At 38.5% G+C, this 144,179-nt stretch overlaps 1 protein-coding gene across 1 annotated transcript; it reads right to left on the reverse strand.

Moving 5' to 3' along the window:
* Positions 1 to 28,945: 28,945 nt before the first annotated feature.
* MEI4 (meiotic double-stranded break formation protein 4) lies at positions 28,946 to 113,617 on the reverse strand. The gene is made up of 5 exons (XM_068415255.1): positions 113,575 to 113,617; positions 103,454 to 103,702; positions 90,479 to 91,038; positions 77,417 to 77,548; positions 28,946 to 29,197 (listed from the first exon to the last, which is right to left on the reverse strand). The coding sequence occupies exons 1-5, from the start codon at positions 113,615 to 113,617 to the stop codon at positions 28,946 to 28,948; spliced, it is 1,236 nt and encodes a 411-aa protein (XP_068271356.1).
* Positions 113,618 to 144,179: the final 30,562 nt, after the last annotated feature.

Genomic DNA, 144,179 nt, shown 5'->3' on the forward strand with positions numbered 1-144,179 from the left:
AGTTTCTCTAGCCGAGCAGCAATATCTTGCCACAATTTAGCAGCCCAAATAGGTTTACCTTTGCGCTGCCAGTTGCTTCGCTTCCACTGCTTTAACCACCCCCACAAGGCATTTGCTACCATCCATGAGTCAGTATAAAGATACAGCCTTGGCCACTTTTCTCGTTCAGCAATGCCTAAAGCCAGCTGGATGGCTTTTACCTCTGCGAATTGACTTGATTCACCTTGTCCTTCTGTGGCTTCTGTGACTCGTCGTATAGGACTCCATACAGCAGCTTTCCACTTCCGATGCTTTCCTACAAGACGGCAGGATCCATCGGTGAACAGGGCATACTGCTTCTCATCCTCTGGTAGTTCATTATATGGTGGGGCTTCTTCAGCACGTGTCACCTCCTTTTCTGGTGGCATTCCGAAGTCTTTGCCTTCTGGCCAGTCCATGATCACTTCTAAGATTCCTGGGCGATTAGGGTTTCCTATTCGAGCCCTCTGTGTAATTAATGCAATCCATTTACTCCATGTAGCATCAGTTGCATGATGGGTAGTGGGAACCTTACCCTTGAACATCCAGCCTAGTACTGGTAATCGAGGTGCCAGGAGAAGTTGTGCTTCAGTACCAATTACCTCTGAAGCAGCTCTAACTCCTTCATATGCTGCCAGTATCTCTTTTTCAATTGGGGTGTAATTGGCCTCAGAGCCCTTGTATCCTCGACTCCAAAATCCTAGGGGTCGACCTCGAGTCTCCCCTGGTACTTTCTGCCAGAGGCTCCAGGTAGGACCATTGTCCGCAGCTGAGGTGTAGAGCACATTTTTAACATCTTGTCCCGTACGGACTGGTCCAAGGGCTACTGCATGCACAATCTCTTGTTTAATCTGTTCAAAAGCCTGTCGTTGTTCAGGGCCCCACTGAAAATCATTCTTCTTTCTGGTCACTTGATAAAGAGGGCGTACAATCTGGCTGTAATCTGGAATATGCATTCTCCAGAAACCCACAACGCCTAAGAAGGCTTGTGTTTCCTTTTTGTTAGTTGGTGGGGACATGGCTGTTACTTTTTTGATCACCTCTATCGGGATCTGGCGACGCCCATCTTGCCATTTAATCCCTAAAAACTGGATCTCCCGGGCAGGTCCCTTGACCTTGCCTCTTTTTATGGCAAAACCAGCTTTCAGAAGAATTTGGATTATTTTCTCCCCTTTGTCAAAAACTTCTGCTGCTGTATCACCCCACACAATGATGTCATCAATGTATTGCAAATGTTCTGGAGCTCCACCCTCTTCTAGTGCAGTCTGGATCAGTCCGTGGCAAATAGTAGGACTGTGTTTCCACCCCTGGGGCAGTCGATTCCAGGTATACTGGATACCTCTCCAGGTAAAAGCAAACTGTGGCCTGCACTTTGGTGCCAAAGGAATAGAGAAAAATGCATTAGCTATGTCTATGGTGGCGTACCACTTGGCTGCCTTTGACTCCAGTTCGTATTGAAGTTCTAGCACGTCTGGCACAGCAGCACTCAGCGGTGGCGTAACTTCATTTAGGCCACGATAGTCCACAGTTAATCTCCATTCTCCTAGAAAAATTCTCTCTGGTATTTCTTTTAGCTTGCAACTCACGTACTCGTGCCTGTAGGGTACTGGTAGGTTGTCCATGCCATCTGCTCATGTCCTCCCCATAACCACGCAGGGCAAACCACAGGATACCTCGTGATGTGTTCCGTTTCCTTTGAGCTGGTCCTGTAGGAGAACGTTTTCTCTTAACAGCTGCAACACGCGCCTGTGTAGGTAGAGAGTTAAGTTTATTCTTGATCATGGACAGTTTGTCTGACAGTTGTTTAAATGAGTCCTTGTTCTCCTTAGTCAGTTTTTCCACAGCCGAGATGCGTGCCTGCAGTGGGGAAGAAATACTATCTTCATACTGTCGCATACAGTTAGCCATTTCGCCCACAGTAGAATGTGCCATATCATCTTCTCCCCATACTAATATTGACAATGTATGGGTATATGTCGGTGGAGCATTCTTCACAACCTTCCGGAACATGGATCGGTTGCATTCCACTTCATCAGGATCTACAATGTCCCGTGGGTGTCTATAAATGATCTCTTGCACAGCCAGTTCTCTAAGGTAGTTAATACCTTTTTCTATAGTGGTCCATTTGCTTAGGTGACTCATAACGTCATCTTTATAGGGATACCTGCTCTTTACAGCTGACAAGAGTCGCCTCCAGAGACTGATAGTGTTTGACTTTCTTGCGAGCGCCTTATCAATACCACCATCTCTGGACAGGGATCCCAACTGTCTGTCTTCTCTGCCATCTAATTGCATGCTGTCTGCCCCATTATCCCAGCATCGGAGCAGCCAGGTAATAATAGGTTCACCGTCATAACAGCTGAAGTCTTTCCTTATATTTCTCAGGTCCTTCAGGGATAAGGAGTGGTAGGTTATCTCTACGTCCGAGTCCTCCTCTTGTGATAGTTCTGCTTTAGAAGGACCTTTCTTCTGTGATGGGTCTGCTTTAAAAGGACGATTGAGGAAACCCCCATCTGTGTCAGGCCCTAACTCTGCCTGAGAAGGGCCCTCACCTGGGTCATATGATGGCTCTGCCTTAGAAGGCTCTGAGTCATCATCCTTCTCTTCATGAGCTGGTTTCTTTTGGTATTTCTTCCTGGTTACAGGAGCAATTGGTACAGATTCAATAGATGCTGGGGTCTGAGTAGATGCAGTGGCTGTTGTGGGAGTGCTGAGACTTGTTAGAGTCTGAGTAGCTGCAGTGGCCATCTTGGGGGGTGTAGCAGCTGTGGTGCAGGCTGGTGAGGTTTCAGTGGATTCAGTGGCTGTAGCGGCAGCACATGCTGTAGGATCTGAGGTGGCTGCATAACACCTACAACTGTCCCTGCACCGATATTTAATCTTATCCCACATCAGAAACACATTCAGGACAACCAAAAATAAAAACATGCCACCTAGACAGCACCATCCTAATTTCGCAAAATCTGGTGGAATCAGCTTGGCAGAAAAGGAGAAGGTACTATTTCCCCAAGTAAAACTGGAAGTGTAATCATTAACAGAATCAGCTAAAGGACGCCTGGAGCGTGCAGATGAAGTCGCTGCTACTGATTCGCGATTAAAGCTGCCCATCATTGTGTCATAGAGATAAGAGATTGGAATATTAACTGCCCAGTTTATCACAGCATAAATCAGTATCAAACCCCATACCAAAACAATACATTTCGACCAGCGCCCACTGCTAAACTGCATGTAAACATTCATAAGAAGCAAGCAATAACACAGTGCCCACGGCAGGTAAGGCATCATTGCAATACTCAATTGTGAAAGAAACTCCATAAAAAGATGAGATAACACAGCATTCAAAAATGACATCACCATCTTCACTATCTGTTTTAACTTTCCAACCCCTCGTAAATCTCAAAGGAAGAAATCTGATATTCTCTCAGCTGAGCTCTCCGAGTCTCCTCCCACCAGAGCCAGGATTCAACTTATCAGAGCAACCTGTTGGAGCTTCTCTCGAGCCCCACGTTGGGCACCAATTAATCTGTCACGGTTTAAAGCTGGGCCAGCTATTAACCAGGTGGCAGATGCTCTCTGTTAACCCTCTCCCCCCCGCTAAGGGAAAGGGAAAAGGGAGAGAGACTTATGGGTTGGAAAGTTATTATAGTTTTAATAAACTATAATAATGAAAAAGAGTATAATAACAATAATAATAGAAATAATCAAATATATACAAATATATACAAATATATACAAAACCAAGACTGAGAGCTTGGAAATCCTCCTCAGGCAAAGTTGCTCCCCCAGCATGGGCAGAGGGGAAAATGCAGTAGCTCTCCCCAGCACGGGCAGAGGGGAAAATGCAGTAGCTCCCTGCCATCACACCTGCAGGCTTTTAACTGGAAAATTGGCAAAGCTGGTACCAATCAGTGGGAGACAGGAGGGCCCCTCCCTCCTGGGCCCCACCTCCAGGAGGCAGTGGGTTAGTGATAAATAGGAAAGTGAGAATGACATGTATGGGATGGAATACCTTGTTGGTCAATTCTGGGCCACCTGCCCCATCTGCTCCTCCCTGCAGGTGCGACCCCCTTCGGCTCTTCACTCATAAGCAGTGAGGAATTTAGCAGTGACCTTGGTTTCTCTAAGACTAATTGGCCTGGTTTGGGCCAAACCAGGACAGTAGTTTACTCTGGACCGTCCCCAGCACCTGCGAGCGCGCCCCCCCCGTTTTTCCCCTTACTTCAATTAGGCTCTGAATCTCAGACTCTGACTTTGTTCTTAGAGCCCAATTATTAGGAAAACCTTGAGAGGCTTTCATAGCTAACAAATGCTTTTCCTTCATATCATTTTTACTATGAGAAAACCTTTCCCTACCCTTGAAACCTTACTACAAATCATTTTTGCATTCCCATTATCTGCTTTAACTGTCTTCTTGAACACTTTCAGACTCAAAGTCCTTCTCATCTCAACTGCTGCTCATCTTCCCTTAAAGCCTTCCCAGTAAGTACACAGCATGTCAAGTGGCTTGTATTCTATAATCCAGAAGCTGCACCAATTGGTTTCCTTAGCCTTCGTGGTATTTTTAAATCTAATGAAAACTTTTCCTCCTTCTCTTAAGGATCCCCAGTGGACTCTCTGACCTCTGTTCTATACTCTCCTCCATGCTTATTCTACACCTCTGATCTTACCCTCCCCTCCGTCTTCTCCATGGGCACCATACTACATATCCTGAAGACCTTCTCCCTATCTGAACCTCTGGTTTATATTAGAAACCTGCCTTTGCACTGAAACACATTTTACTTTTGCTTTTGTCTCTCATCATACAAGTCCCTTCTCACTATCTCGTTCCTGAAAGTTTCCACCACTAACTCAGAAGTTGTTAAATTTCATCCTACTATTCTGCTCCCTGCTGTATCCATATACTGCCAGAACTTCTCTGCTGGCATATGACTCCTACACAGCACCCTAATGTATGCTGCTGTACGCATATAACACAAGGGCATGATGTAAAATATGTCCATAACAAAACACATACTTTTTTCTTATTGCTTAGATAATTTCATCTTATTTTCTCTTTCTCATTAGCTAGAGTGAAAATCATGGCACGGGGTAGTAAATCCTCCTACTATGGCTACCAGAATGATGTGAATAAATCGTCATGCTGGAACAGTTGACATTCACATAGGAAATCTGTATGAATTCTACATACTTCTGCAGAAAAAAAAAAAGCTACAGTGTTTTCAGATCAGGGCAATGTACTTCTCTGCCACAACCCTTCAATTTTACAGAAATTCAAGCTCTGTTTACTTTAATAGACTTCCATGATAAAATAATACTGGGTACAGCATGTAGTGTAAAACTCACCAGAGAGCCAATGCAAAAGTCCTTTGGGTCCAGTGGTTATTTCCTAACCCATTTCCCCCTTTTTTTGAGAGTTTTAGTGATAGTTTGGGATACGCAATAAACATAAAGTGGGTCTTTACAGCACAGTGTTTTTGCACCTTAAAAATCTGACAGTGAACTCAGACATAATTAGGCGAGCTCTTGTGCACGTACATTTCACTGTAACTTGCATGCATGCTTTATTATTGAATCTCAAGTTTTTCATTGCCACATAGGACAATATTTCTGTTGCTAAACTATGTCTTTTTATGATTTAGAATACAAAATAAGCATCATTTATATATTTATTGACTTCTGTGCAGACACAATTAGAACAAAAAGCAGAGAAAATGTTATCCAAGGAAACTGAGTGGTAAAATAATACTGTTGGGGAAAGTATTCGAGTTTTAAGATCTGTGTTTTAAAAGGACAAATAGATTTTAGTAGTGTTTTTAAAAATATAATTGTTTACCTTGCAGGAAAGGAAAGTTTGGGTTTTTTTTCTTTGATTTCATTTTAAGGATAAAATAGAGATTGTGAGAGGTAATTACTGACCAACAGCTCTGCTTTTGTGAAATTATTATCTGATTGCATTTCTCTGGTGTCAATTCACTACTGCGTCCCACAGGGACAAAATGCCACAGCTCACAGAAACATTGGACTCATTTAAGCCATGTACAATTGAACTATCTCCTGTGACTAACTAGTGGGCTTTGGAGATGCTTTCCAGAACAGTCTATTCAGATCCACTGCAAAGCCTGTACAATAGATTAGAAAAATAACATCATCTTTCTTGCCAGTAACAGCAGATGCCAGGTAGGGCAGCTGAATTCAAGGGGCGCTGGCAGACCAACTCTCGCTGACTCAGCAGCAGGGGCACAAGACAAAGCTGGCAGGCTGAGCTGCCCGCCGCCCTCCTCTGCCAGAGGCAACTCAGCCCATAGCAGGAGCAGCAGAAGGGTGCACGCGTGGTCCGTCAAATTAGTGCACAACAGCCTGTGACCTCTTTTTCTCCACCATCAATAAACAGCTGGTTCTTTACATCTTTTTCTTGACTCAGAAGATGGAAACTAGCTGTGACGGTTTACTGTGGCTTGTGGTGCTTGACAAGGTGTGGAAGAGGAGTTTGCAGTCAGATGCAAGAGCTGCTGCCTCCTCAAGTTCACTATAGACCACAGCCACCTCTGTTTTTCATTTCCTACAAATTTGCTGCAGCGCTACCATCTCCACTGCCTCCAAAACCCTCCCTTCTCCTTATTTTTTAAACCACAACTTCCACAGAGGCATTAATGGTAACAGAGAAACAGAAAAGGAAATATGTACTGACACATGACACTAAGCCACAGAAAAAACACAGACTTAGCTAAATGGTAGTATTTAAAATTTGAGAATACAGTCATTAGAAAAGTAAGACTATTGAAGTAGGGTTTCAATAAATACGAATTCTTAAAGTATCGTACTGAATGTTTTGAAACAAAGCCATAATGCTTATTTGCTTTCCTTCATAAGGCTGATCATAGTTTATCTTTGCCATTACATTTTAGACAACTTGCACCAAAAAGGCAAACTGATACAGTTTCCTGTGATGAGGCATAAAGGGTAAATGAAATTAAATAAATAAATGAGTTTTGCTATTGAATGTCCCATAATTAACTTAATGGAAACAGTGAAGTACATGGATTTTTTTCTGTTATAGCACACTCTTGGAATGTAACAAAGGCAGAGATATATAGGAGTAATGCTGAGATTCTGCATTGTATGGAAAGGTTTGGGGGTTGGTGTTTTTTGTTGTTTTTGTTTTCTTTGTTTTTAATACTTCCCCCTCTTCCCATGGTATTCAACCGAATTTATCAACAGCAACACAGTTTTCCAGGTGACCAGCGTACTAGGTACACACTTACTATAAGAGTGAAGATGGTATTGTCATTAGTTGGAAATTCATTTCTGAAGTAATAAACTGCAGTTTATGACATCAGTCACAAAATCCATGTGGCTCTTGCAGGGGACATGAATAAAAGCTTTATCAATGTTTTTGTTCTGCAATGTTTCCTAACATTCACATTTACATGAAGTGTAATTTAAGGGTTTTGTGCTTTTTGTCTCTTATTTCAATGCATTCACCAACAGAATGGTTCCCCTGTAAAATGCTAACACCAGTTTGGCAACCGTTCTAAAGCATAATATTGTACAGAAAATTAGAAAAGCCTATTTGTTCTACTACAAAACCTTTTTACTGCAGAAGGAAGGCAAATTGGTTAAGCTTTTGTGATTTCTGCCATTAAACTTGCTCCTATCAAAGTCTGCTAAATAAAATATGTCAGTCTTTCAATGCGAATGAGTTTTGCTCCAATAATCACAACACATCCCAGGTGGCACAGGCTGGAAATGTTTGGAAACAAAAATTACCCAAACCTTTTGAAGATTTCTATTTTCCCTAGGTTTACTGCATAAAAGATTAAGAAGTAAGAAAAATACACCTATCATCAACAACTTCTAAGACTAGGAAGAAAAAAGATTTTGAGAGAAACTTTTCTTACTTCAGACTGAATTTTCTGAGCCTATTTCAATATTATTAAAAAAAAGATCCCACCGCTGGGGAACAGATCCTGCACTAGCTAGGCAGTGACAAGAGGAGAGACTTAGAATTTCGAAATGAGTACACGGGTTGATTACACTGCTACATCAATAATGTTTAAAACTTACATTTAGATCCTATTTTTAAATTCAGATGTTACTTCTGGGACCTGAAGGGAAAAATCTAAGTTATCCTTGTTTTGTGAGCTTAACCACATAAAGTTATTTCAAACACAGTCAAATAGGAGCAAATTTATGCAATTTAAATACAGTTTAGACATATAATCTATTGCAAGCTTTTGAAGGAATATTGGATGTTTATGTAAAAATTATTCCAAATCCCTCAACTACCACACTATTAGAGAAACTTAATGCCTTACAATGTCTCCAGGGAACACGTAATTATTCCCTCCAAGTAAATAACCATACTTATTCTTACAGAATACCCTGTACCAGAATACTCCTTCCTTTCCTAGGGCATGATTTTCGGTCTCAGTCTACCACAGGTCTTTGTCTTCAATCAGATGGGCATTTGTGGTCTTCACTGCTAATATTTTTTTATTTTTCGGAGGCCTTTGAGGAATTGCAGTGTTGCGTTTCCTCTGTACACACATCCTGCTGACTGTTAGTGAGAAAGGCAGGGTTGCCCCTTCTTAAAGCTAATGATCAGAGCTCTGCTTAAAATACGTCATCACCAGATGACATTAAGAGGAGACAAGAGGTCCTTCTCATTTCTTATTTCACACAGAACATGAAATATGTTGTTAATACATTTTTAATTGCATGTTCTCCTGTAACAGGTTTACAGACCACCAGATGTGACACCTAGAAAAAAACCCCAGTACTTTAAATTCCCATATTTTTTCATAAATATATTGGAGCATGATTGAGATATTAACAAGAAAATACCAGGGCTGAAAAAGACTTATACGACTAATACAAGAATAAAGAATCAAAGCACACATTAAAATAAAATTAAAATTGTGACCTCTCGCTGATACCAAAATGCTATTGCATGCATAATTTCATGAAAATCCTATTTAATTTCACTGCATTTTTATGCATTCAGTAACTCTACCATGGAAAGGAAATAAATCAGAACATATTACCTGAACGTTTCCAATAAACTTGTCATATAAAGTCAGGAATAATATGCCTGGAGAACATCACAGAATTGTTTTAATGCTGGATATTGTGTCAGGCCAGGTCTGCAGATTTATTTGTTTTCTCAGGGGAAAAAATGTATATAATTCAGAGTCTCTCAAAAAGCAAAATCAAGCAAAAGTGCTTGCATAATAGTAAGAAAAATGTAGTTAGTGTATTAATCAATTTGGGCTCCCATGACGTTTCTTTAAAGTAAAACTACATCTATTGACGGTTGCCCTTTCCAAATTAACACTGTTGCAAAATGTTAATTAGGAACGGCATTATCTTTTCTGAATCACATACAGTAAAACCATAGTTATGTGCAATCCAAATAAGCCATCAACAGTTAGGCAGAAGAAAATTATAGCAGGTTGGACTAAAAGGACGGAGGAGGATTTTCACTGAAGTTTGCTTTCTGGGCCAATCTTATTTAAGAATATAAGTATTTTCCATAGATAATGGAAGATGATAATGAAATCAGTGGACAGCAGATACAAAGTTGGGAAGCATTGTCAAAACAGAAGAACATACGAAAATGAGTAGAACAGAAGAGGCTGTGCACTTGGGAATAATGTGCTAAAAATGCAGCTAACCAGCTGAAAACTGCAGAGGAGGGGTGTGTTAAAGGAGTTTGAATCCATCATAGGATAAATGAATCACCAATGGGATGCTGTTGTGAAAAAGCAAACATGTATCAGGGAAAGTATTGCTAACAGAATATAGCAGTATAAATTTCCAAGAACCTGGTGAAACCACATTTGGAGTCCTGTGTGCATATCAGACTATATATGTTCAAGAAAGATGAGCTCCAGTTACATAAGTAAAAATAAAGGTTGTTAGGGTGACAGGAGGGAAGAGAGCTTTCCTGCAAGAGCTCAGTGTCTATGCTATTCTAGGCTTACCTTAAGGTATCACACAAAAAAAAAATAAGGCACATTTTGCACTTGGATCAAAGGGCAGTGACATTTTCCAATGGTCACTAGCTCTGCTGAGTGAATTGATCTTGAATTAACCACTGAGAAAGCCCAGTTTCTGGCACACAGAGAGCTCCTTGCTGCCCAAGCTAAATCACAGGGCTGCTTGGACGCTCAGGATGATGTTTAGACAGGTCGAGCCCCGGACATTCATAGGTGATGGCTTTCATGCTAAATTTGGAGGACAGTCCAAATATTGAGTATCTTACTTCCGCAGCTTTCTCAAGAGACCCCACACATTATCCCATGCCACTCAGAGGGCACTGGTAGACCGTGACTGACATCAAGCCATGTTCTCTCTGCTTTGTATTTAACCATGGTATATCTTCCCCTCAAAACACATGACTCTTTCTTATTCGCTTTTCATTACTGACTTCATACTTCATTTTGGGGGTATAAATGTAGTAATTTAGAAAAATGGCTTAAATAACTGAAGTTATTTGCTAAGTTATTGACAATCTTGGAGTCGATGATGTAATTCGAAAGATCAATTCTCTTCTCTGTGTAAGGATTATGATTAAAGGAAGAAGTGAATAACGATAATGACTGGAGCCAAATTACTGTAAATTGTTAATCTAATTAAAAATAAACAACAAATATATCAAATCAAAGACTGAGTGAATCGACCAATGAATCAACAATAATATGCTCCTGAATTCTGAAATTACCAAGTCACTGAATTAAGACAACGTGCCCCCACCTGGGAAGTAAGCACCCCTTGCCCGGTACAGGCTGGGAGTGCCCGGCAGATGAGCCGACTGTGAGCCTGCAAGGCCCTGGTAGCAAGGAGCAAGGAGCACCAACAGCACCCTGGGCTGTGTCAGCAGGAGCACAGATGGCTGATCAAGGGAAGGGATTACTCTCCTCTGCTCCGTACTCATTACACTGCATCAAAGCTACTGCAGCCCATAATGGGCCCCCCAGCGCAGGAAAAACATTGATAAACTGGAGTGAGTTGTGGAGGCCACCAGGATGGTCAGGGCCAGAGCACCTGCCCTGTGAGGGGAGAGTTCTTCAGCCTGGACAAGAGATGGCTTTGCAGGAGACCTAACAGCATGCCCCAGTGCCTACAGGGAGATTATTAAGGGGCCAGAGACAGGCTCTTCACAGTGATGCATGGAGAGAAGATGAGAGACAAGAGGCATAAGGGGAAACAAAAGAGATTAAGACTGAGTAAGAAGAAACGTTTTCACCAGGAGGCCAACTAAACAGCACAGCATGCTGCCCAGAGAGGTCATGCAGTCACCATCCTTGGAAGTTTTCAAAACTCAACCAGGTAAATTGCTCAAAACTGAGCAACCTGGTTTGTCCTTCTAGTGGATGCTGCTTTGAGCAGGAGCTTGGACTAGACCTTTTGAGGTCCTTTTCAACCTGAATTTTTCTACAGTCCTAGAAACCATACAGATACCTTTTGGAGACAGATTGACTAAAACTCTGAAAAAACAAGGGAATGTCACAACACAGTGTTGAATACACAAGTTCAGCACATAACACCTTTTTACTTAACTATAACCTAGTACATTTACTACTTATGCATGAAGTTGCACTTAAAACCGTCAGCCAACTATATGGGCTTCAATAGGTTTTCTGAGCTCTTGTTCTTATTCCAGGAAAGGCTAGAAAAACAAAAGCTGAGAACACAAAAAGCCCCACTCATAAAGAACTCCTTGAACATCTTACTTGTCCCTTAATCTGCCCTTTACTGCTTGCCAGTTACATTTTTCTTTGCATTTAACAAGCTCTACTCACAAGGGTAAACAAGCTTCCCCCTAATGATGTTCTGATGGAAGAAACATGATTGCACACCATAAAAACTTAGTAGCTATTTTAATTGCTCCACAAATTATCTTTAAGTGCTCTGCATGATTTATAGTAGCAAACCGTTCCTGCTCCAGCAGCTAAATAGAGTTGACTAGGAACTTTCAAGAAAACATATATTTTTGTAGAAAAATATCCACCTGAAAGACAAGCCTTTTTTCATGGAAGTTTTAATTTAAAAAAAAATAAATTTTGCTGGGAAAGGTTTCTTAAATTTGGGTAGAAGTTTTAATCATATTTAAAATACCAGGTTAATTAGATCTTAATCACAGCAAGAATACGTGAGTTGAGAGAGACAGAGAGACAGTCAATTCATAAACTAAGGCAGGCAAGGTGACAGAAACAGGTTCAAGATCTTGCCTCATCCAGATTGAAGAGGAGCAAAAAGCTTGAACTTGGGTCTAGGTGAGAGATCTATCCTGGTTGAAGCTTTATCTTTTCTGTTGTATTGGAAGGAATTTGATGTAAAAGACTTAAAAAAAAAAATCAGTAAATGAAGTTTTTGTTTGCTGATGAGCCCTATCTTTAAATAATATTTAGGCAGCTGTGAGACAATAATTAAACACATATACTTGCATAATTACAGGAATTTCCACACCCCTTATCACCTCACCAGTTTATAACAGTAAATGAAGTGGCAACTTTGATGCAGAGCAGCATCATTTTTAGACAGACTACTGCTGAAAGTAGAAATATGAAAAAAATTAACATTTTAGAAAGTAAAAGCTGTTTCTCTACAACAAAGCTCTACACTAATTAGGCCATAATTTATCGAGTAGGAAATAGAAATCAGTGAGGCATTAGGAAAAGCTTTTAGAAAGAGACAAACTTTGTAGCTGTTCCATCAGAGGATTATATTCTGAGATAATTACAGCTCATTTATTCAGAGTTGTATATTAATAGGTTCCAACTCATTAATGAATAACATTTTTTTTCTATAGAATTAATTGTTGACATGTCTAAACAACTTTGAGCTGTACTTAATGGAATCTGATCTGCTGAATGAAATCCTTAATTATTAGCACTTTATTGAGCCACTTGTAGTTGAAAGCTTTTTTGAATACAAAGCACTGAAACAATCTTGCTGTATATTTAAGTTGGATATAATTATTTTCTGAATGAGACAAGTTGACTGGGATGTAAAAAACACCTACAGAGTTTAAGCTGGAAATATATACAACTGCTAAAACAAAAGACCTGAGAGATAATAGGTAATCGGAAGTCTGGTAATTCAAGTAAGCTATGCAAACTTTGTGAGTATAAACTATATGTGAGAATAAAGATTCATGGACATGAGATCAGTCGAAAGTACTACTCAGAAATCAAACTTAGAGACAGATACTTTTTTTGCTGTTCTGTGACACAGACCTCACTTAGGAGACAGTGACTTTAAAAACCTGTCAAGTTTCAAACTTGAGGCACTAAACAACACATTTCAAGTAGAACTGAACAACAGCTGCTTATAAGATTTAAACATAGATAAAGTAACGATTCAAATAATAGACGTTTCAGTTGCTATAGCATATCAATAGCAAAGTATGTTTGCATAACTTATGTACCAAATTATGGCATGTAAAAGAAGTAAGTCTAAAATAAAAGTAAATATACAAGTAAAATATAAATAAAAATATAAAGTATATGTATAGATGTATATGCATGTATATTTAAGAACAGAAATAAAACAAATATATAATATAAAAGTGAAATTCTGAAGTAAGATTACAATAGGGAAAAAAACAAAAACAGAAACTGCAAAGCTGCAGAAATTATATTTCATGCAAAAGAAGTTCTATCAGAATTTCATCACAACTCTGAATTAAAGCAAATTTTGGTATGTCAGCACTTTCAGTTCACTCTACATTCATCTTATGCTTTACATATTTTCTTTGACGTTATTCACAAGTTAAGTTAGCATGTTCATACTTTTTGTCTTTGTAAGTTACAGAGTTGCTGTGCTAGAGGAGGATTGTCCCTAAACTTCTGGGCAACCTGAAGCCTTCAATGTGTAGAAGTTGATACTGGGTACAGCTGGCCTCGATTTTTAGAAAATAAAATGTAAGTTTCATTTCATTCACTGTTTGCTTCCAAGTATTAAGAATCTTACAAAAGATTGGGTTTTGACAAAAAAAATCTTATAAAAAGCAGATAAAAATAGAAATTGAAAGACCGATAATGAAGTTCTAATAAAAGTACAAAATACAATAGCTTCTTTACAAGAAATATAGACTAACTCTAATCTATCAATCAACCTTACTCTCAGCATCTGTAAATGAGAATTTCCCTCTCCTGATTTATGCTAAGATATCAGCACTGTAACGCTTAATCTTTAAAGTGCTGTGAACAGAAATCTCCAATAACATAAAATTCACAATAATCACAGCTTTAACATTATTGCTAATCAGCTTATTAGAGCTGAAGAAATCAATATTACTTGTACTACTTACTTTTTTTGTATTATGTTTATTTACCTTCTGGATTTCTTGCACACCACTGAGTGAACTCATCTTCACTTTCAGCTTCTCCCTTCTTTAGTGTTATAGCTGTCGCTATTTCAGGAGACAGTCTACTGAAAACCAGGTATCTTCTACTGTAACTTTTTAAATTATCACAGATTTTTATAAAAGTTTCATTTTTCCATAATATACTTTGAGGCCCTATTCCCACTAAAGCTGTCCTTTTGAAGGTCAAAACAAGATTCTCTTATTTTTCTGAGTGATTTCCCCTCTCTTAATTCCTTTACTGTCAGCTGCTCCCACTTACAGTTACTATTTCCTTCAGGTTTATAAACACCAGAGTTGATGAAAGGATAAGATCAGTGGTGTTATCAAAGATTTAAACAGGTGCTGGAATCTGAATATATAACAGGACCCCTATCTTTGATGATCCCCTCTCCAAGCCTGGCGCTTTCTCCTCTGCCTTGGGGACCTTATGCTGACTGTCATTTAAATTTCCCCTTGGAAGTTTCCCCTGGTCTCATACCTGCTACAATTTGAGTAAATTAAAAACTGATGAAAGCAGCATTAGCAAAAAGTAATGACAAATGTTGGTGAATTGACTGCAGACAGCTATCCTGGTGTGTTTTGCAGAAGACGGTGTTAAGACTGACAATGTTTGATACTGTCATAAGTGATCTGCAAGAAGGAGTGAAGATTGTATTAGCAATGCTCTCGAACATATGCAGGGCATAAGGAGAGAACTTACAAATCACAAACAAGGCGAAGAAATCAACAGGAAAGATTAATCAGAGGAATAAATAAACCACAGAATTTTTCAGTTAACAGAAAAAATAAAATTAATGCCTCGAGAAAGAAAATAATCTCTAATATACTTGAGGTTTCAGCCCAGGATTCTCCTGCCTCCAACTGCTAATTTTTGATCTAGTTCTTACATGCCATGTACTTTGGAAGCACCGGCACTAGCTCTGCTCTGCAGGAATCTTTTTACTCTGAGTTCCCTTTATTCTCCTTCCTGGCAGTTCAGGCCCTGTGACTTGTCACTCATCTAAAGCTCTGCTCCCCTGCTTCCTCTAGGACTTTCCCCTGACATTCTCTCCAGACCTTCTGAGAACCTCTGGTGACATTTCCTTCTGGGTAGGATGAGATTCAAAGCAAAGGCCACAAACCTTGTGACGGAATTTGTAAACACACACACAACTAGATGTTAGGCAAAGCCTAATACATATACACAAATTTCTGACAACAGGCATGTCTGTGCAAAAACCTGTTTCAATTTCTGCGTGAGCTTAGAAACCTGAGGACTTTGCTTTCACCAGTGAATTAGAGAGCGTCAGGGCAGAGAAGTTAAATCACCTGTCACTGAAATGCCAGAATGGTCCCTGGTACCTTGTTGGCACTGGTCATCTAGCACTTCCCCATGTGAGTCCCTACAACTCAGCCTGGGTGCTGGCACAGGCCAAGAACCATCCCTCAACAGCTGCTCTGGACATGGCAACCCTGATTAGAAGACTATGAGAATTTAAGCTGGCTTGATGGCCAGAGGAAGGCCCTGGCACTAGTGTGTGGCTAGTACAGATGCAGCCTTTGAATCTTGGGCCTCACCAGGGTGGCACGTGTCTTGCACACCTCAGAACAGGAATTGCAGCAGGCAGCACAGCAGGCAGGTAGCCGTTCAAAGTCAACATGCTTAGCAAGGTCCTGCTCAGTATCAGTCACTGGGAGACTAACGAGAAGGATTTGTCTTAAATGTAACCATTTACACAAAAAGATAGGAAAGTACTTGGGAGCCACATATTATATCTGTTCTGAAAATAGTTGTCCAGAAGCCTTTCTTTGAAAGACTGAGCAGGGATCACTGATTTTCCACACTTGGGTGAGTGACACACCTGGATGTTCCATAAGAAGAAAGAATGAACATCCTTACTACCGCCTTCTGGAGCCACCTTTTGAAACAAGGTACCCGCAAATGCATTTTGTGAGAAGCCCTGCAGATCATATTGGCTTAGAACAATTCCTTGCACCTATGTAGTAAGTAGGGCAAATAATACAGGTATCTACCACAAGAAGAAGATGAGGAAGGGTAAGGGGGGAAGAGAGAGAGGAATTAAATGCACAAAGAGGAAAGGAGAACCCAGGAATCAGTAAAGCTGCAGACACACTTATTTTTTCCTGATTGTAGCTGAACTGACTGAAAAGGTTGCTTCTCAAAATGACTTCCAGCTGCTCATGACTGCCATTTCCTGGGATCATGACGGCCTACTGAACTGCTCTTGTTCACACCTAAAACCCATCCCAGTTGAAACGAGCTACCATAAAGAGCACATTTGTGCTAGGCCGATCCATTTTAGCTGAAACACCTATTTCAGTGTGATCAGAGACTGGTTAGAAGAGTTCAGCCACTTCTTTCACTAAAAAAAAAAAACAAAATGATGCATGTCTAAATCTTAATGCACAAAACACCCCAGTAGTGTTAGTGGACTTAAGTGCCTAATGTATCCAGCACAATATATGGTGTTTTTGTATAAGTAGCTGCAACATGCACAAGGAAGGCTGCAATCATACAAAGCAGAACAGGCACAGCAACAGCTAGAATTACTACTCTCCAAGTATAATAATTTTATCAGAATGTTATTATCAAATCAGCTCACAGGATATCAATACGAATAATGCTGCCTGGATAGCCTGAATCACAGGGGACAGTCAAGAGAGTTAAATGAAAGCAAATGAAGAATATAAGATCTGATCAGGGACATAGAATATTAAATGGATATATTCCTGTTTATCAACACTTGGTAGCACATCACCAAGACAACATGTAAAATGATCTGCTGTTCATCAGTCTGGAAATTAGTAAATTTATTCACTTACTTATAATTTCTAATCTTCCTTTAAAGTGCTGCTGACATGAATTCTGTCACTGAGCCTAAAAGTGGGTTTGATGGTTTGGTTATGATAAGTACTTTTCTTCAAAATGTTTTTGAAAATAATCCCTCCAAAGAAATATAGAACAAAAAATGAAAACTACACAGGCTTCTTAATCAGTGCCATCTATAAGGTTTTTGTCTCTCTTTGGGGGAGGAGTGCTATAGGAGCTTAGGACTCATCCCTCTGCTTTTCTGTTAATTCCTGCATCACGTGTACATCCTGAAGTTAGAGTAAAATTAATAAACCAGAAACAGGAACAAAAAAAAATCTAATGCTTAGTTATGTCTGTGTGCTTGCAGCAACCAAAATAAGAGTGAAAAGACTTGCAAAAATAAAATAGGTAAGAAAACCTTGGGAATGTTTCATTTTAAAGGTGAAAGCACCATTGCAGTACTTCACCCTTCTTGTTAATTGCCAGACAGGTGCAGATAAACTCTCACTGTAAGGTCTGCCTAACCACAGCTGAAGACATGAGGGAAGGTATTAACAGTAAGGGTAGATGTGATATCTGTATGCAGTCTAGTCACAGAATGCAACAAAGCTTTTCAGCCATCAACATTTTCCCCTGGTAAAAAAGAAAACTCTTAGTTTATTTCAAAATAACCATAAGGGCACTTTGTGTGGAACAGGATCATTAACTTAGCAGTGAAATGACTTGAGTGTAACCTGCCTGTAGTACCTTTTTCAACTTTACTAGAAACTAATGAGTGAAAAACCAGAAAGTGTCAAAAATAATTCCAGTGATATACATGACTGGCATGTATTTCTTTAACTTATTTGTTTCAATTATTGCCTTAAGCGATTTTCATACTAAAGCATAAATTATTTTAAGCAGATTTTCTTTCTCATTTGGAGCAAAACACTAGAAATGTCAAACAGAATCCTGAAGTTCATAGTCAGTTTCCTTCTTACAGTTTTGGATCTCAATTTTGGTTTATATAATCATTAGGAGGAAAAAAGCCAGGGAGAGCATGCTGCTCAAGAGCATACATTAATATTACACAGAAATGCTTGCAACAATACCTTAGTGCCACATGGAATTTGGAGCCAAGTGGTATCCATGTGGAACAGGCTTCCTTTGTGCTTCTATTAGCTTCTAATATATGAGTAGACTTATAAAGGATCAGATAGTACAATCTGTTTTCTGGATAGTAGAACAAATTGCTGCACCAAAAACCTCCAAAAGAAACTATTCTGTTATATTCTAATAGTGGCAGACTAACATTTAAAGTGTTGCATAATTTCTTACAAATTCTCTCTACTCAAAAGAGCCTTTTATACAAACACAAAAAGAGAAAAACAAGGTCTCCTTTGAAATAAAGGGTTTGTTCATTTGCCTTAAAAAGTGATAATTAATGGGAAAAAATAACACTGAACGGATTTTAGCAATATCTTCACTGCCCAGTTATGAGGGGTTCCTTTAATTTTTTTTACAAAAACATATGAAAAACTGCAACTGGCTCTGTATTTAGGAAGCAGATTATGCTTAGTCTTTTTAAGAAGACCTGTAGTGAACTGCCCTGCTAAGTGTCCGGATGCCTGCCCTGGCGATCCAAATCAGTTAGTGCTGCAGATCTCTGAGGTGCATGGTGCTGACAACACTGCAGTAGGTTGTGGGAACATTTTTGCCACTGCCCGTGATAGCTCCAGCCTAATGACATGGACACTGCAAGGCTTCATTAGTTGATTTGGTCATGCTGCTTGGACCTTTAAAAGGATGACACATCGCTGAAGGCTTTTAGAAAATTTCACTGGAGTTTGCACTTTCTAGGAAGTCTCATCAGGGTTAGTCTTTTTGTTTCTTTGTTTTTCTCATTTGTCTTTTTTTTTCCTTGTATTGTGAGGACAAGACAGCCTCAGAGTAAGGTCAGCGGGGAATTGGAACCATTCTTATAAATGGCAACTAAAATAAATTGAAAGTTTAGCTGAAAGACTCCCTGTTATCTGTAAGGCCTGAAGAACCTTGATCTTGATAGGACTTCTTACCAGATGAGTGATGAGTACCAGCAAGGTACCAGTGAGGCATCCTGATATCCTGTAAAACTCAGAGCCTGAAAACAGGTACTGAGAGTGCTCCTGTGGAAAGAGTTAATTCTTTTCCTTCTCCTCCCTCCCCTGCAAAAAAAGGGGTTCAAAGTAGTCAGTCACTAAGATAGTAATCTACAAGATTAATCTTTCATTCTTTACTTTTCTGTCTCAAGACATAATTCCTCATCTCTGATATGAAAGACAAAGCCCAGAATACCCAATGGCCAAAAGTAGCAACTTTCCAGAGGAAGACATGGTGAAGGGCTGTGGAGGTCAGAGATTCCCCAGTATCTTCCTCAGGTAACAAAGGGAGTAGTACATAAGTGTGTTCAAAGCCTTTCGTGGATGTAAACCCTTCTTGTTAATTCTGTATGTCAAAAAGATAATAGAAAACTAGGCTGGCACAGATTTTACTTGCATTCAGCAGAAACATGAAGTAAATGCTTCAGAAAATCAATGGAGCTCATTTATGTTAAATGAAAAAAGATTAGGCTCTGTATTTTCCTTGTAATAATACCTTTGCTTTCAATGTTTTATCTTCTTTCAGTATATAATAACCATTTACAGGAGTTTCAACTTCTGTTGTTTTCTCCAGAGTTTTTACTTCATAATATTTCTCTGGCTGTACAAACTTGGCTGAATGTATCAGAGTATACTCATGAAATTTGTAGGTGTCATGCTGCGGTCAGCGAAGGACAGTTACTCTGGAGGACAGAGTAGAATTTCAGTCTTCATAGGCTGGAAAGAAGGTCTTCAAAGAACATAACTAAATTCAATAATGATAACTGCAACAAGCTATGTTCTGACAGAAGAAACACCAGAAACAGCAGATGACAGGAGAAGCCAACAAATTACCAACACTGCTTGGAGGAGTAACAAACATCAGTGCTAAAACCTGCAGTATACAGTTTCACATGCTGTTGTGATGGAGAAAATGCTGATGAATGCATGCATGATGCTTTTAAGCCTCACATGCTGAAGGGTTGCATTCTGTAAATTGCCAGGATTGGCCTTCATCAAGTCACGTGAATCTCTGGCAGCTACGGGAATAAGAAAAGAAAGACAACTGCCTTTTTGAACAACTCCAAAGAAAGATCTTGTCTTGGAACTATTTCTGTTCACTGGAGGATTTTCCTGGCTGGCAGAGACCGTTTCCTCAAGTATAATTTGAAAGAGTTGTCTCAAACATGAACTCAAGCCTGGTAAGCAGGCTTGGTTGATGAGGGCTGGGTCAGGGACCAGTTAAGCAATCTGGACATCTATAAATCCATGGGTCCTGATGGGATGCACCCGCGGGTGCTGAGGGAGCTGGCGGAAGTCATTGCTAGGCCACTCTCCATCATCTTTGCTAAGTCACGGGCAACGGGAGAGGTGCCTGAGGACTGGAGGAAAGCGAATGTCACTCCAGTCTTCAAAAAGGGCAAGAAGGAGGACCCGGGTAACTATAGACCGGTCAGCCTCACCTCCATCCCGGAAAGGTAATGCAACAACTTGTCCTTGGTGCTGTCTCTAGGCACATCAAGGACAGGAGGATCATTAGGGGCACTCAGCATGGCTTCACCAAGGGGAAGTCATGCTTAACCAACTTGATAGCCTTTTATGAGGACGTTACCCGGTGGATAGATGATGGTAAAGCTGTGGATGTGGTCTATCTCGATTTCAGTAAAGCGTTTGACACGGTCTCCCACAGCATCCTCGCAGCTAAACTGGGGAAGTGTGGTCTGGATGATCGGGTAGTGAGGTGGATTGTGAACTGGCTGAAGGAAAGAAGCCAGAGAGTGGTGATCAATGGGACAGAGTCCAGTTGGAGGTCTGTGTCTAGCGGAGTCCCTCAAGGGTCGGTACTGGGACCAGTTCTATTCAATATATTCATTAATGACTTGGATGAGGTATTAGAGTGCACTGTCAGCAAGTTCGCTGATGACACAAAACTGGGAGGAGTGGCTGACGCGCCGGAAGGCTGCACAGCCATTCAGAGAGACCTGGACAGGCTGGAGAGTTGGGCGGGGAGAAATTTAATGAAATATAACAAGGGCAAGTGTAGAGTCCTGCATCTGGGCAAGAACAACCCCATGTACCAGTACAAGTTGGGGGCAGACCTGTTGGAGACCAGTGTAGGGGAAAGGGATCTGGGGGTCCTAGTGGGCAACAGGATGACCATGAGCCAGCAGTGTGCCCTTGTGGCCAAGAAGGCCAACGGCATCGTGGGGTGTATTAGAAGGGGTGTGGTCAGCAGGTCGAGAGAGGTTCTCCTCCCCCTCTACTCTGCCCTGGTGAGGCCGCATCTGGAATATTGTGTCCAGTTCTGGGCCCCTCACTTCAAGAAGGACAGGGAACTGCTAGAGAGAGTCCAGCGCAGAGCCACGAAGATGATTAAGGGAGTGGAACATCTCCCTTATGAGGAGAGGCTGAGGGAGCTGGGTCTCTTTAGCTTGGAGAAGAGGAGACTGAGGGGTGACCTCATTAATGTTTATAAATATGTAAAGGGCAAGTGTCATGAGGATGGAGCCAGGCTCTTCTCAGTGACATCCCTTGACAGGACAAGGGGCAATGGGTGCAAGCTGGAACACAGGAGGTTCCACTTAAATATGAGGAAAAACTTCTTTACAGTGAGGGTGACTGAACACTGGAACAGGCTGCCCAGAGAGGTTGTGGAGTCTCCTTCTCTGGAGACATTCAAAACCCGCCTGGACGCATTCCTGTGTGATATGGTCTAGGCAATCCTGCTCCGGCAGGGGGATTGGACTAGATGATCTTTCGAGGTCCCTTCCAATCCCTAACATTCTGTGATTCTGTGATTCTGTGAAGCGGGTGATCTGCAAACAGTGCTCTTCTCAAGGATGATCCTCTCTTTAGTAAAACTATTTTAATGGCGGGCATAATCCCAAAGAATTTGGGATAAATTTGAAATCAGCAAGTTTAGAAGAAATTGTGTTGAAGGAATGGCTTAATTAAAGCAAGGATGAAAACGAACTTTGCTTGTTCAATTAAAGAAGCAGGTGCAGACTAAGTAAATTTACTTATAAGAAAAAAGCGAAAACCAAAAGGAAACACAATTAAGGAGGATGAAACAATTTATATAAGGGGGAGGTGATTTAAAGAAGGTCTTAGTGAGGCACACCATCTGGATGAAGTTACAGAAACTCAAATCAAGGCAATTAAGAATTGCAGAACAGAAAAAGACTCTTTCTGGCACATGATAGAAGAAAAAGCACAAACCAAGAAAGCTACAAGTATGTAGCTGGACAAAATTTCTCTGAGCTCTAAAGGTATACATGTAAGACAGCTGCTCAGAGAATGAAAACAAACACTGAAGGAAAACCTCTATAAAACTTCAACCTTTGCTTTTCCTGGCTTTGTGCTTAGCATTATGAATAAATAAAAATATTAAAAACTTGCTCTTTTTTCACTATTAAACTGAAGCAGAATAAGATGCTAATGTTAATGTAGTTGTTTGATTATTATCTGACTGTAGTTCTTAACTACTTCTCTCTCAAGCTGATCACTGATATCTGCACAGGGACACTAAGGTACAGAAGAGAGTTCTTGAAGGGGTAAGAATTGAAGAAGCTGAAATTTGTGTCTGTGAGGGAGGGAGGTGACAATGCCTTAGCTCAAAAACAACTTAATTTTACCCTTGTCTTTTCCCTCTCCTCTGTGAAAATGTTTTTTTTTACAGCACCGATCTCTCTGCACAGTCTCATTTTGTTGCCTGGACATCCGATACTCCCATACTCCTCACCTCCCTTAGCACCCCCAGCAGTGTCAAAGGTTCCTGCTCATCTGTACCTCCCTCCTCACCCTTCTCCCCAGTCTATTTTTTAGATTAAGCTGCTTCTCCCCTTGTGGCAGGATGATGAAGATAGCTAAAGGAATTACTACTGCGCAAGAGCTACAAGAGGTTCTGCATGTAAATACTGTGCTTTTAATACCCTTACTCAGAAGTCCCTGCTATTTCACCTTGCAGACGAGGAGCACTGCAGCGTTCCCTTAAAGTCGTTTTGGAGAACGCCCTGCACTTCTGCAGTGTAAAATAAGTTATGAGCAGGACTTTCCACCTCTGAGAAGTAAACTTTGTTTTTGGTCTACTTAGTTATCCCTGCAGGTCAGGCACGCTCATGGGTTGTGGAACTAATAAAAAAGCAGAAGCTGTTAAGATTTTTTTGGTCTGATGAAACAGTCATTCTGAGTCCTCTGTTCCCATACCAGCAATACCAGCAAGAGATCTAAAGACTAAATTCCCTTGTCTAGATCAATAAAATATGAACATATATTAATCACTCCCAAACCCATGGCTTTTTAAAACAGGCTAAACTGAACTGAATTTCAGATTAAATAATTTTATACAAATGTGATGTTAATTCTGAAATTTCAAAGCTAGATCCTTTGGGAATTCAAAGATAAACTTAATTACATTACTGATGACTTTCAAAGTGATTTACATAATGGTATTTCACAGATGGCTTTCAATCAAATTAAGGATTTACAAAGGATAAAGCTTTCAGTGATGGCAGACACAGATAAGGCTGAGGAACTTGATGCTTTCTTTGCCTCAATCTTCAGCAAGGTCTCCTAGGCCTTTCTGCTTAGCAGAAGTACTCAAGAAGAGGAACTATTAGGAGTAGCTGAAGATCAAGCTAGAGTTTTTCTTTGTGAGATTTCAGCCCATATACGTCCAAGGAATCAGGTGGTCTACATCCATGGGCGCTGTCAGAATTGGCCAATGTCCTTGCAAGGCAAGGATAGGATGTGTCTGGATGGGTGAAAAACCATGTGGGTGAAAAAATTATTGCTGGTCAAGCTCACACTGTAGTGGTTAATGGGTTGTACTTTACCCGGATGCCTGTCACAAGTGGAGTATCACAGGGAGCTGTTCTGGAGTGTGTCCTGTTTAATGTTTTTATCAGTGGCCTGAAGGATGCACGCCAGTGCACCCGTATCAGATTTGCAGATGACACCAAAGTGGGGGTCCTGGTTAGTATGCTTGAGGGCAAGACTGTCATTAGAGGGACCGATGCAGGCTGGAAGAATTGGCTGACAGACACTATGAAATTCAGGAAAAACAGGTGCAAAGTGTTCAACCTGGGAAGGAAGAGACCCCTACAGTGATACAGGCTGGGAGAGCCTGGCTGTGGAGCAGCTCTGTGGGCAAAGCCCCTGGGGGCTCTGATGGGCAGCGAGCTGAACTTGAGCCCGCAGTGACCTTGGAAGCAATGAGGGCCAACAGTATCCTGAGCTGTGTCAGTAGGAGCACAGATCTAGGGAAGGCATTACTCCCCTCTGCTCAGCCCTTGTTATTCTTCACTAGGCTACTGCTGCCCATTTTGAGCCCCCAGTAAAAAGTAGTTGATAAACTGATTTGTGTTCAATGGAGGGCCACCAACATGGCTGGGGTTAGAGCATCTGTGCTGGGAGGTGGGTTAAGGGAGCTGGGCTTGTTCAGCCTGGGAAAGAGATGCTTTCAGGGGGACTTAACAGCAACCTCTGGTGCCTATTGGGAAGGTATCAAGGAGACAGAGCCAGGCTCTGGGTGGTGGGAAGATGACAGACACTGAGCATAAAATGAAACAACAGAGCTTCAGACTGTATATAAGGAAAAAATTTTTCACCATGAAGACAGTCAAGCAGAAGAGTAGGTTATCCAGAGAAGTTGTGCAGTCTCTGTCCTTGAAGGTTTTCAATACCTGACTGAATATTGAACCAGCAACAGACAACTTGGTTTGACCCCACAGCTAACCTTGCTTCAAGCAGGAGGTTGGACTGGAGACCTCTTGAGGTCCCCTCCAACCCAAATTCTCCTATGATCATGCAAATGTCAGCTGAATATTGTGCCACAGTAAACTATAAAGTGTTACTTCGTATCAGCTAGCAATGCATAGACAACTGAAAGAAAAAATGAAAGATTATTACAGGATTAAAATAAGGTACAATTTCATTTACCAACACATACAAGCAATAACTACATCAAAAAAAATCAGTAAATCACAAACAGATTATAAAAAGATTTCAAATGAAGTTTACAAAAATATCCTGAGGCAGTTCACTTCAAAATCCCACCCACTGCTGTCATTAGTAAGCATGTAAAATTCTTTAGCAAATAGAACAGTCAATAGAGCAGCATTAGAATAAAAATTTATTTTCCTTGTCTCATAATTTTTCCACTCTCATAAAAAGAGATGCTTTACCATAAAATTCTTCTTAAAACAGATAGACACAGGTACAAAACAGTCACCTGGGAAGCTAAAATGTGACAAAGTAACAAATTACAAAATAATAAACTATTAGGCTACTTATCAATAAGCACTGCTAATTCAACCATATAAATATATAATTCAACCATATGTATGTGTGTATGTGTATATATATATATAAATATCTAGATAGATAGATAGATATATAAAAGCCTGAACAATTTGCATTAGCAGAACATTAGCATCTTGCCAAATTCTAAAGTACATATATTTACAAAAAGGAGATCAGCAAGACAAAAGAAATATCCCGGAACTGTTAATTCTAAAACTGTAGGTGTAACTCAGGTGAAACACTCCAGGGAGCGACAACAGGTGAGATCAAGTTCTTTTTCTAGTGTTTCCTATTCTTTAGGTCTACGACATGTTATGCTCCGCACATGGGACTTTGAGATTATTCTTTTGAGACATCTAATAGTCTCCACTCAGCAAAGAACTAAGTACTTTCTCTGGGTTTGGGATTCCTCTCTGGAGGCCAGATGTGTAAAAGCCAGGTGACATTTAGGAATTACTTTAAGACTTAGTTAAAGTCCAAGCTGCAGGAAGATTTCTTACAACCGGGTCGCAAATCCTCACCTGTAACAGCTAACTCCAGGGACTGGCTCAGTCATCCTGTTTTGTTTCAAAACTGATGACAGCAATGTTTACTCAAGTTAAGACAAGAGCAGAAACTGAGGAGTATGAACTTAAACCTAGGATTTCCTACTACTAAAACCAGATAATATCTCACATGGGTGGGATTTAGTTCCCACATTAGGACACCTACATGCGTGTTCGTGCCAGTGAGCTACACATCTAAGCTCACGCTATCATCACCACTCGATTCAGTTATCTAAGCAGACACATTTAGTGACAGCGCCACTAAAGATGCCCCAGGGTATCAGAGCATCTACGTGGGGAGAGAAAATGTGATGCAGGGCTTATAGAAGATCTGCAGTCCTTTGAGGTAGCGGCTGGAGACCCAGCCCAAAACATTAGGGTACTTTGTAAGTGCTTCATAGCTTAGACATCTCAACCACATGGAGACATCTAAATGCACATGTCTACCTTTGTGCATCTTCATCTTGAGGCGAGTCCCATCTTGGTGAAAAATCTCTTCAAGAATCATAAGAAAACAATCTGTTTAATAACTATTCTGGTTGCAGAGGTTATTGCTCCCACCAAAGCTGAGATGCTCACTAACATGGTCCAACTGCACTATTTAATTTTGCACTGAAACAGATAAGGAGAGCCCAGGTGACCAGTTAATAGCACTTCTGCAGAGAGGCTAGTGTGTGTCTAAACTGCTACCATGGCATTACAAGGGGAACCCTCACTCTGCCCCAGCACTTTCAAAGCTGCATAGCAAATTGTTTCAAATCTTTGTCAGAGTGTATGTGCCATGTAGTTATTCCACCTCTGGACACAAAACTCCCTCTCTCTGTATGCTGTGAAACAGATTTCAAAAATCATGTCTCAAGTCAGCAGTTACTTCAAAACTTATCAAAGATGCATGTGTTTCCCAAAATATTCATTGCTCTTCCAGGGACCTAGAGAGCTTGCTGGTGAGAAAATCCTACAATCTGTAAAGAAGAAAACACGTGTCCCTTTGTGCCTGAGGTGCTTTACTAATAATAAAAATGTTTTTTGCCAATAGATCAACAAATATGCAGTGATGTGCAATCAAGTGTTGAAACTGTTCTTTAGAACAGGAGTCTTGAAACAATACACATTTTGTGCTATTACACAGATTCCAGTATCCTCCTGTGTTTTGTGTCTTTTCTTTACAAAATCCTTTTGAATTAAGCTTTTTCATTATATCAATTAGATATCAGTTGCTTTTGTTTATTCCTTTCCTTGCACTTTTTGTAATCATGCTCTCAGCGCTGTGGAGGAAGGTGGAAGAACCCATCCTCTACCCTAATGAAACAAACACAAAAAAAAAAGAAAAGCAGTAACAAAAAGGGCAGAGTAGTTCCTGAGTAGCTACCAAACTTACATACTTATTTAACTTTATTTTCTTTAATTTGGCTAAACTTATCTGATTTTCTAATGTGAATATTCAGGAACACTTGTTTCGCAAATCAAATATTTCTGTCGAAAGAAAGTTTGCTAAAAGAAAGTATTAAACAAATGTTACCATATGACATACCAAATAGGAAGTTTAAGAAACAGAACAGTAGCCAGTGTCTAAACAAGCATAAGAATCTCTTTGGGAAGTCACTTCAACATCAAAGTAACCTGTTTTGTAAATATTTTTATTTTACATATAAAGAAAACAAAGGTTTATTCTCTGAAATAAACACATTCAAAATAACAAGACAAATTATTTACAGTATTAAAGAAGTGGTGTTTCAGAGAATTTTTCTAACATAAAAATGGATCTGATGAAACAAGAGCAAGGGAAAGGACAAGGACTAAAGCTAAAAATGTTTCATATATTTATGGTGAATACGCACTACTAGGAGACATAACAAAACTAAAATGTTTATCTATTAGAAAAAAAAAGCCCGTTCATCATAATAGTTACCCTTTCAATTTATCAGACTGCATCAGTTAAGGTATTGTTGAACTCATACTTTAAAGGTCTTTTACGTTTAAGATGATTTCTGTTAAAATACGTTATTTTAATTATTACTATGAATATAATTCCATCACACAGAAATAAAAATTTAAAAATCAGATAATACATAAGGGGATTTTATCAGTATTTATTAATTTTGAACAGAAACGTTTAAAGTAATCATTAAAGGAGTTAAATTTATTCAGATTAAATCTTTGAAACCATTAGTCAACTTGAAGTAAATTAGGCCTACTGTGCCTACACTTGTGCATAAACAAGTAAAGCCAAGCAGTATACAATGAATGTAAGAAGGTTGTAAAACTGAGCACCAGATTTTATTTTGCTCAGGTAATGACTCTTTTGATTAAATCAGAAACTAAGTATGTCCTATAGGAATTTGTAGTGATAAGTTACCAAATTTAAAAATAAACATTTTTATTTCTGCCAACCAGACATTGTCTGTAAAGCACACAGAAGCTATATAACTCTTAAAAGACAGGCATTAGTTTCCTAACTTGGAAGCTCTACACGCACATTATGTCTTGGCTGTAAAATTCATAGTGCTTATTTTAAACACCTGAAACAACTTTGTTGCCATTTTCACTGTGTATGCAAACACCAACATATAGTGGTGTTTTCAATTATGAGAAACAGCATTTATTCAAAATAGCACCTGGATTATTACATTTTTTCTATCTTTAAAATTGGAAATAAATGGCATTATCTCTGAAACTGATGTAAAGCATAGTAGTTTAAAGTAAATCTTTTCCAATAACGACAATTTTCCTGTCTAGCTCAAAAATTTTCCAATGCAATCCCACAACAAATGCACTGTTAAAAAGTAGGCTGCTTGTTTTAATCGATTTGCATTTGAGCTGAGTTCAAAAGAACACTCACTCTCCATAAATATAAAGAAAACAAAGGGAATTCATCTGAGAGGTGAAGAATAATTTGATCAAGGTTCATCAGAAATTTGAGTTTTTCTTCTCCATCATAGTCTGAGCTTGAAACATTACTTTCTTCTGTCTCATTTTGAAGAAGCTGTTCCAGAATCATGCACAAAGGAAAAATATTCTCATACTGGGTAATGTCATACATGGCCTGGATCTAGGAAGAAAGAAAAATCGATACATAAGCACAGTGTGGAAATGCTTCTGCAGCCCACCATCTCAGATGACAGTTTAAGGAATAATGTTAAAATTTGCAGTAGTATTTATATAATCAGAATGGCTATATCCTCAGTATGATTACTTCTAAGAAATGTTTTCCTTTTTGTGATAACAGCCAAACAACTAACTCTCCATCATACTACCAAATGAAAAGTCATCCTCCTGTTCATGAGTCAGAGGGTTTTCTCTACCTAATTATCCACAGGCTATGACATACAATAATGATCTACAGATAAACAAAAACAAAAGCTTTGTTCGTTTCAGGCATATAATTAAAATTGGTGGATTTCTGTTTTCTGAGAAATAAAATATCAAGTAAAAAAAGAAATTTTTTTACTCTCAAATAGAGACAATCATCTATTCAAGTGATACCTCTAGAAAGGAAATAAAAAGTCAAAATTCTCACTTTCAATAGGAAATACACAAGCCAGTACTACATATCTGAGCCAGTTACAAAGTAGAACAGTCAGTTTGTCAAATAAGCTCACTGACCAAACTATGAATTCATTAAAAGCCTTTACAGCTTTATCTAATATAAATTTACCTGTCCTGTGTTCGGAAACTGCAATTTCAAACTGAAGTTTTCAGAATCTCTGCTGTACATAGGAAATAACTGGTAAGACAAAAACTTAAACCTCAGGGAGTTGTCTCTCTGGAATGAAATTCTGTGTCCTCCTTAACAGCAAAATCTACCAATAATATGAGATGACCTTGTTCTGAAAAAGGCTGCAATTACAGTAGCTAGATGATCAGAACCGAAATGTAAAATCATAGCTGCTAAAAAGTTAATGATATAATTTAGAAAATGGACCGAGAGCTCTAGCAAGCCTAAACAACTGCTTAGGCCTGTGGTACAATGCCAGATGGGTCTACGCTTTGACATGGGTCTATGAATCAGTATCAAATCATTTTACCCACCCTAAACCACATACTGCTAGACTTTCCAAAGTGTGAAATTTGTTACATAACAGTTGTTTTTTTACAAACAATGAAAGTCATTTTTCATTCCACTAGAATCTAACAAAAAGACAGCACTTTACCTTCCTCAGGTAAGGCTGCTACTATCTACCTCTGCAGTAGATGGTGGCTCAGGGATTGCTCTCTTTGTCTTTCCGATTTAGTAGTTCTTAAACTTAAAATCTGTGTTTGAAGCTCCCTAGGGTAATGTCTTTCAGGTAACCCCCCACCTCAGGGACAACACTAAGACACCACAGCCATCTTGTTGCAAAGTCTTGTGCTGGTTTTGGGTGGGATAGAGTTAATTTTCTTCACAGTAGCTATTACAGGGCTGTGTTTTGGATTTGTGCTGGAAACAGTGTTGATAATGCGATGTTTTTGTTATTGCTGAGCGGTGCTTACACAGAGTCAAGGCCTTTTCTGCTCCTCACACCACCAGCGAGTAGGCTGGGGGTGCACAAGAAGTGGGGAGGGGACACAGCAGGGACAGCTGACCCCAACTGACCAAAGGGGTATCCCATACCATATGACGCCATGCTTAGCATATAAAGCTGAGGGAAGAAGAAGGAAGGGGGGACATTTGGAGTGATGGTGTTTGTCTTCCCAAGTAACTATTACACATGATGGAGCCCTGCTTTCCTGGGGATGGCTGAACACCTGCCTGCCCATGGGAAGTAGTGAACGAATTCCTTGGTTTGCCTTGCTTGTGTGTGCAGCTTTTGCTTTACCTGTTAAACTGTCTTTATCTCAACCCATGAGTTTTACCACTTTTACTCTTCTGATTCTCTCCCCCATCCCACTGTGAGGGGAGTGAGCGAGTGGCTGTGGGGGGCTTAGTTGCTGGCTGGGGTTAAACTGTGACAAGACTCAATACAGCAAAGCCATTTTGCTGAGTTTTCTAGACATCTTGAAAATTAGGTTAATTGCTGAAATATATTATCCCTGGCCTCGCATGCTCCAGTTCTGTCTCTCTGGAGCCTGGTAAAAAATATCTGCAGTTCAAAAGCTGCTGCCAAGAATTTGATATTGACATTCTTATCACTACAGATAACAAAAAATATAAAAGGATAATAAGTATTTGCATACTTTTAAAGTCCCATTAAATCAAATTATGTAATTCAGGAAAACCTCCTTCTAAAAAAGAGGTAACAAGACAGTCTGTTCCTTCAAATACCAAGCATCTGACTCTAGGACAACCATGCCTATACACTGATTGTTTTGACTATTAACTAATAGCGGTGAGATAACTGTATTTATTTTGCTACAGCATTCTACTATGTAGAAAGGTAAATTGAAGTTCTATGCTTTTAGTTCCTATAATTGGGGTATTAGAGGTACAACGTTACAAGCAAAACCCATTGTTTGATTTTTAAGTGTTGGCTTGTAAATTCACTCAGATCTTCCTTTTGCATGAGGAATCAATAGAAAAATGTTTTAGAGAGGCAAATTAATGTTACTCCACTTATCCCCGTAACCTCAGGCTCTTCCAAGCAGTTAAGCAATTGTGTTACTTTCAGTAGGTCTTGAAAAGTGCAACTAATTGCAACTTAGTAAACAATCTAATTGATTATGGATAATAGAAACCACAAGCTAACTAATTCTCTTTCCTCTGCAAATACTACTGCACTAAAGGAAAATTATTTTAGCCACATAGAACTGACTTTGAACAGAATGGGTAAGTCTGATGGCAAGAAGGAAGTATTTTTTTGAGGTAATTGCTTTTAGGGGACAAATGCACCTTGAAATATTGTTTTATAAAACCAAGAAAAAAAAAATCAGTCTAGAATATTTTCTAGCTCAAGGCTTATTAACCTTTCCAACCCATTTAATGATCTGAACAAAATGTGTCTCCATTTCTTTGGTAGATGTCTTTTGTAGCATTAATTGATGCAATTACTACCAATGCAAATTCATGCCACAGAATTTGTAGAGGAATACCTTTACTGTTACCTAATGGTGCAGTCAGATAACAGACCTACTCATCCTGCTCACCAATGTGTGTAAGAGGGTAGCAGCGTATGTATGTGTACACACACATACACACAGCTAGTCCATCCAGAAAGTTCAGAAGGTATGTCTTGTAAAGCAAACCCTATCACAGAATCACACAGAATCACAGAATGTTAGGGATTGGAAGGGACCTCGAAAGATCATCTAGTCCAATCCCCCTGCTGGGGCAGGCTTGCCTTGACCATATCACACAGGAATGCGTCCAGGCGGGTTTTGAATGTCTCCAGAGAAGGAGACTCCATAGACTATATATAGACTATGATTCCAGAATATAGTAATACTAACTTTAAGTAACTTTAATACTGTTTTTCAGAAAGAATTTTAAGGTAATCACTCTTTTTACAGATCAGATGGGTGTACAATATGTGTTTTGGACGCTTTTTTTGTGCGATCAGTCCCTGCTGATTTTTCCTCACCAGGTATTTGGAAATGTGTTTCTTAGCAGTAAGATGCATTTTGCATGCACCCCAGTTTTGAATTTAACTCTTGCAATTATTTTCTTATTATGATTTCTCAATCCAAACAAACTTTTCAAAGTTAAATAATTTTTTAAAAATTATTAATTACAAAAGATTGAGCTTTACATAAGATGGAAACAAGAGGGTACAAGGATCTCCTGTCTGGATTTGACGATCTGCTAATTAGAATTCGTATATTTACACCACCAAGTTCAGAATGCAGGAAGCATCAAAGCTGTTGGCTGAAATTAATTCTCCAAGCTTCTCCTACATTACAGGACCACCTGGAATAGCACACATTTACTACATAATCTGAAAGCAAGGAAGAAGTTCTCTGTCTTCTTTACAATGCTATCATAAAAACCAGTACTAGTATGTTAAAGGAAACTGCTCAAAAATGTATGCAGCAGTGACAGTCAGAATGCTAAAAAGCCATCTATGTTCGAGGTCCCTGGGCCTTTATTTTACTTCCTCTTTGCAAAGCAACTGGACAGGTGGCCCTGGATCAAATTCCAAGCCACTGCTCTCTTATTGGACAGATTTGGAGTTGGGGTCTTCAGCAAAATTTTGGACAAAAAGTAGGGATTTGAAAGCACAGAATTAATTACAGAATCAACCAGGTTGGAAGAGACCTCTGGGATCATCGAGTCCAGCCGTTGCCCTGACACCACCCTGTCAACTAGACCATGGCACTAAGTGCCATGTCCAGTCTTTTCTTAAACACATCCAGAGATGGTGACTCCACCACCTCCCTGGGCAGCCCATTCCAATGTCTAATAACCCTTTCTGTAAAGAAATTCTTCCTAATGTCCAACCTGAACCTCCCCTGGCGAAGCTTGAGGCTGTGTCCTCTTGTCGTATCGCTAATTGCCTGGGAGAAGAGGCCAACTCCCACTTCACTACAACCTCCCTTCAGGTAGTTGTAGACTGCAATAAGGTCACCTCTGAGCATCTTCTTCTCCAGGCTAAACAACCCCAGCTCCTTCAGCCGTTCCTCGTAGGTCAGACCCTCCAGACCCTTCACCAGCTTGGTCGCCCTCCTCTGGACTCGCTCCAAGACCTCAACATCTTTCTTGAAGTGCAGGGCCCAGAACTGGACACAGTACTCAAGGTGCGGCCTCACCAGTAACCTTCACAGAGTGGTGGATGTAATTTCTGAAGGTTATTCAACCAGATTCAGAAAAAATCCCAAGTGATAGTCTGTGTGCAATTTTTGCACTTAGAACATTTTTGGTTTTATGTCTTAGTGGTTCACACACATTTATATCATTTATTTAAATGCTCTCAATAACAGCGATATAAAACATGAACAGGAGAATAAATATTAGCTTTGAAGAAATTCTCTACAATTCTTAAGCCATTAACAAGCCGCAACTCATATTGCTAGTGATGCAGTCTGTTGAGGCTGGAATTGTCACATGCAGAAGACTGATGCTACTTTCTGAGTATAAAAAAAATAACTTTTATTCCTTTTATGTCTCAGAGGACCTACAGAACGGAGACAGTACTTTACCAGTGGAAATACAAATTAGATGAAAAGAAAGAGATTACGTTCATGGCAACTAGTATTTGCATCTAGACAACTCAGGTTCTTACGTAGGCTATGGACAAACCATCAACAAGGCCTGCATACTTTCTGAAACAAGCCAGAAACAGCTCTAACTTGGGAAAATGTCTTTTTGGTTCAGAATGTATATTGCAACAAATAATTATACACAACATAATGCTATATAAAATACTGACACACTGATGCAAATTTGAACAAATCTGGAAAGGTAAGTGTTCATACACCTCTGCAGTTTAGAAAGTGATAAAATTGACACTGTGAGAAGATGGCTATTTTAGCAGAAAAGCGTTCCACCCAAATCTCCTCAATCCATCATATTCTAACAGTTTTCCTTGTAAATTTTTTCTTGCAACTTTTGCTACTTCCATTTCTTGGCAAACTTCTACTACTCAGCAGGGATATAACCTTTAGGCTAGCAAGGTGTCTCTTCTATGTCCCAAGAAATTCTATTTCAAATTTTACTGAAATATCAAGTGTTAAAAGTTGGTATTTCTCTTCTTTTACATGCATATTTTTCAGAGAAGCATAAAGGGAAGACCAAAATAAACAACAGGAACTTCTAAAGCCTGGCTGATTACTGCCTTTCAACTGAAGCAGAGGCAGCAGGAACTGCAGCACTGCCAGCTGCCGGGCTGTGATCACTCAGGTAGTTAAGAAGGACAGAGAACAGAACAGAACCAAATCTGTCATCTAGCCATTTCCTGCAAAAACCCCCCATAGCCCATCCCCTCCTCAGGGAAGCAAATGGAGCCAAAGCTCCTAGAAATTCTTTACAGTAGGTAGAAGCAGGCAAAGAGCATATATTCACCTTGTAATAGTCTGTCACCAAATAACACCTCATCTCAGCAAATAGGGCCATACCCCTTGCTTCCTTGCAGCAGGCTGCTGGTACAGGCAGGTACATGTGCAGACTGAATTCTTGGCAAGAAAATGAAGATTCATGGGCTAGGAGGCCACAGAGTGAGTGTAAGCTGATGTCCCACGTAACACTGAACATGGGACTTACCCAAGCTACTTCAAACTGTTTGAAGTGGAGCATGCCTGTTAGAAAATATCTAAGTTTGATTTACATGTTTCTAGAGATACACAATCCTAGGTATGCTGTTTTGTGGTCACTTACTCCAACTCTTTTTTTTTTATTTATTTTATTTGCTGCCTTGACTTTCTGGAAGTAGGAGGGCTTGCTCTGTTACCAGAAAATAGTAACCAAGAAAACTCTCCGAACCAAATGGTGGTTTAGAAAGCTGACGTTGGTTTATTGCAGCTGGGTGCATGGGGGATCTCTCCTCCTAACATGCGCACCTAAGGACAAAAGCACACTCATTATATACATTATAGAAAAATGAATATTCATACAATTCCCAAGAGAAGCCCACCTGTTCCAAGAAACCTTATGCATATGCTAGTATATTATGTAATTGTCTTTGTGCATGCACACTAAATTGGTGAAGGGGTCTTGGGTGGTCTCTGGTGGTTTCTAGTGGTCCTGTTGTGGTTCTTACAGGATTTATCTCTACTCCTGGTGCCAGAGATGTGAATCAAGTCAATTTAGACACTACAAAGACGGTGTTCAGAGTCTTGTTTATCTTTCGGCCCTTCTTTGTAATTAGTGAGGAATTTAAGAGAGACCTCAAATTCTCTAATATTAAGCGCAAGCAAGAATCAGCGATGACTATAACTCTAAGTGTTACCAGTCCCAGAAGCAGACCCTGTCTGCAAAACATGCAGCTACTTTCAGAAAGTGCAGTTATTTTAGCTGAAAGGAAAATTACTGAAAGGAAAGTTGGATCTGTCTAAAGATTACACAGAGAAGGCCTTTTAGGGCCTACTTTGAGGCCGATTTTTACTAAACCGTGTGGTATCAATTCCGTCTAGAACAAAGAAGGCGGCGGATCCGGGACTAAACAACAAGGCAGTGACAAACTAAATACAGCCATTAATGTCCACAGAAATGAAAAAACCATTTCTGTGCTCACTATGCCTGCATGTTGGAGGGATACTTCTCTGAAACTGTTTTCAGTATTTTAACACTATAGTTGTCCTAACAAGTATATCATTATAAAAATAAGTCCCTAAATGGAGAGATATTGACAACATCACTTTTTAGGAAAAAATTTCTAGATCATCATAGTGAAAAATAAGAAAGAAGTGACTGGCTGGAAACACTATCAACAAGTGATCAGCATTTAGTAAATTTTACATTTGCTAAGGTAGTACTGACAAACCTAAGTTTTCAGTAAAATCAACACTGTTTATCTCTATCCATCCAGTCTGAGTCAGAGGTTAATGGAAATATATTTCAAGAATGACTGAATTGTTTCCATAAGAGGCAATACATTCTCATTTTATGAACAAAGAAGACTGATTCTCACAGGAAATTCTGTTCTTGGCCCTTCATTTTTCCTTTGAGAAATCCCTACCTAGGCTACCCATTGCTGTGTTCAAACCCTAAACACAAGACAAACATTTTTTTGGAGTGCGGCATGTACGTTTGGATAATAGGCATTTTACTTCAAAACAATATGGAAAGTCTTTTAACTGGACGTTCCACAAGCATGTAAACAACCTCTACGTGGATCATTAAAATCTACAAACCCAACAATATCCATTGTGTAAGAAAGCGCACAGTAGGATAAAAGAGGTTCTTTCTAATTGCTGTTTAATGTTTAAATAACGTGCTGATAAGCATCTCTAAAATGTTTAAAGCAGGCATGCATGAAAGACTATTAGAAATCTTCTTGTTCTGATTTTAATACTATTGTATTTGGGTAAAAGGCAATTACCTTACAAATTGCCATGACTCAGGATTCAGTTTTTAGCTGATCAGGATTTCTCTTTAATTGCTTTTTGTTTTGTGATTTTGAAAGGCATATTTCCCTAACATCCCTCACATTAATCATAATCCTCATTAACCATATCAATATTCACCTGCCAAGAAAGTTCAACCTGATTTAAACCCTATTTCAGTATCTCAAGCAAAATTCACACCACCTAAAATTCCTTATTTAAATTTATACCACCCCCCCCAAACTTTCAAAGTATTTTGATCTTTTATTCAACGGGATCTGAAATTCTAGTTGTGCAATCTTTATTCATGCTGACTATCACTTTCTTCTCAAGTAGCTCCCTAAGATTCAACAATTCTGCTTACAGATCAAACCAAACACGCCTGCAGAAAGGGTCCAGGAATTACTAACATTTATGAAATTTAAGTTCCAGGGGAGGGACCATCAGCTAAACTCTTGGAACAGATTAATCTGCAGCTACGGCAGGTGCAGTGACCACAGTCCTGAGCAATATTTTGTCAACACTTTAGATATCCCAGCCAGCCTCATGCTAGAGGGGTTTCAGAAGCAACAGTAAGAATCTTGCAAAAATGATGTCTGCCCTGACACAATAATTTGGCATACCCTGGAAAATATTTTTTATAGTAAAGAGAACAAGCATTTTAAATTCTATCACCCAAGGGGAAGACACTTATCCCTGAGACATCTATACATCGTGCCTCTTCCACATATCATTTAGCAGAGTCATCTGTTACTAGCCCTTAATATGACACACTGAATTACAAGAAATTCCCAAGCCATCTTAAGCAATATTATTCTTATCTAGTAATACATTTTCCACAACATATTGTAAGAAATTAAATATACCAGCAGTAGAACATTCAAGCTTCCGTTTTGGAGTAAGAATCATAACAATTGCCTTGCAAGTAACAAAGCAAAGACACAGAAAGCTTTAAAACGTAAATTCTAATCCCTGTTATCCTGTTAAAGAAAGTTAAAATATGAGCCACTAAGAAATCTCATTTAGAGAGAACAATCAAAAAATGAATGTATGAACCTTCTTGGGATAACAGGAATTTATAAACCTATTTTACTCTAATCTACAAGGCATAAACTTCAACTGTCACTTGTCATATATGTTATTTTCAAAATCTATTCTATAACAAAAAAATATAATTCTTCACAGGCTGAAGCATGAAATACATTGGGGTTTTATTATTTCTTTTCAGAAAAGAATCTGCAACAAAGATTGTGAAAGTATCTATCACAGTATGGGTCCTTCCAAATCAAACGGGCTACTTAAGCATATTTCTAAATAAAAAGAGAAGTAAAGTTCTAGACCAGAGAGTCACATGCAAAGCCACTATCCGGGACAAAGGAGAAGGGGCTGTGTTTTGGATTTGATCTGGAACCAGTGTTGATAACACAGGGATGTCTTCGTTATTGCTGAGCAGTACTTAGACAGAGTCAAGGCCTTTTCTGCTTCTCACATCACCCCACCAGCAAGTAGGCTGAGGGTGCACAATACGCTGGGAGGGGACACAGCCGGGACAGCTGACCCCAACTGACCAAAGGGATACCCCATACCTTATGACATCATGTTCAGCAATAAAACTAGGGGGAAGATTGGTGGGGTCGCTGCTGCTCAAGGAGTCGCTGGGCATCAGTTGGTTGGTGCTGAGCTATTGTTTTCACAGAATCACAGAATGTTAGGGATTGGAAGGGACCTCAAAAGATCATCTAGTCCAATCCCCCTGCCGGAGCAGGATTACCTAGACCATATCACACAGGAACGCGTCCAGGCGGGTTTTGAATGTCTCCAGAGAAGGAGACTCCACAACCTCTCTGGGCAGCCTGTTCCAGTGTTCAGTTACCCTCACCGTAAAGAAGTTTTTCCTCATATTTATGTGGAGCCTTCTGTGTTCCAGCTTGCACCCATTGCCCCTTGTCCTGTCAAGGGATGTCACTGAGAAGAGCCTGGCTCCATCCTCATGACACTTGCCCTTTACATATTTATAAACATTAATGAGGTCACCCCTCAGTCTCCTCTTCTCTAAGCTAAAGAGACACAGCTCCCTCAGCCTCTCCTCAGAAGGGAGATGTTCCACCCCCTTAATCATCTTCGTGGCTCTGCGCTGGACTCTCTCTAGCAGTTCCCTGTCCTTCTTGAACTGAGGGGCCCAGAACTGGACACAATATTCCAGATGCGGCCTCACCAGGGCAGAGTAGAGGGGGAGGAGAACCTCTCTCGACCTGCTGACCACACCCCTTCTAATACACCCCACGATGCCGTTGGCCTTCTTGGCCACAAGGGCACACTGCTGGCTCATGGTCATCCTGCTGTCCACTAGGACCCCCAGGTCCCTTTCCCCTACGCTGCTCTCCAACAGGTCTGCCCCCAACTTGTACTGGTACATGGCGTTGTTCTTGCCCAGATGCAGGACTCTACACTTGCCCTTGTTATATTTCATTAAATTTCTCCCCGCCCAACTCTCCAGCCTGTCCAGGTCTCTCTGAATGGCTGCGCAGCCTTCCGGCGTGTCAGCCACTCCTCCCAGTTTTGTGTCATCAGCGAACTTGCTGACAGTGCACTCTAATCCCTCATCCAAGTCATTAATGAATATATTGAATATGTAAAGGGCAAGTGTCATGAGGATGGAGCCAGGCTCTTCTCAGTGACATCCATTGACAGGACAAGGGGCAATGGGTGCAAGCTGGAACACAGGAGGTTCCACATAAATATGAGGAAAAACTTCTTTACGGTGAGGGTAACCGAACACTGGAACAGGCTGCCCAGAGAGGTTGTGAAGTCTCCTTCTCTGGAGACATTCAAAACGCGCCTGGACACGTTCCTGTGTGATATGGTCTAGGTAATCCTGCTCCGGCAGGGGGACTGGACTAGATGATCTTTCGAGGTCCCTTCCAATCCCTAACATTCTGTGATTCTGTAAGAGTACTGGTCCCAGTACTGACCCTTGAGGGACTCCACTAGACACAGGCCTCCAACTGGACTCTGTCCCATTCACCACCACTCTCTGGCTTCTTTCCTTCAGCCAGTTCACAATCCACCTCACTACCCGATCATCCAGACCACACTTCCTCAGTTTAGCTGCGAGGATGCTGTGGGAGACCGTGTCAAACGCTTTACTGAAATCAAGATAGACCACATCCACTGCTTTACCATCATCTATCCACCGGGTTATGTCCTCATAAAAGGCTATCAAGTTGGTTAAGCATGACTTCCCCTTGGTGAAGCCATGCTGAGTGCCCCTAATGATCCCCCTGTCCTTGATGTGCCTAGAGACAGCACGAAGGACAAGTTGTTGCATTACCTTTCCAGGGATGGAGGTGAGGCTGACCGGTCTATAGTTACCCGGGTCCTCCTTCTTTCCCTTTTTGAAGACTGGAGTGACATTCGCTTTCCTCTAGTCCTCAGGCACCTCACCCGTTCCCCACGACTTAGCAAAGATGATGGAGAGTGGCCTAGCAATGACTTCTGCCAGCTCCCTCAGCACCCACGGGTGCATCCCATCAGGGCCCATGGATTTATGGATGTCCAGATTGCTTAATTGGTCCCTGACCCAGCCCTCATCAACCAAGACACACTCCTCCTCTATCCTGGTTTCCTCTGGGACCTCAGGGGTCCGGGGCTCCTCAGGACAGCCTCCAGCAGTATAGACAGAGGCAAAGAAGGCATTCAGTAACTCAGCCTTCTTTTTATCCTCTGTCTCCAGGGCACCCACCTCATTCATCAGTGGGCCTACATTGCCTCTAGTGCTGGTTTTACCTGCAATGTATTTGAAGAAGCCCTTTCTGTTGTCCTTGACCTCTCTTGCAAGGTTTAATTCCAAGGAGGTCTTAGCTTTCCTAGTTGCCTCCCTACATCCTCTGACAACAGACTTATATTCCTCCCATGTGGCCAGCCCCTCCTTCCATGATCTGTACACTCTCTTCTTCCACTTGAGTTTGCCCAGCAGTTCCCTGTTTAACCATGCAGGTCTCCTAGTACCCTTCCTTGACTTCCTACCTGCTGGGATGCTCTGATCTTGAGCTCAGAAGAAGCAGTCCTTGAATGCTAACCAACTCTCTTGGGCCCCCTTACCTTCTAGTACCCTGTCCCATGGGATTTCCCCTAGCAATTGCTTGAAAAGGCCAAAGTTGGCCCTACCGAAGATCAAGGCTGTGATTCTGCTAGATATTCTGTTCCTGCCACATGAGATCCTGAACTCCACCATCTCATGGTCACTACAACCAAGGCTGCCCTCAACCTTCACCGCTTCAACCAGACCCTCCTTGTTAGTGAGGATAAGATCCAGCAGCGCTCCTCTCCTAGTTGGCTCATCCAACATTTGCATCAGAAAGTTATCATCAACGCACTGGAGGAACCTCCTGGACTGAGGATGGCTGGCTGAGTAGGCCTCCCAGCAAATATCAGGGTAGTTGAAATCCCCCACAACAACCAGGCCCTGTAATTGCGATACTGCTCTCAGCTGCCTGTAGAAGGCCTCATCACCTTCCTCATCCTGATCCGGTGGCCTGTAATAGACACCCACAACAGTATCACCCCTGCCAGCCTGCCCCTTCATTCGCACCCACAAACTCTCAACTCGCTCCTGATCCGCCCCTGGACAGAACTCAATACATTCTAGCTGCTCACTCACATAAAGAGCAACTCCACCACCTCTCCTTACTGGCCTGTCTTTCCTGAACAAGACATAGCCATCCATGACCACATTCCAGTCATGCGAGGTGTCCCACCAAGTCTCTGTAATTGCCACTCAATCATAGCCCCCCGACGAACACGGATTTCCAACTCCTCCTGTTTATTCCCCATGCTGCGTGCATTGGCGTCCAGGCATTTCAGGGAGCGAGCTGAGCACACTGATTTCACCCTAGGGGGATGGGAGGCCTCCATTTGCATCACCTTTCTTGGGTTTTATTTCTCTCTGTTATTTTCTTTTCATTACAATTTTTTATTATTATTATATTTTATTTCAATTATTAAACTGTTCTTATCTCAACCCACGAGTTTTTTCACTTTTACCCTTCCAATTCTCTTCCCCCCATGCTGCTGGGTCAGGGAGTAAGCAATTGGCTGTGTGGTGCTTAGTTGCCAGCTGGGGCTAAACGACAACAGAAAGGGGAGGAAAGAGGCTTGTCAATTCAACTATAAAGCAAAAAAACCCTGTTTTTAGCTCCCTCAGACGTACGCTTCCTTCCAAAAAGGAGCCTTAATAAAATTTACATTGACTTTCAACTCCCATCAGTCATAAAACCTGACAACAGACTGTATCACATACTTTGTTCTGCCTCACCTTCCACCCCATTCTTAAAAGTCCTATTTGAGACTTCTGTTTCTCTGCCCATGTTCTGTTTAACTTTCATGGAGTCAAACGATGGAAGACATGATAATTTAGATGTGGTTATGAATAAGCTCCTAATCACTAGTGGAAACTGAGACAATGACAAAGATGGAGGCCTTAGCACATAAACATCCAGATTTTATAACTAGAAGGTCAAGTATAATATCAAAGTTATTCTAATATATCAGAAAAACAACCTTAAAAAGCAGGAAGAATACAAGCTGTTAACCCAACGGTTTCCCCATTTAGTAGTTACTGCCCATAAGAAAAGCAAGGAGTAGGACAGAAAAGAGCTCTCATATTCTTTCTTCTTTTCAAGCGTTCTTAAAAGTGATAAGGAAGATCCTCCTGACCAGAAACCCTATGGTGCTTTGATTGCAGCTGACGTTTGAACAGGCCTTCCCAGACAGAACTGTGTTCTGTTTGTGGGCAGACTTATTTGTCCTTCAAGATTTCCACTTAATTCCCTGGGTCAACCTTATAAATATCAAGCTTCTGTTTCTAGCAAAAAGGCTAGAGGTAACATGTTCATAACATCACTTCATTGTCTGATGTGCATTTCTTTCACTTACCACAAGCAAGTGTAGGAGTACCACATGGAATAACTGCATCATTAAAATAATAGACATTGTTTGTTGACATAAGAAATGATATTATCATTGAAAATATATTATCATCCTACAGGAAATGTCATAAAGTATACAGCAATGCTAAGCAAGTCTTGAAAGTAATCATCATATATATAACATTTTTTTAGGTAAAGAATGACACTAAGGTAATAAAATTAAGGTTTGAATAACAACAACAATAAAAAGTCCTCTATCAATTAAAATCATCAGAAAACAGATTGTTGAATAATATAGCTATATTAGTTTTAAAAGATCTATTGGCAGAAGTTTACATATCTTTAGAAAACACACAGAAATACTGATAATAAACAGCAATCACTTTGTTTTAGTGGCTCTAACAAACACAGTCCTGACAGTGATGCAAGATACATGCTTATTAGTACTTAATCATAATTCATTCATTTTTGAAAAGAAGCTTTTGAACATGCTTTTCATCTCATAAGGCTTTTTTTGTTTTTCTAAAAGCATGATAACCTTGCCTCACATTCAGCTTGCTTACTAAAATCATCTCTTCCAACACCAGGGATGTTAAGTATCAAATGAAACTAGCAAGTGGCAGATGGCTGGTTGGAAAACAAATCAAAGGAGCAGGTTATCACACAACGTGCATTTAAACTGCTTGCCACAGGATATTGTGAAAGCTGAAAGCTTTAATGGGGTGAAAGGAAAGTGAACAGCTGTATGATAGTGAAATCCACCGATACACATGTAAAAACAGTCACCTCCCACCTTAGATAGCCCAAATTACTGGATACTGGGGGAATGTCCCTGGAAACATCTCCAAACTCTTCTGTGAAAGTCTGTTATAACCACTGTCAGAAGCACAATATTTGACCTCTGGTCCGACAGTATGGCCATTCTTGTGTTCTCCTATCTCCCAGTCTACTTTGCTGCCCTACCCACTACCAACATTAAGTTACTTCAGAGAAGAAAATCCTCTTCCCTTTTCCAGGCAAAGTAAAGCTTGTTTTCAGCTCAGCAAGCCTGCAACCCATGGCTCTATATGTACCACAAACTTCTACATTTTCAACGAGTTTGGTCCTTCCTCCAAAGGCAGAGACAGAATCCACTGCTCCAGGTTCAGAATCGCACAGAAAAAAAGCCTGAATAGAAGAAAACCTAGGGGGTTTTGGACTAACTGAAAATGCAATACGTACTCAAAGCTTGTATTTATCTGCTGCTAAAGAAAATAGAAAAGCCACGAAAAACAAAACAAAACACCTAACAGAGAGCAAGAGGAGTGATTCTAGGCACTGCCCTCTGTGAGGAAAAGGACAAAGCTGGTTGGAACACCAGCCTAAGAACCATAAGAAAAAAGTTACATCTGCTTTCTGAATCACTTTCATCCAATGAATCAAAGTTTCTGTATACTTTTCATAAATAAACTATGATAAGGTTAAAGATGACAGTTTCCTTCTAATTATGCAGTCATTTTTCTTCTTCCATAGTTAGAGGCTGAATATTGTTCAAGGCAATGTTCAACTAAACCAACCAAACCCAAGCCTTTGGGTTAGGAAGAAGTGTTTTATTTGTCTACTTATCCTTCCTCTTGTTTTGGAAAAAAATCTCACATTTTACTGTACAGAAAAAATCTTTAGGAAAATATTTATATTTCATATAAAGTTTTCACAAACTAGTTGCCAAAATGAATGAATATTTCTCTTAGATATGACTACGAAACAAGGCAACAAAAAAATGGTGTTTCAACGATTTTAGCATCCGCCTAAAACACCATCTTTCCACTGCAATTATATCACCAAATCCCATAACCTCCTCCCAACTTCCAGAGAATACCATCAGTCTTCCAAATTTTCACTGGAAGAGTTAAGAGGCAGGGTAGTATAACACAATTTCATGAAAACTAGACAGGACAGACAAGCAGTGCTACTTTCTTATTTAATATATTTAAAAGTATGTGGAATATGTTTGTAGAATAAATCTTGAATGGATTAATAGAATTTAACAATATGAAAATGTTGCTTATTCAGCTTAAATATGTGCTAAATTACAGAAGCAAAATATTTAATTGAAAATCATGCAAAATATAAAATATCATGAAATCATGAGTACACCATAGTGTATCTAAAAGATTATATACATGCTGTAAACTTAATTTTAGAAGCAATTACTCCTTTGACTAAAACATGACAAAACGGGAAATGGAACAGATTGCTTCCTACAATCTTTTCAGGCTTTACAGATACTAAATGGGTATGACTGTGAGCAAATATGGTTTCTCTTTCAAATTTTACTTTTCCATTAATTTTCCATTATACTCTTTGGAAACCCCCAAACCAGTAGTTTTCTAGACATTTTCACTTTTTTGTTTGTTTGTTTGTTTCAAATGCTACAGCAGCACAGTAAGTGTAAAAAGACAGGTTTTTAAGAGCTTCAGAGCAGCAGTTTAGAACTTGTGAGTGTCATAGTGAAACTGGTGCTGGAAAGCAGTGATACGCAGTTCAGGATTGGTCCTTTAAAATTCAGCATGCCAGAAGCAACTCTAAAGACAGTTACGTTTAGAGAGATCCTTTTGAAAGCAAAAATCTTCTGCAGCTTGTGTGAAAATTGCAGCATCCTGACTGAACACAAAAAAGCGAAGCAAACTTGAAAGGGATTAAACTATAAATTGACTGTCAGAAGCCAACTAGTTTTTCCTTCAGTTTTTGAAGCAGAAAAGAATGTAGAAAATATACAGGAAGGATTACGTACAGGAAAATGCTTATAATTCTGAAAGTTATGATATAATCTGAAACAAATCATGAAAGAATTATTGAAGAAAGATCTGTGGTCTGAGCATCATTATTATTATTTAGTGCAATATACTAGGTCATACCAAGCCAGCCCAAGTCCAAGGGCTTCCTATACCTAAATAGCCTGACTCCCATTCAAGGTAGTTTGGTGAAAGTTCTCTGCTACGCAAGTCACAGTTTGTGCATGGCTGAACTTGTCATCTGGATTGTTCTGAAAATCTCAAATGCATCACTTGGCAATGGCAGAACTGGTTTTAACTCAAGGAAAAGATTCTGGAGAGTGCAAAGTTAAGCCAAAATTTGGATGTATAGCACCACCATTTTCAGCAAGCACACAGTCATTTACAGCAGGCCTCATTCTTTGTGCTAGCAGGATGCCATTGAGAAATGATGAATCTGGGAATGCCAGGATTTGAAATGACCTGGAAGAAAGCTGAAGAAAATTTAGGAAGATTTACATATTGCAATAGACACATGTGATTTTTCACTCTTTGGTATAATTTCTTATGCCAAAACTTCAACACAGTTCAGTAAGACTACCCAGAATTCACAAGTAGTGGAGAGGTACAGACTCATTTAAACTTTCATAGAATCTGTTTGAAGGATAATATTCTGCAGTTGAATTGGATATCTAAGAGATGAGTACCCTAGCAAAAGTACAGATGATTTTATCAAATGGCTGTGCTAAGCCAAAGACCTAAGAACATTAAAGCTAAAACTGACCACATGTGCCCTCTGTTGCACTGAGTCCTCCAAAAGGAACTATTTCACCCAAACTACAGAGACATCACAAGAAACAGTTAGAAACAACAGCCCCAATGGAGCTCAAAGTATGTTCAAAGTCACAAAAGATCTGAACAAAGCCCAATGAAACTGCATCTGCATCAAGAAACCTAAAAGACAGTGTTTTAGGCAAACGACGGAGGTGTTTGGTGGACCTGTTACAGAATGCTGCCACAAATGTACCTGTAGGGGCCCATATGGGACCCTGATAACAGTTAGTAAGCTAAAGTTTCCAGAAACCGATTGTCATTCATGTGAACATGGTATGATAGCTGCATAACAGAAATGTCATGGTATCAAAAAAAACAGCCAGTAACAACTAGAATGGTGTGTCAGTCTGTGACACCACTGGAATTCAAGAACATACTTGCACTTGGTGGAACTAAATTTTGCAGAAAAAGAGTTCAAGTCCACTTTTCAGCTAAGGTCATGATGTCCTCTAATGGCCTGCACCAGCCACAATATTAGGTGAATTGCATCTGAAAACCTCTCCTCAGTCTTCCTTAGCAGTTACAACCTGTCCTGCCATTCCCTTCCCCGCTGTACCCCCATCTCCATCCTTTTGGCTCTTCTCTATTTTTTCCCTCCCTCATCTCAGGAAAACAGAAGGCAAGATAAAGTGTCCCACTGGCATGACCCTGTTCTGGGCCATGAGTGGAACCACACAAAACTGAAATACTTAGGAGGTTGTATTTCATCAATCACCACAAGCTCTTTTGCTCTTAATGTCTATGAATTCTGAATCTGAACAAAATAATTTTTTTTTATTTGACTTGAACTTCCCACAAGAACATAGTCTTGGGTAAAAAAAAAATCAAAAGTAAAATAAAATCAAAGAGTAGAAAATAATAAATTCTGCAAACTGAAGAAAAAGATACAAATCTCTTTACATTCACTTCAAAACTATGGATGTTTTGAAGGGGACTGAACTAGCAGAATAATTAGCACTATTTAAAACACTGCATGCTGCTTCTATAGAAATTAGAGTTTAAAAATGGAATCGGAATATGCTACGTATTTAATTTCACAGCTTAACCTTTCAAGAAGGTTACAGAAAACAGTCCCTAATCTTCACCACCATTGAGACAGCACATGACCTTTTGTGTAAAACAACAAGCAGCACTGTACTAGAAGAATTAAGGTAACTGACATTCAGAGCAGATTCTCAGAGATGATTCTGTTCTTTCTTGCAGGTGCCACAGTATTTGTCAATTACTAAATGAGCACACAGTAGGCAAAATGCAATACTAATGTCAGATTTACTGTGCAATCAGTATGCAATGTTAGATATAGCATGATACTTGTTAAAAATTTGTCCTAAAAAGACTAGAAAAATTCCAACATTTGAAAGGATGACCAGCCTTTCAAAAGGATAGCTAAGCTTCAGTTTGAGACAGAGTTTTTTAAAATTAAATGGTCTGGAACAAGAAATGAAATAAAACATCTTCCTAACTGTGGACCAGATGTAATAATTCAAAATACCTGCTAGTTCATTTTATGCACAAAGCTATTTACAACCAGCTAATTCTGTTTAATAATTACCAGTAGGCAATACATAAAAGAAGTATCGCTACGTTCTTGAAGTGCCTCTAGTAACACAATAGCATTCCTCTTTTCTCTTTGCTACTTTAAGCAGGTATAATGCTGTAAATTCAATGCAGTTTAACATAATTGCTTAATTTATTAGGCAGGATTAAAACCACTGCAAAAGAGATTAAAAGATTATATTAACAAATTATACTAAATACACAGGCCACCTAGCTCTTCAAAATTATTTCAGTAGACTGCAGGAAATACGTTAACAAAAATACGTCAGGAAATCATTATGGATTGACTCATTAAAAGAAGAGAGAAGAAACAAAATCAAATCCTATCAAAATTAAGGTGCACAGATCATCTTCGTTATGCTGTAACTGACTCCTAGCAAATTTCTAGCTATTAGAAGGTCTAGCCTGCCTGGCATAGTAATCATAACATTACTAACCAGTGAAAGACATCAGCTGCAATATAAACAAAACGTCTCATTTTAATGGTCAAACTTACTTTATTAGATGAAAGTCACTATCCTGAATCTGAGCTTTTGTATGTTCCATTGCTATCAGTGCTCTTGCAGAGAGTATGTATGCTATAGCAGAGGGAAAACTTCTGGGATAGTACAGCAATTTGCAGACTGTGAACAAATAAGAAAGAGACTACTGCTACATTTTAATGGCTTTAAGGTAGCCATGCAATACATTCCTTCCAGTTTTCCTGATGGCAACAAATTAGCCAATAAGGAATTCATGCTGTGACTGTTTCTGCTACCGAACTTAACTCGTTTAAATCGAATTCAGGTTCTCCCATGCTATACTGGCACACAGCCATTGATGTAGAAAAGTTTTTAAGCTTTCCAGTCTGCAAACCCTTAAAAATTTCTCATTTGGTTTTGTCACAGGTCCATCTCTTTTCCTTAATACTGTGTATTTTATATTCCCTACTGGAGATGGAGGAGATGGGATTATCACCATGGAGAATTATGGTTCATTTAGTGTTCTTTTCAGTTCTCAATCCTATGGCCAATAAGAATTAAAAGACTTTGACTTCCTTAATCCTGAAGGGTTAATTAGATTTCTTCCACCTATGGTTTCCTCAGTGGGATCTCAGTCTAGTGTTCAGAACTGCACAAGGTCAGCCTTGAGCCATTACCACTCTCTTGCTTTACCTTCCCATGAAACTTTCTTGATAGCAATAACCTCTTTCCAGAATAAAATATGCTCCATGATTTGTTCCAAACCCCTTTGTCTCCGGATGACACAGGGATTTAGCAACAAGCAGGAAATCAGTTTATATATATTTCCCCACCACCACCAACTCCTAAACGTCTGAGATTATGTTGGAGTTATCAATTCAAAAGCTCACGTGCAGATGAAGGAACTTAGTGTCTGGGTTCTAGACTGATTTTAATTCCACTCCTTTTTTTAAAAAAAAGCAAGAACCTATGAGCTGCAGAACTTTTTTTCCTTTTACAGGAAACAGCTCTTGTTTTCAGGATCAGAAGAAAACTTAACCTATTGGGAAAGATCTTCATGAGCATCATCCTTGAAAAAGGACAGAATTACCAGCAGTTCAAGGTGACAGTAAAGAAAACTAAATAGAACAGCTTCTGACCGTGGTAATACAAATGTATGCACATAGATATAGAATAAATGCACGTCTTAAAGAAGAGATTATAGCCAAAACTGGAAAAAGTAATAAACAGGAAGAGGAACGTATCAGGCCTCTTGGGTATGTCTACAATGTGAGGGCCAAACTACACCCTCATCTGGGTGACGCTAATGCTATTATTTCAGTGGATCCAACTCTGGCTGTACTTGTGGAACAGCCCAGAAGCACAGCCTCTCTAAGTATGATCCACAGATCTGGATTCCTCTGAAAAGTGATTGTCATTAAGCCAAGGGATCTTAATATGGTTCTAAAATCTTCAGTGGAAAGACAGACCTCATCCAGTCTATCATTAGAAACAATGCAGTTACCAATATGTAGATGACCATAGAGAAAGGCATTTCTTTAGGTAAACATACAAAGTCAAATCAGGAGGTGTTCCTACTAGAAACTGTACAACATCTTACTTGACAGGGAATATCAGCGCTACCACTGCTGCCTGTAACAACCTCATGATGAATGAATAAGCCTTGGAAGAAAAATTCTTCTTGAAGTCGGTACAGAAACATTGGTGAGGGAAGGCAGTTTATGAATTTGCATAGACAGCTTGATAATCAGCTGGAGCAGCTGATAATACAAATAAGTGTAACTTCTTCACAATTCCATTGTCATGCTTCTGGGTTTTATCTCTAGAACTTAACTGTTTTATATTCTCACTCATCACCTAGTTCTCATGCGGCCACAGAAGTAACAACAAACCCCCCTCATTCAAACCAAATGAAAAGTCAACCAACCTATACTGGCATCTTTTTTTTAATCTATCTATTCATTAGATAGCTTGAAACTGGAGACCTTTATAATGACTTTGCCAGATTCCAAATAGCCTTGTTAACAGAGAGATATTTTGGCCAACATCTTATGATGAAGTATTCATTCTTCAAAAGGATGTACAGGGATTTTATGATCAAACCAACCAGACTGAATGAGTGGCTGAAAGACCTCAGGGATCAACCTGGGAAAAAAATGTAGGCTCCTCCCAGAAGCCTACAGGGTATACATACGCTCAACTGTGAAACAGTCCCTGTTAGGACCTTCATGAAGATGACAACTAACTTTCTAGAAGGACTTCTGGCAGACTTTTTTGAGTCTCTAAAGAGTGTTTGAAGTGTGTTGCTTCTCCTGTGCACACACTTAGCAAACAATTGAAAAGAGGGATGTTTCAGAGAGTAAGAGGTAGAATCCCTATCCTTGTGGGAAGGCAGAACTCACAAAAGCAAAACAGTTGTTGCATCACGAGGAGCATCACAAGTCTGAAGACAAAGCAGCTTCTAAATACTGCCAAATGCCCAAGCCAGTTGGTCTAAAATGAGGTGGGCTGAAAGAATTCAAGCAATTCCAAGGGTAATTCTCCCAATATACCATAACCTTTGAATAGCAAGAATGAAAGTGATGCCAGACTCCGTATATGCATCTTCTACTGGTGTTGAAACGTGACACCAAAGACTTCCTTCTGGATAAAGTCAATGGCTTTTGCTGCTTTTCTTTGGCCTTGTTAGAGCTAATAACAAAGTTATTAATAGCAGCAATTGTACAAAGCTTTGTGAATTTCTTCTTAATGCTGAAAAAAGGTAGTAGAACCCGAAACACCAGCTTTCTGCCTTCTTCACTCAGCAATTGGAAATTGTAATTGTTTGGGACAAACATCTTTCATTTCACAGCTCTATTTTAACATTAGGTTCATACTGTCTAACTTAAGACACAGCCTTTTTGTCAAGCAAAAGTGCACAACAGCAAAAAAAGGAGAAATATATTTGATTATTAGTAGGACTGTAATAATAGGGAGAGCCAGATAGTCAATAGAACGTTCTTCCTGAACCAATGCTCTTTCTCACCACATTTGTACCAGAAAAAAAGGCTTAACAGATCAGGTGGGTAGCACTTACAATACTTTTATGGGAGTAATTCACATGCGCTGTTCCTGAAAGCAACCACCATTTGAAGGTGGGAGACTACTGTGACAAGGAAATAGTTATTCCACTCATATCTGGTCTTCCCATCCTTACCACCAGGAGGCCCATTTTCCTTCTGAAAAATTGAAACAGCTTTGGAAACATTTGGAAACACTAAGTGGGGGTTTTCAAGGAGCAATTTTGATTTTTGAATTCTTTAGCACATTTAGGACTTCTTGTATAAATTGCAGGATGTTCTAACGATGTTTTCTGAGAACAAGATAAATGTTAGAAGCACAGTACTTCCTGAATCTACTCTTCTTACTCACCCTTTAGGATCCATTAGATGTGGATCCTCAGAGAAGCACAAAGTATTGGCTGAAAATGTGAGAAACACATCTGAAGTGATATCAATAGTCCAAAGATAAAGCAGAGAAGAAAGACTACAGAAAATTCGCTCATATGACAAGAATTTTCATGGAATATATAAAAAGAAAATATACTAGATATTACCTTTGAACAAAGGTGTCTCTTTCTCAGATGAAAGATTTTTTAACCTTCAAATTTCGATGCCGTCTAGTTCTCCCATAACGATAAAGTGCAGAAAAATACTCAGTTTATCTTCTTTACATCATACACTGGTTTATATACTTCTGTTGTAATCCTCATTTGTTTCCTCTTTAAATCACAATCTTACTTCCTCTCAGAATAGATGACTTTATAAGTCTCTAAATCTGTTTGTTTTATCCAAACTCATTCTATTCTGTCACATATTTTCTGAGAAAACATTATCACATGACCAAGTCTGCTACAACACATCATCTATATTTTTACTAGTTTATCTCATAATCCTAGTAATATTTTAGAACAGTTGCTCTGCATGGAAATAATAGCTAAGAACCTATTTTCTGTACTTGGTAAATGACACAAAATTGAATTTAAAGAACTCACTCTTAAGGGTTAAACAAAATAATCATTCATTACAGTTATGACTCAAAATTACACTAACTGCAATCTTCAAAATTTAGATCTACAATAGCTAGCACCACCTTGCTACACTAACTGATGAAAGAGTAATGACAAAATACTTGGAGTGGTTTTTAATTTGCTGTTCTTGCATGCAGTATGATTTATCTTAGGATTTTAAACTGTGCTTAATTGTATATTAAGAGACGGCAATATGTGCAACAAGATTTTATTAACACCACGGCACGTCATATTTCATATTGAAAACAATCTACACTTGCTCACCTATAAAATGAACTCATAACAAAGGCCTGCTTCATGCAAAGTAGCACGTTAATATTCTACACAGACTGTAATTGCCATTCTACTAGTTTTTATAATATTCATGTTTGTAAGCAGTTTTGAATAACAGTCAATTACTTGGAATGCTCCTCTTGCATTTATATTACAAGCCTTTGAGAAGACAGTCACTGACTGGTGGGAATGATTTTGCAGGAACATCGGTACATTTCTAATGTTCACTTTGACTTTGTGCAAGTCTGAAAGCATTTCTTTTGTCTTTGTTTTTGAAAAAGTTAAGTAATTCAAGTACAGTGATTATGCCAGTAGCTGCAGCATTCACTACAGAGACAATCGGGTTCTGAATTGCTTTAGGAAGATGCAGCATGATATTAACACCATTAGAACATACTGACACAGACGCTTAAAAGATTAATGCAAATTTGATAGTCTATTTGCAGAAGCAACTCTGAATGTTAATGGTGTGTGTAAGTAAATAAAAGGAAAGAGGAGTAAATACAATACAAATACGAATGACCTGAATGATGTGAAACTGTGAGTTAGCAAGACTGGAAAAATGTAACATGTCAGACAAGAGTTGCCCTGTGCTGTTAACCCTTGTCTGTTCTCCAAGTATTGTGGAAACTGACGTAAGAAACAAGTGTTTTCTGTGAATTACATTCCCTGTTTACTCCCAGACTGGTTTTGCTGTGCTTGTTAATCAAATGTGAACATTATATAAGTGGTATTTCAAGTAGTATGGTAGAGAATTTAGTAAGCTCTGAAGAACAGTGCAATCTGTTACTCTAAATCACTGATTAGGCTTTATATATCTATAATTTCCTAAGAAAGTAATTATCTGTAAGAAAATGGGACATCAGAAGCACTGGTACATACTGACTTCATTTAAAAGGACATATGCAAATCTCCTCCTTCCCATTTCCAACTTGGAAGAAAAGATTTGGGTGCTTCAACTAAGGAAAACACTTTGGGTTTATAAACAGCAACCCTACAGATGAGTTGCACAGAAAAAAAAATTTAAGAAACACCAATTTCTTTAACTTTTCCTAATTCTTAAAACAGCTGTCTCCCACCCATTGTACCTACTGCTGTCAAGCCTATTCTGAAATATTTACCTCTTACCCAGCACTGTACCAGGAGCTTACTGAAAGATTTCACACTGGGAACTAGAGACATACAAGTGGAAGCACTGTGGGTTTTTTTCAGTTGTGTCCCTCTGTGATATAACACTTAGTCTTACAGTACAAAGAATTTCTGTTGTTTTTTTTAAAAATCAAGAAACATACAAGATAAAAACATAAATATTTAATAAAATTAAGAATAATAGCAGTTTAGCGTTAAACATAGTCAAACAAAACTGAGACGTTCTGAAACTAGGAAAATCAACAGCCTTAGAGCAAATCATGCAGTGAAATGACAGGGAACAATTATTAAAAATGCAAAGTTGACAGAGCTGCAAAAAACTGTGAGAAAGGCAGCAAAACCCGCTTAACATCAAAAAGCCAAACAGACAGTGATGGTGACTCACTAGCCCACTCTGAGAAGTACACCCTAACTAGAAAATCACATCTATTGCTCAGACTCAAATATTCGCTACAAGCAGGCACACAAATTAAGAACCAGAAGCAACAGTAAGATCATAATAAATCAGACAGTCCTTGTTTGTATACTATGTGTAGCATTTCCTTAGGTTTGTGATGGGCATTATTATTTCTATTTTGTGTCTGCGTGTATCAGAGTGCAGAAGGCTGTAGTTCTACACAGACCATAGAAACAAACCAAAAAAGTACTCCTTTGCTGTGGCTTTGCTTACTTAGGAACCAATTCTCAAAGGTTTTTATTTTTGCTGCTGCTGTTCTCGCATCTTATGACACAGTTACTTTACCCTTCCTAATTCCAAATTCATATCCCTTCAGTGGCATTTCTACAGCACAACTGCCCTTAAAGGGAAGAGCATGCAAAACCAAACTAAACAGACAAGCTCATATTTTTCAGAACAAATATTTTGACTTAAAGTTCTTACAGCAAAGAAATGTAGACAAAAACAGAGCAGTAATTCTGCCTCCTTTTAAAAATAATTCCAAGTTCTTCATGATCATGTATCTGAAAGCATTAAACAATGTAGTATGATGTTTTTACATAGCCTTCAATTTTAAATCTAGAAGTGACAGCAAAGACCACACTGCTTGATCTGAAAGTTCAAGGAAAAAAATCACATCTTTTTTTCCCAGAAAATGAATTTAATCATCTTTTAGAAAGTTATATAGCTTTATCTTAAAGATTATAAACTATAGAAGTCACTATTTTTCCTTGTAAGCTGCCAGTACGTCAGCCGAATTTTCAAAGTATCAACATTACAAAGTACGCTGATGTAAAAATGAACCCATCAAAAGAAAATGTGAAAGCACTGATAAAACATTAAATAATCTATACATATGGAATAGAAGAGGGGGCAATTAATGGCACTGAAGGTAAGGTAAAAATCTATAATGCAAGTAACTGATGAGAGAAGCTAATGGGATCACAGAATATTGATGAGTAAGTAGTAGAGTTAAAAAAAAAATGAACCCAAAAGTAAGAACTTTAAAGTGTGTTAGGAATAAAAGTAAAACCACAGATAAAACCAAAGTTACCCTACTAAATCTAAGTAGGAAAATTATAAGTAATTACACAAAAACCCAGAAATAGTCAAGAGTGATTTCTCCTCCAATTCTGAAGTGGAAGAAGAAAACGACATTTCTATTCCATATGATATTGTGGACAGAACTGAAAAAGTGGGGATATGAAACATCATCTGCAACAGCCTAACACTTTATTGAGAGATGCTCTCAAGTTCTTTCCAGAGCACCTTTGTAGTATTTCTCACAATGAATATATGCCAAGACCTACATTAAAACTTTAAACATATGTGTATATTAAGCCCTAGATCATTGCTTGGAAGATCTATTTCAACAGGATATTGAGTTTGCCAAAAAGGCAGGGGGGCCTGTTTCCTAAGGAATTTCCTCTATGCTAGCACCGTTATGAATTAACTGGAGCACAGTTCTGCCTATGTTCATGCTGAATATTAAAAAAATACAAATTTACCTGTGCAAAAAGTGTTACGTTGAATACAAACATAATCTGTGGTATGGACTGCAAATAAGAAGTACCAAAGGAAGCAGACCTTTCTTCTATCCCAGAAAGATGTTGGCACTAGCAGATAATTGATTAAATCACAAAATCATAGTTTACTTTTATATAGTTAATTTATTTTAAAATAGCATGAAGAAGTGGAAAAGTAAAATTTATTATTATGGCTAATCACTTCAGGGATTATAATTATTTCTCAAATAGTATTTGTAAGATGCCAATTTATTTTAAGTATCACAGTTCACTGCTTATGTTCCTGGATGCAATTGGCAGCTAATAAAACACATCTATGTTTTATTTCTTAACTTAGCAGACAGACATGCACTTACTAGATTTCACATTAATTGCTAGTATTTCCCTACAGCAACAAAGCCCTGAAGGTCTTGTTAGAAATATGTCAACTGTGGCTGGATTCCTATATCTGAGTTTGCTTTTCAGATGCAATGCTTTTACACTTAACTATTCAGGCTTCTGAAAAAAGTTTTTCATTTGCCAATGATAGAAACAGTTATAAACTGATAAGAGAATTGTTCATTGCTGCTCCTGCAGACCCTTAATATACCACAAGGGCAATTAAATCAACATGCCCCAATTTCAACATAATTATTAAAAAAAAAAAAAAAAATCTACAGACTGCACTGTCAACCTAGTTTTATAACTACATTGAGAGCTAAAAATTCCTGAAAATCTTGCTATTTCACATGATGCATTTGACTGCAAATTCTGACTCTCCTACTGAAGGAAACAGGTTCCTTAGAAATAAGTTGGTCTTTTAGACTCTTAACTTTAGATTTTTTTTTTTTTTAAAGTCTTCTTTGGAATTTGGAAGTGATCAAATGACTACAGGCATCTCATCTTTGTGAGCAAAATTCTCATCTGTCTCACAGAATTCACAGAATCAATCAGGTTGGAAGAGACCTCTGGGATCATCGAGTCCAACCGTTGCCCTGACACCACCCTGTCAACTAGACCATGGCACTAAGTGCCATGTCCAGTCTTTTCTTAAACACATCCAGAGATGGTGACTCCACCACCTCCCTGGGCAGCCCATTCCAATGTCTAATAACCCTTTCTGAGAAGAAATGCTTCCTAATGTCCAACCTGAACCTCCCCTGGCGAAGCTTGAGGCTATGTCCTCTTGTCCTATCGCTAGTTGCCTGGGAGAAGAGGCCAACTCCCAACCCCACTACAACCTCCCTTCAGGTAGTTGTAGACTGCAATAAGGTCACCTCTGAGCCTCCTCTTCTCCAGGCTAAACAACCCCAGCTCCCTCAGCCGTTCCTCGTAGGTCATACCCTCCAGACCCTTCACCAGCTTGGTTGCCCTCCTCTGGACTCGCTCCAACACCTCAACATCTTTCTTGAAGTACGGGGCCCAGAACTGGACACAGTGTTCAAGGTGCGGCCCTCACCAGTGCTGAGTACAGAGAGACGATCACTTCCCTAGACTGGCTGGCTACACTATTCCTAATAGAGGCCAGGATGCCATTGGCCTTCTTGGCCACCTGGGCACACTGCTGGCTCATGTTTAGCCATCTGTCAATCAGCACCCCCAGGTCTCTTTCTGCCAGGCTGCTTTCTAACCACTCTTCCCTCAGCTTGTAGCGCTGCATGGGGTTGTTGTGGCCAAAGTGTAAGACCCGGCACTTGTTCTTGTTGAACCTCATGCCGTTGGTCTCAGCCCATCTATCTAACCTGTCCAGATCCCTCTGTAGGGCCTTCCTACCCTCCAGCAGATCGACACTCCCACCCAGCTTGGTGTCATCTGCAAATTTACTGAGGGTGCACTCAATCCCTATGTCTAGATCATCTATAAAGATATTGAACAGCATCAGTCCCAGAACCGAGCCCTGGGGAACACCGCTAGTGACCGGCCACCAGCTGGACTTTGCCCCATTCACCACCACTCTCTGGGCTCGGCCATCCAGCCAGTTTTTAACCCATCAAAGAGTCCACCCATCCAAGCCCCGGGCAGCTAGTTTGTCTACTGATGAGTCAAATGCAATTTAAAAAATATCAGTGTCTTGTGCACAGATTACAATAAAATTTGCTATGTTTATGTTATACCAGTTCCTGCGTGTGCAGAAATTCATTGGGAGCCATCATTTCTGCACATATAAACCACCCTCAGTTACTCACAGTGAATTCAGATCTGTATACTGACACTGACTGAGGAGAAAAAAAAAAAGTCACCTTCTTTCCTAATACTGCACTACTTACTAGAAGAAAAAAGTAGGCATGAGGAATGTATCTATCTTTAAAGACAATTCAACAAATGAAAAATTGAGATCTTCTGGGTGGATTGGGTGTGGTGGTGTTATATGTAGAGTTAAAAGCAATGTTGCATGCTCTCTGCTATTCTGACAGAATTTCTCATACCTGCACCTGTGACAGTAAAGTGTCTTTAAGGCTGCCATCAGGGATATTTAAAATGTCCTGCTTTGGTTCCTCTGCCCTCACTTTTCAGGCAGGAGAAACAATCAGCAAGCACCTCAGCATGACAAAAGATGTGCCAAGGTGCCAAGTCAGAAAATGGTCCTTTGGCTCTAAAAGGAGAAGTGCTGCTTGCAGGCTTGGCGGCAAGCTGTCTGGGGTGCTGTCCCACAGGACCTGAGACTGATGGGGTGCCAAGGTCATATGGAAAAGCAAGAGCCCTCCCAGTTGCTTCCCCTGTCACCAGAAAGAAGAAAAGCTTTGCCATGGCAACTATGCTACATATTTTTCATCTTTGCTATGTTTAGTACAACTTATTTTGGATATATCTTTTGAAGGTTTGCATTAAAAACATAAAATGTCTTCCCCATTCCAACACTGTCAAGAAGGAATAAGACTGAATTGCTGGAGCAATCTCAAATACTTTATTTTTTGTATCCTGATAAGCCCCTCAAAATTTCCACTCAATTTCTTCTTTGAATATCTTACACTGCAATTTGAAACTGTTCAAACAAAAGAAATAAATGAAAGAAAATATGGATGACATGAAAATGATCACAAAATAGTACACACAGCTTACACTGTTAAGGTTTGTTCTTCTCTCTTTAAACCAGACATTTGCATTTGTTACTGAATATGTATTACTGTAATTGTTGCTTTCTTACAATAATCATAACAGAAGTGGCCGATAAGAAAATGCAAACAGAGTACTACAGGTTTGCTAAGTGTGGTACCCTCTGTGAATAAGGACACAGATACAAAGAATCCTGTTTCAGAGCATCAGGTAGGAGAGACAACCAAGGCAGACATCACTGATAAGTGCAGGTAGCATTATTTAAGAGTTTATGTCTCACAAACAACAAAAAATAATGAAGTCCTGCCTTACATAGGGTCATAATAAAAATTACTGACACAAAGTAAGGGTTATATGAAGAAAAAATTATAAATCCCTAGATAAAAGGAAACTCAATTACAGTTATGTAAACTAATATCTCAATTCTTGTTTTAAACACTTATTCTATTATTTTAAAAGTACCCAAACTCAGCAACTGTGTAATACTATCATAGTATAAATCCAAAGGTTTAATGCAATTTAACTGAAAAATGGAGTCCTCAAGTGATTCCAACAGGCTCTGGATCTGGTTTTTAACATTTGAGTTAAAACAGGACTAGCAGCACACAGAATGCTATGAGATCACAACATAGCCAGGGCTCGATAATTCCCAACTATCTTAACTGATACTGAGAATGTTAAAAGTATTCTAAGCATTTTTAATGCTTCTTTCAAATGAGATCTAGTAAAAATTTTGTTTCCACCAGCTGGATTTCTTCCTCAAATATTTTAACAAATACATAATAAATAACAAAACAAATCAATATTTAGTTAATGCAATTGTTTCAAGTTGATTCAACATAAAACTAAGTGCTTGGACAATTGCTTACGCTTCATTCATAGTTTATCTCACTTACTATGTAACTTTACATATAGAGCTACATAGCTTTGTGCAGTTGCACTATTTCAGCGTATTCTATCAGTTGTAATCAGGGCTTTTTTTTTTTTCCTTAAACTATTACTTAATTCCAGGCAATCAAATTCAGATAAAAAAAGCCAAAAATCATAAAAATAATAACATCATTATTAAAGAAGGAGAATAATAATTGAAAAAAATGAATATAATCAATAACAGATTTCAGAACTTCTAGAAAAATCTGTCACCTGTATAGAACGGAGTTTGGACTCCTGTTGATCTCAGAATCTACGAATCAATAATACAATTTAACTTTCAAATGCATTTAAAACTGTTTGCAAGGAAGTTAAGATGTATGTTCTGAAATTGAAATGAATGCTAATATACATTTTGAAGAACAGCTCTTATGATAAATAGAAATATTTAAAAATGAGCAAAAGGCTCTTGAATATTAATTTTGTCAGTAGCATCAAACAACCCAGAACAGTACATATTATTTGAAATGCTATTCAAGTGAACACAGCTGTAAGCTACTCACTATTCAGATGCTTATATGTATGTATAGCCCCACTGTAACTGAACACAACTCTGTAAGGTCTTGATCAACGGTGCAGTCCAGTTTCAGCTGCATTTTTCTCCCAGTTTCCAAGACCTCTCTTAAAATTACAATTTTCTCCATCTTTATAGATAAAATATATTATACACAGGTGTTACAGTGAATAATGAATATAAGCGGGGACATCAAAAGTAATCTGCCTGAGAAATAAAGAATTCACAGGACTCCAAATATGAAAACCCCAAGAGGCTTCCTCTGACGCAAACCAGTCACTTCTGCACAAAAATCACCTGTTTAAAATCCCTGCCAGGACACATCCAATCTACATCCTGAATTTTTATTACTGCCTGAAGAAGAGAGTTTTAACCTCCCGCACTTTGAAATCCTGATTGTGGGACTGTTAGTAATTTTCTAAAATGAGTTAAATTTTGTAAATTTTCTGTAAAAGGTCTTCCCTGACCTACTAGCATTAATTATTAAATCCTCATTAGACCAATCCCCCCAAAACTAGCATCTACACATTTAATTAGAATAGTACTTCAATTTCTTCCAAAACTTAGGAGCAGAGCAAATGTGCAGTGGAGCCTTTCTTTCCTCCTTCCATCTCCCCCTCCCTTGCAACTGACTCAAATTTTCACCATAATGATCAATGTTAATATTATATATAAATAGGATTGCAGAGTTCAGATTTATGGCTGAAAGGATCCTCAATTGTTCTAGTCCCACCTCTCACCCTGAGAGACAGGTTCAAGTATACTTTAGGTCACCCCCAAAAGATGCTCATCATGAACGTACTTGAAGACCTTCAGTAAAAGAAGTTTGATACCTAACCTTAATCATCAAGTACATTTCTTTTCGTTCACTCCAGAAACCAAAAGGATGACTATTGTGTAGTAACTTTTCATGTTCTAGAAGACTATTACAACTATTCTTCCCCCTTTAGTCCTCTCTTTTCTAGATTATTTTATGGAAACTCACATTTTGTCAACAATATCTTAAAATACATTAAACATGCATGCAACGAATCCCATGCAAATTCGCTATCAAATATGAAAAAGCCTTACCCTATGATTAACTGTATTTTTAAATAGATCAAAAACTTCAAAAACAAAACCAAAACAAAAATCACCAATAATAATTTTTTTTTTAGTAAACAGAATCCATTCTTGACATTTTGATCAACTAGTTCTTTATATCAAAACTTCCCTAGTCACATAGTAGCACAATTGTAATTGATGTTGGGCAACATTCCACACTACCCTCCATAAAGCACCTTTTGCAGTTTGGCCTGTTTAGCAACACTATTTACAGAAAATAGATGAATTTTGACCAAAATATTATTAAGTCCTCCACCATTTCAAAAGTTACACTTTAAAGGAGACTAGTAATGCCCTATAGCAAAAACCACAACAGCATTACGTAAAAAAGAGAATTGTATAAGGAGTTTAATCTCCATGTGCCTCTTCCAAAACCATTATGGGAGAAGAAATCCTCTTCCTTTTCAGAAGCCTTAAATCGTGCATAAGGAAAGCCTCAGAATCTTTATACTTTCCCTGAAAGTTAACTTCCTCCACTTTTTCTACAGTGGTATCTACACTCAGAAAAAGAGACAGGCATAGTTTAAAGCAGCTGTCTTTCACATGATTAATTAATTTTAAGAATCTGTGACCATGGAAAACTCTATCTTAAAAGGCTCTGGAACCACTACCTGGAATCAGCTCCTATGTTACAGACAGAACATATAAGTATAAACTGCTAATACATTAAACTCAGACACTAATCAAAGCACACCTTCTTCTAAGCTAAGTAGTGCTGAGTGACTCTTGAAGAGCCATCGTGTAGAATGAACTAGCGGGACATATTCCAAAGGATTCATTACCAGAATCATGAAACATTGAGGAAATTAAGGTCTATGATTCAGACTATGCTCTTTAATATTGCAAATTAATTCTCTCATTTATTTTATATAGTTTCTTAATGTACTACTAGCTACCTGCTTTTTATTAGGAATGGCAATTTTAAATCAATACAGCAACATTACTAGCCTAAATTGACTGTCTTATGCCTACAGTTTTAATTATGTTATGACTTATTGTTTGGTTGTGGGTTTTTTTTCTTTTTTGCAATGGTACTTGCTTCTGTTACTATAGAGGATGGATGATGTTGAATTAAAAGAAATACTATTTAGTACTTTTTCTGTCCTTGTTATATGTATGGGCATAAAACGTGTAGCATTCAGTCTCTGCTCTGAATACAGAATTAATAGTTGTTTTTTTAAATGACAATCATTGCTATAATTCCATGCGTACCACAAATATTTCTTTAACTTCACACCTGCTTTTAGAGAGAGAGGTAATGCTTTGGTCCTTTTACAAAAGAATCTTTATAATACTCAAAGTAGTCACTAAGGCCAGTCTTGGCTGACGAGGACATGATTTTACAATGCCTGCCATTACACAGAACTGCACGAATTCAAAGCAAAGCTCCTCCTGGCTTCTGTGAAAGCTATGGACACTTATGCCTTCCTCTTTAGAATTGTACACATGGACTCACAGAAACAAAAATAAGGTAAAAAGCACATACAAAAATGGCTTGAGGCAGACATCTACAGAAAAAAGTTTCAGCCTGAATGGTTAACATTTACCAGAATTCACAAAATGAAAACAAGCTCTTATTATAGAAAACACTATCATTTACCTGATCTACAGCATGAGTGAATTTTGTTGTGTGAGAGTTGTTTCTCTTGTTACTGAGACAGAAAAGTATTCTTTTCACGTTATACCTGAAAATGTATTCTCTTTTCAGCAGATGGTACAATAACATCTTTCAACCATACAGCATTTGTCTGACAGAAGCGCAACTCACTACTCTAATTTTGCTATCCATTTTGTAAATACCAAATGGAATCATATGCCATTTACTTTTGAGAAAAAACTTAGTGAATATCTAGAATTACTTCCTTTTTTGAATAAGAAAGAGTTTTCAAGCTTAAAAGCTCCTTGCCCTCTTTAGCCCCAGACTTCTGGTGCTGCCTCCTCCAGGCTACTCTGGAGCTAAGAGTCTGTGAAAGACAGACAAGGACTGATATGTAACCAGGGCTGACAGATGTAAAAGCAAGATAATTGTAATGGGGTTTAGGTGACCAGAAGGAAGGTGTGATAACATCAGTGACTTAGCAGTAATACAATAGTACCAGACAGAAATGACTAAGCTTATATCTGGAGCAAGACATCTGGACGGACACAGAAGTGAGGTTAATCACAGTGAAGGAACCACAATGTTGATGACACTGTTGCTAGTGGCAAGCACTGCTCTAGACTAATAGGAGTTCCCAGTAATCCTTGGTAGTTTCCCCATTCCCTGCGCATTGCTAAAACAGCAGTACTATATCTCCCCCAGAAGCAGAAAGAATGTATACTCTCTGACATGAGTGGACACAAAGAAGGTTTGTCAAGCTTACAATTTAAGCTGCAAGCTTCCAAACTAATCTACACATCCTGATTAAAAACAAAACAGCTCCGAAAAGACCCAAGCACTAAGGTTTCTAGAGAAATAATTTTGCTTTCTTTCTTGCTCAAGTTGTTCAAGATCCTTAAAATGTGACAAGTTCTAAATCACAACAAATAGCTTTTGGAAAAGCAACACATGAGCTTCTCTGTTTCATTCCTTAAAACAACAAAAAAAACAACAACAGCAAAGACATGGAACATACTTGAATATACTTTGTTCTAGCTGTTATTTAAGGTCCCTCTGAAATATCTTTTAGCCCTAGAAGACTAGAGGCTAACTTAGGGGGTAATGTGCTATCCTCCAGAATAGATCCCAGCCTCTGTTTCACCTTCTCAGGTATACACAAAGGTTTTCTGAAAGGTGTTTGAGAAACAGGAGGAGTTTCAGAGCATGTCTCAATACTCACCTTATGTTCCCACAAACTCAGTGTGCTTCATTATGAATTATTACCTTCATATAATAATGATAATCATTACCTTCACTGGTTTGTAACTCTGAAGCTCCTATAAGCTTTCCTGAAGAGGATTACTCCTTGGTAGGTAGAAAAGTGACTTGCCTCTGTACAACTTAACACTTCTCTTTGGAACTCAGCTAATTTCCAACTGCAATCTCACTCATGCTTTCAATTTTATCAAAATCAAAAAGCTGGATCGCCACCCTGGGCATCAGCAGAGCAGACTGTGGCCTCTTCAGGAATCTATTTGGGAAAATCCAACATGCTGTGACCCTGGAGAGAAGAGGAATCTGGGAGAGTTAGTTGATTTTTAAGGATCACTTTCTTCAAGCTCAAGAATGGTTTAGCTGATGTACAGGAAAACAAAGGTGGCAGGAGGCCTGCATGGATGAACAAGGATCTCCTGACAAAAATAAAAAAGAAGTATACAACAGGGTCAGCTGAATTGCAAAGAATACAAAGACACCATCTGAGTGTGCAGGGAGATGGTTAAGAAAGCCAAAGCCCATCTCAAGTTGAATCTAGGCAAGGAAAGTGAAAAGCATCAAGAAAGACTTCTACAGGTACATCAGCAGCAAGATGAAGATGAATAAAAATGTAGCAAGGGAACTGGTGACAAAGGACAGAGTGTCTACATTTAGACCACACCCAGAGCTAAACAATAACAGTTTTTCTCTCACCCAATGTCCCTTCCCCGATTGAGGAAGGGAACTGGGAAAAGGAGGGAGACTCCTGGGTTAAAATTAAACAGATTTAATAAAATAAAGAAAACAATATAGATGCTAATACAAAACACAAAAAATTATACTTAGCTACAAAGTTGCAGCAAGTTGCTCCAGGGATAGCAATTGTTGGGAATGAGAAAGAGGGAGGCTAGAAGACAGGAGAGCAAAAAAGCCCCCCCTTTCCCCCACAAGCCCTCCCTTTTACAGTGAACTTCATGTTAATGTTATAGAATACACCTGTGGGCCAGCCTGGGTCACCTGCCCTATATTTAACTGCTAAGGGCCTCGATCACCATGGCTGGCCAAACTGACACAAAATCCCAATGAAACCAGGACTACTGGTAAAACCAGCCTTGAGGAATCCCACATCCCTGAGACCAGTGGGAAAGTCTGGAGGAAGGAGCACTTACCTGCAGTGGAGAAGAATCAGGTTAGAGAACATTTAAAGAAACAGGACATACATAAGTTCATGGAACCCGGCAGCATGCACCTGTGATTACTGAGGGAGCTGGCCAATGTCACAGCTGTGCCACTCAAATTTCTTTGGATGGTCAAGGCAATCAGAGGAGGTTCTTGAGGACTGGAAGAAAGCAAATGTCACTTCTGTCTTCAAGAAGGAGCATACAAGGAAATACAGACCAGTCAGCCTCACCTTGCTTCCTGGGCAGGTGATGGAGCAAATAATCATTGAAACTATTTCCAGGCATATGATGAACAAAACGGTGATTGTTTAGAGGCTCGGTAAGTGGACAGTGAGGTAGACTGAAATCTGCCTGAACTGCCATTCTCAGAGGGTTGTGATCAGAGGCATAAAATCCAGCTGGAGGCCACTCATTAGTGGTACACCCCAGGAGATTGACACTGGTACCAGTACTGTTTAACATCTTCATGAACGACCTGGACAATAGGACTGTATCATCTCCAAATTTGCTGAGTTTGGAGATGATATAAAAGCAGGAGGAGTGATGGACACACTAGAAGGTTGTGCTGCCATTCAGAGGGACCTTGACAGGCTGGAGAAATTGGTCAAGAGGAATCTTGAGTTGCTACAAAGGGAAGTGCAAAATCTTATCCCTGGGGAGGAATAACCCCATGCACAGTAGATTGGTGATTGACAGCTGCAAAGCAGCTTCACAGAGAAGAACTTGGGGGCCCTAGAAGACACCAAGTTGAACATGAGCCAACGCCAAGTCCTTGTGGCAAAGGTGGCCAACTGCATCCTGGGCTGCATGAGGGGAAGTGTTCCCAGCAAGCTGAGGGAGGTGATCCCTCCCATCTGCTCAGCACTGGTGAGCACACCTGGAGTGTTGGGTACAGTTCTGGGCTCCTCAGCACAAACGAGACCTGGATATACTGGAGTGGGACCAGTGAAGAGTCACAAAAATGATGAAGGGACAAGAACATACAAGGATAGAAGGAGAGAGCTGGAACTGTTCTGCCTAGCAAAAAGAAGCTCAAGGGGGATCTCATCAATGTGTATAAATACCTGGTGGGGGGTAAGGAAGACAGAGCTAGATTCTTCTCAGTGGTATCCAGTGACAGGACAGAAGCCAATGGGCAAAAACTGAAATACAGGAAATAAGAAATAATTTTTTCTATGATAAAGGTGATCAACACTGGAACAGGCTGCCCAGAGAGGCTGTGTAGTCTCCATCCCTGGAAAAATTCAAAACTTGGTTAAACACAGCCCTGAGCAACCTGCTCTAGTTGAGCCTGTTTTGAGCAGGGGGGTTGTACTAGATCACCTTCAGAGGTCATTTCCAACCTTATCCATTCTATATTTCTATGATCATTTGATGAATTCACTCTGTTTAAGTTAGTCAACAGGACTGAATTATAGTTTACATAATCAAATTGTGTAGGAAGAACTCAAAGTAACTGAATAAATTAATCTAAACTAAGCTCTGTTTATCATTTATTCCTATAGGTAGAACTACTACTCATATTTTTATCTGTATCTATTACCATGCTCCCTCTCTCATATTTATCATACACAATTTCTTACAGTATTCTGTATTAAATGTAGCAGCTAGGCTTAGTAAAAAAGCTTTTATTAAATGATAAGGCTACACGAAACAGAGTTCTTTAAAACAGCAACTTCAGCTAGAAGTTTAATACTCTGAAAACTCAGAGAGACTAGGAATAACTTTTAATGAAATAATTAATTATAAAGATGAAACAGAGCCAAAATTATCTTCTTTTAAGACAATACACCTAGAGGTTTAATTGTGCTTTGACAACTCAATTCAGGGACTGACAGATGACAGGAAATTCAAAACACTCAAGCTAAATCTTCAAAGGCTGCACTGTAATCATGCAACTGCGATGCCATCGTTTACAAAAAAGGAGAAATACAAACACACACAATTTTTTCTATTTTCTTAATTTTCTTGCTCTATGCATTTGACTCAATTTATTTCTCCCTAGGTGAATAATTATTGGAATCAAGTCAAAATAATCAATTCTTATATAATAGGAAGTTAAACTGGAGTGGATTGAAGGACATTATTTCCTAAAACTAGTTTTAATTCTGTAATGTTAGTGCTACATGCATTTCAAATGTATACTTCAGCAGGAAAGAAATCATTCTAGAAGATATGCAATACAGATTGTGCTGCCATAAATTATTCCGTGACTGTGCACGTGTGCGTTTACAACTGCAGTTCAGTCCAGCAAGGGTATCTGGTTGTCTGTATTTCATCCAAGTCCAAGACTGCAACCAACAATGTCTTAATCCTAAATGTAATCAAGCCATATAAATCATATCGTTCCCAAGCATACTTCAGCTTCTCTTTCTGGAATACCTCCAACTTTAGCAAAGCATTCTCTGCTGCACAAATCCTGGACATCCAAGCCTTGCTCTCTACCTTCACACCAATCCAGCAACTCATGTCACTAACACCAAAATCTAAACACACTCAGCTGCTGCTCCCTTTCTTCCTCACCACAAACCTAGCCTAACATCCCATTCCTCCAAAGCCCCTATGAGTCCCAAAGGCATCAATAAGCTCACTTCTCATTCTCACACTTATCCAAGCCCACCAATACATTACCTCCACCAAATTAATTGTGAATTGAGAAGGCTACATCATCAGTGTCTACCTAAAACTGAAACCCCAGACTCCTAAGCCCTCAGCACGACAACCCCTATCTGTGATACCTTCTGTACGTATGTTCATCTTTAGCTCGTTACATCCTATGTCCCTAAATTAAATCTATACCAGTAAACCTGTAAATCTAACAATGAATAGGAGTTGCTGCTGACACCAGTCCTGAAATTTGCCTCCCTCTCTGGGCACAGCATTAGTAGTAGTTTGCTGCCCTGCCAGATCAAGCCTTAACCAGCCAGGTAAGTGCTACCACCCAAAATCTAGACTACGTTTAAGATAAGCTACGAAACCAGATTTAACCTATTGCATGTCTCAGCCATGCAAACCATAATTCCAATCTTAGCTGCAAAACAAACTCCAGGTAGCCAACCCTTTTTATCCCAGACAAACCTACTCTATTAATCACTTGCACATCAGTCAAATCCTAGCAAAACCATCTCTGCTTGTTTTGGAGCCAAACTTGTGACAGCAGCTCCTTCCGGATGAGGTGGCATTCACTGCAGCTCATAAGGAAAAACACGGCTTATCAAAGAAGAACATACGAAGAACAGAAGCAGTTTTTCTATGCTTGATGGCATACCACAGCATACTGCAGAAGATATGCCACTGTGCATATGCTTAGTGGTTATAACACCTCACAGTGAGCTACATAAGTTGTCTTTAAAAGCACTTTAATATTTTAGAAAGCACTGAACAAACATCAGTTAATCTTCCTGGTATTGTTCCTGGTATTGCAATTTAAAGTTGTGATGGTTGTGCATACCCAGCTCTGTAGGTAGATAAACACAGCTTCAAAGGTATTTTCAGCAAAAAAAAAAAACCCAAACCAGTAAATGAGGTCCCAACGGGGTAAGCTGATATTCTAAGTCATTATGTACAGGGCTGTCCCACATGTTTAGAGAGAAGCAAGTGAGTACAAAGCTAAGAAATCCAAAGATATTAATGTGTCCTGCAAAATGAAAATAATGTTTTGAAAGAAAGGTGAGGTGATAATTTCACTAGTATCCACTATCATTCCATAGTTTCAATTTACATTTTACCATATTTAACTAGGTCTTTATTTAAAGACAGTTTTAATTACCAGCTGTAATTACTCTTCCAAACAGAAATCCAATATAACAGTAATTTCTAGTTAGAAATTCTAGGGCTCCAACTCTTCCCTTTTCCATTTTAGGAAGATATGAAATACTAAAGCAGCAAATAAACTGCAAAGCCATTGACACAGGAACTGTACATTTATATTGTATCTTGAAAAGCGTTTAGTGTAGCTGTGTTAAAAGTACATAGTAATGAAGACTTTAAACAATTCTCCAAAAGAAAAAAGAAAATCAGAAGGTAAATCTGTAATAAAATGTTACCTTGCCTGTAAATTGAACTTTTAAAAGCACATATGGTATATATGCTAATTCACACAGATAACTCCAATATCCAAAAGCATTAAGGAAGTGGTGCTTAATTTTCTGTAACACCATTCCATTTTGCAAATCACTGTCAGTAAGCAAGATGCTCCATGAAGAAAGGAGGTTAACAGGAGCATTAAAACTACCTATTTGGAGACACAGATTAAGTAATAATCAAATGGTCTTCCAGACTAGCGGGTGTACCCCATATGCCACAAAATCAGATGCTGTTTCTTTATTCACATTCTGCTTTTAAGCATGCAAAAGGATTAACTGAGCTGTAAAGAAAGCAAGAGGAAAACAACAGAATTAACACTGAGAATAAGGAAGTAAAAGCAGCATATCAACCCAGATAAGCTTTCATTGCACTTTTTTTTTTACCGTATCAAGAATTCAAATAGGTCACTTTAATTTATAATCATGTTATTTTCATTTTTTTTTAAAGCCTGGATTTTGTGCACAATTTGAAACAAGAAGATTTCCAGGAATATTACTTATTTACTTGTTGAGGTGTGGTATATTCTGATCCCTGTAATTAAGCATTTTTCCTTTTCCAGTATTATGTTTCCATGAATGAGATGATTCAGCAATATTACAAGTAATAATTCTCTAGTTGACAGTAATAGAGTTCTCCTCATGTAATCGGTATTTGCTGCTTCTATTCCCAAACACACCTGAGGTTTTCTAATTACCTGTCATCCTCAATTTTACCAAGCACCTAAGTGCAGTCAAAGCCCTGCTACGTTTTAGCTCTGTAAGAATACTTCTAAACTCCTTTCTCCTTAGCACTATCATTTTATGGTAGTATGAGAAGGAAGAGAGAAACCACATGAACCATTTGTCATCTTCCAGTTCTGTCTGATGCGTATGCATCTTAAAATCTAATCTGAAATAGGGGATGACATGCAGCAAAAGCAGATATACACTTCAAAGGTATATGGCACTCTTCCAGCATATAACAAGTCTTGACTGATTCTTTCGATCCTGTCTTTCAGGGGAGAGATTTATGTTTTCACAAGTCCATATCTCCAAACAAGGTACAGATCTATGACACAAAATGCAGATCCACTAATTATTCTATCCAGCCATTATTTCCTTTGTTAACAGTAGCATCAGCAGTCACATGGAATAAAAAATAATCCTACATTTACCCAGAGCACTATTTTGCAGCATCTTTAACCATTCACAATTTGAAATATATTATAATCTGTGCTTACCACCCTAATAAGGAAAAAAATGACATATTAAAAAGGATGAACAGATGTCCAGATGCAAGTTTAATCATTTTCATGAGAGGTCTACATGGCATCAATCTCTTTTCTTTTACCTGGGTGAAATATTAGTAATCTGATGCGTTAGTAAAAGTCAATAGCAGAAATATGCTGGATAGCCATTTTAGTACCTTGAACAACAGTGGACTGCAAAATGCATTTAGCTTTTCTAGCTGCATAATATTCTCAGCTATTTTTTCCTAATTAATGATTTTAGCTATTTTCTACTGTATTTGGGAAAATAATATAGCTTTTTTCCTAACGCATATAAAAGCTCTATTACAACATATATAAACTTATGGCTGAAGAGATGAGACATATTGTATAAACGAAGTAGACTTCTTGAAGAGAGGAGCTTATCTGAAGAATTCTCTATGTCACATCAGACACACTCACATTTGGAATAAAGCATGTGGTGGGTACCATACCTGCCCAGAGCATCCACTGGATACAGAATGGCTGCATGGAGAAAGGCTTACAAAGACAAGCCCTGACATTGATAGCTCAGTTCTTAGCACTTTAAACCTTTCTGTTATCTAGCTGAACACACCTCCAGGCAAACTTCATTTCCCCAGTTGATTGATTACCAACTGAGCTGGTCCATCTTGACATTCTCAATGTCTCTAATTTGCAGGCCTGCTAGAAAAAGATGGTTCTCCAGCCACAGGAATATTTCAGCCCTTTATTTTTTTCCACATTGAGCTGTTGCCATGTAGTTTGACATTTCAGTGACACGACTGTTTGCTACGCAGTGCTGAATGGCAACAAAATCTCGGAAAATACCCAAAATCATACCGCATCCATGCTCTTCCTTGTGCTTTTTCTTCCTAAATACATTGCCAGCACAGACTGTTAGTTTAACAGAGCTTCCTATTTAGAGGCATATGCATCAGACACACCATAGCTGAGTGCATACTACAAGAAGCTCCAATACACGTATCCTGCACCCTAGCTCATCACCAATCTCTTCCAACAATGTGTACACTTAAAGAATTTGAATACCTGGAAACTGTTAACTTACTAATTATCCTAACTAAAATATAACTTCTTACAAACATCTAATAAGGTTACTTACATAAGTTTGCCAGTGTTCAGACAGAAATACTCTTTGCATGACTACCTGTTACAACTGTTCTGTAAGATCAGGTCTTTCCTGGCCCAGACCATCCAAAATTTATCTTCAGAGAGATATAATGGGATTTTCCTCCCTTATCTTTAAATGTCCACAACATAAATATCTACATTTCAGCTGATCAACTTGTTTCCTTCCTCATAGCCAGAAGAGAGATGCAGACAACTCTATAGTCAATTATCATAATTATGTACATCCAAAATAGGCTGGACAAAAAATGTCTTGTCCAAATGTCTCCCTTGGCTATAAAGGAAAAGAGAAGTAAGCAAATCAGATGGAAACGTCATAGAAATATGAAGTTAAGTAAGACAAATTCTGCCATATGTCTAACTCCTTTGGCTCATTTGAGTCAAAGCTATTCTGCCGTAATGAGCCCGATTCTCAAGAATTTATGTAATGTTCAACAGAGCCTTGCAAGACTACCTATCTTCATGTTGGCAAATTCTTTTGTTAACCTTAGCTGCTTGGTTGACTTCTGTGAGAAGTAGACAGCAGTGCCTACTACATACATCTAAACTAAATAGGATGAATTCCACCCTGTATCCTGTGTCAAAGTCTGCACCATTCATTTCAGAAGAGTTAGCACCCGCATTTGGATTTGGACTAAACGCTTACATATAAGAATTACATATAACATGGTGTTTCGATTTAAAAAAAAATATTCTGTGTACAGTTTTTGTGACTGATAGAAATATTTTAAAGCTTTAAAAATGGAAGAACAGTGTACAGAAAGCAATGTGATATAAAAATGTAATACTAGACCAGCTATGTATCAGCAATTACCAAACAAGAGGGCTTTCCAAAATCTCACAGTATGCCTTCCTTTTTCTATTTTCAAATCTATTTTTTAATTTTCTTTTTCAGAGTTCTTGGAATTAACACCTGGGGGGTTAGAAATGGGCACTGAACTGATATGTGCTTTCCATTTCTGGTCCTCTGTCTTTGAAACAGTTATCATAAAGGAAGATCTGCTGTCATGGTGAGGAGCTCAACATTTGAAAAATAATCCGTCTTCCACAGTATCATTCTGAAATCTTAAAATCTTAAAGTATCTTAAAATTGTATCTGCTCTGCAGTTGGATCCCCAATCCAACTGGGGATCAGAAGATTTCTATTCCATGGGAAGATCAGGTTCACTTACTTCTTATAAACCACATTTATGAAGCATAAAAGGTTCCTATTACGGATAAAAATGAAAAGTATATACCCAACATAAGTAAAAATTAAGGGATCCAATTGAGTTTATATTAATATGCTTTTGTCTAGAAGTCAGTGTCCCGGTGTCAGCGAAATGCTGACGTATGAGCTTCACTTTAAGCACATGATGAAGTACTTAAATGAATTAAAGCAAACTACTAACTTGCTTGAGAGTTTACTACCATAAAATTCATCTTAACTTGGTGAAAAATCAGGATAACTATGCTGTTTTACATGCTTCTTAGTTAACTTTATTTTTTGTATTAACATGTGGGAATATTGGTCAAAAATATTAAACAAAATTATATTATTCATATATTTCACATTAAATCATCATAGTCTAAGATTAACGGATTTAGCCAACTAGGGAACAATATAAAAATATGCAGAGTAATCTCTGTACTTTTCTAGTGTAGTTCATTAGATATACTCTCCTATACCCACCTTTTTTTTTTAATTTGTAAAGCTAGGGGCATAGACAGCTCTTTAAAACTGTGGCAGTAGACAGATAAGCTTGTTCCAAGAGGACACAGATACAAACTCATTAAAATCAGTCAGAATTTGAAAGTAAAAAAGTTCCAATATTTATCAAAGGACTTATCCACAAACCTACATAACCTGAGCTGAGCGCACTTCCTATTGAAGAAATGATTGAATATAAAGTTATGTATTCTGGAATGCAAACATCTGACAAACTGTAGCTTAGTTCAAGTCTTAATGAGGAAGTTACAATAAAAATGTTGAGATATCTAGATAAGTCATTTAGAAAAATTAAAAAGAATTTTGTTTTCAATACAAGTCAGCATTGGAAAACATCTTCAACTTTAAAAAGAATTATGCAAAAATAAAACACAGAAATTTGCTTGGATGAATAAGCTATTTTTTCAAATTCTGTTTTTCATCAAATGTTTAAAACTTAAGTGCAAGCTAACCTGCATACATGCCTCAGATTTTTTCTTTATTTCTCCTATCTGCCAACAACAACAACAAAAAAAACAGACAACAAAACAAAAAAGAGATATTTGCACACCTCTAATCATAACTAAAATTCCCCAATTTGATTATCTTAAGTGGAAGACATGAAACGCCTTTACAATTAACAGGACTTTTGCTTAAGTAACAAAACAGGATTAGGATACTTGTCAACTAATGAAGTTTGGTTATATAAAGTATTATCCTTCTGCAAATCCTAATTTAAATATTTATGAAGAATTTTTTTTCAAATTCAGCCACCTTGAACCTTCCGCTATACCCAGAAAAAGTCCAACACTGTCTTGGGGGGATGAACATTTTTAAGACTACTTTGTCATTGTAAAATTAGTCACTGGAGACTGTACCTAAGTGCCTGAAGCTCACTTATTCTTCTGATGGTGTTTTAAAGGACTCAAAAGAAAGCCTCACAAGCTTTGGTAAGATTATATGAAAGTTCTATTCCAGACCATGGTTTGTGGTGGGTTGATCAAGATGCATTAATCTTCCAAGAAACACTTATAATGCTGGATGAGGAAAATATAAACAAATTATCAGTTTAAAAAAAAAACCCACACCAAAAAAAAGAAAAGAGAGGGTCTACCACATTTCAGTAGCAGAAGGCAGACTGACAGCTTAGTAGGAAGAAGCAGAAGCAGAGCAGGGAACTCTCCTTATGTAAACATGGCTCTAAATTCTTGAATATGAGAGAATTAATTTATTTCTCTGGATGAACAAAAAGGGCTATTTAAAAAAAAAGGGGTGAAAGGGAACCTTGTTAAGTGTTTTGTCAGAAAATCATTCTCTGTTTCCCATTGCACAATAATAAACACACATTTCCTCACTTGTAAAGGTGAGAGGCATTTCGAGGCTCTTGGTAGCAGAAAGTCTGAAAATCAGTACCGTGGACTGATAATGGCTAAGATTTGCAGCAAGCACAAATGCAAGGTAATTAAAATGAGACAGATGGAGGGCTGCAGGTAGCAAAGACTTAACCTGAAAAAGGATTTGGTCCTGAAGTTGAAAAGGTCAAGTAACAAATGCATTTTACTGTTCCGAATTTCAGTCCACATATATTAAGTATGAAGATAAGAAAAAAAAAAAGATATTTTTGATCAGTAAATGAGTACAAGTCTCTGTCTGCCCGTAAATTGTCTCCCACTGCACAGGCATCTTGCCTTCAGTGCTAGAACTTTCTTCAGTTGCTCCAGGAAGCACAATTGAAGGATTTTGTTTCTTGACAGTGGAGGGGGAGGGGGAAGGGGAAAATAAAGCAAAGTGATAGCTTTCCCAGAGGTAAAAAAAAGAAAACTGCTGTACCATCATATAGGGGTATCAAGCCACCCTAATGAGACTAGCATTTAAGCAATTTATTGTACTAGCTTTGGTATAAGAATTGTTCAGGAATTAAACTACTAACTTCTCTATATTTATATATGAATCAAAGCTTCTGCTATCTTCCCATAAATAAACAAATTACACTGCCAGTAATAAAATAATTTGCCATTAGAAAAATCAAAATCACTTGTGTAGTTAAAGAGAACCTTTTATAGTTAAAATCACAGGATACTAATTTACTTCCATTTTCTCAACTGCAAGTTACAGTTTTGTAATCTCTCTTATTATGATCTTAAAATCAAACATATGATTCTTTCCAACATAAAGCAAAGCCAAAGAGGAGTCCAACTTCTTTTAGAAATTTTTAGAAATACATTTTATGTACCAAATGCAAAAGCAATACTTAATTACAGTACGGCAATGTTAAGTAGTACCACAGTAACTAACTCAGCAAAGTGCAATGCTGAATGTAAGCTTTTCATCAGCGTGGAGCACTGGAGAATTCTGTGTTGCCACTGGCAAAAACTCTGCTGAAAGGAGGGATGACTAATTCTGTTAAACAGGTGAGATTTAATAATGTTAAAATGAGCAACTTGTTTAAACTTAAAAACCAGAACTTTTTTTTTTAATTACACACTTCCCTATCCTGACATTTGTTTGAAGTCTGTTCACTTTTGGCTGCCATCAGTAACTGGTATACTACTAGTGATTTAAAATAAGACACAGCTCATTGTTAATTCTTTCAAAACTGGCCTTTCTGAAGCCTTTTCAGAATATAATTAAAACATCTTAGAAATTTGGATTGGAAATTACATGTTCCCCCTCCAGCAGTCAGAACTTACTCCCATACCATATCCTAAAGAGAAAAGTAATAAAGTTAAAACTGCTTGAGCAACACTTAAAATATTTGTTAAACTGGACCACCACTGGATATACCTATGATGAATGTTTTCTATATGTATCAATAACTTTATCTGCCACCAAATAAAGAGCTGCATGCTTTCTTTTTGTTGACCCTTCTAGGATAGTGTACAATCAATTCATAATCCCAAGTGAAACTGAACAGTTTGCATTAAATACATATCACCATACACAAATACATGAAAAAATCTATGAAAACCCAATTTATTTCATACATCTCTTCTCCAATCACTTTAAAGGAACATCTACTTACTGTCTCTCTCTCTCTTTTTTTAAACTCTATTTTTACTGGAAAAAAATTAACCTAAGAATAAATTTTACCAAAAATATTATCGCCATTCTATTCTGCTCTTCATCTCCTACTCATCGCAACAAACTAAATACAATTTTAAGTGTTGGATAACTTTTGCATCACGAAAATTAATACTATAACATGAAACATGAAATCTAATTTTGAAATAAAATAACGCAACTTACTTTCCAGTTTTACATGAGCTAGAGACAGACATAATTCTTTGTGGGTCCAGCTGGATACCTAAGTTGTATTGCCTGTATAGTCAATAATTTACATGTTGCAATAATTGTTTTAACTAATTATTTCAAATATTTTCCGAACTATATAGCATGATCTTAAACCCTATACAGTCTATTTATTATACAGTCTGATAATTTTACCTTTGTCCATAAGGTAATTTTCTTTTACTTTATATCTCTTTTTTTTGAATCTGCTGTTAAAGTTAGGTGCTAGCATTTTCTCGGTTCTTAAACCTGCATATTCTATAGAATGATCCATTTATTACATTTTATGAAACAAATAGATACAGACAAAATACTCCCCAACACCACTCTTCGGCCCTTCTCCAAAAGAAAAGATGACAGTACCTGGTAAGCTTGCAACAGCTGCTCAGCAAACTGACGTACTTCTGATAGTAGAAGGGATATTAAAGAATTTCTTAGTATGTTGTTCCTTCCTAGCGAAACCAGCGTGTGTGATACAGCATGCAATGCCTGAAACTGAAGAGAAATAACAGTAAATTTAATCTTTCAAAATACAACTCTGTCTTTTTTTTACCCCAAACAATTACGTTAAATACAAATGGCATTTACATATTAAAATTTTAAAGGAAAAAAGCAAAATTCAAAATTTTAGAGAGTTTAAAACTCTGTTAATTACATACATATGAGATCTCTGAGAAACCCACATCCACTACCTAGAAACTTTCCTTTCTCAGAAGATGAGCACTACAGGAAACTGTCATATGAACAAACTCCTCCAAAGGTGTGAATTCTCCAGGAGGCAGCTTTTCAGCATTAGCTGTCATCATGCCCATCTGCTGTCATAAAAAGTGGGTGACTACCCTGCACATACAGTAATCCTGTTTGTCACAGGTAGACAAATGAACAAACAAATTCTTCGAAATTCAAACGCATGAGCAAGCTAAGAGCTATACTGGAGTTTTCTGCCAATAGAGTTATCAGGAATAAACTTGATTAAATGCTAACTGATAGAAGATAAACTATATTTTCAAATTCAAACAGTTCACTTTCATATTGTTGTTTAACAAGCTGTAACCAAGGCATTTCTCCTGAACCACAGGAGTAGTGATATGAACTTATATGAGAATTATATTAGTAATTATTTTTTTTGCCACCATCTTTTCTATTAAAAAAAATAAAAACTGTTTTCTTTGTTCCGTGAAATGGAAATGTATAGCTATTATGTAATGAAACATACCGCTCGACAAAGTAAACATGACATTATTTTGTAAAACACTACCAGAAGAAATTATCATTTCTATATATAAATGTACTGAGTTCTTTTAAAGAAAAAAGTAATATACATTAAATATAATTACTATAATTTATATTTTTATATAAATGCATACCCCTACAATATTAATATTTCAGTATCTCTTTGTAAATTAGTTTTTTGACTGACAAAAGGATACTCTGACAAAATTTGTATGTCAAAGAATAACCACCGTGTCCTAACCACTCAAAACCAGACCAGTGCATCCTATTAACAATTTAGTTTATTCCTCTAGCCAGTTCACATGTGTGTACACAGAAACACATATATATATGAAAATACTTGCCCACTGTTTACAAGTTTGCATAGGAAGAATCCTCCTGGAAATCATTTCCAAACACAGGAAAGGCAGGAAGGCGATCCAGTAGCAGTCATCATGGATTTATGAAGGGGAAACCATACTTAACCAACCTGACAGCCTTCTACACTGAGATGACCGGCTGAGTGGATAAGGGGAAAGCAGCGAGTATCATTTACCTTGACTTTACCGTGGTTTTCAACACTGTTTCCCATAAAATTGTTACTGACAAAATTTTGGGCTGGGTAAGTGGATAGTGAGGTGGACTGAAAACTTTTACTCTAAAAATTGTTAATTAGGCAGCTTCCCATTTACAGTTACTGCTTGTCTGCCTGATCAGATGGTCAAACTGCCCTGCCAGTTGATGCAACACCTATTTACCAGCCTGTTACAGCTGAGGAGTTTGATCAGCTTGGTTATCATCTTCCTGATATGAGACAACCTCCTATTCACAGTCATAATAACTAAACTTTAATAAAACTTTGTTGTTAATCATCTCACTTTAGCATGTAATCCCAAAACAAACATAAAAAGAAAATTATAAAAGACAGACAAGTCTTATGTTCAGAATGAAATCTTCAGTCAGAGATAAAAGTAAACTCCTCATATTAAAGATAATTCATAAATTGCACACATATAGCTTTGAAAATCTGCGAGATTAAAATAATTCATAAATGTATACAGCAAAGATTCTAGAATCTATAATGAAACATGAATGAAGATGAGATAAAAATAGGCTTCTGAACAATTAAAATGATATGAAAGTATAACATAATGCATATACCTACATGTGCTTTGAGGATATATGAATTAAAATCAGACTTCCATATACTGGAAATAGACACCCTTCTGAACAAAACAATTACTACTCTTCTTAAAAATAATCTAGACATTTACGGTTTTGAAAGATCTTGCATAGTATCTACTAAAACTGTATGACACAAACAAAGTCTGCAACACCTGGATAGTACTGCCTTGACATCACCCATGTTCCAAAAGCATACAAATGCTTCAAAATCATTACTCGAGGCTTAAACAATTGTAAAAATTAACACATTTTTCATTAAAGTCCCCACTCATTTTTACTTCTTTTTATAAATTAAGAACGGATATATATTTCATAGTTCTGTATTTTCAGATCATAACACTATGCTTTGGCAAGCAAGCAAACTAGACAATCCAGAACAGTTTTTCAATGCTACCTCTCTCAAAGAACACACTAAATGTATATATTTACACACAAACATGATCATGATTGTTCTTTTTTAAGCCCTCTTCTATTTGTGTACAAGATTTTTAGACAGACGGTGAAACAATTTTTTTTTTTCAGTTATTAATTCTAGAAGCTGAGATTTAACTAAAATAGAATCTTTCACAAAATTTCCATATCCTTTCTGGTTTGACAGCAGTTACTTACCATTTTCTAGTTGGAATTTTGTGGGACTAGATAACAGGGATTCTTCAAATTTAAAGCCTGATCCTCTACTAAGGAAAATAAATAGGGATTTTGTAATAATGGTCCACAGGATACTTGAGATATGGGCATCGATGCCACTGAAAAATCCCACCTGCTAACTGATTTATTTATAGAATCATAAAATGATTTGGGTTGGAAGGGACCTTAAAGATCATCTAGTTCCAACCCCCCTGCCACAGGCAGGGACACCTTTCCACTAGACCAGGTTGCTCAAAGCCCCAGAGAGTGGTGGTGAATGGGGCAAAGTCCAGCTGGTGGCCGGTCACTAGCGGTGTTCCCCAGGACTCAGTTTTGGGGCCGATGCTGTTCAATATCTTTATAGATGATCTAGACATAGGGATTGAGTGCACCCTCAGTAAATTTGCAGATGACACCAAGCTGGGTGGGAGTGTCGATCTGCTGGAGGGTAGGAAGGCCCTACAGAGGGATCTGGACAGGTTAGATAGATGGGCCGAGACCAACGGCATGAGGTTCAACAAGAACAAGTGCCAGGTCTTACACTTTGGCCACAACAACCCCATGCAGCGCTACAGGCTGGGGGAAGAGTGGTTAGAAAGCGGCTCGGCGGAAAGAGACCTGGGGGTGCTGATTGACAGATGGCTAAACATGAGCCAGCAGTGTGCCCAGGTGGCCAAGAAGGCCAATGGCATCCTGGCCTCTATTAAGAATAGTGTAGCCAGACGGTCTAGGGAAGTGATCGTCCCTCTGTACTTGGCACTGGTGAGGCCACACCTTGAACACTGTGTCCAGTTCTGGGCCCCGCACTTCAAGAAAGATGTTGTGGTGTTGGAGCGAGTCCAGAGGAGGGCAACCAAGCTGGTGAAGGGTCTGGAGGGTATGACCTACGAGGAACGGCTGAGGCAGCTGTGGTTGTTTAGCCTGGCTTCATATACGCTTTTATCCGAACGAGTTACCAGTTCCCTAGCAAAACAGGCAGTAATTAGTGCATCTGCTTGCTCCTGTCCACTGGGTAAACTAAGCCAAGTTGGCTGCTGCTGCCACATCAGCAAGGAGAAGGAGAGATGAGACCACAGAAACTGCTGTGAAGGAGAGACACACTAGCAGCCACTTTCCTATTACACCCTCCCTTACTGCTTCTTCACACCACCAAGCCCTCTGGCAGAAGCAAATTTCGCAGACTATTTCCTAGGTGTTTACCCTCTCCTTCCCTGCACAAGGGAAGGCTGTTACTGATGAAGTAACGAGGACAGACTCAGACCAGACAGTGCACCTGCAGAGACTGGACTACCCTTAAGTAGTATGTCCTTTGATTGACTAACATATGCAAACCTTTCCCCTCCTCTTCCTGGCAAGTATAAACATTCAGTACATAGCACAACTTGCTGCTACTTCTCTAGCTGCTTTCTTATCCAATTACAAAAGATTAAAGCATTAAAGAACATCTTTTTCAGTTTCATTAATATTTTTCTAGTATGAGTTCCATAACAGATGCTTTATTGAACAATAGATAGATAAAAGCTACCGAATCTCCCACCTATAAACACGGTTTATTTTACAAAGAATGCTCTTACCTTGTTCTTCTACAATTTATCTCTGGTAAACTCATGTTGCATTTTATATCATTTATCTCTAAATCTTTAATTATTCTTTTCTTTTAACTTTGTTATAAAGCTTTGTATGTTATTGAGATAAACTGCTACCCAGGTAACTTCCTCTTAACCTTCACATTCAAACACAGAGCATTCTATATTAGAAATTCTACAGTTACAATAATACCATCTTTAAGTCTTTGGTTCTAAACTTATTTCACTTTACTTTTTTTCAGTTTCATAGGATAAAGACTTATATTGTCTTTCCCATTTTGAGCACCTTACATTCTCTTGAGTTGGATAATATATATAAAACAGTGACACCTAGTTGATGGGATAAAATACACATAACACACCCTGTTGTGAGTTTCTGTGCTTTTTTTAAAAAACAACAAAAAAAGCACAAACCAACCAAAACCCCCCAACCCAAAACTAAAGCACAACCTGGATGTCCTTAGTGGACTTCAGGGCTGCAAATCACTGTCATGTTTAATTTCGTGTCTACCTCAAAATGGTAATATCCATTTCCATATACTAAAACCAAGTACCTTGCTTATATCACCTCACCCCAATCACCTTTAAGTAAAGTGTTGCCTTTTCTGTGAGGGCACACAAACACACAACTTATCAGTTCATCTGAAGACTAAGTTCCAGAAACTGATGTTTAAAGAAATCCAGCTAACTACTGAAGACACTTGGGATCCTGCTGGCATCAGAGTTTTCACCAATAAATTTACTTTAAGTAATGCTATCTTGACAGAGATCAAGAATGTCTGCATCTTCTTGGGATTCATGAATTAGGCATCTAAATATCTGATTCATCCAAGAGTCTGGATCCAGTAAATGTTGTCAACAGGAAGACAGTATAAATCCCAGTTAAACCAACAGCATTCACAACAGCTGCCACTCAGACAACTCTGATGCTACTGCTGCCCATTTTTTTAATACCTACTGTAAATATTCTGTTGATATGAAGAAGCAGCTCTAGATACAAAATCTTCCCGGCCTGAAAGATTAACATTTATATTACTCTTGATTCCTCCTTCTTAACTAGTCCTGGTCAGAAGCCTAGAAGAGTGAAGAACTGCCTATCTGCCTGCTGATGCTGAGTTGCCAAGCCATGTTAATGGATGCAGAAGACACTAAGCAGCAAGTGAGCTCACTCAGAGCAGAAGAGTTACGGATTCAAATTTTTCATCTGAGGAGTGCTTAGAGAAGTCACTGGATAAATTACAGAGAACAGTTTTTAAACTAAAGAGTGAGCTGGTCATCCTCAAAGAAATTCAGGGTTGTAAATCAATACCTCATTTAAGTGTCTAAGATTTACAAACAGTCCCTGCAAATGAAAATGGATACCAGATGTTTATTTCCTAATCCTTCACTCTTCTTCCCTCTGCCCACAATCTGTGAGCTACTTTGAATACCACTTAGAGATGCCAAGTATCTGGCATGCATACCTAGGAAGAACAGAGGTATCTTGCTTAGGGTTGTAGATTTCACTATAGGAGTTGAGCACTAAAAAGTTAGGCAAGGAACACTCAACTGTCTTTGCAACTGGCTGTAGATAAGAGGCTCTATAGAGTTTACTTTTCATTTCTATCCTATCACCATAACACAAACACACACCCCCTCTGGGCACACAAAAATATTTCCTAGAGAAGCACGACAAATTTAAGCTATGAGAAAAGGTTCATTAGTAAACAAGCAAAAGAACAGAGAAACCCTAAGATTCTCATTATTAAAGTACGTACACACATTTTAAAGCAACGGTTGAGAATTACTACCAAAAACTCCTTGGGATATATAGCCACCTTCAAAAACTAGAGCATGTAAGAGGTAATTTTCCTCCCAAGACAAAAAAAAAAAAAAAAAAAAGCACCATCTCTATTAAAAGCAATAAACTGAATTTTTCCATGAAGAGAAAGACAATCCTTACAGCAGGAACAGCCCTAGACCTCCATCTGTAGATGACCAGAATGGAACTAAAGAGCTGGGGTAAGTAATGATGTGATGGAGCTAAGGTGGTCATATCATTTCTTTGAATAACCACCTACTGTGGTACCCCAAGACCAAAAACAATAGAACAATTTTAGGTCCTTTTGTTCAATAACATGGCTATAGAAAACATAACATTATTTTTTTCATAACAGAAAACAAGGCCTAGGCAGAGTTCAAATGCTTTTACACAGGCATGATAAGTGAAGGACTAAGGGATGGGCTTTGATGTTGCTGTTCCACATGGTCTCAGCTGCAAATATCACAGGCATGCCAAAGAAGCAAAATGACACTGCTAATGTGATGCCACAGAAAGTTAAGAGAGCTTTGACAGAAAGCATTCACTGGAGAAAGACTGGGGGCAGAGGAAACAAACAGCTTTTGATATATATTTCCTACCATATTCAACAAAAACAAGAACTTCCTGTATTCTTGCTTTAAGGGCCCCCATATATTTAATTTGTAAATCAAGAGAACAGCAAAGGCCTATTTAATCCCTTTTTTCTCCTCCTAGTGGAAATAATCTGTAATACCCTGAATACTAGTTAATTACTTGGATAAAAACAGGCAATGACAGTATTTGTTACTAGGAAAAGAGATGGTCCTGACAAAACAGCATTACAGGCAGGTTGGAAACCATGAATAAAACTTTTTTGCCCTAATGGTAAAAAAAAAAAAATCCTGCTAACTTCATCCTGTAGCTCTTCAATAATTGTAGCTTTAGTGCATGATGTATATCAGCTGAGGCTGGCTGAGGAGGGAAGGTGGACAAAAGTCCAAGAGGCAGACAAAATTTTCTTTCATTCATTCCTATCTAGTTACTCCTATGATCCACTTTACTGAAGTAAATGAGATACAGTCAGTTTGGTGATTGCTTTAGATTGTAGTGATTTACAAGACAATGGATTTTGATTACCATTTGACTTAAATAGCTCTCTACATAGGACATCAGATTGCTGAGAAAATTTAATTCAACATTCAAGAGATTCAAACATTGACTCTTACTAGACCATAAAATTCTGGCAACACATTTTTATATTCATACAAATGAACTGCTCTTCCACTATACAAGCAAAATCCTTTGGCTGATGAAAATGCACCTTGTCTCAAGAGCCACGATATTCCTCTTGGGACTCAACTAATTTAGGAAAACTGAAGTCCACTAGTTTTATACTTGGGAACCACCGGTGACATGAAGAACTATTTTTAAATCTTATTTGTCCCTGAGCAGGCAAGACTCTTGTGAACTGATGCGTTACGTACTGTTCTGGCAGTGGCTGACAAAAGATAATGCAAACTATGCCCGGCTGGGGGAATTTACTGTCACCCACAGCTAGCTGGAGCATGTACTAAATGCATACTGTTGCATGTATTAAAACGATCAAAGTAAGTTTATGATTACTCTCTTCCAGGCAATTTCAGTCATTAATGAATCATACAAATTGTATCCTAGACGAGAAAAGATTCAAAACCGTGGTTCTGATTAATGTGTACTTTTTCAATTGCACAAGCACACTTCCATACATTATATAATTGCCAATGAAATTCAAACATTTCTCTCTTTCTGCTTTTCACTGTACTACATTTCAACTTGTTATTTTCACAAAGAATTATGAATCCTTTCTCACACAAACATCTGGTAAAGGCATTAAACTACTACTCAGAATTCTCGCGTTTGCTTTTCTGCTAAATATATCAACAGTAATATTTGAGCATTTGCAAAATTCTACATAAAGTCTTTTAGATGGAACATAAGAGAGAAAAATGAAGTCAGGCAGTAAAGTCCCAAACAGGATAAGGATAGTTCCTACAGACTATGTTTATGTCTCAGTATCCATTCAGACACTGTTAACACAAAACAACTTCAAAACAACTACCCTAAAGGTAGGGTAGCCAATTTCCAAAGGGGACAGGGGTTAAAAAAAAAAGGAAGGAAATAACACATAACTCTTTTTTTTTTTTTTTCTTTGTTTGAACAGAGCAGGCAATTCATGACTCTTGACAGCATCTCTGAAGTCAGTATTGATGTTTTAAACATGCTATGTTTAAAACAACTACAGTTCGCTGAAACACATCTCTTTTCCTTCTGGGTCTTGTTTGAAAGAGATTATGAGTGAGGTGGGGCAGATGGATGAGGTATTTGTTGAACAGGAACAAGTCATCTCTCTTCTGAGAGCCCTACACAGCTCAACTTTACTCTAGAAACCTAAAGGCAATGTACCATTGTCTTCTATTTTAGTGTTTCAATTAACTCCTTAAAACAAGAGGTCTAAGAAACAGACACAGATCTCTGTACTGAACACAGGATGAAGGCCAGGATCTTCTGGCACATAATTGATGCATTAGCCATGCTCCAAATTACACAGAATCACAGAATCAACTAGGTTGGAAGAGACCTCTGGAATCATTGAGTCCAACCTTTGATCTAACACCACTGTGCCAACTAGACCACAGCACCTTAAACACCTCCAGGGATGGTGACTCCACCTCCCTGGGTAGCCCATTCCAATGCCTAATAACCCTTTCTGTGAAGAAATTTTTCCTAATGTCTAACCTGAACCTCCCCTGGTGCAGCTTGACGGTATCAGCTGCACCTAAAAGAAGTACAACCAGTGAACTGAATTTTTGTCAACAATGCTGATAAACTAGTGTGACACCACTAGGGATCATATCACATAAATCCTATGTAATGCAGCACCCTGTGACTGTATTTAGCCACGACAGCTTCGAATACAGCTGAACTGCACTGAAAGAAGCCAGATATAAAAGTATTTTTCTTCTACCTCCAAAGTAACAAAAGAACTCTGAATTCCTTAACAATAATTGTTTTGAAATTTTACACAGCTGTATATACAAGAAATGTAACTAAGACATGTATGAAGTATCTTAATTTCTGTTACAGGGATTTGACTTCTAAAGCTAATTCCATATACAATGAAACTATAGCTAGCCCAAGTTCACCTCACAATGCTTCCAGGCAGGCTCTAGGATGCTGCCCATGTAAAAGGAATTTAATACCCTCTTTGAAATGCCCTACTGCAATGAACTGTGCAAAACCTTCACACACATGCTATTCTGAACAGCATGGGGAGCTGGGAACCCCCAGTGCCTCCGACTGTTGCATTTTTCTGATATAGGAGAAATGATCCCTTGTTCCAACATACCCTGGACAACAGAGACAAACCTCAACAGACATGCACATCTCAGTGCCAGTGAGCAAGTGATGCGCCTAGGAACAGGAGAGATCTACATTCCCTGTGGCGGTGGCTAGAGATAGCTGTTGTCAAATCCCAAATGGGTAGATTGAGGAAAAAAAAAATGTTTCTGTGCTTCCTTTCTGAAGGAGAATAGATAAAGTTTCTACTCCACTGGAACTGTAATTACATACCATACTTCCTACGGAAGTTTTCGATGGGAAATGTTTTCCCTTGTTTTATCAGGTACTAGAGAATAGTCCATTTGAAAAGTAGAGCCAGTGGCTCCACAAACTGAATACAGTCTTGCGGCATTTTCTTATAATACACTTCTGTCTGCTTGAAAGCAGGACTTGCAAAGAACCTGCACAAACAGGACAGTGCTTCTGCCAACAGAGGAGTGACCCAAGATGAACAATTTGCACATTGAGGCAATGCACCAACAGTAACACATCCATACAAACCTCCAAGAGTCTCAGTGCTGAGGACTCAAAAATTGGTAACAAGCAAAGTGTTTGCTCCATAGATCAGCAGTGACTATCACAGATTTGCAACATGAGAACAACAGCCCGTCTGTACCAGAATTAGACACGGGATCCCCATAAGCTTTTCTGTAGCAGCCATACAGGGATGCAAGACCATGCCAGCAGAAGGGGCAGAGGCAGGCCTTTGAGCAGATGATTTAACCTCAGAGCATTCATGCTTCACCCTTATCAGCTGTGACTTGAGGCTTCTTTAGATATTTCCAGAAGGTTTTTTCCAAAAGATACTGTGTCTGACAGCTGTGTGCAGACTTCTGAGCTGCTCTCCAAACATGGAGGGAGAAGAAGAAAATTAAAAAGGGAAATTCAAGAGGCTACTTTTATTTGCAGTTCTTTGATCTAAATGGTTTTATATTTTAAGTAATATTTCCTTTTATGTTACTTCTCATACCTTTATGATAGAATTTTTTCTTTTTGGATACTTGTCTCAATTTGGAGTTTCAGGTCAAAAATTCTATCCAAAGTGCACAGCTTTAGGCAACTGAATCCAGGCAGAAAAGCTTTGAGTACATATCTTTGCTGGTTCCTACACCTTCCAGTGCTTTATAATTAGAAACATCTCAAACAATAGGACTCAGCAGTTACAGCAAGTAATTCTGCTGCTGTTTTTCTTCCTTTACAACTAATGTAGAGATAATTATCTATTTTCCAGTTCTCAAAGGTTTTTTTAAGTTAATTAATTTGCTCTGCAAAACGCTGGAATTGCTTTTGAAGATGAGGTGTTAAGTGTAATCCACAGCCATTTCTCTCTTTGTTCACTTTTTGAAGGTGTTTCTCACAGTCCTTTGTCCTCCTTGACAGCTCCTGACAGTTTTATAGGCGAGGATGGCGGCAAAGGGAAAGTTGTGTCAAATACTATAGCTGCATTGGTAGCCGTCTGTACAAATGCTTTTTGACAGTTAGTAAGGTTAGATACAACAAAATTCCTAATGTTTTTATACTAGAGTGATTTAAGCATCCTCCTAGAACCAGAACTCATACAGTTTGCCACTCTTTCCAGATGACAGCCTTGTAATTAATGGTAATTTTATTTTAAACCTATAATCTTGATATTTTAATCACCACTTGAGTAAACAGTGATGATTTAAACTGAAGCATAAAGTTTTCCTAGGAGATATCTGGTACATAGCACATGAAAATTTAGTTATACAATTTCCACTACTAATTCTGAATTCTACATATTTATTTCCATATTCAAATCAGTTTAAAGGAAACCAAACCTCTAAAAGGGATTTTTCAATAAATCTTTATAAACATTGCAATTACTACACACAAAATTTTCCCTTTTTCCCTAGAAATCTGGAAACTACCACGATCATCCTTTAATAATTGGTTTATACAATTTTTAAACTCTTTGAATCTGTTTGATTGAAGTAATGGCTGCCAATAGGAACGACCGTTAAGTCAATATTTTGGTGGAAGCAAGATATAAAACATCTCATAAAAAGCCATCTGTTTCAGTGAAGTTATTCAGAAAAAAGATGCCACTTGCAAATTATGTGGACATATTCCTCCCTTCCTGAATGATTTATAAAAGCACTTGAAACATCCCTGATCTATCATGATATTTTCTCTCATTTAAGGTGTGACATCTCTCTCTTAAGCTTTGCCAGGTTCCTCCAATCAACAAGTAATCCCTCTCTGGATAACCTCTTGGTTGCTCTCCTACAATTAACATTATTTTTATTACATGTTAATTTCCCGTTCGGGTAGAGGAGGGGAACAGGTGGGAACACTGGACATCATCAACTATAAAGAAGTCCTTAATGAATGCCTGCTCAAGTTTTCTTTGTTCTGTATTCTGTAATCACACAAAAAAATAAAAGGAGTCACACCTGCATGACTATTCCTGATACCACACAAATGGTATGTATGCTTACGTGCTTTCAAAACACTGGCCAGGGACACCTTTAATTAAAAACTAAGTATCACACCATGGTGACACTGAAATAGAAAGCATCCTGGTATTAGGGACACAAGGCTGTAGTCCTGGAAAAGCTTCACTATATGAAGATTTCCTTCTGAATGCTTTCTAACCAAAATACAGGCATATCCACTGCCCCCCCCCCCCGCACCCTCACCCTTAGTTTGGTAATAAAATTTGTTTTATATTTACATTCTGGGCTAAATACTTAATACACAGTGAGTGGGATTCATTTTAAATTAAGACAAATGGGTACATCTGTAGCAGATGTCTAGGCTCTCGTTTTGCTAAAGGCAACTTTAGAGCTCATCCTAAAATAGGGACCTAGCACCTGGTCAACATTCTTTAGGCTCCATGGATTATAGGGATACAATCTTCATTTATTATAATGGTAGTGTAGTTACATACATGTGGATGCTAAAGTAGTACGTCTAAGTCTCAAACAATTCCACCATCATGTCTGTTCCAAATTACTCTAAAAGACAGAATGAAAACCAAAAATCCTAAAACAGACAATGGCATTCATTACTCACGGGAAGTCTTGTAAAGACAGACGAGAGATATTTCAGCTGAATGAGGAAACTAACAAGATGATGCATGGAATAATGCAAAATGATGAATACAGACAAAATGCAATTCAGTTCTATTTACTGTTTGTGCCCGGGACATGCTATTTCTGAATTCTTCACTTATTTGGTGATTTATTTTTAAAACACAAATTTGCAAATGTCTAGAGAGTGACAGAGATCTTCTGAAGCAAACTAACTTATTGAATCTAGGTGCACAAGAAAGAATAAAAAAATTGTAGTCATTACTTTGTGAATATCTACAATACATCTTCATATAGTAAGAGAAACAATGTGTTTTTATCTCATATTTCCTATAAAGTTGTTTTAATCTGCCTTTTTGGCAGTTTTTAAAAGTCCTATACTCAGGAATAGACTAGAAGAACTTGCAGGCATGAGCAAGAACTTTTTCAAATGCTTTAGAGCATTTATTTTCCACAAAACAAAAAAGAAGAATCACAAAAATCTCTGAGAAGTACCCTTCAAAATATAATAAGACAAACTAATATTTTAAAAGGGCATAAAAACAGGAGAATATTCCAGTATACTGAAATGGTGTAGGAAAGATCGAAGATGCTTTAAACTTACCCTATTGACACTGCTGTTTCTTAAAATAATCTGGATTAGATTTTTCTTAAATTCTTCCAGCTTCTTGAAACACTTCTTCAAAACATGATTAGATAACTTAGTATCAGTTATTAAACTGATCAAAACACAAACTGCTTCAGTAAGAAAATTCGAAAATGGAAATTTAGGACTGTTGTAAAAAACAGTCAGTCCATCAAGCAACTGCGACACTGAATTGCATACAGTGAAAGAATCATTCTCAAACTCTCCGAAATCTGCTTGAAGAATTCCTCCTTCTGACAGTTTCCTTATTTGAAGTAGATGTTGCAAAAATTGCACTGGAGCAGTCAGAGATTCCTCCTTGCTAGTACAGCAAAGATTCAATGGGAGAACTCTTTCCAACCAACATTTAGAAGTGTTGACATTATGCTCAGACCGGTGAAAATCAGAAGCTATGCCTAAAGAACTGCATGTGTAGTCATTAGACACATCACATCCAGAGTCTTCTAGCTGGCTTGAGTAACTCATACGGTTTATAGACTCCTGATCCGGAAGAGTTTCAGCAGAGGCATCTGGTTTTCCTGAAACACAAACGCAAAAGTTACGTTTGTGTGATACTTAAATACATGCTTACAGAAAGTTTTTCTGTAAGTATTTCCTTTCTCCTTTTGCTTCCACGCCAATATCGCATAATACACATGTATGCTTGCCCCCCAAGAACTTCCCATGATTGGAATTTAGCTGTGGAAGAAGGTGACATTTTTAAAGTAAAAACTTTCAGAAGGTAGTGTCTATTTGTGAACAAGATGTTTTATGCTCACAGTAATATGACCAGCAATTTTGAGTTTTAAATTCCTGATGGTTTTAAGTTTTCACACATATAATTTAAGTGGACATCTATGCTCTCGTTAACTCGCAGGGAAGAAAATGGATGTAAATTTCTGGCCCCCCAAACATTTTCACTACTTCTATTCTCAAGAACTCAGACTGCTTTTAAAAGACAGTGAAGGTCTCTTACTATAAATGCATCAAATAAGACCTTCTCCTTTACTTGTACTCTGTCTCCCCAGGTCAGGTAAGGAATTCTGACAGCATCAAAGTTGTACATAACATTACACTTGAGCTGTTTATTGTTTAACAAAGAAAAACATTCAAAATCAAAAATTTCTCTAGTCACCACTAATCTCTCACCCCATCTTCTTCAACACACAAACTACACTGCAGAAGGTATACACTGCATTCATGCTATTAAAAATTTTTTTTCATACACCATTGTAGAATCTCTTTCATCCTGTTTCACACGTTAGATACATTTAAGTCAGTGCCTCTGGGCACAAACTCAGTACTAGGTGACAACAGACTCCTCCTGTGCTATGTGCTACCTATGCCAAAAGATTACAGTCAAAAGAAGCAAGAGACATTAGAGCAGTGAAGTGGAAGACCAACACATGTAAACATCTCAGTGCCACGAGGCAAGGCTAGAACCCCAGCTGACCAGCTCCTGGCTGTGCCTTGCTTACTGGGGCACAGTCACAAACTGCTTCTCCTCTCACTCTTAAAAAACATGGATATACTGTTCATATTTTCCACAAGGATCCAAAGCAATACCATACTGTTCTGTGTTTGTATTCTTAAATGAATAAAATTTTATAGATAGTTTGGTCTGACGAGAAATAAATGTTATATTTCATGGCAAGTTAAAAAAAAGCATTTTTCACACAGAAAACATGACTAGGCAGCAATCTACAGTATTCTGTACACTAATGAAACACTACTCAAAAAAGTTTATACAGACTTCATTAAATATACAATTTCAAACTGAATTCTGACCATTACTTCAGTCTCTCAAAACACACCAGATCATCCAATGAGGGTACTACTACTGAGATCAAAACTGGAAACATGGTTTATTTATTTATTGTTGAGTTTCATGCCTTTAACATTCAGACATACTCAAAATTGAACAGGATTGGTACCAACTGACTCACAATGAAAGGGTTAACTGTAGGGAAATCAACAGACATTTCCAGAAGGTAGGAAAAGCAGGGCTGGTAAGGCCAGACTAGCATTTTATACATTAACACTGTTCCCAAACACCCTGGGTACCCAAACTTTGAAAGCAGGCAAAGAAGCAAAGCACACTTCCCATGCTCTGACTAACAAAAACAGGCATCAGTCTTTCATGTCTTCTCTCCCTAGGGTTTTGAGCACAAGACATTCCAGAAGAAAAACACCTGAAAGTTGTTTTTGGTGCTGTTTAAGGAAAATAAGCCCTTCTAAGGAATCCCTCTACTGTGAGTTTCACTAGATGGATATTTTGTTCCTGTTTTTAATCCCATCGGGCAACATGAAAATTGCTCACAAGGATGTAGCACCAGGAGTCAAAAGAAGCAAAACCAGAACTACATGCAAAAACACATATGTATGTTCGCTGATTCTCCTGTTGAAGGAAAAAAAATTAGCAGAGGTGAAAGAAAGGAGAAGGAAAGAATAGAAAAAAAGGAAGAAAAGAATAATACAGAAATATCCGTAGGTACCAAACTTAAGACTGTCCCCAAATAAAATTGGTAACATATACAATGAAACACTCCTACCAGTAGGAGACAATGTTGCATTTATGCTTAGGTTCCTGCTCACTGAGCTATCAAACTCCTGTCCCATGATCAACTTCCAGAAAATGCTGTTATAGTGAGGCCCCAATAGCAGCGTATTTCCAGTTCAACGAATAATACAAAACATTTTAAAAATGTTCAGTCATTGATATGTTCTAGCCATTTGAGGAAGAGGTGGAAGTTATCTTTTAAAAAATAAATAAATCACTCACCAAGAAATAGTCATAATTTCCCTTAAAATGTCTAGAAACAGCTTATAATTTATTTCTTGAAAGAAGGTAAACTAATCACTTTGTACTTACCTATTATTTAAATGAGAAAGCAGTCTTGATGCTCACACTGTGCAGTTATCAAATACAAAAAAAAAACCACAGCATTAAGCCTGCCTTACACTAAAAATCATCTTTAAACAGTACTTTCAAGAACATTTGAGTATAAATATATTGGAACAAGAAATATGAAAATTTAGTGCACATGATAAACTAACCACAAAATTTTACAATGCCTTTATGTAAGTAATGAAATACCTGATCATGAGCAATTTTACAGCCTCCTTAAATATGTCACATCAGATTCAGGAAATATTTAAACTGTTAATTCCTATTTAGGACTTTAGCTCCTTACTACATGAAGATCCTGGGCTGAAAATCAGAATTGTGTGCTCCCCAAACAAAGCAAGATACGGTCACAAGAAGAGCCTCAGGGTGCAAAGGCTGAAGAACTGACATCCCTCTACACATATCCACCATTGCAGAAAACGTCTGGCCTGAAAACCAGCAGTTGTTCAAGGGACTGACTTGCATACTGTGCATAGTATGTAAGCAAGGTTTGTAGGCACTTCTGTGAAGTATAAGAACTCAAATGCACATACTGCTGTGGGACTACCGAACACATAGGCTTTTATCAGGGGAGCAAGATGCCAATAAGTCTTATGATTAGAGTGTGGAGTCTTCAGTTACTCCTGAGGAAGCAGAGTCTGACAAACACCAAAGTCCAACCCATCTCCCAGGTGAATTCTGTCACTTCAGAATAGCCACCTTAATACAGACACCAAGACTCAGTTCAGGGACAAGAAAGGGAGGAGGAAGAGCAAGTTGCTTCATCAGGACAGGAAAACACCTTTTGAGTGCCTGTTGCCAGCAGTACGGTCATAAGGATTCTCAGAGCTGTGAAGAGACAACGGAAAGAATGACCCAGCTCCCCGTCCCACCCAAAGCAGAGTAAGAGAGGCAGCATTCGTCATAGTCATGTAGCGGGAGCAGCGGTGGTGGAAGTTGCTTTTTCAGATACCTGAGCTACTGGCTGTCACAGCCCAGGCAGTGTTTGAATGAGAAAGGCCACGTGCTACATGTAGTTCAAAATTTTAAAAATGAAGAAGGGTCTTCAACTGATGAAATTGCTGTGGTATCATAAAACAGCCTTCAAGTCTTTTAAAAAACTTAACATACTTGCAGTTACACCAGCAACAGGGATTGCAGAACAGAAAACAGGCTTAAAGGTGGCAAATATAAGAAACAAAGGGCAGAGATTATTTGAACTCTGCAAAGAAAAAATTACTTCAGTTTCAAGCATTAGGCATTGTTTATATTCCCTTGCTTTGTGAGGACACGCATGGATTATCACTTGAAAATCAAAACCAATGACGTTAGACGTCTAAAGCTCTCCTAAAACTCAGTTACAACTGGCAGGCTCAGTTCCACTTCCGACAATTAAAAATGAGACGATCTTAGAAGACTCTTTGATGATATTGCATTCTGCTTTCCAAGTAGGTGTTCAGTCAATAACTTCTAAAAGGAGACAAAAACATGTGAAATCAGTCATATTTTTTTCCTATTGTGTTCACTTCTCCACTTCTGCATTTTTCAGGACTCTTTGTTGCTCTTCATTTAATCTTCATTCATCGATTTGCTACAAGTGTACTTTCCATGAATGATGAATCAAGTTTATTATCTTCTTAAAAAGAAAAAAAAAAAAAAATCTCCTCACACATATTAACTGTTTTCTTTACCTTTTCTTCATGTGTAAGCCTGTCTCTGTTCTGCTGTTTTCATTACTAACCAAGCTGGCTGGTTGAGAAAAAACATCTCTCTCTCCTCCCTCACTTCTGTGTGTTTACCACACCATTGTTGTCCTGATCTGGAGCCAAGCCAAACTTCTGTATATATCAAAGCAAAGAAATACTGTCTCACATATTTGAACATTTTGTGTATATTAACAAATAAATAATAAAGAGCTTCCAGGATTCTCCAAACAAAGACATTTTAGAAGCTGTGTATCCCACACTTTGCTTCTGCATTTCCATGGTTTATTTTACAACCAGCTTGGAAAAGAAAGCTCTTCTATTGGAAAAGAAAGCTCTTCTATTTAAAGCTAAGGTATTTCATGCTGACATACTTTGCCTCATTTAGGAATAATTTCACAGAAATGAATATAGGACTCAATATCTAAAATTCTCAAATTAATTGTTCAATGCTAGGATTTTAAAGTTTCTCAGAAGGCTTAGAAGCATATACTTGAATTTGTTAGGGATTTTGCTTACATAAAGCATCTAAACATTTAGAATTCAGTAAGAATTGAGAAGGATTTTAAGGATATAAACATTCATTTTTAGGGGATTTCTGTAGAAGACAGCACAAATCTTTTGTAGTTTAAGTCAAATAATGAATACTTGCAGCAAAGATATGGAAGGATTGATAATCAGGTGATGAACATACAGATTTGGGTCAGTTAATGCTCATCAAGCAGCTTTCACGGTAAAAGCTCTAACACATGCTTTACAATATTGACCATCTCAATGAGATGACTGAAATTTGAGTTCTAAGCTAGACAGGGGATATTTCAAGATATTAAGTGAGTTAATGTTACCTATGAAGACTACCTGTACTGTGTTTTATTACGAATGCTTCGCATCATCAAACAAACTGAGTTTCCATAAGAGACAAGAAGTATCAGCCAATGCAGACAGCAATGATCTGGGTGCAACTGTAACGAGCTGAAGGCTGATATGAGGTAGACTCCCTAAGAAACCAGCTATGCTGCGCATTCCTTAAAACATCTCTTTTCTTGAATGCAACATGGTACAAATGTTTGGCTTTTGTGTTTATACACCCAGAAGCCCACAAACAAAGATCCGCTTGAGGAACTCAAATCTTTGAGTTAGGATAAGGTTGCCCAAAGAGCTTGTGGAATCTCCATCCTTAGAGACACTCAGAAGCTGGCTGGACATGGTCCTGAACAACTGGTTCCAGGTAGCCCTGCTTGACAAGGGGGTTGGACAAGATGACCTCCACTGGTCCCTTCCAACCTCAACCATTCTGTGATTCTGTATTTCCAGAGAAAAATTTGACTGATCCTTAGCTTTGACTGATCCTTAGCTCCTCACAGCAGACTTATAGGCAAGAGGATCCTAATTGACATGGCCACACTTCTTTAACTAGTTTTTACCATATACAGTTTTCCCAAAAACTATCATTCTGTTACTCAGAAGAAATGAAATTAATCTACGCTACGTTATGAATCCCACGTGCTTTTATGAACCTTATTCCTAAAAATCACTATGCGTCTTATCAGGAACATGATCTATACACCGCATTTATAAAATAATAACAAAGTGTTTCTCTTGCTGAGACAATTGGGTTGGTTTTCCCTCTGAATAGGGTCCTTATACATAAACCTGGAAAGAAAAGGGTGCTTCCTGGGCTCCTTTGCCCCAAGTATGTGCTTAGAACAGCTGTAGCAATGCCATCTGATAACTCAGACAGCATCTGCTTTTAGAGAGGGAAAGTTTCCACAATCAAAACAGACCTGTTATCCATGGAAGGAGCAGTACTCTGAGATTTCCATGAATCATTACACTCCAGCTGGTGTTTTTTCCAGATTGCAAATTAACTTATTTAATTATCTGAAAAGGCCTCAGCTTTTATGAAGTTCACCATTGTGTCACTACTATTATGGGGAACGGATTTATCTCATCATCATATTCCAAGAGCCATATTCCCATAAATCTGTGCTAAACCATTTTAAATCCGTTTTTGTCAGCTCACTTATCTGTTCTCAATTCCCTGCTCCTCTCCTAAAAAAATAAAATACTTTTTAAGTTGTGAGACATCACTTGCAATACTGCCTACTTGCATTAGTACCACTGGTGGAAGCATGGGAGTACACTAGTATACTTCAGATGGCAAATGACAGTTCATTTTTGAAGTACTGTCTGTCTGACACCATCATGCCTTAGAGAAAATGCTGAGATGACACTTAGACAGGGCTGCCCTTATGGGTCTGTATGGAGAGAAGGCCACTTGGGGGCAGGGGAGGGGAGCAGAGGGAGGAAGGAAGAATCTCTTTATGCAGAAATATCACATCCCTAAGCACCAGACAAAAATAATCAGATCTGTTTTCCATGGTGCCATCAAACTAAGTGTTGACTGCGCCCAATGGAGAATCCTCTCACCTTGGAAAAAGGATGCTGGAAAAACAAAGAAGCCAAAGATACCCCTCAAAGGCTGACAATTCCTCTGCAACTGTCATACTTTTGCATTCCTTGCTTCCTGCCAAATACCCGGAGGAAGAAAGTGGTGACAGGACACAGCAATCTATAACAGCAGCTCATTCAAACATGCTGACCTGCACAAATAGCTTTTACACAAACATGCCACGATAACTGGAAAATTCTGGTCTATATTCCTCTATCTTACTACCATGCCATAGGAACTAAAATCTTTGCTAAGTGCTATTTAGGGCAGCTGTAAACATTTCACATCATTTCATCTTCTTTCTGAGGAGGGAAGTAATTCCTCCTAACAGACTAATATGTTTTTATCATTATTATTCAGTCTGTTTTGGACTGCTGCTCCCTCCACTAATGAGGAAGGGTTCTTTATGAGGCTGCAGATAACATACTCACTGAGGAATCCACATATGTTTTGGTCTGATCTTTCTGAATTCATCTGATTAGTTTCTCTTTGAAAATGAACTTAAAAAAATAATCTATTATCAATTATGTTCTCCTACTGCTCCTTTTAATGGAAGCAGGAAGAGGAAACATCACAAGTTAAGTTATGTAAGCAACAGTGGAGAGTTTTGCCCTTTCAGAGGCTTGAAATCAAATTATTCAGAAAATATGTTGACTGGCTATCACTCTTCCTGCTCTCAAAGAAGGACTTATCTGATCCCTCCTTTGCCTACTGAGGAAACCCTGGGGCTTTAAGCTGAGCATCCAGAGTTTCTGCCTCTTCCTACTCAGCAAGAAACACCCAAGCCATGACTTACAGGGAAGTGGAAAGGGAAGACGTGGCTGAATTCTGTGGCCCAAAACAAGGCTGCTCGTAAACTGAAGTTGTGTATCATTTATAATCAGTTTTACTTCAGCTGATGAGTGTGTTGGTTCCAATTCTATATGCTTCTGCTTTTGCAGCAAGTCTGAGCTTCCAGCAAGAAGAAAGGAGATCAAAGTGTCTTCATTCATATTGATCTACAAAGGAAATTGCTCCTTTTTCCACATGTACAACTAAATGCCTGAAGAAACACACTAAGTTAAGGAGTGAAGCAGGGAGATACAAAAATCTTTTTGTCTCTGGCTCTTATTCCCTGAAGAGATACAGATTGCTTCAAATGTCTTGACACAGGAAGCAAAATTTAGGTGACAGTATCCTGAAAAGTCAAACACAGCCTCAGGACACAGTTAAAAATCAGACATTCATGTTAATCACATTCTGACTCGGAGTTCAGCATTTCCCTAAACACACAGACACACCATGGTAGGGTGGGCTGGCAGCCATATGCTACTGTGGAGGTTAAGAACACAGGAAGGGACTTCAGGGCATGGCAGATGAAGTTCTACCGTAAATGATCTACAAAAGGAAGAACAAACTAATTCTAAAAAAAAAGAGGGGGTGAGAATCTGATTTTTTTTTAATCAGAGGAGCAAGCAGTTCAGTAAATTCCTATCCACTGCATAAGAAGGGAATAACATGAGCCAAGATTGAAGATTAAGCTAAGGAAGAGAGAATACATACTTGATACAAGTTTTGCTAAAAATATACTCTGGATAACTGATTTGGAACCCTTCAAGAATATCAGCCTAAAGCAACCAAGGCAATAAACATCTATCCTCTAAAATATATGCTAGGCAAAAAAGGATAGAGTATTGCATTTATGCCTCCTTAGATTGGAGTAACAGCTGTAGGCTTTTCAGATATCTAACAGAGGCTGCCAAGAAACAATATGATTGTTGATTTGATGAGCTGATAACAGCTACGGAATTTGTCTTAGAAGACAGGTGCTTCAATCCATGAATCTATCAGCTCATCAATGCTTTGTAAGACCCTTTGTCTTTTCATGTAGCTCCAAAGCAAACTGACAACAGAATCTTCAAATACTATATTCTTATTCCTGGAATATCACCAAGGAGTTTCTCTCTTCTTCTCTGTGAAACTTCAATCTGAATCAAAGAAAGGTAAGAAACTTTGATTAACGTGAATTTTTTTTTTTCTACCCCTGGGCATAGTTGTCAGGACAATACTGGCAAGGTGAAAAATAATGAACAGGCAATTACAAAAAGATTTTCTTCTCCTTGGATGGCTGACATACAGCCAAAAGCAGCATCATGCAAAAGGAATACCAGTGTCCTTGTATTCAGAAAGACAGCTGCACATTAAGTCAAATACGGAACTTCCAGACACCGCACAGTCAGTGAACATATACCACAGCAATTTTATAAATAACATATTAAACTGTAACAACCCATACTATCAAACAGTTTACCTGTAGCAAAGCATGCTCCTCCCCCTCAGCGAGGAAACCCAAACTTTTTTAGGGTCTCTGAGGACAAAGAACTAAGTCAGGTGGGACAAAAATAATTTAGACAACTTATCTTTAAAAATGGATACCTTGTTCTTTCTCCTTTATGTACTTTGTGCCACTTTATGTGGAGAAGGAAAACAGGCATCACTACTTCAAAGAGCTCACAAATTTCTCACACCAGGGAAATAAAACTCCATGGGCAGTCTCTAATCATTCCTGAAGACCTACTGTTGTTATTACAAACAGCGGGTGGGAGAGGAAAGCTCTCACACTCAGAATGCAGAGCAGGGAAGATACAGCTGCAAAGTGAACCTTGGCTGAAGGACTCAAACGCTTCAGCTCTCAACAGGCAGCAGCAGACACAAATTCAGTATCTGATCCTTACCACATGACATTTCCCAGTGGTGGATTTTGTGAAACCCTGGTGTTCTTGCATCTATAGAGTTGTTAAGCAGAACACAAGAAAGCCAAAGAAAAGCTGAGGGTTTGAATTGTTTTAAGAGCTTGCATTGTTTTAAGCAAAACACCAACTCCAAAAACGAGGCTGGAGAAACGAGTGGGGGAAGAAAACATTCCATGATATCTGTAGATTACCTGGCCATAAGAACAAGCCCAGTTATCCTTGGCCCTACAGAAAACTTCTCTGGTGTGGTGTTGGGCAGTAAACTTGGGCGATATACCATCAACAATAAACCATAACAATGGCTTGATGGATCTATAGTAGCCTTCAGGTGAACAGGATAGAACACCACTTATACCACTTTTCCTTTCAACATAGATTCAAGCTCGTTGTGCCTTCTTATCTCAGCAGTAGCCACCCTTTAGCTTCTAATCTCCAAAGGCTTGAAAAAAATCTCAAAACTGGCACAACACACAAGACAGGATTTTATTTTTTCCCAGAGCAGATGTCATCAGTGGTAGAGTGGCCCCTATTTCAGGTAGGCTTTGCTTCTACAACCATCTCCCTTTAAATGTCAACCACAGGTGTTCTGCTCTTAATATATATCATCAACATGGTCACCAGAAGAGTGCACACATCTCACCAACAGATATCCCATCAGGAATTAGTAGCGATCCTTCTTCACTCATAAGCAAGAGACTAAGCATTTGCCTCCAATGTAACTGTAATCATAAATGCTGACTCAACAGTGACATCTGTCTGATGAAGAACATCTTCTTTCCAAAATAACATATGGCTCAAATCCATTATCAGAAGAGTTCACATGTCATACCAAGGTTTATGAAGGAGGAAGGAAAAAAAAAAAAAGAAACAGTCAAAGGAAAGAAATATCACCAAAAACGGCCATCTCAAACTCCAAGAGCTTGAAAGTGTCCTTTCAATGTTAAGGAAAAATCTGTATGAAGAAATAGAAACTATGATCCAGTTCATATTTTCCACACATTTTTGCTCTCTTACACCCAAGTGGTTAAGAGAAACTGAAGGGTAAGACTATGCCCTGCTTTTCTTGGACAGCACGTGAGGCACGTGGGGCTGATGTGAACCCCCACAGACATTTCAAATGTCAAAAGGTTTTCTGTCTAACAGGCTTATCAACAGTGTAATCATAGATATAAACAAACATTTGAAGGGAAAAGCAGCTACACACTAGTCCTTCAAATGAGTAGGGTGTTGGGTTTGTACCCTGGAGAAACTGAAGGAATATAGAAGGATTATAGATACCACATACTCATCTCTACTATTTATGATTCCATTAGCTAAACATAGACTGAAATTCAAATTTGGTTTCACTGAAAAATGAGACTTGGTCAGCTACCCAAGGTATGTTTGGACAGGCTGCTGAGACCATAAATAATAAGAACAGCTACCTATAAAGAGCAGCTTACTGAAGTGATTTGGGAATCATAGAACTTTTTCTAAGCCAGGCAGAATGGAGAGGGACTTCTTTTGTGGACAATTCACCACATCCATATTAGCGAATATCGCAATGGGTCAAGTGAACCATAAACTGTAAAGTAAGCATGCTACTTCCCTGTACAGATAACGAAGAAAGCACCGAAAATTTAGTACAGCTGTAGACATATAAAATTAGACAAGATTTATCATATTCTAGGTCTGTGAAAAAACTTCTCTGTGACTAGGGCAATGAAAATTAACATCCTTTGGAAGAGGTGTTATTCACCAGGGACAGTTGCTTTTCTCTGCCTATCTCGCAACTAAAAGAGCTTACTTTGGCAAGTGAGATATCAGTATTGCTCACTTCAACAGCTTGGGGTAAAGAATCTTTAAAAAGTTAGACCTGGAACACAGAAGTTGCAGACGAATTAATTTCGTTTCTAGTGTTTGATATGTTCTGCTTAATCCACAATTAGAATATCCTCTTCAGACATTATATGTTAATAAATCTCTCCTGATCATATGCAATCAGTTCTTCACAACATGAAGACACCTGTTGCAAAGAGCAGCTTGAAAGTTACTTTTACTGTTAAATAAACTTCTTGTTTGGAACAGGTTGCAGAGAACAGACACACAAACAATAACTAAGTATGAATAGTCATTAAATCACTTCTCTAAAGAGAAAGGTCTATTATAAAAAAAAAAACAAACCAACACAAACCATCATTAGAGCTTCTAGCTAAATTCTAATACATCCTCCCTTTTAGTCAAAGTTAGAATCCAGAAATCTTTTAACAAGGCAATAAAGAAGCTATTGTTTCAGTACAAAAGCATTCTAGTAAAGCCTCATGAAGTTTTCTATCATAGAACCTTCTAAAAATCTCAAGTCATAAAGCAACTAGCTATACATTTTTATTTTACAGATCCCCTCAACAGTGAACTGTCTCCTTCAGCCCAGAGCATTTGACCTCCATCTCCCAGAAGAAGTATCTCCCCAAAGCCTGGAGACATTCTCCACTGCCTGATTTCCAAGCTCATCTTGTGCCATTGATCTCTCAGAGGGAGAATGTGTCACTCCACATGCACAAGTCAGAGAAACATTGCTGTTTCAGCTCATTTTTTTTTTTTTTTTTCTTTTCCATATTCTTTGACTAACAGCCTTCCTGAATCCTACAATATCAGACTAACAATATTTTATCATATGTCATAATAAACATTTACAGTATCCACAGTCTAAATACATTAACAGAAATAGCAGACATAAAATCCTTTGCCTGCCCAACCTTCCTGTTATACATATTACAGATTCATGCTTTCAACACATTAGGCTTAAATTCTGATTTTAAACATCTTTAAAGTGATAAAAAATATGCAATATGTCTTAAAGACATGTTCCAAATGTAAATAGGGTACATCAATATTCTTAGGAACTTGTATCTCTGAGGTTATAGAGTAACATTTCATATTGACAATTTTGTCTGGAATTATTCTGTATGATACATATTGATTCTGAAGGTTAAAAATGTAAGTTCTGAGTAAGCATCAAATCCTCAAGCTCAGTCCCACTATAAATGAATTAAGTGTTCTACTACTTTAGAGCTTTGGGAAAAACAGGAAGCTGTACACTGAAGACTCCATTATCTAGGTACAAGAAATGGTGCAGGCAACATGAAAGCTGTTTGTTTCCTTCCTACTGCAACATAGTCAGAAATTATTTCAGAAACTTACCATTTTCCAAGCACAATCTCGGACAGATCTTGTTCAAAAGAAGCTCCCGACGTAATCGAAGAACTTCAGCTTCCAGTGCTTCAACTTTTAATTTCCATCCAAAATCTTGTTCAGATACAGTTTTGGCAAGGTGCTCAGTGTATTCTTTGCAAGTCTTCCCTGGTGGTTTTGAGCGGATAATTGCAAAAGCCAATGCTAGTTTTGATATTTTCAAATACCAAACTTGATTTTCTCTTCTGCCTTTGATTTCTATCACATTAGAAAAACAGAAAACAAAAAAGTAACTTCACTATGACTCTAGGAAATTATGCACAGTATTTTCTTGGCTTTGAAAACTGCTCAGCAGTGAGACCAATTATTTTATTTCTAGAGCACAAGAAAGAGAGCAGAAATATAAGCATCTGTGCACAGCGTGAGAATAAAACATACATGAGCTGCACTCCAGCTATAACAATAAAATTCAGGCAGTGCTTGAGAATAATTGTGGAAATCGTATGCACTTCAAATAGGCTTATCCTAGCAAAATTTTAAATGCAAATGTTATCTCCACTAAGACAAAGTTGAAAACACTAAAACTACTAACCTCAAAAAACACCCTGACACTGTCTCCCTAACCCCCAAAAAAAAAACCCTAAGCCCATGACTGAAGAATGCATGTGAGGTTATTTATACATACAATTTCTTGAAAGTGTATCAAAAAGTCCCAGTGCTCAAAATATAAAACTTCTGAGGTTCTTGTTAGTTTCTGGTTTTGGATACCTTGTATTGCTGCACTTGCAGTTCTAATTCTACATTTAGCCTCAAGCCTGCAGAAAGGTCTATGCAGACAGCTTCAAAGTGATTCAAGTGGATAGCAAGACAGATGGAGAAGACAGTTTTATCAGCTCTGGTACAAACAGTGAGGATGGGGCAAAAGGCATTATAGGAGTCAGAAAAAGAAAATATTTATCTAGATGATTATGTCAGTCAACAGCACAGGACCTAGCAACAGAAAAGGAAAAACTGAAATTAAAAATAACTAATAATATCCAGCCTATCTAACTAGCAAAGTTGGTTATTTTCCTAATTCCACACCATTTTAATTTTAGTAGTTCACTGTATTTTTTTTACTTGAAAAAATATTACTTCCAGAATAATTAAAAAAAACACCTTCCTATGCTTTTGTCCTTGCCTTGACATCTAAAAATTATTCATAACACTATTTTTTCTTGTTATCCAAGAAAAGTGCAGGTTAAGCACTATAATAAGTTGTGCTGAGTATCACTGAAATAGTCACAGCACAGGTTTGAATAAGGCATTTTATGTCATCATTTCACCAGATCACCTGCTACCACTAAGCTGATTTCTTCCTTTGGTTCTCCTCAATTTTGGACTGTAAATCATAAATCATCACATATTTATTTATCCATCAGGGGCACTTACAGAAAGAGCTGCCTTTTAAATATTTCTTTTGCCTTTCAAATACTTCTGAAATGCACAGACAATTCCTGTACATTCCTTGCACACTGTCCATTCAGACACACGGGTCAGTTACACTTGGAAATGTACAGAGCACAAGGGATAACAACGCAAAAACTCCTTGAGATCTATCTACCTACAGCTATGTTTTAAGCTACTGTTCTCCACTTGTATCACTACATTCCTGCCCTGTGTCAGAGCAAAAATACCTAGTCGAAGCCACCACTGCATCTAAACCCTTAGAAACTCAACTATACTATCTATATCCACTGCTTAAAGCAGCTACACATTAAAGAAATTGTATTTTTTGCAAAATTTATTGTAAAAATCTATTTCACACAACTTTTCCGTTCATATCTAAGAATTCCAGTGAAAAAGCAAGAAGTTAGTTCTCTCAGCCTCAAAGGATCAGCACCTCTGTGGGACAACTAACTGATGTAAGACTCTTTGTTTGCCTTATACATCAAAGTAGATGTTTTACAAATACAGAACCATGAAAGTAATTGAACTGCCTTCAAAGCTGTAAATAAAATGGCATACATGGAACCACACTGAAAGAGTAGTACGTAGTAACAGTAAGGTATCCAAAATCTTTGTCTTTGAACCTGAAAGGTGCTCCCCAGATTATCTCATCTTCCTAATAGAAGTTTCACCCAGATATCACTCAAACAGCATCTGTCAAGTTCCATTCTTACAAAGTTCCTTTGAAGAGCAGAGACACAAATTAATGGAGGCAGAAAGATGTCTTACAAATGGCTTTCACTGCTGGTTTATCGTTTTGATATCTCCGGAGACTACTTTGCAAAAGCCGCCTGATTCACCTGCCTTTTAAAAAAGGACAAATAAGATTCGCTTTGTGCTTTATAACATGCTTTGTCAGTACCAGCATTTTCCTTTAAATTACATTCAGGGAAGCTGCAGAAGGACCAACATTCCACTACGGGTCAGAAGATGGTATTTAATTTCAGCATTTCATGAATGTTCAGGTGCCTTTTATCATTAGAGAGTCACCATCAATACCTTCTTTTCTATCATAGTTTGTTTATTCACATGACATACTATTACAAAGAAAAGTCAAAGTTAGCTGTTTGGCCACTGATACTTTACCACTATGCACTTTATACATCTCAGCCCACAACTCTAAATCCACTGATTTAGGGTAAAAAAAATTGCCAATAAAAATAATCTCATAAGTAGACAAGTATTACAAGGAACTGGCATGAGAATAGTTAAGACTGAATTTCTACAGCTTGAAGAAATTTAGAAGTGTGAAATGCTACTTTAGTAGCATTTTTTCACCACTTATTACCAAACTAAAGAGAGTCTCTTTTCTACTTTGTTCTAACGGGGAATACTACATTTTAAGCAGAGCAAAACCTTAGTGCACATACTAATAATACAACACAGACAAGCAAAAGGTTCTTTTACCCTCAACATGCCAAAATGCTCTTTTCTAAAGGAGACGTATCCCTAATAAATCACATAAACCACAGTATCTCACTAATTTTGCATTAAATCACAATCATCAAAATGATATATGGCATTCCACCTTAATACTTCGGACATACAGTTAAGTAATGAAATTTGGATTTTGAGAGAGGCCTTTTCCTCTTTAACATCTTATATAGACTCACTTCTACAGCAGGAATGCCTTACACTGAATTAGTTTAAGGAGGTACTCTTACTCTGGAGATAAAGAATCACTCCTTTTGTGGAATAATTACTTGTAAAGATGCTGTTAAAAAAAAAAAAAAAGCAGCACAGATCACAAAGTTGGTTCTTCTTAGGAACAAGACACAAACAAAGCAGGTTTTGTAGAAGTAATTCTGTTGGAATCTCAAAATCCTGTTTAAAACGAGGTAATTAATGACAAATGGTGATATACCTGCATGTATTTCCAGAAAGAGAGGATTTCATAAAGATTTTATAGAGAACACACAGCTCTTTCACCTCCTTTCTATTACTGTCACTATCACCATATCTCTTCTCTTTTCTTCTTTTATGATCATGAAAAGAGAAGTTTGTGGAACAAAAAGCAGGAGTTGTAAAAGTTGATTCAAGTTTTTCACAGTTCCCTAAAGGGACAGCTGGTCTCTCAGAAACCACTGTAAAAATCTTCTAGAAAAATAACACACCGTATGATGCTGTTAGAAATACAGGCATGCTGGCCAGCTGTGCATTAGCAAAAATTGCACAGCAATACATTGGTGTCAGGAAGGGCTGCACCGAAGACCATCAAATGCAAATGCATTCCACTAAAAGCATATTGGCAGCTACAGAGTTTTATCAGTAATATTTTTGCCCATATCAGCACAGAAATGATACCAATGGTTAGGTAGAAAAAAGGTTTAGAACCAAACCAGAAGCTTTCCTTGATTTGGAATAGTACCAGGTCAAGAGCAGAAAGAAGTCATCTGTCTAGCTGCTACTGCCAAAATTGTCCGACAGGAACTGAAAGGATCAAGAATTATCCATCAAAACACATGTGGTACCCAAGTTACTCAGTGAGAATAACTACTTACTAACAAAGCTCCATTTGTGTGTTAAGGAGGGGACCAGTAACCCCTTGTAAGCTCTGCTAGAAGCAGGGCACAGCATCCTAACAACAGATACTGTCCGGTGACAAGTTTCCTATGCAAACCCCTCAATCCACAAACTGATACTGGAAGTGCACTCAGAGGACAGGATCGGCTAACATCAGTGTCAAACAGGACTGGGTCTTCAAATTTCCAACACAAGAGAGACCTTGCCCTCTCTCCAGCCTTCTAACTCTCATGCAGTGAGAGGACCCACAGCCCTGCCAAGGTCCTAGCTGTGGAAAGCTCCTGAGTAATTATTCAGCTGCTGAAATAATTACAAAAGAAGTCATGAACTGTCCTGTACAGCTCTGTATTAGATAACCAAGGGGAACTAAGAGGTGGTGTAAGATCCCTTGAGGACCTTAGATATAAACAGGAAACAGGATAACAGAAAGAACCAGGGTAAATCTGATTCATAAGCACTACCCTACTCCACCAACCTGCCAGTCCCAATGTTTTGCAACTACATTTGATGCAGCAGCTCATATTACACCTTTAGCTAGAGCAAGATACCTTTCTGGTGAGTCTCACCTTGGTTTTGACACTGTCTGCAACATGTCAAGAGGAAATAGTTCCCACTAACTAGAAAAAAACCCCACTAGCTTCACATGATCATCTTTTTAGTTCGTTTTCTTCTCAGTTGCAAACTTCATATATTTAACTCCATTCCAAAGGTCAAAGGTTTCACATTATTGGTTAAAAAACCTAAACAATTCAAATCATTAATTGTTATTAAAAAACTGAAAACATCCATTAAAGCCATGAAACTTGCATCTAAACTTAAACCATTCATTAAAGTAATTTTAACAAGCTATAAAATCTCCTATTTTCAAAAAACCTGCAAGCCCACAAAAGGGCTGTTTCTGCACCTTGCTATTCAGTGGTCCCCACTTTCATGCCAATAACATGTTGTCAAATTCTGGAAGTTGAGGACAAGCACCTGACATCTTCAAGAAACAAAGAAAATTCCCCAAGCCCACTACTGGCACAAAAGCATCCCTTTCTCCCCTAGCACTCTCTTAGCTGTCAGAAGATGCTTTTCTGCCTCTTACCTCTTCATTGCTCCTTTTATCACTGTTAACTACACACAACTGAACAGCCTATCCCCCGAATGCACAGCAGTTGCTTTCACTGCTGCACACAACACCAAATTAAGTCTCAAGAGGAAAAAAGATACTCCTGGATGCTATTTGGGTTTTTCTATCTCATGCCAGAATTGCACTAGTGTCAACAACAGGCTGATAGGGATAACAATAATTTTCTGTCTTTAACAGAAGTGTGGGGATGATCTCTTTGTTATTCTTTGCATTAGTACACGTGAACTAGAGGAATTGGCCTCCCAAATAGGATTAACCTAGAAAGGGGTACAGTTAAGTCTGCAGTCAGATCAAAATGGACTGCTCCCTGAGGAAAAAAACCCAGTGATCTTGGGATGAGCCTCCCCCAGCTCCTGAGCCCACGTCCACTGGTCTCTCTCAGCCAACTCTGGGTTCCTCCACCCAGACGAACAGCAGAGTGTGCTGCACCCAGTCATCAAGAGACAGATAAACTACTCAGCTCAAACAGGTGAATCCTCAGCTCTAAAGCTTTCAAGAAGTCTTTTGGGGGTGTTCATGGGTAACGGAGGTGAATAATTTTAGATAATTTACCTTTCTGAGCACTACATGCAGTTTTCTGACTGCCCTTGGAAACAGGAAAGTTACAGAGCGATGTGGGGAAGGGGGCTAAGTTATACTGCAATTTAAAATTATAAGGCACCTCAAAATAAAACCAAAACCTAAACTTGTTTGAAATAATTCAACATTTGAGTAATACTCATTTATGCCACAGAACTGCATACCTTAGGCATGACCTCTAAGTTTGCCCATGAAATTCACGGCTAATAATGGAAGAAACTTCTGCAAGTGTCATAGACAAAACCTTATTGCTTACAACAGGACATTTATTTTTTATTCAGATCGTTATCATCTAAGATTGAACATTTTAAAAATTAATAGAGTAAGACACAAAATAGACTGTAACTCATTTAACTTCCAGGCCAATCAAGGGCTCAGTTTTCTTCATATTTGAAATAGATGGGACACATGAAAGGATTTGTCAGGACAGAAACAAATTGCCATTCACCACTGCTACACAGCTAAAAATCTTCAGACAGTCTTAAATAATAGTACATAACAAATACCCCACAAATGGTTTCCCTTCTAAATTTAAGCGTATGGTCTGTCTTTAAAGGCACAAACATAATAGGAAAAACTGTTTTGTTGCCATGATTTTCGCTTTAACTAGTCTGCCAATTACACACTGCAGATAAAGGTGAAAAAATTACCCACATCTCTGTAACCTCATCTGCATTATACAACAGCGACCAAGATATTGACTCCTTATAATGGAGCACAAAATGGAGCACAAAATGCTGCGAGTGCTCTAGCGGAACTGGGCTGAGCTGCAGACACATAAAACCATAACATTAAGCAACAATAAAATAAACTTGATTTAATTGGTATGCCTAACATAATACCATCTTTCAGGTATACAATAAATAATGATAAGGGGACAGCTGCATAATCAAGATGAACTAAAGTATGCCTTGTGTTCCAATTAAGCAGCTTTTATCGTAAAAATGTGTATTAAACCAAAGCTACTCCACAGCATCATTTTTAAACAATCTATACTCATAATACACAAACATATGTAATGTGGACATACCTACTGAGGGAAAAACTTGGTTTTACTACCACAAATCTAAACAATAACTCCAGCATAATTTTTTTAATGGACTCAAAATACTAAAATGAAACTGAAAATAATAAATATTTGAAATACATTATGTCAAAAGCACAAGAAAACGATTAAAATGTAACATAATTTATTTCTTCAAACAATTTAACTTTTAAATAATTTTAGCTTCTAAAATCAAATCATATAAATTCTCCAAAACCAAATAACATGAATGAATTGAAAAAATATTTTAGAGCTTTTTAACATTCCCCAATTATAACCATTTCATAGCACTTAAGAACATAAGCAAGCATAATCCCTCAGGATTTCAGTAACATTTTAGAGGTAGGATTTATCTCCTCTTAACTAGAGAAATCTACAGTTTAGAAGGCTACAGCCGAGCTAGCTGTCTAGACTTCCCTTATGATCAATGGGCAGAAACAGAGATTTCTGACTTTAAAAATAAGCCAAGTGATTTATACATCTACCTTGTGATGAAGTTAAGTCATGACCCAGAAACACTTGTTTCCCTCCCCAGACTACAAAGAGAGTTGGTGCACCACAGGCGGCTAAAGCTGAGACCTTCAAAAAACTATTTAAGTGCCTAACTAACAAGATAAATTTTGCAAGGCTAATATCAGCACCTTTAAAAGTTTGTAATCCTACATATTTTGAATATCTCTGGGAAAAAAAAAAAGGTGCTTTCTAGAAGAAAACACAAAAATCGTGGAAAAATTTTGAGAGAATAACCTTGTGAACATTTAAACATAAACCACATGGGAAGCATCAAGTATGCCCAGAATTAAATGAGCATAATACAATCAATTCGGCCCCTCATAAAGTCACTGTGCATCACTCTTCAGCGAGATCACGTCAGGAAATTATTTTCTCCCATCTGAAAATGTGTAAACTCCCAATTTAAGATACCACAAGTATATTGATACTCCCATAACTACATGCTTAGATTAACCCTTTCCAACAGGTTTAGACTGTTTTGGCATTTTGCTTTCCGAAGAATCATTTGACACGTTTTTTTAACTGTCTTTTTTTCTAACACGCCTTTGTAGTGACACGTGTAGAAGAGAAATACCATATACAAGAATCCCAAGTCACTCAAGAGTTCAACTCTATCAATCTTCTTAAAGAAACATTACAAAGTATTGACAGCAAGGACAGCTTATGCACCATAGGAGCCTTAAAGAGATAAAAGGATTCACTTCTGCTCTATTCCCATTAGAATACGCCAAGTAAAAAACCCTAATGTAAGTCTGAGTTTTCTGATAGTTTTAAATTATATATATGTTCTCCCTACAAGCTGAGAGCTTTTCCCTTTGCACTCTTTTTTTCTCCTCCAACGGGCTTTTTTTTTTTCTGTGTCACAACGATATCACATGAAATTGGCACACTGTACTCTTACCACCACCATGTTTTCCTTTACTATTCTCACTACTAAAGACTGGCACATATTTGCACAAAAGGGAATTTATTCTGTAAGGTCTGTTGTTCAGAAATTAAAGTACAAATCAATGGTGTAAATTTATCTATTACGTTGGCACAGATTTCTTCCCCTACCAAAACAAAACTGTAATCACTTAATCAGCTGGGTGTAAATCCATTTGGTCTGGAAATTGGGGATATACTTTTCATTACAGCTTTATGAGATAGACCATGAAAGTCAGACCCTTAGTCATTTACAAGGTTTCACACGTGCTAATAATTTTTAATTACATAAAGTATAAGTTTACAGTTGGCATTTTGGACTGTGGAAAATAATCTCAGTCTTTATATACTGCCAAGTTACAATAAGAAAGCAGCCGCATCTCCTAAGTTTATCTCCTGCAACGACTGCATTACTTCTTGAATGTATAATTTCAAAGCAGAGTTCAAAAAAAGGCAATCGTGGAGAGTCTGGAGGATTATACAGGTATTATTTTGCATCTCTTCTCTTCCCATGTTAAAATATATCAACTAAAATATCACCATACTTTTCCTTTTTAATTTCACATTTTCAGCCTTCACCTGAATAGTTCCATTTTCACAAGTTTTTAAATCTGCAAGATCCGTATATTTTCAGTGAACAAGTTCCCTTCAGGTAAGTTACCTGAAAGCATCTGTCGTATTTTAAAAACCTTGTTCTTGGCTTTCTTACACAAATTTTGTACTGGCAGAATGAAAGACAAGATTGTTCAAAAGAAAGCAAATGCTTGTAATACAAGACAAGGAAAAGAGAGAATAGCAGGAATACTAGGAATCCAGCCCTCTAAAAAGCATAGAGTATGTAATGAAGAACGAAGTCTTATATATACTACAGATACTAACATAACTATAACCACAATTAAATACATAGTGCCTGAATATTAGTTTATGAAGCACTGGGGTTGTAAAAGATAGTGGACTATGGAAGTGACTTGTCAAGCATTCGCAGCCAAGTCCATTGAAAAGTATTTTGTACATTTTAATTCAGCTCAATGACTAGTTTATTCAAATTAAGAAAAATGAGAAATAAAAGAAAATTAACCACTACTTTCTTCTGTTGGTCACTGATAAAAGTGTAGGAGACTGAGCGCTATGATTTCTAAATTCCTAAGGATGGGGTGATCAGAAACAATCACTCAATTCACTGACATTAGAAATAATCAGTTTCAGGTGAAAATATTGATAATTCTTTGAGTATCTGCATATTTAATGGAACTTTGTTTTTAGCAAGTAGAGCACTAACAACATTAATTGCATTCCAGCATCTATTCAATACAACTTAGCAACAAGTTGTATTGGATTCTTACTTGTGACTTGGGTGAAATGACTAAGAAAAAAACTTCAGATTTGTAGCATATTAGAAAAGAAAACCAAGACTCTGAATACATGTAGCCAGAAGTCATTCATAGCTTATCTTCTTCATTAATAATAAAAAGTAAGAGGTGCAAATTTCAAGTGAAGGCTGCCATTTCCTTCCAAACACACCAATTAAACTGAGCTTTGCTTCAGGAAACCACTCCTGGAACACCCCAGACTGCCCAGGCCAGGCCTCCCGCACGCCGCCCGCAGGGGGAACCTTCCACGGCGGCCTGGCCCAGCCGGCGCGGCTGGGGCGCCCGCTTCTCTCACCGGATCCACCGCTGCTGTCCCAGCCAACCCCCGGACCTCCACCCAGGGGACGCGGGGTTTACAAACACGAAGGGTGTCCCCAAACGCAGCACCAGCCGCGGCCGGAGGAGGCAGCCCACCGACAGCGCGCGGCCGCGGCGGGCATCTCCTCAGGCCGCTGCCCTCCCGCCGGAACCCTCGCCCAGCCTCCCTTACCACCTTCCCAGCCGCAGGGAGGCCGAGGCTCCCGGGAAGCCCTGACGGCCTCGGCCCCCAACCCACCTGAAGCGGCAGCCCCGCCGCGGAGGCTGCGCCCCGGCTCCATGACGAGGGGCAGCGCACGGCGGCCGCCTTCACAGGCGCCCCGCCCGGCACCGCGCTGCCCCCTGGCGGGCGGCGGCCCGGGGCTGAGGGCCACCAGCTCACCGGGCCTGCGGGGCCCTGCCCAGCCCCTCGAGTGGGCCCAGCCCCAAGGCGCTGTGGTGGGAGCCCTTCGGCCCAGGCCCTCCTCGTCCCACTCGTGTTTATCTCACCCCATGTCTCACTCATGTTTTTTGTGAGACCCCACCTGCAGTACTGCGTCGAGCTCTGGGGCCCCCAGCATAAGAAGGACATGGAGCTGTTGAAGTGAGTGCAGAGGAGGGCCATGAAGATGATAAGAGGGCTGGAGCACCTCTCCTACGAAGACAGGCTGAGAGAGTTGGGGTTGTTCAGCCTGGAGAAGAGAAGGCTCCGGGGAGACCTCATAGCAGCCTTCCAGTACCTGAAGAGGGCCTACAGGAAAGCAGGTGAGGGAATTTTTACAAGGACAAGTAGTGACAGGACGAGGGGGAATGGTTTTAAACCGAAAGAGGGTAGATTAGATCTTAGGAAGAAATTCTTTACTGTGAGGGTGGTGAGACACTGGAACAAGTTGCCCAGAGAAGTTGTGGATGCCCCCTCCCCGGAAGTGTTCAAGGCCAGGTTGGATGGGGCTTTGAGCAACCTGGTCTAGTGGAAAGGTGTCCCTACCTGTGGCAGGGGGTTGAAACTAGATGATCTTTAAGGTCCCTTCCAACCCAAACCATTCTATGATTCTATGATCTCAGTGAAACACGGGTGTTTCCCATGGGTGTTGCTGGAGCCCGCTGGCTCATGCTGTGGGCCTTTCCTCCTGCTCGCAGGGCTGGGACAAGTTGAGGGATGAGAGCGAAGGACAAAGGCCACCTTGCTGCGAAGGCCAAGGCCGCCTTAGTCAAGAAAGCGAAAGAGGCAGGGAGCAGGGGAGCCCTGCAGATGTCCAAATTAGCAGGGTCAAAAAGGAGGGGAGCGGAGCTGTGGGCAGGCATTGGCCAAGCGGGGCCCTGCTGAGTGATGTAGGTGCAGGTGCAGCCCCTGGTTTTCACACTCAGCCTGCTGAGGGTCGAGGTGATAGAGCTCACCATCACCTCAGTCACCTGAAGGACCCTCCATGCTTTTACACTGATGTATATGTATGGTCTCAAATCCATGTCATTTTTAGTGCTATAAATTGCATGAAGATCTCCTGAACTATTTTTTTGACTAATTTAGGTCTCGTTAAACATTTCTTGTGTTCAGATATCCTAAGAGCAAATGAGATCATAACGCTTCAGAACAGTACTTCTTTAACAGTACATTGGAAATAGAAGCTGCCTTTTAGCTGAAACACTGTGATCAGAGGCACCAGTTAGCTTAAGATATTATTTTTATAGGTAAAATTATATTCTTTACACAACTGTGCTGAAAAGGCTGCGTTAAGACTTCTTGGCCGGAAAGGGAGTCTCTTCAGTGGAGGAGGGAGGACAGGAGGAGAGATAAGAAATCAGTAATGAAGTCAGATGCATTAGGTGCAGTTAGGCTTTAGGCTTACCACAGTGCACCAAGTTCTTAAGTAGAGGGGGATTGATCTTTCTAAACACAAAGTATTCAGATGTAACAAACAATATACACTTTTAAAATTCTCATCCTCATTCTTTGTTCTTGGATAATGTAAACAGCTTTCTTTTTAACATGTTAATTTATTAAAAAAACTTTTTATCAATATACATAGTGGTAGACTTCTGAACTAATGTACTTATTTTTTTTTAATTTGAAAAATAAATTTACCATCCCAACTACAGAAAACTTTTAACGCATTGGAACTTTCATTTTAGACTTCAAATGATAAAAATAAATTAGACTGAATAATTTAGAAACTATTTTCCTTTTGACAGCACTACTTATTTCTCAGTGAAACCCAGGGGCAAAAATAACAAAACATTCTCCAGCCTTTTATTACAGTGACATATCAGCAGTTACACTTTGTTTATCATTTTCTGTGCATCATTTGTGCATGTAGGTGATGCAGATGCTTTGCAAAGTGGACAGTCATTATGTAGATTGGAACATCCACGTTTTTACATAATCTTTTCAACTGTGACTGAGATAAAAGATTCAGAGACATCAGTGCTTTTAGCTGCAAACCCGGGGTTTATATGCAGAGAGCTCAATGTAAAAAGCAGTATTAGGCAGAGGCAACATTATGACTGTTCTAAAAAAGAAAGTGGCTCTGTTTTTTGTGAGAGTACCAGTCCTACTCGCAGTTGTAGGCTTACTGAGGGGCACCTAACAGTCCTGAGATCTCCTACCATTAAACAAACAGCTGCCTGGAGGGATGTTTTTTGCTTGATTATTTTGAACTTAAACATCTAAGAGCTGCAGAAATTTAGTTTTAGGTGCACAGCCCCCCCCTTTTTTTTTTATTTGGAGCTACTAGTAGTTAAAAGGAATGTGTCTTAAACTTATGAACTTATGTATGCAACTTTCAGAATAGTAACCAAGGTATGCCTTCTTACAGTTTTTAGGTTTGCCTTTAAAATAAATTGAAGCATCCCAATATTTTCAAGTTGGAAAAAAACTGATTCCCATCTCCTAATAAACAGAGCATCTCTAAGGACTTTTTTATTCATCCGAAAGATGCAAAATCTGGGCACAATCAATCACAGATTCACTGCAATTGTGTTCCTGCTCTACTGAAGAACACTTTTCAAAAATAAGGTATAGAACTTGTGTTAACTTTATGCACTGAATATTCCCAGTGATTACATAATCTAACATTACTCTTCAGTAAATGAACAATGTGTGCGTGCACACGCATTTGTGCATGTGTGCAAATTAATGTTACATCCAATAAATAAAAATAAGATACAATTCCCATTTTGATATCCAAACGTGGGATGATTAGCACTGTATGTAATCTCAAGGGAACAAACAGTAAAATCAAGCTTTGATTTGAAATAAGCAGTTTATAAATCATGAAGGAAGCTGATTCTACTAGTTGCAGATAAATTCTTTTGACCTCTGTTTCTGAAGATGCCTTTTGATCTCAGGAACAGTCAAAAGATGTATTTGTGGCAAAAGGTCATACAAAATAATTAGCTGCTTTTATTAATAATTAAACATAAAAGCAGTGCAGATGTTTAATCACATTAGAGGTCATGAATTCTCAGCATTTCACCCATTCACATGCTGAATAATTACAGACAACTCAGTGGTCAACTCAGAACAAACTCCAAAATCGCAAGCTTCAATCAATTGTTAAAAGTAAGTGGATTACATCACTGTCAAACAAGCAGGCCCTGCTCTTACTGGATGCCTACAGTATCAACAAGAATTTGAGCAAACACGAAAGAATAACTTTTTGTTTGGAGGACTGCAATCTGTCAGAATTCATCAGACATCTTTACATTTTAATGCATCTCAATTTATCTGGGAGCTGGAAGTGTCTGAAAACACATATGAAATACACTGTTTCAGTTGTAGTTTGCAATTTTGTTTATCTGATGCGGGGCAAGAGATAGAGCAGATTGAGAAGAGCATGTGAAAATCATGAGCAGGAACATCAGTCTTCTCATTTGAGCTTTCATTCTTCTGTGTTACAGTGCTATATTTAATTAAAAATATAAATTTTGGCATCATGATTCTTCATTACTCAGCATCATGCTCGTTTCAAAATAGATTATAATGTCTTTGTGATGGCTCTATTTTGTATGTAGTTCCGATGACAGAAATATGGTTTAAGTAGTCCCTTTGGTCATAATCTGCAATTCTAAACAAATCATCTGATTTAGGATGCTTGAGGAGTTATGCAATGACTTCTTTGTTACTGTTCAGAAATAAAGCATTACCATCAGGGAAAAAAGATAACACTTCAGCATCTGATGCAATGAAAACTTCATTCTACAAAAGCAATATAAAAAGTTAGACATAATATGAGGTGAACAGGGAAGCAAAAAAAACTTGCTACCGTTAAGAGGCAACATACCATCACTTATGACAGTATGCTCTGTTACAAATAAATACTTTACAGTCCTTTACTTGAATGTTTTCACTTATATAACACTGTAAAATTAGATGTACACACAAGATAGTGACAAGAGATTTCATTCTTTTCTGTACAGTATATACTAAAGAAAACCTTTCCCTCAAAGAATTTCACCATCTGGAAATCGATACTAAAAGCTTCCCACACCATGAGGCAAGAAAAAAGGAAAAAGTATGTTAGCAATGAGAATGATGGTTTTACTTTAGTGTAGAGATGTTTAAAAATGAATGTGACAATATAGCAGACAATTTTCTGCATTTGCATTTCATCATTGATCTAAGACTAACAAAGCACTGTTGTGAGAGGTCTTTTCCATTTTCCCTGTGTAGGACAACAGATATCTGGGAAGAAAGAAAAATTAAAGTAAGGACATATAAAAAGAGTTTTCATTTAACTTAGTACTTTTTATTGTGATTCCACAAGGTTTTCTTTATGAAGTTTATAAAAAAGCAGAGAGGAAGAGGTAATTGCTATCAAATAGCTATCCTAGAATATAAAAAATTCAGATTACACTTCTACACATGGGGCTAGAATCAAAGAGCATCTGAGCAGTCCTCCCAAACTGTCTCATAATATAGAAAATTGAGTGCATTAAAATACCCACATTATTCTGATTTAATCCGGTGACGTTTTGATTGGCATTCCTCTGTGCAAACATTGGGCGTCAGCTGAATCATGGGTTACATTATCCATTTCTTTCTATTGGCTTGTTTGGGTCTGGCGTAAGTTTTGATTAAATGAGTTTCACTTCTTGGAACATACTCATTTAATCGCACTTCACACACAAAAAATGCCAGATGCTAGCCTGCTTAAGATACAGTTCTTGTGCTCCTAGCACCTCTCCTGTCTAACCAGTAGCTTGAAGGATACAGAGTCAAATCTTTTTTTCTGAGGGGAATTTGCACCTTGTTTCACACAGGAGCATTGTACCCAGCAATCACAGTGGTGTTCTGGAAGAAGTTTATCTCAATTCCTTTTGCTAAAAATGCTCCGCTTTGGATAGAAGAACTAAATACTCTTTAGGCTACAGGGAGCTTTAATATTGTGAAACAGCAATCACCTGGCACGAAGATGAGGGCTCCAGTTTTGATACCTGCTCCAGGTAGTGTGTATTTTTCTTCAGCAAGAGCTGGAACTTGTGTATGTAATATGCTGTCTAGGCCAAGGATTCATTCTTTTGATGGAAGAGCTGTAATAGCAGTGTTGGTCTTGGTGATAGTCCTACTTGAAGTGGGACATGGGACTGACTAGACAACCTTCAGAAGTCCCCTCGAACCAAACCAAACCAAACCAAACCAAACCAAACCAAACCAAACCAAACCAAACCAAACCAAAAGCAAAGCGGAGTGCTCTGCCCCCACCTTCTCCCCGACCACCTCAAGATAGCCTATAAACCAGTGAACAGGGCTGCAATAGGAGAGAGGTGGACTTGAACACTGACTCAGGAGTGGAGTATGTGTGTGCTACATTGCAGGTGAGCCCTCTGGCCACTGAATTATTGGGCAGAAACTGGTTAAAGTAACTACTATCTGTATTTTGTAAAAATTTCACTATCCCAGACCTAAAATCAGGAGAGGTTTTGGAGTCTGTGGCCTGTATGTGGACATACATACTGTGATCTATACCAGAGGAAATTGCATACAGTCTGGCAGTCTTACACATGGGTAAGAATTTTGACTCCTTCAAGAAGCTCCTCACTTGGCATCTGCCTTTGTGAGTCTCATTCTTCCCAGGAATTGTATCAAGATCCTTGGTAGTTGTGCTGGGAAGTCTCCTGCTAAAAATATCCACAGTCTTTGCACTGCACAGCAACATGAAAGTTGTTTTCTGGACCTAACAGCATATCTGTGCTATACTGTAGCACTATCCATGTCATGAACTGTGCAATATCAGTCTTACTGCACCACACAGCTGGTGTCAAGCACAGGGAAGCCCTGCACGTTAGGAAATCCAACCAATTGACCAGGTACCAAAGTACTCTTCCTCCTTTGGTCCACAAAGGACAATGTAGACATTTCCTCATTTTGTGGAAGCTTATATTGTTTACACACACTCACTTGCACACAGGTGCACACATAACTAGTGATTAACAGACATGTTCTTATAGCCTAAGCAGTCTGGTTTAGTCTTCAAAATTAGGGTAACTTCTCCCCTCTATAGGACTATACTGTACTACTCTTGTAGGTGAGGAGAGGGAACGCCATGTGCTCAGCCATGTAAATTGTCACCATTTCATTCACTTAAAAGGAGTTTGGTCAGTTTGCTTTAATTGTAAATGTGTCCCACTGAGTTTAACAAGCTTAAACCATTCATTCATTCAATCATTCATTCATTCATTCATTCATTTTTCCTGGTGTGGAAGGTAGGCTTCAGGCTAAATTATTAAAAATGTAGATGCTTGGAGCCTAGAATTCCTTGTATCTAGCAAATTCTGAAAGGAGATTGGAGAAAGAAAAAAAATGCTCAGAAAAACTTAAATATATTAGACTAGTAAAACTAATTTCTAATGCAATATGTAGTATAAATAGAATAGGTCATATGTAGAGGTACACACACATAAATATATATTTACACATTTAGATGGATAGATAGATAGATAGACAGACACACAGATAGATACAAATGACAAAGTGAAACAGGTTGTGGTAAAGAGACACAGGAAGCAATTTTTTTGCTATCTGACTAATATGTTTCAGCTATAGCAACTGGCTTCCAAAGATAAAACACTTTGTCCCCTTCACACACACCTTTCCTTCCCTCAGAAAAATCCCATCACATGTCCTAGTTCAGTGGTTACTGAGCTTTACAGTTGAAAGTTTGAACATAATTTTAACAGATCAAGGGAGCTGCAATCAATAGTGTATCTGCTTTGAAACTCTTATCCTGTGCTTCCTGGGGCTCCTGGAGCCCATCAGGGAAGGGCAGTGGGCCTGACACAAGTCCTTTCTTCCTGCAGCTGAGCAGTTGCTGCAGAGAAGAGTATCTGCTTACAGCATGAGAGGGTCACATTATCATGGTTTCCATGCCTGAAATAAAAAGGTGGTGGTATACATACGTGAGCATCAGTAGATACAAATGAAGATGCCGTTTAAAACTTGTGTGGCATGACTCAAGTGACGCAATTTCCAGTTCAAATAAAATCCATATGAGTTATGTCCTGATGCAGCTGTCCAGAAATCTGAAGGTCCATGTGTGGGCCTCAGGCCGTGGATTAGAACTGCTGAGCTGTGCATGTTTTAAGGGGCGAAAATTGCATGTCCCATAAGTCTCCACAAATATTCTTTCCATAAGAGGATTTAAGAGGCAATCACCCACCTGCCAAAACGTGTATGCAGTCTTTAATCATATTTCTGCCAAATGAGGAAAAAACACCATAAGAAAATACAAAAAAAAAATATTAACAAGATGATTGCCAACTGTGTTTCTCAGGTAATTATTAAGAAAACAAATGATTAGGAGGAATTGGCTGCAATTAAGGTGAACCTAAATTTTATGATATGTGTAATTTTGGAAGTAGACCAAGTTGTCATGACTTATGACATCACTAAAACTCCCATCAGAGGGGAGGACAATTCATTTAAATCCTTGAAAACTATTGTATAAGTGTGGTTCATAAAATGAACTAAATTTTATTTAGTTTAGTTCTAACTAAATTCTAGACTTTTGTTGAAAAATTCACTATTTGATTTTTTCAGTTATGCTATGTAAAATCAATGCACAGTTTTTCATTTCAACTGTAACATTTGGTTGCTATTTACTATAAGCTTGATTGATAACTTGAGGTCTTGAGGATTTGAGGAACAATGAAAGAAAAAGCAGCAAGTCAGCAGAGTGAAATTCTCATGTAGGTTACTTGGATAATTTGTATCTGAGAATAAAGAAATCTGAGTTCTGTGGAGTACATATGGTACTTGATATACATGCTATATATATAATTTCTTTAAGGTCTATAAGAAAGTTAAACTGAAGTTTAATCAGAAGTTTTGCTCTACACTGATCTGTAAGATCCTAAGGTGAAACTGGACCAAGAAATGTATTTATGGAGATAATCCTCTTGTATTCCCATGCACCTTGCATTTGGAGTGGAGTTATTTTCCAATAGCTTTTATAATTTTCATTCCTTCTTCAACTGTACTATTTTATTTATGCTTTATCACCACATTCTACACACAGATATGCACATGACTTCATTGACAGTCATGCACATACACACATATTTCTCTCAAGGGAAAATGTGGCCTTTAATAAATATGCAATGTGGCACAGTTGTGATTGAGGTAGGCAGGTTTAAGATGCATAACTTGATTATTTCAAAAACAGGTTTCTGCAAACATGCCAAAGGCAGGTATATGTCAAGCTAAAAGTTATGTGAATTAGAGTGTAAAAGGGCAAACTAAACATTTTTCAAATTATGCAGAAGTCTCTTTGCTCATATTCCATAACTCAGAACCAGCCAGACTGGATTTTTACCACACTTTCATAATAATTCATATTTGGGTAGTGAACAAACATGAAAAATATTAGCACAACAGATCATGTTCTTAAACCCCTAAATGTCATAATAGAAATACCTTCTCAATCATAATCACGGCCATTGCAAGCAAGATGCTATAAAAAGTTAAAAAAAATGTATTCCTTTTTGTTTCCTCATTTGAAATGTTTATTTAAGTAGCCCTCAGAACACTATTCCTTGCTATTAAATGTCTTCAAGGAACAATACTTCAAATGCTCCAGACTGCTCAGACCGTTGAAGTACTGTCAAAGTTCAAAGAAACCTATGTTGCCACTGGTGTTTCCTCATATGCTAAGAATCTCTCTCTTCCTTAGAAGTAATTACTTCTACGCTTGTTTTCAGGGCTAGAAATTGTTATGCCAATATTCATGAAGACCAGCTTGTCCTCACTATTTTTGTTTTATTTGTGGAAAGCAGATCAGATAAACTGTCTCAGTGCTCTGGGAGTTTAGTTCAGAGAGCTCATCGAGCTCTTTTTGTCCCAAATCGATTGTGCATATGGCTGATTTTCCCCGTATAGAATAAGAAGTAAACAGAGACTGATAGATATTGGCTTTCCCTCATCTGAACTGTCAGCTGCTGTTCATTAAGAAGTTATCTATGCCTTTAATTGTGAGAGGGAGAGGGATTTAGAGCTTGCAGGAGCGTAATTGTTTCACAGTAAATCTACTGATAAGCCCCTCTTCCTTACTGCCCACACAGAGTTCCACTGACTTTAAAATATTAAATTGTCCCTTTCCCTTCAAACACTGGTGCCTAAAGCAAGATCTATTATCCTGAAGCCTTCTTTGTAGCTTAGGCTCTAATGAGATTCTGATATTGCAAACCAATAACCAAAATGAGGAAATATTAAAATGAAGTATAAGGCTGCCTTTACTACTGCCTTATTTCTTTACTGAATTAATTTTGAAACATGTTTCTATGTTCTGTCTATTCCCAGTCTTAGTGTTAAAAGTTTTGATAATTGTCGAGTTTCTTTCTCCTGTGATGTGTTCCTGGAGACAAGGTGTAAGCGTATGGGGGAGCGCAAGGAAGGGGAGGATTTTTATCTTGTAATGTGCCAGAGACTGCAAAATTTTCATTTAAATTTACTTAATCAGATAAAACAGTCTTGTTTTGATGTCTCAATCTCAAATTTTGGTGAATTGCTTGTTCCTTGTTATGGATGGGCTTGAGTTCAAGCGAGCAAATACCTTAAGAAAATCAGGTAAATGGTCCTGTGATTAAATAAATACCTGCAGTCCCCCCGGGGTTGTCTTTGTTTCTTTTGAGCTCCAGCAATCTTGTCTTGTTCGTGGGGTGAGGATACAAGAATATGTGCCTATTTATCAAAAAGTGCTGTGTAAATGAGCTAATGAACAGTCACAGTTGCTTGTATTCCCCAGCCTGCCTAAGACAAGTGATTTTGCTTATTGATATTATTAATAAAAGAGGAATGCAAACCACAAAAATGTCTCTGTTTATCCATCCTCTGTTCACTGACTGTAATTTACACTACAATAACATTTCTCACAGATATAATGGAAAGTGATTTCTCATTAAGGGTGAGTCTAATTGCATTCTTTGAATCAGTGGGTGATGTAAGGGAATCGTGTTATAAAAGAGACAAACATGGCTTGCACCAGCCCCAGGTAGGACATGCTGTTCCTGTCCTACCTCTCTAAACAAGCAGGACAAGTCACATCATGCCAGTCACATCCTCAGAGATTTCTTGTGACAAGAGTGACCAGGTCAGAGGACACAGAGATGTGAATGGAACTGCAGCTCATCTCCACATGGGCTTCCTTCTGCAAGGACCCTATAAGCCTGGGTATCACCAATAAAGCTGGTAGTTTCTGAGTGAGCTAATGCCTCCTCTATACCCTTTGTCACAGAAAGCAGCCAGTTATCCCAGTTTCAAGGATATTTGGCATTTTTACAGAGAGATACATGACTTTAGATAGTTTATTTTTGTCTTGACTTCCATTTTTTATTCCTACTGTCCTCTTTCTTTCTTTCCGTTGATTTCATGAAAACAAAACTCTTACCACATACAAAGAGGCATACTGAAAAATAAAATGTCAGATAAATTATAGGAATAAAACATTTTTGCATTATGCAACTTCTTTTAAAATGAGAGGGTGCAGTAATAACATTTGGCTTGGTATTTCCTCCAACAAAGATGGAATTTACTTTCACAGCTACCTTATAGGACGGGATGGTGTTAAAGGAATATTTAATCATTTACGGGATTTTTTGTTCTTGACATCTGTCTTTCCATTTTAGTTGTTCTGTGAGTATTTCAATAACCATTTAGTGCTAAAATTTTCAGGTAGGACTTCAAATAACAATGATTAATAGAAAATACAATTAACTTTCTTTTCCCTTCCTATTATTCTAATACGATGAAGTGGAGTGTACACTGTTACAAAACCAGAAGAAATGATAAAGTCAGGATGTGATTCCAGTATTCTTTATGAATGATGCAGTCATAATACTCAATGAATGTACAAACCTAAGCAGAAAAGTAAAAAGACTTTGACAATAGCACCTGAGATTGACGACTCTGTATTTACCGGCTTATGAATCCAAGCAATTTTTGTGTGCTTGAGCAAGTATTCATAATGACAGTGCATTTTAAAGAGAATAGTATTCATATTATTCTCTGGGTACTTGGCTACAGGAAACAGAAATATATCTATATAGTGAGAAAACAGGCAAATCGAAGTTCAATAAAACGTTAAGTGATATTGCTAATGACAACCTTAAAATAAGGTGGTGTAAAAAGAAGGGAACTGACCACTGACATTGTTCAACAACCTATAATAGTATAATATTAATCCTGAAACAATGACTTGTGGACTAGCCAGTAAATTGCATAAATTACTTAAGGGCCTTTAACATGAAAGGGTTTAATGGTTTATGTCGTTTGCAATACACAGCGTGTCACATCCTATTGCAATACTCAATATGTTACGCGTAACCATCTATCCCGGCTGTTGTTGCTAAATTTTCCTAGCTCCTGGTTGATATGCAAGAGAATAAAATTCTGTCTCCTCATATTGAGGTGCTGGGGCATGTCCAAAGAAGGGCAACAAAACTGGTGAAGGGTCTAGAGAACAAGCCTTATGAGGAGTGGCTGAGGGAACCGGAGTTGTGTAGTCTGGAGAAAAGAAGGCTCAGGGGAGACCTTATCGCTCTCTACAAGTACCTGAAAGGAGGTTGCAGCGGGGTGGGGGTCCGTCTCTTCTCCCAGGTAACAAGTGATAGGATGAGAGGAAATGGCCTTAAGTTGTGCCAAGGGAGGTTTAGATTGGATATCAGGAAATATTTCTTCACTGAAAGGCTTATCAAGCATTGGAACTGGCTGCCCAGGGAAGTGGTGGAGTCAGCATCCCTGGAGGTATTTAAAACACGTTTAGATGTGGTGCTTAGGGACATGGTTTAGTGGTGGACTTGGCAGTGCTAGGTTAGTGTGGGATGTACATTTTCCCTTCTCCACCATCCAGGGCTGACAGCAGTACTGGGAACCTCAGAGTAACCCTCCCTCCCACCTCACCCTCAGCGTATATATATATATATATGTGCGTATATTTGGGCTGTCTGGCAGAGAAGTTCTCCTTCTCAGGTCAGGCTGGGAGAAGCATCTACAATCCCCCACTCCCTGTGCCACACCTGGTCCTTATGCTAACCCACCTCTGTCACCAATCAGTTCAAATCCCTCCATCCATGAAACACAAAAGAGGAGGCAGAATTGGTTTTCTAAGAATTTTAAGGAGAAACTATGGGGGCTTTTATTCTTTTTGTTTTCTGCTTTTCTCTTCTGTCCCAGAGAAAGCCCTCGTCTTCTCCCTTCACTCCTAAGTTCCTTGTCCATGGGCAGAAGAAAATGTTTATCTAAAAGTACTGAGAGACATACTTCTATATTTATTTCAGCTTTAAGAAGAAAAAGCAATGCCTGATCAAGGCTCCCACTTCAGTGAAGCAGAGATTTTTCACTCACTTTTAAAATTGTGAGATCAGACAAAACAGCTCCATCACAAAAAAAATAAGGTACAGAAAGTGTATTTGTAAAAAGTAAATGCTAGTGCTAGAAAGGAAGCAAGTAACTTTTTTCTCAAAAACAAAAAGAGCTTAAAAGTCATTGACCATACTGGAAAGGCTTCACAGTCATGTCCTGGTACTAGATGTGCCATTTGATGAAATTTATTTAAGAAAATTTAAAATTATTTCTTCTTCGCAAATGGAAGATCTGACTTTGGCTTTCTATTCAGATACATCTTTAACATAATCAAAGAGTGAAAAAAAAATGAGAAAAAAAAATTAGAAAGTTTAATTTGGCACTAAACAAGAGCTTCATATTGAACGCTGACAGATTTAGCTGATTTTTTTTGTCCCACTGATTACCTTTATCTTCTGTGCAGGTTATGAATGAGATGATGGATTTACTCAGTGGTTCACTTATTTATTACGAGGCACTTCATGTAATGAGAGCACTGTTCTTCTATGCTATATGGCTTTTAAGTGGATCAATACTCAATGAAATTACTTATGTAATAGTACTTTAAATGTGCTGATTTATGAATAATACCAGTTTCCATTTCCCTTATATATTTATAGAGATAAATATACTTCCAGCAATAATCTTTGAGAAATACAAACAAACTGCTTCTCATTTTCTTGATTCCACCTTTAATTTTGCTCAGATAATGTTAGTGGAGTTTTATTTATTCTATTAATTTTTAAAAATTAGTGTTTATAGTCCTTTTGAGTTAGCTTAGTCTGGCCTTGGACTATTGGCAAACCGGTGAAATGTGGTGTAGAAAGTTATTATTTCATTAACTTCTAACAACGATATTTCTTCATCACTGAGAACACTTTTTGTTTGTATTGCTCTTGCATCTTATGATCTGCAAAAGAAATTTGCAATATTAGGACCAGGTCTGGGATGACTGTGTGCAGATCTTTCCTTACGTAGAGCAGCTCGCTTGCTGAGAAAGGTTCTGTTAACGCTAAAATGATTTTGGTGCACATTAAGGTCAAGCTCTGTCTCTGTGAACTCTTGAGACCTAGCAGTGCCACATCTGGTTAGTGTTAGCCAGCTGATGTCCCTGTAGGTGGAGGACAGACACCTTCAGAGCATGGTGAGGTCCACCCGGAGCTTCAGCTCTGAGCACAACTGTTCCTGTCTCCTTCCATTAGCTGGAAAGGGAGCAGCCCAATATCTAGATCCCTCACCTTTAGAAAGCTGGGGCTAGGTGAGAGGAATTGCAGCCTCAGTGGCTTAATGCGTTACTGCAGACCTTGCCTTGCTGGGGTACAGCTATGGCCAACAGTGCTGTGGTACCTCAGACAGCAGCTGCGAAGGTGCTGACCTGAGCGTTTGGATGAAGGGGGCAGGGGGTGATCAGTGCAGGTGGCTCACTGCTGTGTACCGCGGCAGCCCTGGGTGCCCCAAACTGTCCTGACACCAGCCCCTGCATCAAGATGTTAGAGTGTGGGAGAACGTGTACTTCCAACGTGCACCGCCGGCAGCGCATGTCCAGACTCCTGCTTGCTGGCTGAGCGTGGGGCTGCTGTGATGGCAAAAAAAGGGTTTGGGGTGAACACGGGAGGTGGGTGAAGAGGTGCAGCTGGGATCATGTATCAGCATGAATGAACAGAACCGGTGGGTAGGGAAGGAAAGGACAGTGACACATTTTTTCCTGCACACATGCATGGCCTGACGGAGAACCAGGAATTGCTGTTATCAGCACCCAAGCTACCTTCAAAGACAACTCAGCAAATTAAGTTTGAAATGCCCTGCTATAATATTTTCCCGGTGCCTCTCACTCCCAGAGCACACATGAGGACCAAAGTTCATTTTCTCACACTGAAAAATCCTGATACATATGGTATAAAGTACTGCTCCCTAGGATTTCATTAAATAACTAAGAATTCACTGTTGGAGCTGAAGTTATTATTCAAGAGTTGTGCTCTCATGAAAAGGCTTTTTTCTCGACTTTAAATTCTTTTAATGCTGTGGTTTTCATTCAGTTTGTTATAAGGAAATTACTTGAGTTGTCTCAATAAAAGTTTAAGCAGTCTTTCTTCTGTAACTAAAAGAATGCACAAGAACAAATAATTCTGAAGATATATATCAAGTGTATGCAAACTCTACAGAATCATCTCTTTTGAAGCAATTTTGAAAAATGACAGTGAGACATAAGTCTTATAGAAGAAACAGGTTAAATGAATTTAAAATATGCAGAATGAACTTCCTAATTTATGCTTGTTTGTGAAGATTTACTACTAAGAGACGTTAAAACAGAATGAGTAATATTTACAAACAGCTTGCTCGCTCTGCTTTTACCACTTCAAGCTTTTCTGTAATGGAGACAAATTTCTGAAAAATTATTATTGTTTTGTAACGAGTCATTCTGGGCTAAATTCAGGCATGAGATAAGTGGTTCTTTTAAGTCGTTAAAATTGCAAGTGTGTATAACTCTCACGAGGGTTCTGGTCCTGCATTGAATTAAAAAACTATAATCCCTGTTTAACTTCAGTAAAAAAGTGAGATGTCACATTCAGCAAAGTTCCTAATGGTCCTGTACAGCACCTGGCTTCTAATATTAAAATGGTTGTCATAAAATATAAACCATGTTCAGGAAAAAGAATGGTATGTAAGAAATCCTGCTGTTCCTTACCCTGTCTTCAAGACAGACAGTTTTTCTGGAGTCAGTGCAGGAAGCCGTAACTGGTGACACAGTGAAAGGGAAGATTTCAACCAGGTGTATAGAGGGGAAAAGTGGCTGCTCTGTTCACTCGGTCATAGCATGGAGAGCAGGACGGCCATCCCTACGTGAGCTCACATGCCTTACCAAGGCCTTATGGAGAAATCTTGGCCAGCGTTATAGCTAAGGATGTAGTTCCCAAAATAAGCTCATGCATATGTGCCATTCAATATAGCTCTGAGGAGATGGTCAGGACTCCCTGCTGAGGAGGAAAATCTTCACACAAACTCAGAGTAATTCAGTCCAGACAAAGTCTGAGTACCAGATATTTTTCAGTGATTTAGAGGCCCAGGTTTCATTGGTAATAAAGAAGGGACATTGCCAGTTTTTATTGCTTGATAGAAATTAACTTGTTTGGCTTAGCCCAACGTATAGCACAAACCATAATGTCTTACCAGATATGCTATGTTAAAGCCTGGAGACTTTTGTTGTACTGAAGCATGAGAGTTCTCAGGAAATTAAACTGTGCACCAGACAGAAAATAGAAGAAACCAGAAGTGTCAGCAGGGTACAGGCCAGTGTAATAGCAAAGGAGCGGGTACCTGTCCTGGGCAGCACCCTCCCTCCCTCTGCACTTGCTCTCCAGGCAAGTGAGGGACAGTCCAGCGTCTTCCTGCGCTAAAAGCACTTTTGAATTCTGGACCAGGTTCCACCTAGAAATAGATGGGCATGCACAGCACCTACAGAGAGCACATGGTGTAGGCTCTTTGGCCATCCCTGCTGTAGACTTTGTCTTCAAGGAGTCCTCAGAGGCCACATCAAACCTATTCTTGATCTACATGTGGCTCATGAGCAATGGATATCACCTCCAGCCTGAATAAATCTCTCCAACTGTGGTAGATATGTAGCTTGCCCCAAGACCTTGCTTAAATTCTCCCCAAAAAGAGAATGCCCTCCATCCCTGTATGGATGGAGACACACAACAACACACAACAACAGTGCTGTATGTTGTGTCTCTGTGGCCTCAGATATTTCTGTGATATTGTCTGTGCTGCACACATGGCCAGCTGCCCTGTGTGCCATTCCCATTCCAGCTCTGTGTCTTTGTGGATAAGGTGAACTTCATTGTCAGATATGAATATCTTCCTCACAAAAAAGGATACAGAGGTAGGAGTTTAATCTCTTTGTATTGAAAAATTCTTGCCTTGAGCCAACATGTGAGCAATAATTATACTCTCTGGTGAGCTGCTCTATGGACACACGTAGTTAGAAACCCCGATACACAAAAACGTATATCTCTCATTATAATGAAGCACAGAAGCTAAGAAAAATAAAAGGACTAGAACTTAATGTTCAGAATGTCATTTATGTGCTTGGCTTTAGTCAGTCAGCTCAAGTTTTACATAACAAGGAAGTCTGCTTGTGGAAATCTGGCCTTATATGTGGAGCTTGTGTGAAGAGTAGTCATTAGAGAGATTTGTCCAATACCTGAAAAGAAAATGGTTATTCAGTTCAAATATTTCATTAGGTAGTAATCAAAGTGAGAAGTTTGCAGAGATACACTGTTTCTAAAGTTAAAATACAATTCTGTGCTCACATTTCTGTGGTAACTAGCTCAGTAACATTAAACAATTCAATATTCCAGCCCTATTTCATTAAAACCCTAAAGTACTTATCAAAAAGTAATTATAAAATTATAAAATTCACATGACTAAATGTAGTTAGTTACTGTAGACACCTCTTAGAATCAATGCAGATCTAGGGAGCAACTCAGTTCATCCTAGAGCAGATGTCTTAAATATACTGTAGATACATGTATTTAATCAAAAGAATCTACCCTAGCAATATAAAAAGTTTAGACTTAGAAATCAGATCTCCATGCATTCAGATTTCATTAAAATAAATCTGATACCAAACTTTCTAAGTATCCACAAATTGTATAAAGCTTACCAAGCAAAAAGCTGCAGTGGAAACCTGTGCTGGCCACCCAACTGTCAAGACAGGTTTGGAGATTAGTCAATTCGATTCAGTCTGATTTTTCTATTTTTTTTAGGGAAATTGACTACATGGCTATATAAATTCACACCATTTCCAGCATTTCCATGTTTTCTTACCTGAAAGAACATGGCACTGAAACACGTAGGTAACGGAAATCGTGGTTCCACTGAAGTCAAAGGGAACATTTCCTTGATTTCAGAAATGCCAGGGTTTCACCCAGGGACAAGGATGGTTGTGCCATGTCACTGCAAATCTGCACAGGGAATGAAGATAATCCCCCAGACTTCAAAACAAAACCAAACAACCCCCCTTGTCTGGCGGGTTCCTCATTTCATATTCCATCAAGGCATCTGCAGGCAACTCTGTCGTAGGGAACAGGGTGTCTTGTGCTTGAGATGTGAACAAAGAAACGAGTGTTGGAGTTCAGCGATGACTCACATCTGGCAGTGTGTATTCCTGTCACTTCTGAGTGGCACTGACCTGCTCTGCTCCACGGAAACATTTTAAATGATGTGGGAGATATTTTATATGGAGAAGCAAAGCACTCTGTACATGACTCACAAAGATCTCGTTATAATTTTAACCCTTATTCAAATTACTCTTTAGATCAAGATTGTATTAATACTCATAATTAATTTGGCCTTACACAATGCTTTTAATCCAAATATCTCACAACACTTCTTGAGCATTATCTAATTAAGCTAGTCACAGTATCTCTGTGATGTAGTCAGGGAATCCATGTGGCTCATTTCATCCACCATCAAGAAGCAGTCACCTCTGGGGTCAAGTAAGGCAGCTGTTCAATAATGCATAGCGGTGTCGCACCACACTTTGGGAGAGGAAGTGAGAAGTAGCATCCCTAATTGGAACTACATGGGGATTAAGGGTGAAAAATGTAATTATCTGTAATTTCAGATTTAAAGGTGATAACTCGTCTTTTCCTCTGAAGATTGTCAAAGGCTATTTAATGTGCAATTGGTTTTTTTTAGTTCACAGTACAGATGTCTCATAAAATACCAAACGTCCTCTGATACCCTCTGGTCAGAGTCTGAGAGGAATTCCTTACCATGCCATGATTTCATGACCTATTTTACTTTAAAATTCTGTATCTACACATATCATTTACTTGCCCAAAGTAAATAGCTAGAGTGATTCTCTGATCAAAACCCACAAGCAACTTCCAATATTTAACATTTCTCCCCACAAGGCTTATTTCAAGTATTTTCAAATATTATTATCTCCACTGTACTGAAAGAACCTGAAGCACTGGGAAAGTAAATGATCTTGCTCTACACATTGAGAAAGCCAGTGATTAAAAGGTCATCAAATCTTATTTTTCAGGCCTATATTAGTTTGCTAAGCTCTCACTCATCCTTCTTTCTGCCTGTTAAAATGTCCCTAACATTCAGTCAGTATGACAAACTCTGTATTTTTGATATCCTTGATTAAAATACAGCTTGAACACAGAGTCTAAAATATTCTGCCTAATGGGAGAGCTTTCACATATATATCCTCATTTGTTTCTCTACTAAAACATGTTTTAAACAAAACAAGCTACTAATTTGGGGATGCAGGAGCTCCCCAAGTGTCTTTTGGACAACTGCTCCCCAAAGCAGGAGCACCCTGTTTGTGCCTACTGCTACTTCAGCCCAGACCCATCCTCATGGGGAAATGCACCGGGCATGGCCTCCTGGGCTGTTCAGGGCTCCACAGGCTGAGGCAAGAGGGACACGGGGTTTGGGGATTCTGCTAGATGGGGACAAACGAGCTCATGTGCAATTCCTTCTTCTCTGGAAGGGGCAGGAGGATCAATCCCATGGAGAGGGGCTTTTCTACAGGATGGTCACTGAAAACAGCTCTCAAGTTTTCACAGATTCTTGCAGCCAGATCAGGCTGTAGCATGGAAACCAGAAGATATCACGCAGGAATTTTTGCATCTGATAAAAACCTGATCTTAATTTAGACACTGAGAGACAAAGGATCCACTGTAAGTAAAGTATTGGAATGGAAAATTACATTCACCACTGAATATCAGAGATTTTATTGAATCTCGATTATAAGCAAACATCTTCCTTGTAGGTATTTATAAACAAGTTTGCTGAGACTGGGGAGGAGCCTGAGAAGCCCAGATTTTTTTGCCAGGGCCTAGAAAAGCCAAGAGGGCTGGAGAACTTGCCTTTCTCCATTCTGCTCATAGTATAACCATTTTTCAGACCTTGGCTTTCATGTGCATATTTTTTTTCAGTTCCTCTGTAATAGAATGTGTATTCTTATGAAGCAAGAAAATGGAGAAAAATTATAAGGAACATGTTAATTATTCCTGATGATTATTAAATTTTTAGAAAGCACAGCCACTACCGCAGCACCTGGAAGATACAAGCCTTAAAACACACAGAAAATTATACAAAAACATCTATAAACCCAGTATTTTTGCTATCTAGTAATTGTATAATGTGCAGTGACATACACCAGCCTCCATTTTATGTAAACTGTGAGAACTGATGTACATTATTATTGTCAAGGGAGCAAACAGCCAACATGACCATTCCCAAGATGAAAAAAACTTTGCAAGATGACCCTTTAAGTAGAGCTCCTATGAGGATGAAAATTCCAGTTCTTGGATGATTTAATTTCTCTCCAAATTTTGATGCCTTCAGATACTTTATAAAAGAAACATTCTAGAAAAAAACAATCCATTATTTTTCCCATTTTCTGATTATAGAATAATTACAATTTTGAAACAAACTAATTCCTGAAGGGAAAAAATATGAGGAAATATTTCAGTCTGCAAAGCATTGTTACAAAAAGTTCTGATATGCTCAATCTATCTCTGTGTTGCTTGGGTTAAAATTAACACAGCTTCACATTTCACCAGAGCAGAACATCTGCCAAAGTTTTAATAGCTTTTGATGTGTTCTTTAAGCAACTTCACTCACTGTAAATAAAAAAAAAACCCTCTCTATTTCAGGGAGAAATCTTTAAAAACGAAGTTAAATTCTTTTTCCAATTACACCCAAAAGTATCCACATCTCCTTCACAGTAGATAATAAATTCCAGATGATTGTATTAATCATGTTCACTATGGTGTGCATCATGAACAACTGTAGCTTCACAGTCACAGTGGCCGCACTTATATATTCTTTGTAGAAAAATGCATGCCCTTTCTCCTCAAGACAGAAGAACATCTCTAGAGTCAACTACTAATAGCTGAAAAATGCTGAGTTCATCCCATTGCAGGCCAGGGAACCATACATTAGGGAGGGGATGAAGTTAACTTCAGGGGGCTAAAAGTTAGAGAAGTCAAGGCTGAGCTTTTCTTAGTGATGAGGGATGTGGGCTCCTAGCTGATTCATTTCACTCCAAATTAGCTACCTAATTACACACCTTCCCTAAATTAGGGAAAGTAATTAGAAATCAGAAATTCCTGTTATTCTCTGCTGACACTAAAGGGAGACAAAGGTAACTAACTCACTCCCTGATAACTAATTTTGTCTAAATCTTGGTGAGATGATCCTACCAGGAGTGCTTACAGTTATCTTCAAATACTATTTTTAAACTGCTTATGGATTTTGACAACCATTCCTAAAACCAGCAGGAAGCCATCCAGCCTGGGCCAGTGCCAGGGATGAAATGCCTAAGGGTGATGCTATACCAGTGACATTAGCAGTGCTAAGTGTGCAGCGACAGTGTATTATAAACTCATATTTCAGGTTTAATTCTTTATACAGTATCGCATTTGAGTGAATGAATGAATAAATGTGTTGTTTGAATATTGCTATAACTGTACCTGCTGCTGTACAATAAACGGATGAAACATCAAAGCACAATAGATGTAATGAAACACAGTGCTGTAACAAAAGCAGAATGACCAGATGTCTTGGCTTGGCACAGATTTGTGAATACTTTACTATATACAGAGCATACGAGACCTTTGATCTTATTTGCATGAACCTATACAAGAAGTGAAAGTATTATTTGGAGACAGGTGTAGTTTTTAAATGTGTGTGTGCTAATGCAAAAATCTAGCTGAAGCAATTAGTTGTTAGAAATGTTAAACAAAAGTATTGCTGCCTGTCATCGCTCTGTTAGGATTTAGAGGGACTTAGAGCAAAAGTGTAGAAAAGCAGCTGCACTGATACAAAGGGACTGAACTCTCCTCTTAAAGGTATTGACACATCATGGCTGGTAGAATAGCAGAAATACCTAAATTAAAAGTTAATTTGGGTATCTCCACATTGCATGACAGTCTGGCAAATTCTGTGTTGCCTTCAGTGGGACCACACAGATGTTACAGAGGAGACAGTAAGCCAGTTCTCATAATTTTACAGCATATGTTTTGCTGTAATGCTCAGATCTACTAGCCAAATGCAAAATGCGTGAAATGTCAGGGATTTCTCTCTAGTTGTAACCATTAGCTCCATGGCAAAATTGGATCACTGGTAGAAAGGGAAAAAAACAGGTGATGGGGGAATATAAATGAGAAAAGCAATAGAGATTCTCGGAGAAAAATGTTCAAGAGTGTTATTTGCACTGAAACAATAAAGGGCATCTTGAATGCTAAACAGTTCAACATCCTACCTGATAAACCATACTTATCCAACTATACAAATTAAGACCATTATAAATAAATTCAGCCCCCACTCACATACAGCATTAATCAAATATAGAATCGAGACAGACGGAACCCCAAGTACAAAAGAAAACATCTAATTTCTCAATCGTAGTCAGTCAACCAGGAGAACAGTTGGCCCTTAATAGCATGCTCTGAAATGTCTAATTAGATGAGAAACTTTGTATAGTTTTTCTGGGCTTTTAATTGGTCCCCCAACTGTGTGTGAAGAGAGTCAAATATTTTGATAGATTAAATAATAAATATCAAGATAGATGGTGTTACAGCATGTAAAAGACCTTGCTGGGTTATTGTTAATGTGGATTTAAAAAATACATCAGTGCAGGGAGGGATTCAGCCGTTCAAGTCCAGTGTGTCATGTAGACAAGCTATATTCATTTCTTTGGAAGTCTTCCTTGTAACAAGTTGGGTACCTTGCTATCCCACAAAATAGAATCAACAAGATATGTATGATAATAGATTTAGGGTCACTAAGAATTTAGCCTACATAAGTGACATGAGAGGAGCAATGATCAGTAACTATAGCAACCAACAAAACCTTAAAAGGAGAGGGAATGGACATTACACATCAGCATGACAAACTGAAATGTAACAAATATAACTAAAGGAATAACAATATATTGCGAAGATCTAATCTGCTGAAAAAATAAAATGTTGCTTATTTATATTATTATAAGAATGTATATTTAATGACTGAGATGTAGTTAAGTACCTAAACAGTAGCAAAACAATGTCTAATCAAGTTCACAAATTCTTGTTAACAAATGACAGATGCAGAAACTAAGTGAGGCAAGAAAAAAATCAGCAACAGCAAATGAGGTTTTCAATATGCACTGAATTCAGAAACTTATCTAGAGATATAGGATCTATACCTCTATTGTCCAAAACTTTGTATAGTGTTTCCGTCTAGTAATATAGGTCATAGGAAAGCATTGGAGTTCTGCTATTTTGGCCAATCACATCCTTTAATCTGGGTTGTGATCATGCTGTTTAACCACATTAAATGTTGTGCTGCAATTAGAAAAGCTGTTCCAAAACGTTGTTGCTCTGATGCTTAGAAACTTTCTTGTCAGGATAAATTTATTAATGACCAGTTTATACCCATTTGTTCTTGTGCCAGCAGTGGCTATTAGTTCAAATAGCTTTTCTCTGGTGTATTAACACACAACATTATAGACACACAACATTTTGTTAGGCTGTGAAAGCCAAGTTCCTCTCAGAAGACAGAATCAGAGAATGGTTTGGGTTGGAAGGGACCTTTACAGACCATCTAGTTCCAACCTCCCTGCCATGGGCAGGGACACCTTCCACCAGAACAGGTTGCTCAAAGCCCCATCCAACCTGGCTTTTAACACTTCCAAGTGTGGGGCATCCACAACTTCTCTGGGCAACCTGTTCCAGTGTCTCGCCACCCTCATTGTAAAGAATTTCTTCCTTGTGTGTAATTTAGATTTACCCTCTTTTAATTTAAGACTGTTACCCCTTTGTCCTATCACTACTGGCCCTGTTAAAAAGTTTCTGTCTTTCTTACAGGCCCCCTTCAGGTACTGGAAGGCTGCTATAAGGTCTCCCTGGAGCCTTCTCTTCTCCAGGCTGAACAAGCACAACTCTCTCAGCCTGTCTTCATAGGAGAGGTGCTCCAGCTCTCTGATCATTTGGTAACCTTTCTTTCCCCTGATTATCTTAGAAGTCTTTCTCTGCTTTTCAGCATGTTAAATTCACTTGTGTAACCAGCTATAATTATACATTACATTTCAGGTAAACTCTTGCTAGAGTACTGTTTAGTACTTCCCTATCCCTAAGGATATATTTTCTTTTTATATGGTTGCAGCACGTCTGTCTGTCAAAGGGTCACTACCAGCTATGAATTTTTCTTTTGGTCTATTGTTCCAACAGGTGAGCTAATTTACTGCAGAAACTCTAGAAACTACTCCTTAATCCTTGGCCTTGTGTTTTGTGCTACTGAATGTTGTCCCATTTCTATTAACCCAATCATCAACTCAACTCATCATGGTGCAGAAACCTATGTCTCCATTATGGTTGTTATACCATTATGCTTGCTATCTCTGTACAAGTGTCTATGTAGTAGTAACTGAGCCTTATCATTATTATTTACACATGTCCTCCAGCATATACCTGGAAAATTGTAATCTCGGTAACAAGAATTTGTTAGAAATAGAGAGATCTCTATTTACCTGTCTTCAGGAAAGTGGCAATACTTTAAGGACTTTCCTCTTTTGCAATCCTTCCAGAACACAGCTGACCAAAATCCTTTCTGTTTTCACAGATCTAATCTTTGCTTCACTGCTGGTTACTACCACAGTGATTCTCAGCCCCACAAATTTAATCTTATCTTTCCTGGACAGCACATGCCTATTTTCCACTGATGATTGTAATTTCATTATGCTTCTTATTGTGCTACAGGAAAGAATCAGATTTTAAAAATCCAGACTGATCAGCAGTATTTTACACATATTTCCAAGAATGCAGAGGGATATAGGAAAAGAAAGACAACGGGGGATTGTGGCCATGAGGTCCATTGTGCTAAATGGAAAGCAAACCCTGTTCTGCACAGGTGCAAAGCATTACAGAGGTGAAATAAGCACATAGAAGGTACAACGTCTAAAATGATAGTGCTTTCCCATTTGGTATGTATAGTTAGCCAGCATGACACACCCATTAACTATCTTTGCTGTCTCTTTGTCTCTGTCTGCAGGGGAATCTTGTTGAATCTCTGTTTACAGTGGTCCATAAGGCTTTTTTCCTCTTAAACAGAGTAAAAATATTATGGAGTGAGAAAATTTACAGAGCCAGCAGCTAACCCAAGAGCTCCCTTTCTGGGTAGTACTACAGTTGTTTTCTGAACCATCTGTGGTGGTTTGTCCCTTAGATTCCTAGTGCTCATTGCCCAAAAACTGGGGCTCTCTATAAAGTTCACTCCATGCCCTTTCTTGCAGATCCTAGTTGCTACCTGTATAGAGACTGTAACTTCGCATAAGGCCTGGCTTTCAGGCACTGCCCCCTCATGCCCATTTCAGGCACTTCTACCATGAAAGAGCTAAATTGCATTTGATGAGGTTGTCAGACCCCAATGCCCCAGCCCTCCCTCGGGGTTTTGTCCAGCTGCAATTCTGCAATGCATACCCAAGCACTCAGTAGATGCTTATGTCTATACCAGTGAACATACCAAGTCCCAAGGTCCATTCACCAATCCCCAGGCCAACTGACTTTGACTGGCTGTGCCCATACTGTTCATTTTTCTCAGCCTCCAAAACGGGGTGGCCACTTCCAAACTGCCTGGTGTGAATGGGCCCTGGCACAGGCCAGTCTGTGCTGTGGAGCTGCTAAGGAGGGTACTAGTTTACTCCGGTCAAAATGTGCCAGGGACTGGTTTAACAATTCATCTATACATACATTTGATTGCATCAGTTTAAATTATCATTGAAGACAGCCACGATGATGCTCATACTCTCACTATTTAAGTTACAGCACCCATATGCACGTATTTCCCTTGTGCTCCTGAGAATTCACTCTTCTCATGGTTGGATATTAAGAGTAGTGCCAAAATCTTTATTTGAGCATCAGAACGTCTGGGAGCTCAAGAACTTGTAAGATTAGAGCTCCCGAAGGACAGGGATTTATGCCTAGCAATTAGCATTTTTGTGTCCCTAGATATAACCTGTCACTGGCATACAGGCCACCTGCTTGTGATGCAGAGGCCTGTGGGCTCTGTCTCTCTGTGTAATGATTTCCAGAGCCTGGAAAAGTTTCCTTGTATTTCAAAAAGTCTACAACGTAGTACAACAAAGATAGCCTCATTTAAAAGTGTAAAGAGCTAAAAAGTAGCTTCTCTGCTCTTGAAATATCATGACAACTGCACTGCTAGAGGCACAGCTGTACTATTGGAAGTCTTCCAGGGCAGAGTAATGGGATAAGGAATAGGATAGGAGAAGAAGCATTAAAGAACTGGAAAGCCCCATATTACTCACAGGATGCTTGCTCTGCAAGATGTCCAAAAGAAAGAAGATTGCTGAAGTGATGGCAAAAGGGGGAGGTAGAGGAAAGCCGAGCTTGGAGGAAAGAAAACTAGTATCAGCAATCCCGGGAGCTGCAAAATACTTAGCTATATTGTCCAAGTTGTCCTGTTCTTATGCTGAAGGGAGAGTCAGACCATGGGAATTTAAATTTTGAAGCAGTCAGAAAGGGAAATTTTGAAGCAGTCAGAAAGGGCCATGAGAAAGCAAATTGTAGATAAGAAAAGAAGAAAGTTATTTGGACATACTATTTTGCATGATAATGGACAAGACAAATAACATTCTGGATGAAATCTCCTTACACCAATAGGAAACGTAAAACACAACAGCCCTATAATTGAATACAGTCCTAACTAAGATGACTACTTCTGATAAGTATTCAGCACGCAGGATTACAAGTTCATAAAAAAACAAGAGAACACATCCCAGAGACACTTACATGTGTGATCGCTTTTTAAACAATGAAGCAGATGAATAAATCAAGTGAACATTAAGTATATTCAAATTCTTAGCATTAGATTAGAAAAAGAACAGAAAAAAACTTGCTTGCAAGAGAATAGATTTATTCCTTTGGAATAAGAAATATGAAGGATCCTTCTTTGTAAAACTATGAAAACAGTTCTTAACTAGCAATACACAGCACAGTTCTGCAGGTAGTTATTCTGCATTTAAATTAGATGCATGCAGCAGCTCGGAGCTGCTATCAAAACAGGATAAGCCATCTGCATAGTGTGACAATTTGCTTGCTATTTTGTATCTAGTTGTGTATTTGCTTTACTGTTTTTGAGTTTTCATTCCATATCTCCACAACTCTCGCCTTCTTCAAAGTAAAAATAGGTAGATTGAGGCAGAGGTATTGTTTACTGGGTGCTTATTACAGGGTGGCTGTTAAACAAACTGATTAGAGTTTCAGAAACCATAACACAACTAATCTAGATCAAGGCTCAAGGTCACATAGTCAAGTTAAACCCCATTTCCTGTGGTTTTCAATGGTTACCTCTGGGCTTTCAAATTAGACTAGACAAGGAATCCAGTTGTTGCAAGCCTGTCACATTACAGATGGATATTACTTTAATTGAAGTACCTGTCCACTGAAAGGCACTTTATGCATTAGAATAGTTTCCAGACCTTCATATTCTGAAAGATACCATTTCTTCTCTATAGAAAGACTGAAAATATATTATTTCCATCTGAGATCATGGTAACAGACACTCCAAGAAAATAGTTTTATATTCAATAAATTGAAGTCTAGCATAACTTGATATTGTGAACGCAGAAGATAAGATAAAAAAGAGTCCTAAAGAGAGATATACTATTGCACAATTTCAATATTCAATCTAAAAAAAAAAAGGCAGAAAGAAAATAAACAGAAAAATATTTAATCTAAGAATTTCCTACATATTCTTCATTATAAATTCAAATTTTCTTTTTTAAAAAAAGAAAAAGAACGGACATCAAAAATATTCCCTTGCTCTTAGATTAGGAAGCTGTTAATATTGCAGATATATCTCTAGTAAGTATTTGACCCTGGTTAAAACTGGAGAAACACGAATTATAAATCATCTCACCTGCCTGGCCAAAATGAGTATATCTTTAGCTCACTTTGAATCACTTCAGACTAAAGAATTAGGATCTCAACCTGTAAATAAACAAAAAAGTTACAAATTATGATGACCCAAGGTTATTTGTGCCTACCCCACAGTACCAAGGAGCCCTTTTGGACGACCCTGCCCAGCTCTCAAGTGTGTTATTGGCTGTAAGTGGAAGCGATCATACAAAACTAGCGGTAGAGAGGAAAAGCTGTGAGGGAGGAGGTAAGGAGAGAGCACCAACAGGGAAAAAGGGAGTCAGAATTCAAAAGCAGCACAGTTTTTCCACGAACTGAAGTAGGTCTCTAGCTACAGCAGGGTACTCAAAATAACAGTGTAGTATTGAAATGTGAGGTCTCCATTAGATACCTAAAAGAGAAGACTCATGTTCGTAACTAAGTACTTTACAAAGACAATACTATTACAATGAAACAGAAAAAAAAAAAAAGCACTTCTGTAAGTCAAAAACACCTTCTTAAGATGTTTGGAGATTTTTCCCAAGTTTCTGGATGACCTAAGACTAAGTCCAAATCGGGAAAGCAGCCCGTGGGAAAAGACATAAATCAGTTCCAAACATAGTGCCCTATAATGCCAGGATAAAAAACCTTAGTGACTGTTAAATAACTTGAGGGGTTTATTCCTTGGGAACACAGTAGAAACTTCATGCTTAAATTAAGCCCAGTATTTTTATAAATGACATGTAGAGTAGAGTTGATTGGGAATTTTTCAAAATTAAAAACCAACCAAATGACAACCTCCAAACTCAAAAGCAGAGGAAGAAATATTTCAGCTTGCCACTGAGAGATGAAATATTCAGTTTTGGGGCTGGGTTACACAGCACAGAGATGGTTAAGTTTCATAAGTTGACTTAAAATAGAGTGGAGGCACAAAGACCAGCTCTTCAGGAGTCAGTGCAGCAGCTCAAAATCCAGAGTAAACTGGAGGAAGATGAAAATAAAGGCTTCTGTTAAGCTCACAGTGAACCCAGTATCTGGAAATATCAAGAAGTGTTGTTTAGCTTAGAATGACAAAACAAAACAAAAGAATGGGATGCTGGGAAATTTTGCCTCCATGTAAAAGTAGTGGCAATATTTCTTTTGTCTCACAGCACAAATTTTGAACCCCTGGCATTTTCACAGGATGTAAGTAGTAATTTGCAACCTATTCTGATAAACTGAAATGCTGCATACTGTTAAGCAAAGGATGTGTGTGCACTGGTGTGAGAGGAGAGCCAGGGAAAGCTCTGAGATGCATGTCTTGACCGTTGCCTTAGGGTGAAGACCAGAAGACCAAAAAGCTCTTTCAACTCAAAGCCAGATTTTATTAAAATATAAATCAAAATAATTAACCTTTTAAAGAGAGAAAACTTAAGAGTGGCTAAATAAGACAGAGCAGGAATAAAATTGTATATAAACAAATCTTCTCCATCCGTCATATACTTACAGCCAAGTTCTTCCTTCTCTGCTTGGTTACAGTGATCACAGTAGGTTTTGATTTGCAGCCAACTCCCTCTGATCCCTGAAAAGTTTCTCTCTGCCACTATGGGGGCTGAGTTATGGGTGAGTCAGGTCCCTGCTCCTTTCAGTACTATCACCATGGGCTGCAGCTCCTACCTTCTTGCCATGACTCTTTCATCCACACATACTTTTTCCTCCCCTGGGGCCCGTGCCCATCTCCTAGCCCTCCGGAGGCACCACCTGAGCCCACCACTCTCTGCTGAAAGGCACATCATGTTACAAGCAATCTGAGAACAAACTGTCCAGCACATGTGCCACAGTCAGTTTTTATTTAGTTTTAGAAACTGGTATTTGGACCACAGAGCTATACTGTTTGGCAAGATGACAGCTTTCTGATTTAGTGAGTAGAAAAATATAATTTATTTGACTATATGAGAGGAATGTTGCTTCTGCTTTGTGAATCCATTGCCAATATTAATTAGCTTTTTCTCTGTATGAGGGTTTTTTTCTCTCTCTGGGAAACTCTTCTGATAAAGCCTTTTGGAAGTTTGAAGACTTTATTTAAGCTGTGTTCAAAGTATTTAACAGCTTTTACATCAGTGTGCCAAATTTTTACTTTTTAGTGCGTACCATTTTTTATATCAGCAACTTAAGGAAAAAGCTGTCACCTCCAAAGGAGAAACAATTTCAATTTTATTCAAAATAGCACAAAGAAAAATGCCTGAACCAAGAAAAATAATGTAAATGTATACTGATGGTCATACTGGCAGCTTGGAGGTGATGAGAGCAATGATGAGCGCCAATATTCTGCTCACAGAAGGAGGCACTGAAGAAAAAGACTCAAAGATAGAGAGATCTGCCTGAAGTAAAGGCTCACCACACGCAACATCCAGGAAGATGTAGTGAATGAATGTGATCTAGGCCCAGTTCAGGCCACTTAGCTACAAACAGTTAATTACAATAAAAGCTGCAATTTTTGCTGAAGAAATTGGTTCCACATATTAAAAATATTTTCTTGCTATCGTAGATTACTTTAGCAATTATCTAACTCTTGTTCAGTACACAGACTAGAGCCAATACCATTATGTATAGACGTCCTTAGTGAGACGTTGTACATGCAGTATGTTTAATTTACAAAATAAAAGAAGGTTTTCATGACATTATTCACATAAGTAAATTTAAATATCTGAGTGGAAAATACAGTCCCAAATTGGGAATGTATTTGTGCAGTCACCAAAATTACTTGCAAAATCAAGTGTTCATTCACACAGATTTCCATTATAAAGGAAATTTATGGTATTTCTATATAGAAACAAGCTCACTGAAATTTGCCGTCTGATGATGAGATTTGCATATCTAAAAGCAGGAATGTGATAGATGCAGAACTCAGTCTTCATTAACAACTTGCTCAGTGAATGGACAAACATTTTGTGTTTTCTGAGAATCTCTCTGGAGTATCTCAGAGGATGCAGCATTAGCTGGATAACACACCAGAATTACTTTTAAATAGATTATGAAAAAAGATATTAGAGTATGAAACTGACCATGAATTGTAACAATTTGGTTATTTCACTGTTTTGTGGAGTAATTAAAAAAGAAAATGTTGTGTAT

The sequence above is a fragment of the Nyctibius grandis genome, chromosome 1, assembly GCF_013368605.1.
Source record: "Nyctibius grandis isolate bNycGra1 chromosome 1, bNycGra1.pri, whole genome shotgun sequence".
In the NCBI taxonomy this organism is placed as follows: Eukaryota; Metazoa; Chordata; class Aves; order Nyctibiiformes; family Nyctibiidae; genus Nyctibius; species Nyctibius grandis.

What these genes read in the sequence shown, in the direction of transcription:
- MEI4 (XM_068415255.1), bottom strand. Translation starts at nt 113,617, where the DNA reads ATGGAGCCGGGGCGCAGCCTCCGCGGCGGGGCTGCCGCTTCAG. An exon ending in CGGCGGGGCTGCCGCTTCAG is followed by an intron (nt 103,703 to 113,574) that starts GTGGGTTGGGGG and finishes CTAATGTGATAG; the next exon opens with AAATCAAAGGCAGAAGAGAA. An exon ending in GAAACAGCAGTGTCAATAGG is followed by an intron (nt 77,549 to 90,478) that starts GTAAGTTTAAAG and finishes ATTTCTCTTCAG; the next exon opens with TTTCAGGCATTGCATGCTGT.